Source organism: Brachyhypopomus gauderio, chromosome 9 (genome assembly GCF_052324685.1).
Source record: "Brachyhypopomus gauderio isolate BG-103 chromosome 9, BGAUD_0.2, whole genome shotgun sequence".
Lineage (NCBI taxonomy): Eukaryota > Metazoa > Chordata > Actinopteri > Gymnotiformes > Hypopomidae > Brachyhypopomus > Brachyhypopomus gauderio.
This window is the reverse complement of record NC_135219.1, coordinates 25,378,018-25,519,353: the sequence shown is the minus strand read 5'-3', so window position 1 is coordinate 25,519,353 and position 141,336 is coordinate 25,378,018. Positions and strand designations below refer to the sequence as shown.

Genomic DNA, 141,336 nt, shown 5'->3' with positions numbered 1-141,336 from the left:
TGGCTGGTACCCGTCCAACAGCGGGAAATACAGTGGTGGATAGTTAAAGTAAATACAGAAATCTGGAGCGCAGAAAAGAAAGTCGAATTTTAATGTATTTGAAAAGTGCTGGAATTTAGGCTAAAGTACTACTTCGTTTCACAACAAATGTAATTCCAGGACGAAAAATGAGAGAACGTGAAGACGTTAAGATTGGGCGTTTTGAAAATAAACAAGTGAAACTTTTTTGTCCCGGGCCCCAGCAAGACTGTCAACGGGCCTGACTAGGGGGTTGTTGTGCACACATGCCCAGAGTGGTGGGCAGCCCTAACCTGGCACCCAAGAGCACCACCAGTGACTGGAGAGATTACATTTTATAATTGGTCAGACTGTGTCAATGGAGTGTATAAACAAGCATAATTCCACAGTTTATAAACTACAAAGGGGAAACAGTAATGAACCTGCCTTGAACATAACTGGCTATGTCCTGAGAAGCTGGTGGCTCTGATGAGCTTCCACCAGGGATTCCTTAAATAGGCCAGCCACTGTTAGGCCAGCCACTGATGGTGGTGGTGGTGGTGGAGGTGGTGATGGTGGTGATAATGGTGGTGGAGGTGGTGATGGTGGTGATGATGGTGGTGGAGGTGGTGATGGTGGTGATGATGGTGGGGGTGGTGATGGTGGTGGTGATGGTGGTGGTGGTGATGGTGGTGATGATGGTGGTGGTGATGGTGGTGGTGATGGTGGTGATGGTGGTGGTGGTGATGGTGGTGGTGATGGTGGTGATGATGGTGGTGGTGGTGATGGTGGTGGTTGGGGGTGGTTGGGGTGGTGATGGTGGTGGTGATGGTTGTGGTAGTGGTGATGGTGGGGGTAGTGATGGTGGTGGTGGTGATGGTGGTGGTGGTGGTGGTGATGGTGGTGGTGTTAGTGGTGGTGGTGGTGATGGTGGTGGTGGTGATGGTGGTGATGGTGGTGGTGATGGTGGTGATGGTGGTGGTGGTAGTGGTGATGGTGGTGATGGTGGTGGTGGTAGTGGTGATGGTGGTGGTGGTGATGATGGTGGTGATGGTGGTGGTAGTGGTGATGATGGTGGTGGTAGCTTTGATGATGGTGGTGGTGGTGGTGATGGTGGTGATGGGCCTCCTCCGGTTTAATGTCAAGTCAAGTCAAGTCAAGATAACTTTATTGTCAAAAATCTATGTAACAAGGTTAACACAGAAGTTTGAAATTGCGTTTGGCCAGTTCCAATGTGCAGTTTAGCAAACATATATTGATAATCACTCACTAACTCACTTACACACACACATACACACACAAGCAGTGCAAATTAACATACTGTTACAGAATATTAACATAGTAATACACACACACACACACACACACACACACATACACACACACACACACTAATGTGCCTCAGCCGTCTTCCTATTAGCTACAGGGCCAGAATCAACTGTAAGAGATTCACAACTAGGCTACACTTAAGATCATATGAATGGACAGGAATATGAATGAGAACATCTAAGGGACAGCACAGTTTGGAAAATTGGGAGACAAAGTTAGAGAAGGCAGACGAGCAGATGAGAGGACAATGGATATGTGCAGAGGAGAGACAATGGATTTGGTAGGAGGATGTTGGAGATGGAGTTGGCAGGCAGGAGGCACAGAGGAAGGTGTGAGGTGGAAAATATTGTCTTACTGTGGTGACCCCAGTGAATGGAAAAAAAAAGAAATATTTAGAATAAGATTTTAGTTATGTACAGCCATACCACTTTGTACTATATTCTTATACTTCATTTTTATCTGATGCCATGTGCGTTTCACCCCACTCGGATTAGACCTGGAATTAGTAAGTGTTCAATTAAAAATGACTAAAAAAAGCTCAATACAGTATTATAAATGTGGAGAATATATATTATGTAATATAATTGCTTCCTTCTGCTAAATATAAAAATATTATTTTAACTCACGCATTAACTCTTGGCAATTGTTTGCTATGCTGACTGCCTTTCTCTAGCAGCCGTGGCAGTATTACATTTGCGCTTAATAATATCTAAATATTCTGCATACGCAGTCATTAATATTTCAAGCTTCAGTGGCATGAAGTATGATGATCGGCTGATTTTTGCATTTACGTTCATGCTAAATCTTATTTATTGGCATTCCATTAAGAATGCCTTTTATAGTGTGAACGCACTTGGACCAGAGACCGTATATATAAGTGGACTGGACGACACGAGTGAAAAGTGAAGCCTCCGTGTGTCAGCTGCCCTCTAGTGGCTGGCTGCAGTACAACTTTTAACCCCGCCCATTCCCATGTAAGTGAACGGGCCGGACGAGAAACTTTGAATTTTTATTACATGTAAAATACGTTTTTTGAGCAATTATATTTTGTCAATTCTATAACACCCCATTGCGTTAGTATATCTCCCAGTGTTTTTCTCTACGATAAACAGATTTTATAGAAGTTATTAAGTGTTATTTAAAGGGGTGTGGCAATAAGGTGATTGACAGTTAATAGCTGCGTTGGTTTACATCTAGTACCAGACGCTCAAACGTGATTGCGCTCAACATCAAAACTCTCGACAGCAAAACTCTCGACAGCAGTATTAAAACCTTTTACCTTTGTTTATTTTGTAAAACGTCAAAAGTGTCTATATTGGTGGGCGTATCCTAACGAATGTCGGGGCGGAGATACGGTCTCTGGCGGAGATACTGTCCTGCCTACCGGTTCTAATGCGCATGCTCTGACTCCAATTTTCATCTACTGCACAAGCGTATCCAAGATGGCAGTGTCCGTGCGGCCATCTTGGTGGCTTCAAAAGTTCACAATGGGAGTCAACGGCGACGTACCGTCCATTATATATACAGTCACTGACTTGGACGCGCTGTCAGGGTTAACCTACTCAGAGTTGATTGACCTTGTGTTATGTTCGGGCAGAGCAGGCGTGACACAACAGGATTTTAGAGTTGGAGTTTATTAAAGAGATGAGACAACAACTAAACTAAAACCAAGTAAAGGGGAACACATGCAACTAATGCCAGGTTCACACTACACGACTTTTCAGTCGTCAGGTTTTTGTGCCGTTTGCACTACATGACTGGTTGTGCTGTAATCGCGAGTCTTTCAGTTGTGGCTTTCACACTACGTGACTGATCGGCGACGTGGGCTCACGAATTACACGACTGGGGAATCGCCGACTCATCTGGCTGCCGTCCAAAAACACGAGAACACGAAAACGAAACTCACACGAGAACCAGCAACACCACGTAGAAGAAAAAAACAATGTACATGTACTCCACATTTTCGTTATTATTTTTGTTTTACTGTTTAAACACTCCATAGTCCCAAGTTGTCAGAATTATATCTCAGTCGCCGACTGGGCTAGATATTAACCATGCTAGATATTAAACATGCTAGATATTAAACATGCTAGATATCTGCCGGTCGTCTGCGATGAGTCGGCGACGGTTCGGCGAGCGTCTTTCAGCAGTTCACACTACACGACTGAGCGAGCACCGAGTGATCGCCGATTTGCCTCCGACCACAGTTTCTGTCGGCGATCTACAAAAAAAACAGTCGGCGACTGTCGGCGACTGAAAAACCAGCCTAAAATCGTGTAGTGTGAATCGGGCATAAGGGGCTCACACACAAAGACACAGTATGTCACGGTATGGCGGGCCCCCTACTGGTCGCCTCCGTCTACAGCGGCAGTTGTCTTGTTGTTGTGTTGTGTTGTGCGCACTTTTTTCATTAAACCCTCATTTTTCCCTGAGACTTGGCGTGATCGCTTCCATTTTATTTCACGCTCCCTGCCCGTCACACAGTAAATACAACAGGGAACAGAAACACTAACAAACTAACAAAGATGGCAACTACAAATATTATTAACACTAAGTGTAATGCGGGTGGGAGCGATGGAACAGAATTAATACAAGGAACACGGAAAAACCACATAACAAGAGAAACTAAAATATAGGCACAAGGAATTCAATAACATGACACTATCAGAGCAATGGGAAAACAGGGAGACCAGAAAACCAACGAATAAACTGATAGCATAGAACTAATACACGGACAACCTAAGATCTAAAATAGGGAATAAGCAGGCAGCGAACATACACATATCACAACGCAACAAGGAACAGAGAACAAACCGGGATGAGGGAAGCTAAGCCAACAGAGGGCGAGGGGAACCACAAGTGGAACATGCAGAGAATCAGAGACAAAGACCGACAAGGGAGACTAGACACGATGGAGAATAAATAACTGAAACACCAAGAACTTAACAAGACACAGGTGGGAACAATAATCAAGGAAACACGGTACAGGAGCGTGACAGACAATGAAAATGGAAACCATAGAAACAAGGCAGGACTAGGTTAGGGAAAACACTTACACACGGACCAGGATGACAGAGAGTGACAGCTGGTAGAGTAGGGCGGAGCTAGACGTAACAGAGCCTCCCCTCTAAGCTTGCCACACTGGAGCACACAAGAACCGACAAAAGGGAAGACAAGGCACTAGGACACAGTGGGGATCCAACGGGCGCAGCGAGGGGTGGAGATGGCGGACTCAAGACAGGACAGAACAGGATGCGTCAGAGACACAGGACAGTGGGTCATGGGACACTGGGGAAGACTAGAACTGACAGACACGGGAGCCGGAGCACGGGGCAAGAATGACAGGTGACCCCTATGAAGTAAGAGCACTGTCAAAAAAACGTGCACATACTCAGCAAAACACGTACGTAAATACATTTGTTGTACACAAAAATCTGTATTTATATATTCACGTACAGAATAAGCCATGCATAAAAACATGTCGTAACACTGTGTGTGTTTTGTGAGAATACAACTACAAAATCTACAACTTATGCATACGACTAGAATTTTTACGGGTACGACCTCTTAGTTATGATTACGAATCCAAAGGTGAAAAACGACTGTCAAAAATACGTCATTTGGGGCACAGCCGAAATGCATCGAGTACAAGAGCAATCGATTCGTCACAATGCGCATGCGTCCTCAGCCGCGTCCAGCTTTCAACTGTTGGCGGGTAGAAAGATGGCTGATGCAAGCAGCGGGAGCTCAAATCAGGTACAGCTTAAATTCTTTCCTCGTCTAAGCTAAATTGTTTTACAATTATTTGTTTCAAATAGTTTCAAACGCTTTTGTTAGGTCTTCGTGGTTTAATATACTATGTGTTTCTCACAATCTTTAAGGAACAATGCTGTTATATGGCGCGGGCTAACCGCAATGGTGCCCTTTGAGATTCTCCTAGATGCGATCTTTTAGTAGTAATGGGCTTCACGAATCACTTTTTACTGCTTCACTTCTTCCTTTTTGCTTTTCCCACCGCTACGACAATGTTGCTTTCTTATTCGTGTATGGCTTTAACGTTATGCTAGCTTCAAGATTATGGTTCACTCAAGCTAGGTTTAAACTTGACGCGTCGCAACGCGCGTCAAAAATGATCTAATCGAGGTGGCTCCGCACATGCTATTGGAGAAGACTTCATTCATCTGTTCTTGGTATGAAAATGTTTGTTTGTCAGGTCCCTTTAGCAGACATCATCAGCACTGCTCAAAATCTTGTTACAATACTGAACAACAGTTTAAGCTCAGCAGGAAATGTCAGGCCAGCCAGGCAGGGTAGGGCAGATCCAGGTTGTGGACAGGGAGCACAGACAGAAAAGGCCCAGTCCAGTCACCGCAGCCAGTCAGTACAACAAGAAATGGAAAGGTATGTGACAGGCAAGTAGGCTGTTTTTGTGTTACTTTACAGTTCCAGTACTCTAACCCAGTCATGTTTTTAGGTCTTTTCCTGGATTTTTCCGCAAAGAGGTCAGGGGGAAAAGACGTTTTGCACCATATACACGTCAAAAGAAAAGCTTTTTGGTCAACTTTTTCCTACTTGACAAACAGCGTGGGAAAACTCCCAAAGGAGAACTAGAATTACGACTTATGCTGGCTGGACTTGGGAAACGATCATTAACTATAGATGAAAACATCACTCATTCAGATATATGATAGTATTTGCTACTTTCCCCAGTTTGCTGTCAAAATGAAATAAATGTAATGTAAAATATAACGTGGTATATTTCATACACATTTATTAACCACATTTTTTGTTAGACTATATGCTCTGCAAGACTGCTCCAGTATTGAGCATCACATTGAACACACCACCAGTTAAGACGATCATAACACTATGCTGAGCAAACCTTTAATGAGATGCAGTCAGGCTGTTGAATTGGGAATATGTGATGTATGTAATTGATAACTGCATTGCATGTCTGTTAAACCATATGTTAATATTTGTTCAAATTTCTAAATTGTGTAAACTCTTCTGTGTCACTCAAGTTGACAGATTTGCTTGTGAAAGCATATCCAAAGCTTACAAATATCTCTGGTGGCTGGTTATTGCACAAGTCTACAGGTAAGTGGGCTCCCTATAATTAATGCCGAATTCAAATGTGGCTGTTTTGTAGATCTCATATTTTTTTATTGAATATTTATCAATAATTAAGATATTTTTTTCCATTTTAGGTGGAGGGGGACAACGCAAATTGCTTGTCTTTCCTCCTGATTCAGATGGATACAGTGGGCAACAGTTAAAAGCAATTAGTGGGAATGGCAAATGTATCATGTACATTGCTCCTTTACAAGAAGAAATTGACAGTACTGCATTGCCACCAGAAGCAAAGGAATTTGAACAAATGCCCAAAGAAGATTCAGTCTCAAATGACCTGGACATCCAGAGGGAGATGGTAAGACGTTTTGTACAAATGTCCTGATAAGTGTTTTAAAACTACAAAACTAAATTATAATATTGTTTCTTTTGTTGTTGTTTTGTTACAATTCTTTTGCCAGACTGCTGAGTGTCCGATGTGCAAAAAAGTATTTAATGTTGATGTCATTGAAGTACATGCATCTGACTGTGGATTACGGTAAAAAAATGTCACCATTACCTTGATTTCATGACTGCGGTCTATATATGTATATGAGTTAATTTTAATTTCCTCATATCAAAAGGAGCTTGCATCATAAAATGCTACTAAACTTTATAAATATATTTTGTTAACACTCTTATTCATTAAGGGGAGTTGTATTTTTGTCTGTAGAACTGCAGAACATGGGGTTAGCATGTCTGATCACCCTATAGATTGCTTCCAGAGGTAAAACCACAAGTATCTTTTCAGAAGTATGTTGTCCATTATTCATTTAGTTACCTCTCTGCTGTCAGTATAACTTTCTTCCATTTTTTTCCAGTTCTGACGACATACTTAATTGGATTAGTGGCCAGGTGGAGGAAACCAACACATTTTCCATCTGTGTATCTTGAACTGACCTCTTCTTCACAGAAGAAAACATCTCCTAAATGTAGACTAAGGGTTACCTTCTTTGGGGAAGCAGGCATTGACACTGGTGCCTTAAGCAAAGAGTTCCTAACAGGTTTAGTAGGTGTTAAAGGTACACATTTTAAAGTAGACAATTTGTGAAATCACAGTTTTATAATTTTTAATTTAGCTGTTTTCTAGAAATGCTTGCAGAGATTGAGAGAAAGCTCTTTGTCTGTAGTGCAGACAAAAAAGGAAAAAATCCTCTTTACTGTCTGAACAGTTTGGATCAAAACTACTTCAGGTGAGTCTAATCAGTAGTTCTGGTTATTTTATATGTATTGAGGAAATAACCTAAAATATATTTAAATACATTATACTATTTGATTTTATCTTATTAGGAGTGCTGGAGAAATCATGGCAGCTAGCTTGGTGCAAGGGGGACCTCCACCAGCCTTTATGCGTGAATGGTGCTTCAGATATCTCTGTTCTGGTGATTCTGACAGCATTCAGGTGTCAGCTACTGATGTCACTGATCGGGAACTGTCGCTTCTTATTGAGACGGTAAAAAAATTATGAAATCAGGCGGGTACTGAAAAGTAACTATGATTATGCACTTATTAGTCTACAAGTAAAGGTGTCTTCAGTTTCATTTGAAGTATTTTTTGTTTTGTTATTAGTTATATTGGGTTAATGTCTGTTTGGGTAATTTCTGCTCTTGTACTGTGATCCGTGACCGTGCACAATAATTTCTCAAATGTAACATTGAAACACTAGTACACTATTCTGATATTGTGGATGTTACCGTCGTCTAATCCAGTGTACTCATTTCTCTAACAAATGTTTTCCTCATAATATTGTAATAATGTCTTTCCACTGTATATATTGACATTGCTGATTTAGGGGACCAGATCCACATTTTTGGACAACCTTATTTTGGACAGTCTTCTTAAGAAGTGGAAATTTAAATAATTCAATTCAATATTGTGTTTTCAGATTAGCAGTGCAACTGATGATGAGCTCGGTGAACATACTGATGAAATTCTAAACTGTGGATACACTGGAAGGGTGTCTGTAGAAAAGAAAGATCACATAATCAGGTATTTATTAGGTGTTTCTTTGTTGACTGCTGAAATGGTTACTACTTTTAACACAAAACACATGGACTACTTATGTGCATGTCAGGCCCGTGATACCGACCTGTCCGGTTATATCTGTGCCTGCCACACCGGACGAACGGAACTCCGGTACCCAGAATACCGCGGGGGCTCATGTGACCCCCAGCGTTCAGACCAACAATTGCACTGATGGGAAGCACCTGTCCCCCTCCCTATAAATAGTGGGAACAAGTAGGAACTCATTGCTCCGTATTTGTTTTCATGCATGCGTCGCTGTATTCCGGGTGCTTATCGCTGTGGTTTTTTGGATCCGTAATTGTCAGTCCTCAGTTTGGTGATCGGTTCTTTTCCAGGATTTATTCTTCGTTATGTACGGTTTCTCGACCCTGTCGTGGGTAAGCTTCTGTTAAAATAAATCCTGTTATCATTCTGCAAGTGTCTGCTCATCTGTCTGGTCGTGACAGAAATACGGAGCCTTTCACTATGCAGACAGCAGAGTCAGAGCCTGTAACTACTGCCCTGGCTAGCCAGGGACAGTTGCTGGGCCACCATCAACAACTTATACAAGAAGTGTCACAGTCCGTTTCCGAACTTATACATCAACAAAGCACCCAGCAGGAACAACTGGCTCAACTAAGTGAAAATCTTGCCCACCTGTCTGTTCGCGGTCTGGTACCGCCTGCGGAGATGGGCATGGACTATTACCCAGTGAGTAAGCCCGAGATATTTGAGGGAGATCCAGATAAATGTAAGGGTTTTTTGCTCCAGTGCTCCGTTTATTTCGAGAGCACTCAACCTAGTTCAGATCGGTCTAAGATCGCCTTCGTGGTGTCCCGCTTGTCCGGCAAGGCGTTGGATTGGGCTACAGCGGTTTGGGAGGATTTGCATACAAAGTCATACGCTGAATTCTTGTCAACCTTTCGCCGGGTTTTTGAGTTTACTAACAGTGGAATGTCGGAGGGTGAGCTGTTACTAAGGCTCAAGCAAGGTTCCCGTACCGCAGCTGCCTACGCTCTCGAATTTCGTACCATCGCAGCTGGGAGCGGATGGAATGAGCCGGCCCTTAAAAACGTCTACCGTAATGGTCTGAATCCTGAGATTCTTACTGAACTTGCTTGTCGAGATGATGAATCCACCTTAGATCAACTTATTGCTATGACAATCCGCTTAGACCAGCTGCTCTGCCGGCGGTCAAGGGTGACTCGCCGAACTCTAACCCATGAGCGCCGTGGGTCTGTACCACTGTCCTCAGCTCATCCGGAATATGCTGCCACTCCTCCTCCCCGAGTCAGCCCATCAGTTGAACCTATGCAGTGCGATTCCGGCCGCTTGCCGCCTGAAGAACGTCTGCGTCGTCTACACGAGGGGCTATGCTTATACTGTGGAGGAGCGGGTCATGTTAGGCGTGACTGTGGAAGGCGTCCCATGCGTAATCCAGCACCTACCTCTGGACAGCGCGTGGAGCCCGCTCCACGCGCTAGTGTGGTGAGTATTCACACAAATGGATTGGTTTCCAAGTCGTTCTGTATTCCTGTGGTGGTTTACGGCCATTCTGCCTCGCTTGTTGTTTCAGCCCTGATTGATTCTGGGTCTGAGGGGAACTTCATCAGCCAACGGATCACGGACCACCTTGGCATTGAAGTGGAGTCCCTGCCCAAATCGTTTCAAGTCCGCGCATTGGATGGGTTGCCGGTTGGAAATGAACCCATATCTTACGTTACCGTACCAGTTGGACTGCAGACAAGTTTTCTGCATTTTGAGCACCTACCCATGTTGGTGCTCCCTGCTTCGGATTTTTCTATTATTTTGGGCTTGCCGTGGCTAGAGAAACATAACCCAGTTATTTCTTGGACTGAGCGTGACATTTTGTCTTGGTCTCCCTTTTGTCGGTCACAATGTTTAAAGAACGCATCGGTAAGTGTTCACGCTACGTCAGTTGAAAGTCCTCAATCCCCTGAACATACCGTTATTCCAGCAGAATACGCGGATCTCGGTGAAGTATTCAGTAAGATCCACGCCACTAAGTTGCCTCCACACCGACCTTATGATTGCGCGATCGAGCTTATAGATGGCGTTCCGCTACCCAAATCCCGTGTTTATCCTCTGACGCAGGAGGAGGAGAAGGCTATGGGGAATTACATTGAGGAGGCCCTTGCGCAGGGCTTTATTCGCCCGTCCCAATCCCCGGTCGCTTCCGGATTTTTTTTTATAAAGAAAAAGGACGGTGGGTTGCGACCATGTATCGATTATCGGGTACTAAATAATGCCACCAAGAAGTTCGCGTATCCGCTACCGCTCATTCCCGTAGCATTAGAGCAACTTAGGGGAGCACGGTATTTTACCAAACTCGACCTCAGGAGTGCATATAATTTGATACGTATCAGACCAGGGGACGAGTGGAAAACTGCTTTTATTACCACAAGAGGACACTATGAATACCGAGTGATGAGTTATGGTTTGTCGAACGCACCGTCTGTTTTCCAGTCTTTTGTTAACGACGTATTTCGTGATATGCTCGGGAAGTTTGTGATCGTCTTTATAGATGACATTTTGATTTATTCTCCAGATTTGCCAACGCACATTTCCCAAGTACGGCAGGTGCTCCGTAGACTTCTTGACAACGATCTGTACGTCAAAGCTGAAAAATGTGAATTTCATTTAAGCACAGTATCTTTTCTGGGGTACATTATCAGTTCGTCTGGGGTGGTTATGAACGATCACAAGGTTCAAGCAGTTGCAGATTGGCCTGCTCCTAAGTCTGTGAAGGATCTGCAACGATTTCTTGGTTTTGCAAATTTTTACAGACGGTTTATTAGAAACTATAGTGCCATAGCCTCTCCGCTCACCGCCCTATTACGAGGGGGTCCGAGAAGGCTTAGTTGGTCTGGGCATGCGCAGTCAGCTTTTGACGCTTTAACCTTATACTGCAGATTCGCACGCCCGGTGGCCATTTTTAACATTTTTGACATAGTTCACATTAAAACTAGATATCTCAAGTTGTACATATAGGAAAATTATCATTCATGGCTCAAACTGAAGTAGGCAGTTGGGGGAACATATTAATACACTTCAGTATCATATTCACATAATTTGGTTTATTTTAGAGCCTCTATTGCAGATGCTAATATGCCAGGAATGTCACAAATGCTGACTTGAACTTGAACATGACTGGAATGTATATTCACATAGTTATTCAAATGTGGTATCAGAAATTACAATAAATTTCGCTAGGGTCTTTTCTAACAACACAGAAAAAATGGAGCAAATCCATGCAAGCATTGAAAAGTTATTCAGCTTTATCCAAGGTATGTCAAGTGCACCACACCCATGTCTAAATATGCCACACCCGACACACACCATTAGCCAACTAAGCTAACATGCCAACAAATTCCTTACACGAAACCGAGGAGCTACGACAAACAACAATGCTGCACATATTACAGCAAGACCAGAAAATTCCAATGACTAAATTTCATGTCCAAATATGAACGTTATGATATCATATTTATGTCCAATATAGTCCGACAGCATAAGCTAGGTTACCGTAGCCAATTCCGGTAGCATCCGACACGATACAGAGTGCTGCAGCACTCAAACGCTCTAAAACTGTTTATAATCTAACGCTTAGTTAATGTTTAGTATTAGAATATATATTTTGTACAATATCGCTTATGAAAAATTATCCATTGTTACTCACAGTACGTAGAATCGCGTCGTAGCCGGTGTACCGTCTCACTTCCGGGTTGGCGAAAATTCCGAAAATTGCTCATATATTCCACACAAAGTAATCCGTTTATGTTCAAAAGTATCCACAATTCGCATAAAAACGAACAAAATAATCCATGGCTGCTTCAGTTTCGCCGAACAGTGTGTTCTGGGGAGCTTAGCTTAGGTTAGCAAAGGGTTAGCTTATGTTGCTATGCTAGCGGCCGAAATTGGAAATGAAGCGCCAGTTTCCGAGGGCTCAATTTAAAAATATACTTGACCAATCATGTCATATGAGGGCTGGTTAGCTTCGGAAGGATGTACACTATTGGTTAGAACAGCTTTCAATCACTTCTGAGGCTCCAGCTTGTCTCTGTGGGCTTATTGGTTCACCCTCCCCCCCTCCCCTTCGCACCTCGCCGTGGGAGAGGTTGTAAAACCTGTCATTCAAAGTCACTACCCCACTTTAGACCAATAAAAACCACTCAAATCAAAGCAGAACCGCTGCAGCTTTGTAATGAGGGGTCAAATCAGCGTTAAGAATGCTTCTGTGACGCTTAGGGGGCAGATTTGTCGGAGTGTCTCATTCAGGAAGCGGATTTTGGAAAATTTTGCAGTGAGGTGAGCAAGCTTTTTAAGGTACTTAACCACAACGGATCTACGCTGTTAAGGTCTTAAATTAAAGCCTTATTAGTAAACGATTTTTAGGTGACAAAACATTAAGACATTTCACAACATAAATATGTTTTGTAAACGGATATGTCGGGAGACCCCCTCGCGGGGTGCACTTTTGTGGTCAACTTCAAAGCCGGATATCTCGCGATCGGCTGCACGTAGACGGCTGAAACTCGGTAGGCATGTAGATGGGATAGGAAATTTTGATTTAAGCGCTTTTGTTCGGAGATTCATTAATGTTTAATATGTTTTATATCGCCGTAAAGGAGCTGGGCCCGCCGGCGGGCCCACTAGGGGGCGCTTCTGCATAGGAGGCCTTTACTACTGCCCCGATATTGAAGCACCCTGACCCGGCCTCTCCGTTTGTGGTGGAGGTGGATGCCTCAGAGTCTGGGGTCGGAGCAGTCCTTTCCCAGCGAAGTGGGAACCCTCCTAAATTACACCCTGTAGCTTTCTATTCGCATAAGCTGTCGCCTGCTGAGCGCAATTATGGTATCGGGGATAGGGAACTTCTGGCAGTTAAGCTGGCGCTGGAAGAGTGGAGGCATTGGCTCGAGGGAGCTCTCCACCCTTTTACTGTACTTACAGATCACCGGAACCTAGAATATCTCCGTACGGCCAAGCGCCTGAATGCCCGGCAGGCGAGGTGGTCTTTGTTTTTTTCCAGATTCCAGTTTACTATGACTTTTCGTCCGGGAAGCCGTAACATCAAAGCTGATGCTTTGTCGCGCATGTATCAGGGAGAGGTGTATGAAGGTCAGGAGCAAGAACCCAAGACTATTCTACCGTCGTCTGTATTTGTATCTGCCATTCATTGGGAATTGGATGAACAGCTTGCAGAGGCTAATAGAGGCCGAATTAGGCCTGCAGGTTGTCCGGAAGGGAGGACTTACGTACCAGCTGAATTCAGAGATAGATTAATTACTTGGGCTCACTCTTCGCTTTCTGCAGGGCATCCAGGTGAGACACGTACAGCGCAGCTTATTACAGCTCGGTATTGGTGGGAGACTGTAAGGAGGGATGTACATAGGTTCGTGGCTTCGTGCTCGGTGTGTGCCCAATGTAAAACCCCGAAGACATTACCAGCAGGGAAACTTATGCCCCTGCCCATACCAGAGCGTCCATGGTCACATATAGCTATTGATTTTGTTACAGACTTGCCGACCTCGGAGGGCAACACCACTATCCTCACTATCATTGACAGGTTTTCACGAGGTGTTAAATATATTCCTTTCCCGTCTCTTCCCTCAGCCTTCGACACAGCCAAGGCGTTATATAGTCACATATTCCGTCATTTTGGCATTCCGGAGGATGTCCTTTCTGATAGGGGTCCCCAGTTCACTTCTCATGTCTGGAAAGCGTTCTGTGAACATATCGGCATGAATATTAGTCTTACGTCTGGGTATCATCCCCAAAGCAATGGCCAGTGTGAGCGAGCCAATCAGGAATTGGGCAAATTCCTTCGTTTGTTTTGTCATAACAACCCTCATGACTGGTCTCAGTTTCTCATTTGGGCAGAAATAGCACAAAATTCACTGATTAATTCCACCTCAAAGATCAGTCCCTTTCAGTGTATGCTCGGTTACCAACCGCCCTTGGCTCCCTGGACAGCCGTGACGTCCAGGGTCCCTGTGGTGGAAGATTGGATGACGCGTAGTAGAGCGGTTTGGGAGGAGACGCATCGTCATATCTCGGAAGCCTTGTCTCGTTATAAGGAACAGGCGGACAGGCATAGGGCCGATGCACCCTCATTTCGTCCAGGAGATCGGGTTTGGCTCTCTACTAGGGACCTCAGGTTTGAGGAGGGTTGCAGGAAGCTCCAACCCAAATTTATCGGTCCGTTTCCCATAACCGACAAAATTAATGAGGTTACATTTCGTTTAGCGCTGCCCGTGAATTTTCACATTTCTAATTCTTTCCATGCGTCTCTCCTTAAGCCTGTGATTCCTGGCCCATTGGATGAGGGGCTGCCCAGTGACGTTCCGCCCACTGCCGTGGAGATGGAGGGGTCTCCCGTATACGCTGTGCGGGAGGTGTTGGACTCACGGAGACGGGGGGGAATCCTCCAGTATCTCATTGACTGGGAAGGCTATGGTCCTGAGGAGCGGAGTTGGGTTCCCGCTAAAGATGTCCTGGACCCCGGTATGATTGCAGATTTTCATGGTCGTCACCCTTCTAAGCCTGCTCCGAGGCCCAGGGGGCGTCCGAGGCAGTTCCTGTCTGGCTCCGGTCCTGACAGACGAGCATCTCCATCTCCCAGTCCATGTGGTTCCCGGTCCTCCACTGGTAGGGCGGGCCCCAGTTCCAGTGCGGTGGGTGGCCGTCGCCGTGGTCGTCCTCGCTCTGGTCCTCCCCCGGTTCTTTTGGAGGGGGATACTGTCAGGCCCGTGATACTGACCTGTCCGGTTATATCTGTGCCTGCCACACCGGACGAACGGAACTCCGGTACCCAGAATACCGCAGGGGCTCATGTGACCCCCAGCGTTCAGACCAACAATTGCACTGATGGGAAGCACCTGTCCCCCTCCCTATAAATAGTGGGAACAAGTAGGAACTCATTGCTCCGTATTTGTTTTCATGCATGCGTCGCTGTATTCCGGGTGCTTATCGCTGTGGTTTTTTGTATCCGTAATTGTCAGTCCTCAGTTTGGTGATCGGTTCTTTTCCAGGATTTATTCTTCGTTATGTACGGTTTCTCGACCCTGTCGTGGGTAAGCTTCTGTTAAAATAAATCCTGTTATCATTCTGCAAGTGTCTGCTCATCTGTCTGGTCGTGACAGTGCAGTTAGTTTCAAAACCACTATATTTACACTATATTTTCCCTGCTCCAACACTCACTCACTCAGTTAATTCAGGGATGTCAGGTTTTATAAATGTTTTTGCTGTTTTAATGAGAGTCGTTCCGGTGCTTGATCAGCTTAGGAAAAGACTGCTGCTTTATGATCTTCTTAAGATAATGAACTTGTACCCAGAACTTTGTCTACCACTGTTTGTACCAGGAGATGATGACAAGGTAACTAATCCTTTACTATGGCATTTCTATTTAATTAGCATTAAAGGAATGGTTTCCAGCTCTAGACATTGCTGATATCCAGGTTAGAACTAAAGCTGCAGCACTATACTAACAGACACTAAAAGCCTAGTCACCTAAATCAAGACCAGGCTTCTTTGTGAATTTCATCCACTATTCATGCAGTTTGAGAGGTGGGTTTTTATTATTTGCATTTGCATGTTTTTACAGGAACATTGTGGTCAGTTTTAGTGACTTCTAGTGTTTTGTTACCTCTAGTTCAAAACTAAGGGGACATCAAAATAATTGATTTTAGGTAGATGCAGCTTTTATTCTGGAGAAGTGCCACCCTGACTTCAGCGAGAAGGGATCCCTGAAATACAGCAAGGAAATTAACATTATGAACTTGTTCCAGGATTTCTTACAAGAAATTGGGGATCAAGGTATGTTTTAGCTTTTGTTAAAAAAAACAAAAACAAATCTCTATTCACCCTAACATGTTTTCAATCCTTTATGTAAGAACAAGGTGAACATGGAGAAATGTCCGTTGGCAAAATCATGCAGTGGATGACGGGCCAGGGACACAAACCTCTTTTGCCAAGTGAAAAGCAGGACTTCAGCATAACTGTAAAGTTCTATCATGACTGTGACGGCAGTCATACTGTTTGTTTTCCAACAGTAAGCGCATGCAGTCGCACAATCACTTTTCCCTCTGCTCACTTGAAAACATCTGATGACTTCAAAAACATTATGTACTTGGCCATATCTTGTGGGGAGTCTTTTGATAGGATGTAAGGAAGCAAGAAATGAAATTCAACACTTCCTTCCTTGTTCTTTTTATTCACATAGGATATATTACATCAATATTAACATTTATGTATTTATATAATGTTTCACTGCCAGTTTTTTTACAACATGTAGTATGTCATGACAGCTGTCAGCCAAGGTAATGTACAAGTCTGCAGTTCATTTTAAATAAATGTTTACAAAACAGCTGTTATTGGCCTGTTAGGTCTCAGTTATTGCTTTCTGTTCTCCAAAGGTGTTCAGCATATTGAACCATTGATATGTAAATGTCTCTACCATAGGATTCTGATGTTGCAAGTGGATTGATGATAGATTTAATTGTTTCCATCACAGCTAGAGGCAGTGGGCTCTCAATTCGTGGCACCTGAACGCCAAAAGGTTCTTCATTTGCAGAATCGAAGGACTCCCAGTCTGTTCCAAACAGCTCCAGATTCTGAAACTAAATAAAAAGAAAATGCTACCTTGCATAAAATTGTTAATTAAAATATACAGCATAAGAGGCAGAGTTACGTCATAACTACCCTAGGGTAAGTGATTTAATACAAACTTGCAAATTCTCTTCAGAGTCACCAGAAGAATTCTGCATGTGTCCCAGAACCCACAGCTGGTTTGGGCTAAGTCCACCTTCAGATTGTAAGGGATGATTATCCCAGCCTTCAGTAAAAATGTGGAGATCATGTTCTAGGCGTGCAAGAAACACATAATGCACACAGAACATATGGAGAGAATCTGACAAGTCCAGCAAGCCATCTTCTTCAAGCCCTTGAAGAACTTCGTAGTACAGCTGAGTTACACTGAGCCAAACATCTCGCCAAAGGCGCTCGATTCTAAACAGAGAAGGGAAAGAGGAACAGCTGTGTTAGCCAAGTAACTGATAGCTTGCTCTTGAATATGCTTTTGAAATGGTTTTATAATAATCTTATTATTACAATACTTTGCATAGTTAATTGGTAACCTTTGATTATGCACACTCTTCCCTGCAATGAAGCTTCCTCTTCCTGTGCCTTTTACAGTGAACATGGTTTCTGCAATTCCAACATTTTCCACACCTTCATCACCCCTCACTCTAGAAAATGTAGGAAAAAAGCATAAAGTAGCAGTTCAGCGTTTAAATACTGAGCAAGTTTGCTTAAGCAGGAAATCAAGAATCTTCTACCACGATTACACACCTTGATGGCCAGCCATAGTTTTGAACTGCTTTTAGAAAAAAAGAAAGCGCAGTGCTTAGGCAGTTATTATCTGCTGGTTCCAGGTACATGATCTATATGTAAAGTACACAAAATGTCTCACTAAGCAATCATTTACTTTTCACGTAGCATGAAAATCGAACTAATCAAACTGAGTCTGACTCAGTTTAATTCGACACACCTTTCTAGAGTATCCATCGATCCCTCCAAATATGACAATGTTGTACCTTGAAAGCAAAAAGCACATCATAGCTTGTCCTTTTAAGGAGAAGTAACATTTTGATAGTATTATAAACTAATGATTACTGTATAAGTTTATGGTTTGTGTCCACGTGGACTAAGGATAGCGGATGCTGTACAAAATACGTTCTCCTGACAATGCACCCTAGCTTTGTCATCCTCTCCAAAACTCCAGCAGCATCTACTCTGTGCATGGACTCCTTGATGCGATCCCACTGAACTCTGTGCCCTTCTGCTTGCAAGGAACCCTTTACCATCCTGTATCCTGCAGTTGGTAATTGTCTCTTGATAGACATCACAGCATTATCCAAGTCATGGTCAGAGAGACTGCTATACGTGGACTTTGTAGACAGTCCATGTTCACGCATTTGACGAAAGATGGTTGACTGACTAACTCAAGTTCAAGTTCAAGTTACTTTATTAGTACCCGTGGGTAAACTGGTTTTGCAGTTCATGAGAAAGGTATAGATGTCCATACATATAGACTACAAACACATAACACATATACATAAAAAAAGAAAAAAACAGAAAAACAGATAAATAAAAATAAAATAAATAAAAAGGTACAAACTGTACTGACATAACTGGTATGTGGAGGAAGGGGGATTACCTCTTGTTTAACAGTGTAATCGCAGCTGGAACAAAACTGTTTTTGAACCTATTTGTTCTGCAGCCTGGTACCATCAGTCTCCGCCCAGAGGGAAGGTACTGGAACTCACTGTACAAGGGATGTCTACTATCAGCTAGGATAGCCATCGCTATCCGCTGTAGCTGTCTTGCATACAGTGAAGAGGGGTGTAGATGTGACTCGCCAGTCAGTTTACTTGACCATTTCACTATTTGATTTAGGTTGTTCTTGTATATCAGAGGAACGTGGCCGAACCATGAGGCCAGAGAAAAGGACACAATTGATTCAATGAAAGTGCGGTAGAATAAAATCATCATGGTCTTATCAACATTAAAATGAAACAACTTCCTCAAGCAGTGTAACCGCTGTTGTCCTTTCTTACATACAACTTCAGAATTCTCCTGGAAGTTTAATTTAGAGTCAATTATTGTCCCTAAATATTTATAAGATTTAACTTGTTCCACTGTTTCGCCCTTCATAATGGTGGTCTCATATCTTAGGTGTTTCCCAAAGTCAATGTGCATGTCTTTTGTTTTTGATATGTTTAACTGAAGGTGTGAATCCTCACACCATTGGACAAAGTCATCTATTATTGGTCCATGGCCTCTTTCGTCCTTCTGTAAAAGGCTTACGATGACAGAGTCATCAGCATATTTCATAATGGTCCTATTAGCATATTTGCTCTGACACATGTTTGTGTACAGAATAAACAAGAGGGGTGAAAGAGCACACCCTTGTGGTGAGCCTGTGGAGGAGCAGAGCTGATCAGACATAACTCCGTTTACCCTAACCTTTTGTGTCCTGTCTGTTAAAAAGTCCAATATCCATCCAACAAGGTTAAAGCTAATATCAAATTGTTCTAAAAGACGATTAACTAGAATATGTGGCTGAATTGTATTAAAAGCAGATGAAAAATCAATAAACAAAATTTGAGCATGGGACCCACTTCCTTCAAGATGTTTGAGAAGAACATGGAGTAGTGTAAGGGTGGCATCTTCTACTCCTCTATTTGGCCTATAGGCAAACTGCATGGGGTCCAATGCATGTTCAGTATATCTTAAAATTTGTAGCCTTATCAGCTTTTCAAAATTCTTCATTAAGATTGAAGTTAAAGCAATTGGTCTAAAATCATTCAGATTATTTGGCCTACAGCATTTGGGGACGGGAACCACAACAGCATGTTTCCAAATCTTGGGTACATGTTGTGTCTGCAGAGATTTATTAAAAATAAAATGGAATATTGGGCTCAATTCTTTTGTACATGACTTAATTACCCGTCCACAGATGTTATCTGGTCCCTGACTTTTATTCTTTTTTGTCGTAGAAAAGACATTTTCAACATCTCTGCATGTGATGCTGATGTATTTATTATCTTTAAGTTTATCTTTCAGTTCTACAACTTCCTGACTAAAGTCAAACTTGTCAAAACGGTTATAAAAACAGTTCAATGCATTGGCCAGTTCATTATCAGATTTAAACCCCTCAAGACAGACATGGCTGCTGTTACTCTGGTTCTGGACACCTGCTATAATTTTCATACTGGACCAGGCAGAGCCAAGATTGTTCTCAGCCATCCTTTTTTCGAGTTAGACTTATATCGTTGTTTTGCTTTGGATATCTCAGTTTTTAGCTCTTTTGTGGCTACATGCAGGTCAGTGGCTCATCTTGTGAGCTTGCCTTTTTTTCAGTAAACAATTTTTAATAGACCCATTCACCCATGGCTTGTTATTAGGGTAAATCTTAATTTGTTTACAGGGGATAATCATATCCCTACAGAAAGCTACATATGAACATACAACATCAGTAATCACATCCAGATCATTACATGATTCCTTAAAAACGTCCCAGTCTGTACACTCATAGCACTCCTGAAGACACATAACTGATTCATCAGTCCATTCCTTTACTTCTTTAATTTGTATTTGCTCTCTTCTCAAAACAGACTTGTACTTAGGGATTAATTGAATACAGTTGTGGTCCGCTGAGCCCAACGGGGGCAGTGCAATCGATTTGTAAGCGTCCTTCACCGAGCCATAACAGAGATCCAGTGTCTTTCCCCGTCTGGTTGGACAGGTGACATACTGATAAAAATCTCTCATTGTCTTTTTAAGGGTGACATGATTAAAATCACCTAAAATAAAATTCGGAGCGTCGGGTGAGAGTGATTGAAGTTTTTGGGTGACATCCAAAATGACATTACAGGCTGTGGCAGCATTTGCCTTAGGATGGATGTACACCACTGTCAGAAAGATTTGACGGAACTCTCGTGGCAGATAGAATGGGCGGATTGACACGGACAGGAGCTCAATATCAGGTAAACAGATGTTTTCTCTAACAGTCACAGAGGTACAGTAACGTTTGTTTAGGTATACACATACCCCACCGCCGTGTGTCTTCCCCTAACTCCTAGCAGGTTTGCAATACAAGACACGGGTAAAGGCATGTCAATGAGTCTGGTTAACAGTTCTTCAGAAAAGATCAGTTTTGGTCTGCCTCGTCCATTACTTGCATCCTTAATGAAAAGTTGGGGTGCTTCTTGTGAAAGAGCTCCGTTTATCTTCCTTTGAAGAGATAGAAGATTCTCCTCAATTTCACTTGGCACATTAAAGACAGTAGCAGCTGATGTCAAAATGAATACTTCTTGATTAACAACGTACAGGAAATAGTCCAAATCCAAATTTGGTCGATCCAGGATCCCACTTATTCTAGATTGAAGACGTTCCAGTAAGTGTGTAACCATAGACTCCTATGAAAGTGAAACAATATATTTTATGAATGTAATGTTAATATTTCACAGCAGTTAGGCAGCCAAGTGTATTCCAATACTGGTCCTGGAGTAACCCTGCCCTACACGTTTTAACTTTTGTCTTTAACATACATTATAGCTTAGCTAATTAACACACCCTTATTGAGTTGGATGTTCGCAGAGTAAAAAAAAAGTGTGCAGAACAAGTGGTAGTCTAAAACTTATGTTTTGAAAGTAAAAAGTGATAAAACGCCGATTGCATAATTTTTGACGCGCGGACCCTCGGGCCAGTTGCGACGCGTCAAGTATAAACCTAGCTTGAGTGAACCATAATCTTGAAGCTAGCATAACGTTAAAGCCATAGAATAAGAAAGCAACATTGTCGTAGCGGTGGGAAAAGCAAAAAGGAAGAAGTGAAGCAGTAAAAAGTGATTAGTGAAGCCCATTACTACTAAAAGATCGCATCTAGGAGAATCTCAAAGGGCACCATTGCGGTTAGCCCGCGCCATATAACAGCATTGTTCCTTAAAGATTGTGAGAAACACATAGTATATTAAACCACGAAGACCTAACAAAAGCGTTTGAAACTATTTGAAACAAATAATTGTAAAACAATTTAGCTTAGACGAGGAAAGAATTTAAGCTGTACCTGATTTGAGCTCCCGCTGCTTGCATCAGCCATCTTTCTACCCGCCAACAGTTGAAAGCTGGACGCGGCTGAGGACGCATGCGCATTGTGACGAATCGATTGCTCTTGTACTCGATGCATTTCGGCTGTGCCCCAAATGACGTATTTTTGACAGTCGTTTTTCACCTTTGGATTCGTAATCATAACTAAGAGGTCGTACCTGTAAAAATTCTAGTCGTATGCATAAGTTGTAGATTTTGTAGTTGTATTCTCACAAAACACACACAGTGTTACGACATGTTTTTATGCATGGCTTATTCTGTACGTGAATATATAAATACAGATTTTTGTGTACAACAAATGTATTTACGTACGTGTTTTGCTGAGAATGCGCACGTTTTTTTTGACAGTGCTCTTACTCCATAGACCCCTTCCGGGTCGCGGGAGCAAGAATGACAGGATACCTCTTCCGGGTCGCGTGGATAGGAACAACAGGTAACCCCTTCCAGGTCACGGGGGCAGGAACGGCAGCCTTTGTTGCTGTCTCTCTTTTCCAAATGGCTGTCTTCCTAACCAGGATGAAGGATCAACTCTTCTTGATCTTTATACATTTTAATGTAAACTATGAGCTTGAGGTGTGGCATATTGTGAATATAAAGGGGTATGGGTATTCATTTTCTGTTGGGTGTCTGAGCTAACTCCAGAGTTACAAGTTGTTTCTTTTGGACATTCCACCCACATTCATTGTAATTACAATCAAAATTGTTTTTAAGCATTAAAACGAAAATAATTAAAATCATTAATCTTTGCATTACACTTTAATGAATGGTGTGTGGGGGCAATTTCTGAATGGATGATTTGCAGAAGGTTTGTTTGAAAATGCAGTTTCCTGTAATCTCTTTCACTACTCAAAATGGGAGAGTACATGAGTGTGGGTGAGTTTCCCATAACTTTTCACTGGCAGAACTAGATGACTAACATATACACATAAACACACAGGCTCAGTCATGCTGGGAAACATTCTTTTGTGTTGGCTCCTTCCATTCCAACTCACTCTGCTCTACCAGGAGTCTGAGGAGTCTGTGTCTCTGGTTCAGTGATGGATTCCACATGGCTCACTCAGATATGCAGGGCAAGGCCAAGCTACACTTCACGCCTGCAGCTTACAGTTATTATTAGTGATCCCAGCGCTGTAGCTCAGGATCAACTGCAGCATAGACTGCGCTGCCTCTGCATGTTTTAAATTGTCTGCACTGTGTAATTGTAATTACTGGAAAAAAGCAAATCATTACTGGTATACCATCCAATAATCACAGTTTTAGAATATAGGCATCAGGACTTAATAATTAATGATGTGCGTGATCATCGAGTATATGATTAATCTGAAAATACACTGGTTCACACAGAGTTCACACAACCATTCTGTTTTTGTTAACCAATCGAGGTTTGACTTCAAACCACAGTCCTCATTACTGTATCAATTGTTTTGCAGATGTTTTCTTCTGGATTGTCTTGTATTATCATCCAAACATACAGTAGGTTATTGTGGTTAGTTAGTGTAGGCTCTCAAAGTCTAAAATGGGATTTGTATTGGTAGTATACTCAACACTATTTGCCAAAATTTTGGGATATTTGGCTTTTGGGTGAAATTTATGAAAAACGTTAAATGTTCACACTACAGTGATATTATATCATGAAAGTAAGGCATTTATGTAGAAGCATTTTCCATTTTTTCCATTTACATAATATCGCCAAGCTGAGACACTTACTTTCATTAGCTGATGCAGAGAAGCTAGTCCATGCTTTTGTCTCGTCGAGATTGGACTACTGTAATAGTCTTCTAATTGGATGCTCTAAACAGTCCATAAAGAAGCTACAACTTGTACAAAATGCTGCAGCTAGAGTCCTAACCAAGGCTAGGAAATTCGATCATATTAATCCCACTCTCGCCGCACTACAATGGCTGCCGATTAAATATCGCATTGAATTTAAAGTTCTCCTGTTAACCTATAAGGCGTTAAATGGTCTTGCCCCACAATATCTGAGTGAACTCATTGATTACTACAACCCATCTCGCCCTTTGCGCTCCCAAAATGCTGGATTTCTCCTAGTTCCAAAAATTAGTAAAACTACAGCCGGAGGCAGAGCTTTCTCTTTTAAAGCCCCTCAATTATGGAATAGCCTTCCAGCTCCAATCCGAGATTCTGACACAGTTCCAATCTTTAAATCTAGACTTAAGACTCACCTGTTTAATCAAGCCTTCAGCTAAAATTCCCCTTGTAAGGTGTAGGGGCTCGGGGGCCCCCAGACGTTGAGATTTCTGGTGATCTGAGATGTTGATGCTGTCATCCAGCTGTGTCTTGGCATCACTCTATTTGTGACTATGACTTGACTGGAAAGCAATGTCTCAGTGAGCCCTCATGCCTGTGGTCACCTCTGAACCCCTCCCTTTAGTTATGCTGCTATAGATTAGCCTGCCGGAGCCACATGCTCATCACTGGCACGTGAGCTATGTACATTTAAATCAATGGCGGTTTAAATTCATGTCCACTCAGTCTGTATTGACTATCTTCTTGCATAGCTCTACCCAAGACGATTGGATACAGGCACCTGCAGGCACCTGGGGGATGGTCTGGCTGCTGGTGGATGTGCTGATGCTGGGGTTCACCTGGGGAGTAACACTGCAGTCGGAGCCTACAATACCAGCATCACTGCTCCGACACGGAATGAAAGCCTGGCGTTCATCAACAGACATTTACAGTGACAATATCAAAACCCAGAACTTTCAATTCTACCTTTTACCTAGTCTGATTGTGTGAATTGTGTGTGACTTGTGTATTTGTGTGTTAACGGGCCGCCCAATGGAGGATGGGTTCCCTTTTGAGTCTTGGTTCTCCCGAGGTTTCTTCCTATTCCCCACCATCTAGGGAGTTTTTCCTCGCCACTTTTTCCTCGCCTTTGGCTTGCTCATTAGGGTTCTGGACCCATAGTATTGTTAACCTTGTAAATCCTGTAAAGCTGATTTGCGACAACTTGAGTTGTTAAAAGCGCTATACAAATAAACTAAAAAAAAACAAAGCATGCAATGGCAATTTCCTCATCTCAAACAATTTACTGAAGCAAAAGCCAACAATGTCTCTCAATGTCTCTCTCGCCAAATGTCAGTGTCTCAGTAACTTGACATGTGCCCTTGAGAATCAGCTTAACAATGACATCTCATACTGTTCACAATTTAACTTATTGTCTTCTGAGGCATGTTATGCCTCTGTTCTATTCACTGAGGTTCTGGGGTATGGAGTACGAGCCTCTACATGACGACTCTGACGATACCATAGGTTTTATGTTGGATTCAGGTCTGAAGAAAGTTCAAGACACTTCATTTGAGGTAACCCAGTATCCAGCAGCCATTCCCTAATGAAGCAACCTAAATGAGTTGGAGCATTGTCATCCATGAAGATGAAAATAGACCTGTGTTGTTCATGCAGGGGCACAATTACTAGATTAAAGATGTTATTCAAGTAGAATGGCAGTTCTGTATTGACTAGCCATCATCTTTGTTCAACGTGAATAGACTTATAGCAGTGAACAGCATCGAGGGCCACTGACCCATCATCCAGTGTAAATGCTTCCTGTCCATTGCAAGACAATGAAGCCTGTACCTGGTGGTGTGGTCAAGTGCCATTGCAGGTCATCTAACACGCTGACCACTCTGATCTAAACAAATTGTGAACTGTTTGATTGATCACGTGAACAGCATGATGAAGATGACTGTTTAAATTCCAATTCTAAATGAGCCAGGAAATGTATTGGTTAATACATGGTCTCCTTGTTGCAGATCCCAGCAAGGATCATTCACTTCACCTCTCCATAATCCCCTTCCTCCTGCTGTGACAACAGCTTCAACTTGCTGAAGAAACCTGAAACTTTTTACATAGACTTAATGCCAATGTCTGTGTGATGTAGAGCTCCAATTAATTAGCTCATCAGTATATGTCTGTGTTGAGAGGGTTAGGTTCTGTAAAGGGCTCATTGAGCTCTCTTCATGTGATGTGAGGGTGTAGCAGTGCTTTCTTTTACTGGTGCTTTACGTTGACAAACTACATTACTAAGACTCACCACCATGGGTATACTTTGAGTTACAGATTAAAACAACCATATTATTGCTCAAATTGCTGTTGAATAAATAAAGCATAGACAAAATCCCTCTACACAGAGCTCATGTGCAACAGGCATTGGGCACATGAGCTAAACAAATACACTTCTCCATGACCCTAGTCCCATTATCACTGATTGTTGGTCAGGTTCTTTTAGGTTTGGAATAGAATATAATAGAATAGAAACTGGTTCCTGACCTGGTTGCCATGAGACTAGAGCCTATTTGACATCATTTCTGTGTGGTCATTTGAGGTAGCAGTTGAAATTAGTTTGAGAGAGAATGCATTGAGGTAGATTTAGGACAGTAGGTGGGATTCAGATGAGAATTAATATTGATTACTAGGCGATACATTCAGTTCTGAACTGCTACATAAAGATCTCGAAAACTCGAGAGTCACATTTTATCTAAGCAGCTCAGCTTGACATTGTTATATCAATGATGCATTGTAATTTAATATTCATATTACGTTTTTTTCTTTGTGATATCAGATCTGTGTATTTTAGACCAGCTACCACTATGTAATGGTCTTTGTCAATACATAACTTACAAATGAAAATATTGTGGTCCATAAGACTTCTTGTTTTACTCTTTATATTTCCAATTAAAACAGAATTAAACTTTAGTGCACATGTCGCAAGTACTATGCTATGAAATGTAGTTTGCATCCAAGTGCTAGCAAAAATGTAAATATGCATATTACAAATGCACAGTATGCTGTGACTACTCAAGTCACATAAATGTGAAGTATAAGTATGTACAGGTTGTGCATGTACAGGTGTGCTATGGACAGGTTATAAATATTAAGAGTATAAACAGTATAATAAATAACACAATATATAATATAAGTATGTACTTATGAACATATTGGATATTTACACAGTATATACAATAGCAGGCAGTATATACAACAGATGAAAGAGTCTGCGAGTTGTGTTTAAGTCCGTGTGTTATGGGTGTGTATTAGGACCAGAGTTGTATAGTAACGAAGTAGAACTACTTCGCTACTGTACTTAAGTACTAAAATGCTGTATCTGTACTTTACTGGAGTATTATTTTTTTCTCCTACTTCCACTTTTACTTCACAACATATTTTCCATCAGTTTAATACTTTTACTCCGATATATTTTTTACTCCGTTAACCACGCGCGCAGTCGCGTCGCGAGGTCGTGCACCTCTCGATTTTTGTGTGTGAAGTTACAAGGTGGAATTCATGCACTTGTACGGCACTTTGAAGGTCCATTTTCAGTATTTTCCAGCACCTTCAGCTTCATTTACATATTTATACAAATACACATATATTCGAAATTATTCCAAATAATTCGCTTTTTATCTCATTAAAAGAGATGGTACCGTGTTTGGTAACAGCAGAAGAGTGCAGTAAGCACTAGTTAGGTTAGATATCTTAGCTAACTAACCTAATTATGTTCATGGCGTGCTGCAGAATTCACTTAACATTAGCTGGCAATAAAGGCGACGTGCTGACTAATCATGTGCCCATTTTATAGTGTAGTGTTTTTATAGGGTAAGGGCATTTATTGGGGGTAAACGCAGGGCAGTAAGCTCACCCTTAGAATCCGACGGACGGATTTTACGTCCAAAATACACCTCGTTTTCTCAGCTAAATTATGGCGAATTTGTACTTTTGTGATCTTTGACATCTTTGATTTGTAAGTGATATATAAAAACAATTGATAATCAAACTTTGATGGCTTTCTTTAATTAATTCAAAACACAATACTTGTACTTTTTACTTTCAGTACTTGAGTAATAAATTTTAGACTAAACTACTTGCAATACTCAAGTACAAAAAATGCTGAATACTTCTGTACTTCTACTTAAGTAAAGTTTTTAAAGAACACTTCAACTTCTACTCAAGTAAATGTTTTGATAGAGTACTTGTACTTTTACTCAAGTATGGGTCTCAAATACTTTATACAACACTGATTAGGACACAGTCCATGGTTATTGTTCTGATATCAGGAGGCAGAGTTCAGGAGTCTGACAGCTGTGGGAATTAAGCTACTCCGGTTCCTGGTGCTCTTAGTCTGGAGGCTCTTTAGCGCCTCCCAGAGGGCAGGAGAGTGAAGAGTCTGTATGCTGGGTGACTACAATGTTTTGGCAATAGGGATAGTAAAACTAAATAAACAATAATAAAATAATAAAACTGTTCCAGAGTTGCATGATCATAAAGCTTTAAATAGCATCTTAGAAACACTACAGCAGATTTATGTTTTCAGTTCTGGCACAATTTTATTTTCAAATGTTGTTATACATGGCCTGTACTGAAGTGCACTTGTATTGTCTCCTCTACCCATTTAATCAATTATGCTTGTTCTCTTTGCAGATGCCAGGCCAAGTAATCTGTTGGCAATTGTTGCTGCGTAGAATTCTATGTCACAGTTTTTGCCCAAATGTAATTTATCCCTAGGTTAATAGCACCACTTACTGGAGATAAGAGTGCATTGCTACTCAGAGACTTTAAAATAAATACATTGTTTTCTTAACCGGAGTGTCTATTTGCACCCGGGTACAAGTAGCATTTGCCACACAGCGAGGCTATTTTCACCCCTATTTTTTTCTTTTAAAAAAAGAAAGCGAACCCATCTGCGCATGTCTACTAATGAATGCGCGGGAGCGAAAAGGCGCAAATTCAAAGGAACCGATGGGAAACGGAGACAGTAGGAAATGGTAAGCAGAATTTGGTTAATAGTTATGTATAAAGGTCCATCACTCAATTTAACTCTACATTTTAAGATATATATTTAAGAAATAGTGTGAGAATTATTATCCAACCAACACTGTTGACTGAACGCTGATATATTTTTGAGCTAATAGGAGCATTATAGCTAACCTGCAAACGTCATCTTTTATGTTCACAGACAATGAAGAAATCACTTCTAAAACGAAGTTCAGAGGTAAAGTTAATTCCAGTTTGTGATAAATGTAGCTATATTTTATTTTATATTCTGTTTATTGATGTAAATGTTTGTTTGCTGCTCAAATAACAGCGGTCTTTGCACATATATATTGTGTATATATGTGTGCTGGGGGGTGTTCCAAGAAGCGGGTTAAGCGAGAAAACCCGGGTAAGTTAACTCAGAGTTCACGGAAACTCGAGGTTTTCCGTTCCAGAAACCGAGCTTAGAGAGAACCGGAGTCAGTTACTATAGCAACTTATGCTCTGTGGATATTGAAACTCAGTTTATTCGCTGAGTTCTTCGTCGGGAACGCCTTATAAAACCCCGAATAGACATAGGCCTACTATCATTTTCGGATTGTTTTTTTAATGAACGTTATCGTTTTCAGCACAATCCATTACTTACATCAATAACTTTATTATTATAATAACATTTCAAATATTACACATCGCGGATCAGCCCTAAATTCTCTTCCAGATTGTTATATATCGGTCTTCGTTTTTTGCTAGTGGAAGTTTTCTTTATAGTGTAGGAGATGCGGAATCTGTCAGCAAAGCTACTGTATGTCGGCATTAAAATGACTAGTGCCCGGTTTTGTGGTGTTTCCTGGGCTTAAGCCAGTTATGGACATCAAAGAGGAATTCCACAGCATCACTGGTTTGTCTTTAATTCACACGGACAATAAAGAAATTAAGCAAAGGAGAGGCAATATATAACGAACTTCATTCCATTTAACATTTTAAGGATTTCCTAGAGTGATTGGCTGTATTGATAGAACCTACATATGCTACCTATTCCAGCACCATTAGAACATGAAAATTCATCCATAGCATTAATGTACAGGTACTAACCTTTATAATCCTTAATGAATACTTATCTTTAATGGTAACAAAAATAACGTAGCTATTGTTAACTGACCGTTCTTCCCATCAAGATCATATGTGATGCTTCCCACCTCGTCACAAATGTTGAAGCCAGATGGCCAGGATCCGTGTATGATTCCACACTGTACAACAAATCTGAACAGAGTAGGCCTGCGGTAGTTTTGCTAGTTGTTCACATGCAGTGTAATAGTTAAATCATTGCAAACCCTAGTGTGATTATAGGACATGACGGCCTCCTTCATGGAGACAGAGGGTATCCCTGCCTGTCCTATAGGCCTACCTTATGACTCCCTATTCAGATCCTGCACCTGGACCACAGTCCCGCTACAATCAGGCCCACAGCAAAACCAGGGCAAGAATTTAAATGACCCTAGGAATCCTCGAGGCCAGGTTCCAGTGCCTGAAGGGGCTCAGAGTAACCCCTGATAGGGCGTGCCACATAATAATGGCATATGTGGTATTACACAACATTGCAACCATCCAGGAAGAGCGACAGCCTACCATCTCTGACATGCCCACAGACGAGGAACCTTACATGCATGTGGGTGACAACAGAGATGGTGGAGTTGTCAGAGACTCCATCTGCAATCCCTGCTTTCTACATTAAATCATGCAACACCACCCACCCCACCATCCACCCTGTAACCTTTTAATATACATTACAGTCAAATTCATGTTTCATTATTTCATTTTTCCTGTAAATAAATATATTTTATAATATATTTTAAGAATAAGATATAGTTATGTACAGCCATACCACTTTGTACAATATTCTTATACTTCATTTTTATCTGATGCCATGTGTGTTTCACACCACTCAGATTAGACCTGGAATAAGTAAGTGTTTGATATTCTTGCGATGCTGCGATTTCTGATCGAGAGTTGGTCGTGAGGTGTGAATCGCTCCTCGTTTACCTGTGTAAACTATACGATGCACGACACGCGATTGAGCCGAAACTCGGCCCGATTGCAAAAAATAGTCGCACGATTGAAAAATCGGCTGAAAATGGGCCAAAAGTCGCACACTGCGGTAAAGTTGGTTTCACGTTCGCATATTCGGAATTCTTTCTTCAATAATTTTAGGACAGTATCAGCAAAAGTGCCAAAATGTGCAAATTCTTATTTCTGGCAAACAAAACAAATACCTACAACTTTGTTTATGCCAGGAATATACATATTTTAAGTTGTAGACAACATTTTATTTAAAATGTAATATTGTGACTGCTACAACGTCTAAGGCACCGTCTACAAATTACATTAACACGGTTAACACGGATGCAAGTGTAGGTATTAAAGGCCCCAGAGCACTGCGCACAGTTTTTTCAATAATTTCAATAGCTTTTCAATGGACCATCATAAGAGCACCAAAGAAGTTGTATTAGACAAAGTGCATCCTAAATAACAATCTATACATCAGAGATGGGTATTCAGCTCTGGATAAGAGCGTCTGCTAAATGCCGTAAATGTAAATGTATTCATAGCTGTTATCTATTTGTTGTAGTCCATTGTTGTCTTATGGCCCATTTCCACTAGGGCCTGCTTGGCGCGGTACGGTTCGGTTCGAAACGGAGTGTGTCCATTAGTACCAGGTCCCAGTTTGCCGGTACTTTCGGGTACTTTTTTCGTACCTACTCGCTCGAGGTTCTAACCGTTCCGAAGTGGTACAGTTCTGTGATGTGGAGGAACAGCATGACACTGATTGGCCAGGGAGTGTCGTCACAGGTTGCGTCACAGGAGAGCAACTCCTCCGCTATGCTATGGACTCCTCAGCCATTTTTAAAACCCAAGGAGCAAAGTCTGTTCCCTGGTCAAACGCCGAGGTACAACCCTTTCTGTTAATAATCAGCGATCAAAAAATCCAGGGCGAACTGGACGGGGCCACTAGAAATGTAAAGGTTTTTAGCGAGGTTCCCGCGCTAATGGCCACTCATGTCTACCAGCGGTCCGTTCAGCAGTGCCGGTCGGTCCAAGCTAAAAAAGCTTAAAAGCGATTACCGGGCGGTGAAGGACCATAACAGACGCAGCGGAGCAAACCGCAAAGACTGGAAATGGTTCCAGCAAATGGATGCCATATACGGTCACCGGCCAGCCAACGGAAGAGAAAACGTGCTGGACACGACAATGTCGGTGCTGGAGGCCACGGAGAATGGTGAGTGTATTGTGATTTCACAGTTTTACTACTAGGCTCGTAAAAATTTTTTTTTAATTTTTTTTTTTTTTATTTAACCCTTGTTTAACCAGGAAAAAAAAATCCCATTGAGCCACAATGGCTCTTCTTCCAGGGAGTCCTGGCCAAGAGTGGCAGGCAGCAAGTTAAACATTTAAAATAAAATACAAAGACACAGGACAGAACTGCAAGAGGACTGAAGACAAAAATCAAACTACAAAATCAAATAAAGAAATAAAATATGAACGAAACTAAAACATGCAACATACACTAAGGAAAAAGAAAACTAAAACAAGACAATTCTCATAAACACAACTGACAATACATTTAGAGAAATAGACTCATGAACATCATATTTAAAAGCAATGGCAATGCTCTGTAAGAGTAGATTTTAAGAGGTTTTTAAAAATATTGACAGGAGGAAGTGTCTCTAAATGCAATGTGTTCTGGAGTTCATTCCAGGCATATGCCGCATAGTATGAGAAGGATGTCTTGCCCAAATCAGTCCTTATTGAGGGTACAATTAATAATAACTTATTTGTTGACCGTAAACTGTATGTACTAGTGTGTAAAGAAAGCAATGTTGAGATATATTGTGGCAAGTTACCCAATAATGCTTTCAAAGTAAAAGTCAGAAAGTGAAACTTTCTTCTAAAAGAGAGAGAGGACCATTGCACCATATCATATAGCAAGCAGTGATGAGTCCTATTTGCTGTTCCTGTAATAAAACGCAGAGCAGAGTGATATAAAACATCCAGCTTTTTCAATAGCAATTGTGAAGAATGCATATAAATTATATCACCATAGTCTAAAACTGATAAGAATGTGCTTTCTACTAACCTTTTTCTTGCTTTGTATGGGAAGCACTTTCTTTGTCTAAAATAAAATCCTAGTTTAGGTCTAAGTTTTTTTAAGAGGCATTCAATATGTGTATTAAAAGAAAATTTTCCATCAAGCCATACTCCTAGATATTTATAAGAGGAAACCCTTTCTAACTGTGTTCCATTAGTGGTAAAAATAGACCCATTACATTGTTTGTGTGAACGTGTAAAGACCATGAATTTAGTCTTTTTTGTATTTAGAACCAGCTTAAGCCCTACAAGGGAATTTTGTACCAGATTAAAAGCAGACTGTAAGCAAATCACAGCCTCTTCTACTGATGATGCAATGGTGTATAAAATTGTGTCATCAGCATAAAGATGTACTTTTGTGGGACTTAAACCTACACCTAAGTTATTTATATAAATAGAAAACAGAATAGGGCCTAGAATTGATCCTTGGGGCACACCCATTTTAACTTCTAAAGAGGATGAGGTGCAGTTATCAATGGTTACACATTGAGATCTACCACTCAAATAATTAGAAAACCAGTTAACGACAGGGGGGCTAAAACCTACACTTTTCAATCTTTGCAATAAAAGATCGTGACAGACTGTATCGAATGCTTTAGACAAATCAATAAAAAGAGCAGCACATGAGTTTTTGTTGTCTAAAGCAGAAATAATATCATTCGTCACTGATGTTATCGCAGTAATCGTACTGTGTCCTTGCCTAAAACCAGACTGCATAGGACTTAAAATGCTATGGCTAGCCAAGAAATGTTTTATTTGTTCATTAATAAGTGATTCAAATAATTTAGCCATAACCGATAGTCTGGAGATAGGACGATAATTGTCCAAATTAGTAGGGTCACCACCCTTTAACAGTGGGAGGACAAGGGCAGATTTCCAGGAATTTGGAATAGAGCCGCTGATCAAACTAAGATTTAAAATAGCAGAAATGGGGTCAGCTATCAATCTTGCAGCTAGTTTAAGAAAATATGGCTCAATATGATCTGACCCAGCAGACTTTTTACAGTTTAAGTTTAAAAGCGCCTTTTGTACCTCATAAGCAGATATGTATGAAAAATTAAAAGCATCCAAAAGGTTAGTAGAGACAGTTGAGGATTCACTGCCCACATTAGAGGTTGAGAGGGTCGCCTGTGTCACCATTCCTGCCATAATAAAATGCCTATTAAAAACCTCTACTAAATTTTGTTTACCCCTCACTTCTCCTTGTTCTGTTTTAACAGCTTCAGGTATGGTGGTGGGTGGCATATCCCCGGAGGTAGATTTAACTAATTTCCAAAATGTTTTAGGGTCATTTAGATTTTCTTGTATTAGGTTTAAATAATGCTCACTTTTTGTATTTTTTATTAATCTTGTACATTTATTTCTTAAAGCCCTGTAGATTAACCAGTGTTTATCATCATTAAACCGTTTAGCTTTAACCCAAGCCTCATTTCTTTCTCTAATGGCTCCTGCAAGTGTTTCGTTAAACCATGGGTTATCCCTACCCTTCACCCTATATCTTCGTAGAGGTGCATGCTTGTCAATTATAGATAGAAATGTGTTTCTGAAATAATCCCATGCCAGATCTACATCATCCATATAACACACTCTATTTAAATCAGATATAAAGATATAATATGAACTTAATATGAACGCATCTATTGTAAACGCAGGAATTTAGAGCTGTGTTTGTAGTTAATGTTACCACCACAATCACTACTGTACAATAGCTAGCTCTTAGCCTTGCTAGTTGCTAGTTAGCTGTAGCCATAAACAAAGCATGAGCAGCGATGACGTGCTACACATTTTGTGCAGTTACGCTATATTGTTGTTGCTTTCACGGGAATTATTATCAATAATTAGAGCAACCACATACAATAATGAAGATAAAGATAAATAAGATACAATAATGGTATGTATTAAGGGGCATCCACCGGTGTTGTGGTCGCATACAAATGATGTCACGACACTACAACCCGCGCGCCAACAGCGACTCCACCCACATTGTGGTGGTCCACCATTGTAATGGAAACACAACGCGACCATACCATTCCGTTGCGAATCCATCCGTATCGAACCGTACCGCGCCAAGCAGGCCCTAGTGGAAATGCGCCATTATTATTTCAATAGCTTTTAAACGGTGCATCATAAGAGCACCAAACAAGTTGTATTACATAAAGTACATCCTATACAACAACCTACATCCCAGATATGGATATTTCTATCTCTTACGTATTTGTGGTGGTGAGTTTTTATCTTATAACTTCAATAGCTTTTAAACGGTGCATCATATGACCATAAAACAAGTTCTTGTATATTAAGGGCATCTTAAACAACAACCTACAATGCTTATATGTGTGTTTCTACCTCTTGTCTATTTGTGGTGGTGAGGTTTTTATCTTATAAATTCAATAACTTTTAAACGGTCCATCATATGACCATAAAACAAGTTGTTTGATATTAAGGGCATCTTATACAACAACCTACAACTTAAATATGGTAATTTCTACCTCTTGTCTATTTGTGGTTGTGAGTTTTTATCTTATAATTTCAATAGCTTTTAAGTAGTCCATCAAAAGAGCACCAAACAAGTTGTATTACACAAAGGGCATCCTAAACAACAACAACTTACAACTCTTACATAGGTATTTGTACCTTGCACCAATTTGTGGTACTCAGTTGTTGTCTTATTATTTCAATAGCTTTTAAACGGTCCATCATAAGACCATAAAACAAGATGTATTACATAAAGGGTATCCTAATCAACAACCTACAACTCTTACATGGGTATTTGTAGCTTGCACCAATTTGTGGTACTCAGTTGTTGTCTTATTATCTCAATAGCTTTTATATGGTCCATCATAAGAGCACTAAACAAGTTCTATTACATTAAGTGCATCCTAAACTACAACCTACGTATTTACAGGTGCTGTTCATAAAATCAGAATATTATGAAAAGCTATTGAAATAATTAGATAAAAACTCACCACCACTATTAGGTAAGAGGTAGAAATACTTCTAGTCATGGCCTGGCGGTTAGGGAACTGGTCTTGTGACCGGAGGGTCGTGGGTTCGATTCCCAGACAGGCCATGGCTGAGGTGCCCTTGAGCAAGGCACCTAACCCCAACTGCTCCCCGGGTGCCGGGCTAGGGCTGCCCACCGCTCTGGGTACGTTTGATCCACAGCCCCCTAGTAATCACTGGTGTGTGTGTGTGTGTTCTGACTGCACAGATGGGTTAAAAGCGGAGGACAAATTTCGATTGGGGTGTAAAAATCACAATTGACAAAAATATGGCACATTTCAGGCACATTTTAAATACCCATATCTGAGTTGTAGGTTGCTGCTTAGGATGCCCTTAATATATAAGAACTTGTTTTATGGTCTTATGATGCACTGTTTAAAAGCTATTGAAATTCTTATATTAAAACTCACCCACACAAATAGTTAAAAGGTAGAAATACCCATGTTAGAGTTGTAGGTTGTTGCTTAGGATGCCCTTAATATATAAAAACTTGTTTTAAGGTCTTATGATGCACCGTGTAAAAGCTATTGAAATTATAAGATTAAAACTCACCACCACTGTGACGGGCAGGGGTGTAGGTGCTGGCCAAATTTATTTAGTAATCAGTCTCATAAAATTACCTATGAAATGGTGGGAGTTCAGACCGTGTTAAATTTACCCAAATTTTATATAAACTCATTTAACTAAGGTCGCCACTAATTGTGGTCAACTCCCGTAGCCCAAATTGTTTGATTAACAAACTATAAATCTGAAGGTTACAGTTCAAATAATAGTTCTGGCTTCAGGTTGTAACAGAGAAGCAACGACTCAAACGACAGTATTTAAACATAAAAACATTTATTGATCACAAAGCATAGTAATAAAAGCATAGCAAACAAAGGGGACAGGAGGGTAGGCTAGTGTGTGTGTGTGTGTGTGTGTGTGTGTGTGTGTAGGTATGCGGGTGTGTGTGTGTGTGGATGTGTATTCGAGTGCGCGCGGATGCGCGTGCGTGTCTTCGAGTGCGCGCGGATGCGCGTGCGTGTCTTCGAGTGCGCGCGGATGCGCGTGCGTGTCTTCGAGTGCGCGCGGATGCGCGTGTGTGTGTACGTGCGTATGGGGGAGGAGATCTTTGAGACAAAGGGAAACTCGATGGCGCGAAACTTAAACCGAGTTCTCACTACAGCCACAAACACAACGCAAATTTCCTCCAACTAAGACACGGTATCGTCGGTCACTATACAGCCCCAACAAGCGTATAGTGGGACACACGTTTAACAGTTATACGAAATAAAAGAATCAGTGTGAATAATCGAACAAGTTTAAACAGAATACCTATTTAAGCTTTGAACAGAATATCTCTTTAAGCCTTAAACAGAGTACGGTTTAACATGAACGTGATTATAAACACCACTGCACACAAGCGTTCACAAAGCATCGATCTAAGCCACAGAAAACAGTAAAACAAGATATTGTTCCAAGTCTGCCCAGATGCACAGTCTTACTTTGAGTTGTTCAGTCCGCGGCCCGCGCAGTAGGCCAGGTAGCCTCTTGAGGAGGACTCCTTCGTGCGCTTTCGTGAAGAAGGTTCCGCTGGATCGCGTTGCTCCGTCCAGGGGAAGCCGTGGTGGCCGTTCAATCGGCGGTCCCTCGATGGTCCGTTGCGTGGTGTCCCGGGGAAGTGGTCGCTGTCGACGTTAAGATGAACTCGCGGAGGTCCGGCCGTTGCGCGAATGTTCAAACAGTTCTTAATCGTCGGCTAGCTGAAGCGATTGGTTTTAGCGAACTCCGCAAAAGAAATAAAAGTAGCGAACTAGTTACTTCTTGCGTCGCGTGCTGCACAGGGTTCGAGTGCAGAACCAATACCGCTTTGTTCCCGAAGGTGTGCGCGCTCTTCGTCTCTAGGTAGCTACTTTGATGCAGCCAGGTAGAGAGAACGAACAAAGGGGGATCCCCCCTTTTAAAGGGGATTCGTCTGATGACGTAGTTCCACATCCGTCCTGACGTGGGCCATGCACCTAGGGGGAGCACCCCCCTTCCTTTGTCTGTGGAGGCATGGTACCTACATTCCCCCCTTGGTCTGATGGTGAAGTTGTAGAGCCCTCAGAGCACGCTGTTCACCTGTCATCCACAGCAGGCGCCGATTAGTGCGCGTCCACCTTGGTCCCCAGCGCCTTGTCAATGTCCATGCAGTGTCCTTTTCACTCCTGGGTCGACTGACCTAAACATTCAAGACTGACAGCATCTGGACAGATCATGAAACATGACACTGGGCAGGAAGTGATGACTGACATCTGGGCAGAACATTTAGACTGTATCATCTGGGCAGAGTATCTACTCTGACATCTGTGCAGATCACATGCAATATTGGGGAAAAACACATAAAGAGGGAAAAAGAAAGTAAAAGGCAATCAAAATCTACAACAAACTATAAGCAACTAACTACACCTGCACTAGGTAGTGTCGGTGTGGCATCTTTCTACATGGAAATGAAGGTATGGGTGGTATGGGTTTTATGTTTATACAAATGTGGAGAGGAACGGTCAGGGTCTACTGCCTTGTCAAGGTAGTTACCCTTAGAGGGGAAGGAAGAGGTGCCTCGAGGGGTTGAAGGCGAAGGTGTTGAGGGATGTTTGTGAGTGAGTCAATTCGAGTGTGTAGAGCTCGGGTGTACCTCAGGAGCATCAGACAGACACCTGCAGTTATGACCCAACCGGTGAAGACAAGGCCAAGGACAGCTGTGTTAACCAGGTTCCACTGACCCACAGGCCTCCTTGCTATGGGGCTCAGCCAGGTTGTCTGGATCCCTGATTCGTCCAGGCTGACCTGCACTGTTTTAGTCCCTTCCAGCAGGAGTTGCTGTTGAAGGGCATCTCCTAGATGCAAACTATGGCCTCTAAAGACATCAACCAACTCAATTTCTGTTTCGTATCTTTTAGAACTGAGGTGGTACAGGACAGCGTCATCTAAGTGTATAGTGGCCCCTGGTGGGACCCTAATGAGTACAGTCTGGTTTGGGAGCCTCATCCTCACAGCCGTGTCATGGCGTTCATATGTCATTACAACCTCATGCTGGGGTGTGTTGACAAGCCACCTGTCGCCTGCCCTTTCTACTCTAGTTTCGGCAACCTCATCTTTACTTGACATACGCACTTTGCACTTTTCATCTGTGGCTCCAGTACGCAAGCCGCACAGACGATCTGCAGTTTCCCTGATGAAGGGTTTGCTTGGGCAAACCCAGTGGATGTCTTTGGTGGCGGTACACATGGCCAAATTAGGGATAAGGTACAAGGTCGGGTTGTCTTCATGATAAGCCAGCATGGGGGGGGGGGGGGGTCCACATGAACGTGTATATCACCCTGCCAGAATCCTACATTAAGTACTGACTTGAGTCTATAGATGTTGTTGGTCTCAATGATGGGAAGGTTAAGAATAAATCCTACTTCCATCCCTTGTGGGTTAACTGAAATGGGGACGGCGCTACCCAGGCTATAGGCTAAATGCACTTGCAAGGTTTGAACTGTGGCGGAGGTTGCTGATTTTATGACGTCACCAACCATCTCGATGGGGACCAAGTAAGGAGGTATCCTACCCTCGCTCAAGCTAGTTATTGAGGAGCTAACCTCATTCAATAAATCTTGTAGGAACTGTTTTACCATATTGAGCTCTACCAGTTCTGACTCGACTACATGGGATAACTGATTAAGGGTTTGGACCGTAGTGTTGAGGATGGCTGAGTGGGTGTTGAGTAAGACAATCGTGCCCTGCAGTGTTTTTCCCAGTCCTCGGAGCTGTTGTTGCTGGAGCCCGAGTTCCCTTCGGATCTCAGGCATTTCGTCATCCAAGTCCTGAACCTGCTGCCTAAGGGTGCCCAAACTTATGGAGTTTGCAGCAGAAAGGCCAAGTGAGAAAAGGGAGCCAATGGCAGATGCTGCAGTCAGCAGTCCACCCAAGAACCGCTTTTGCCTCTTGGTTCCACCGAGTTCTTCCCTGGTGACCAAGAATTTCTTTAGCTGGTCAAGAGCGTGTGCGGTGACCCGCTGGGCATGTTCGACCGCTTCTGCAATGCGTGGTTGGGTGAACTGGTCACCCCTACTATTAGGTGTGGGGTTAAGGCGATGTTTCTGGAAGGCAATCCAGGGGTCTAGGCGGACATAAATCCTTTGTGTATGAATGTGACAGTTGGTCAGAAGTAACCCTGGGTGGTCTTGGAGAACAATCCCTGTAGGTGGTCCTGGCTCTAGTACCTCTTCCATTTGAATAGCTTGAAGAGTGGCGGCAACTAGGATCCAGTTGAAGATCATCCTGCAAAGGAGTGCGACATGTTATGGGAGTTTCCTGTGATGCTATTCTCTGGCATGCAGAAGGCAGGGAGGAATGGAGACATGCGGATTAGTGCATAAGTTTTGCGGTGCATGCATCCCTAGTTGGGGGTGTGTGGCTAGACTAGTCTGTGCTCCCCCCTTTCCCTTGTGGGCGGCGTGTACCCCCTTATTTGGTTGGAGTGGACCCACTTGTAGGCCGGACTTTGGTTGGGCCTTGATACCCTAATGCGGTATGCAACAGGTGAGAGCTTGCCTACGATTTCATGAGGGCCAGACCAGTTTGGCAGAAACTTCTTCGGTGTGTTGGTAGGTTTTGAAAAGTTGAAGTACAGGACTTTGTCCCCAATTTGATATTGACGATCAGTGGCCTTTTTGTCATGGTAGGCCTTCTGGCCTTTGGCGCTGGCTTCCAAGTTCTCCTGTGCCCATGAGAAGGTGTCCTGGAGGTGGGTGCGTAGGTCTGCCACATACTGGTGGGCAGTGTACGCCCCTACAATGTTCAGGTCTTCTGGCCGGTAGAGCAGATGTAAAGGAAGGGTCATCTCCCTTCCGGTCATCATCTCAAAGGGTGAGACACCTGTGGACCGATGTGGGGTTGACCGGATGGCCATGAGCACCAGGGGGAGTTTGATGTCCCAGTCCCTGCCATTAGCCTTGACATACTTGCGCAACATGCCTACAATGGTGCGGTTGGCACGTTCCACTTGTCCCGACGACTGGGGGTGATAAGCAATATGAAACTTTGCTTCCACACCCAGCATCTGCCACAAGGACGTCATTACACTGGCAGTGAAGTGGGTGCCCCGATCAGAGTCGATGGTCAAGGGCAAGCCCCAACGGCTAAACACATGGTTTATCAGGAGGACGGCTGTGGTTTCTGCTGTGTCATTTGGTGCCGGAAGGCACTCCACCCATTTGGTGAATGCACATGTTACAGTGAGGAGGTACTTGTTACCTCTGGAGGACTTTGGGACTGGGCCAACCCAGTCCACTTGAAGGTTGGACCAAGGGAAAGTGATCCCTCTTTTTTGCAATGGAGCCCTATGTAAGGGGCGAGTAGGCTGGAATTGGCAGCAGATCAGGCAGCTCTTAACGTACTCATCGACATCCCTGGCCATGAAGGGCCAGTAGACTACTTCGCGGAGGGTTCTACACGTGGCTTTGGCGCTCCGGTGGCCTCCGCATGGGGCGTCATGGGCATGCTGTATCATAACCCCCCTATGGTCGGTTAAAACGACCCAACGGGGAGGTTCCTGGTCATTTGGGGCATACACCAGCAGGCCCTTGATGATCTTTAGGTGGCTTCTCGCGGCCTGCAGGTCGCTGAGGTCACTTGGCGGTTGTAGCAACTCAGGAGAGATGGGGCTGTCGTCGGGCTTGGACATTAGCTGGAAGATGGCTCTGATGGCGGGGTCTTGCTGTTGCATAGTCACCAGGTCCTCGTCACCTGGCTTCCTACCCAGGTGAACAACCACGTCTTTGCTGGCAGACCGCTCAGTCTCCTCCCGGGCTTGGCGCCGAGTGACTACGTTTACAGCGCCGGCCTCTACCTGTGGGAGCCATTCTTCTGAGAACTGCCAGGGGTTACCGCTCATTGCTCCAGTCTTGGCCAGTCGATCAGCTTCGTCGTTCCCATCTTTGTCTGGCCCTGGGACCTGGGAGTGTCCCTTCACTTTCTTCCAGTAGATCCTCATTCCATGGTCACTCACAAGTTTGTCACAGGCCAGGAACAGTTCGGCATGCTTGACATCCTTCCCTCTGGCAGTCTTCATTCCGTTTTGTTTCCACACGGGGAAATGGGAAATAAAGCTGAGTCGGGCGTAGTTAGAGTCCGAGCAGATCACAAATTCAGTAAGGGCGGCTAGGTTGGCTTGTTGCAACGCAATAAGCACAGCAGCAATCTCTGCAAACTGGCTCGTCTGGGACCCTAGCATATAGTGTTGAGGTTTGAGGATGGGGTGGTTTTGCCAGACCACTCCCACACCCGCCTGCATCTCACCGTCCTGCCTAAAGGAACACCCATCTATGAAGGCCCTGGGGAGGTCTTGACAGACATTTTCATCATAGAAGTGATGGTTTGAAGGCAGCAAGGGGGTTGTGACAGCCTTGGGGTCCCCTGGTTCATGTTCACACTCGCAGTGTTCACAACCTGCCAATCCTTGGCTTATGGCCATCTTCTGGTTTTGTGCATACTTCACCTCTACCTCATAGCCTTGCAAGGCCATCATCCAGGTCGCGATGCGGCTGTTTGAAACTCTTCCCTCCCGAAGTCGTTGGCTGTTCAGGAATGTGACAGGCTGGTGAGAGGTTTCAATTATGACCTTTTGTCCCCCGATGTAGCTGCGGAAGTGCTCCACTGCCCATACTGTTGCTAGCAAGGCCTTTTCACATCAGAGAATTTCAGCTCGACACCACTAAGAGCTTTACTGGCATATGCGACCACACGTCGGTCTTGGTCATGCTTCTGGGAGAGGGCAGCACTGAGACTGTGTTGGGAGAAGCTTGCCTCCAGGTAGAACTCTTTGTCCGAGTCAGGATAAGCAAGGCAGGGAGCAGTACAGAGGCATTGCTTCAGTCCGATGAAGGCGGCTTCTTGGGCTGTTCCCCACTCGAAGGTCTTGTCTTTGCGGAGCAACTCTGTCAGGGGTCTAGAGATCTCTGCATAATCTTCAATGAACTGCCGTGAGTAGTTGCAAATGCCCAGGAAGCTGCGTAATTCTGAAATGTTTCTCGGGGCAGTAATGTCCTTGATCGCTTGGATCCGACTAGACTGAGGCTGGATGCCACCAGTTCCAATCAGGAGTCCGACATATTCCACCTTTTTGCGGCACCATTGTCCTTTAGTGAGGGAGAGTTTCGCACCAGCTCTCGAAAGTTGGGTGAGCACGTAGCGAATTTCTGTAATGTGGCTTTCAAATGTCTGGCTCCGCATAAGGACATCGTCCACATAGATTAGGTTTCCCCGAGTGGCTGCATCACTCATTGCCTTGTGGAGGAAAATGTTAAACTCTGCTGGGGAGTTGGAGTACCCAAAGGGGCACCGGTTCCATGTAAACTGCCGATTACCGAATGAGAAAGCCAGCTTGTACTGGTCAGACGGATCCACCTTCATAGTCCAGAACCCATTTGACACATCCACCGTGGAAAAGAAGTGAGCATTTCTGACCTTGGCAAGTTCCTGATCCAAATGGATCATAGGCCAACGGGAAAGGGGGACTTGCTTATTCAGCTGCCGGTAATCAATGGTCAGGCGCCATTTTCCTGACGGCTTTAGTACTGGCCACAACGGAGAGTTGTAGGTTGAGTTACACTCACGAATGATCCCTTTTTCCAGCAGAGAGTTTAGGATTTCTTGAATGGACTCGTACGCGGAGAGTGGAATTCTGTATTGTCGGATGAATGTTGGGGGTGCTGTCGGGTCGGTGGGTATGCGCACAGTGTGGAGGTCGGTAACTCCACAGTCATAGGCATCTCTGGAAAAGATTTGTTCGAAGTCGTGGAACAAGTCTCGGAGCTGTTCTCGCTGGGAGCCTGTCGTCAGGGCGTCTGCTTTAGAGAGTTGTTGCTGGATTTCCTCTTCAAACCCTGGGTAGGGTTCCTTGGGAAGGTCAGTGGTCAGCTCATTCACAGAAGGTTGGGTCTGACTACTATGCATGACTGCATACACAAGCATCTCGTTCCTCTTACTGAGATCAACTCGACAAATCGAGCCTGGCATCCTGTCTGGAACGATGGCTATCATTCTCGAAGGCAGGGTAAAGAACACGTCGTCGTGAATCTGGGGACCTTCAAGTAGGCTTGGCAACTCGCCAATCACGGGGATGGACAGCTCAAAGTCATGGAATGTGCTGTCGATCAAATAGCCCAACGTTGTACGAGCAGGCACCTGGATAGTACAGTTAGTGGGATTCTGTACCAGAAGGTAAGCTGAACGACTGGTCAATTCAAGGAGAGGAGTACCACATGTGGTGAGGTTCAGCTCAAGGAAACATGGTGCAGGCTGGAAGAAAGCCTGTGGGCAGTTGAACTTCTGCCCTCTCAGAACCATGAGTCGAATCGGGGTGCCGGCCGACCTGGCAGGGACAATCAAGTCAAACTCGTTCGCCACCTGACATGCTTGGGGAATTGTTTGCCCTGACCGCATTTGTTCCAGTTCAGGGCTCACCAACTGGTTTCCAATGTGTGCTTGGGACCAGAGTATGTTGTTAATAGTGTCTATTTGCGCTCCGAGGCGAACCAAAGCATCTGCCCCCACCAGGACAGGAGGGGTCAGGTTAGGAACTACACTCATGTAATGCACGAATTGTTTCTTCCCAATGGTGAGAGAGAGAGCACAGATTCCTATAGCCTTGACATGGTGTTTTGGCAACTGGAGAGTTGGGAACTTGTGGCTGTTAGCCACAAACGCAGGAGGAGTGTTACAGCTGCTCAGAGTTTCAAATAGGTCTTGGCTGACAGCAGATTTCTCTGACCACCATGCTAACAGCACGTCTGGGATGGCTGTGCCGTTTACCACGATGCCCCCTGTGATCTGGGGGTGAGCAATGCTCTCTTCAAATGTGCAGAGGAAGGTTTCGTGGTGGTGAGAGAGTCCGGTTGGCCAGGTCCGACACTGGGGCGACGTTGGGCGTGCGCTTGCTGAGTGTGTGCGGTTCCCCTCATTAGAAGCGTCATCCCCTGGATCTCTTGAGCCTTGGCTGGGTGTAGTCTGTGGGTTCCTTTGTGCTTGGAGAGTGGTTATCATGTCACAGTTGTATCCTTTAGCTCGGTCACCGACAGGCTTGGGGACTGTGACTTGGGCCCATAACTGCCCACGGCGGCAGTCAATCAGAGGAGCCAGTCTATCCAGCAGGTCTTGACCGATGAGTAGCTGTTCTGTGTCGAATTTAGAGATGTATACCGGGTGCACGAGTTTCATCTCTTGGAGTGTGAACTCCAACCAAGCTCTCTGGTTGATTGGGGCGTGGTCCTGCGTATAGCTGGTGATGCTAAGCTGACAGGACTCAATGTTGAGGCATCTCCCCATGGCGAGTGAGGCCTGTCTCACAGTGGCGAATGTGTCTGTGCATATGAGGCTGATTTCTGACCCGGTATCCAACAGCGCATTGACACTTAGGTGATCTTCTATGAGGACCTTGGTGTAGATGCGTTGGGCGCTGCCTTTCCGGACCAGGTCTCCAAGGAACTGCAGGAGTGGGGAGGAGGAGACAGAAAGGACGGAGGGAGTTTGTTCCGCAGCCGGTGGCAGGGTGTTCTTGCTTGACGGTTCCTTTCGCCAGCCAACGAGATAGACTCGGGATGGTGGTGGGGAGGGTTCTTGACCTAGTCACGCGACTGAGGGGCCTCCACCGTCCTCACGAGGGCGTTTCTCGCTGTCCTTGGAGGACTGGTTGGTGCTCAAATCCTTCTCCTGGGACATCTTTGCGATTGTGTCCTTGAGAAGCTGAAGCTCTGTCCTTAATTCGGCGGTGGCTTGTGACTCATGCTCTAGACCTCTGACTCGGTCTCTGTGTTCTTGGGGTCGAGAGGTCCGATTCCGGCTGTCCCATCTGTTCTCTCGGGGTGATCGCTTAGGCTCACGGGAGGAGTACTGGTTGTCACGGCCCTTCTGGTGAGCCCTTGATTGGTGTCGGTCACCCACCTTTGACTGTTGGTGTCCATCTTTCCAATCCCTTGGCTTTCTCTCGAAGTGGGAGCTGTGAGACATGGTAGCCCCATGGGGGACCCGGCTGCTATTCGGTACCTCTGATCCTTCTAATCCTAGGGATTCGCCAGCGGAGTCCTGCGTGGCAAGTACTCGGGGATTCTCTTCTCTCTTATCCCCAGGTCGGACGATTGTCTCCCAGGCCATCTGTGCCATCTTCCGAATGTCACGCATGGATGGGTCACCTTGCCGGGTGAGGAGAGTCACGTGGGTGCGCACGCATGGATGCAGGTTGTGCAGGAAGAGTGACTTGAAGGCTCTGTCTTCTTCCAGTCCTGGGCCATTTCTTCCTTGGAAGTAGGCGTGTCTCAGGCGAGTGTAGAAGTCGCGGGGATGTTCGTGGCGGCCATGCTTAATTTGGATGGCTGAAATGGTCGCAGAGGTTTCATCTGCAAAAGGGGAGTATTCCTCTGCTAGTGCTTCACAGAGCAGGTCAAAGTCATCACGGGTGTCCGCTGGCTGGGCCTCTATGAATGCGTGGACTGATCTGGAAGTCGTCTTCCAGATTAACTTGACTCTCTCTCTGTGGGTGGAGTGAGGTAGGTCGAGAAGACAGTGCCTTATCTCTCTGAGGTAGTCTTCAATGTTGTGGTCACGCTTCTCTGGATCAAAGCGCTCAATGTCTTTGGCGAGGGCGTCCAGCTGCTTCAGGCGTGGGGCATCACTAGGTCTTGGTTCTCGGGCGAAGCTATAGTGATGTGGCTCGTACCTGCCACGCTGAGGAGACTGGAGGATGCGTCCGTCATATCTGCCGTGGTGCAGGGGCTCTTCTCTTTCCGGGGAGTAGTCATCAGGGCCGTAGTCTCTGAAGTCCTGGTAGGGAGGTCTGGAGTGTGCAGCTCTCCGCGCATCTAGGAGGCCCTTCCGCTGTGGTCAGCAAAGCGAACTTGTTCCTGGTGCTGAGCGTCAGAGCGGTAGGAGCAGCGAGTTGACTCTCGTCGTGGGGGTGAGAAGAAAAAGGGGGACATGGAGGAGGAGTAGTGCTGATGCGTAGTTCGGGGTCTCTCAGGCGCGTGGCGGGACATGAGAACCCTGGAGGGGGTTCGGGGAGCCCGTATTGGGCGGAGCTCTTCAGGGTGTTCCTCCTCTGAGTCATAACCTGAAGTGTGGTGGCGTGGAGCAGTCCTTGATACTGCTGGCCGTGGCGGACTGAGGCGTAGGCTGGGTTGTCTGGTACCTCGTGAGTCCCAGCGAGACGGTATTGGCTCCAGGGGAGGCACGACATGGCCATCTCTGGGGTTCTGTGAGCGAAGGGACATCCTGCTGACTGCCTCCACTATGGACCTCACTTCCAGGTCGCTCTCACCTCCCGAGCCGGCATCCTCCTGCCTCTGTCGCGCACTGGTCAGGTCATCCACCTCCTCCTGCAGGGCATCTAGCTCCATCCTGGTTTTCTTGTGGAAGAGCAGGAATATTCGACCAATGGCCTCCTGAATGTTGACCTCAGAAGCTTGCTGGATAAAAGCCACCATTTCACCTATCTTCCTCTCACAGTCCTCCCTGGAATATTGCTAGATGCTGTTCTCCTCTTCATCAGGCATGAGTTGGCTGATCAGGTTGGGAAGGGAGATGTGAGGGGGTTGCTGGGGTTGCTCCCCAGAGTTGCGTCGGGATGCTGATGCTGTGCTCATTCTCAGGCCTATGACTAGGGCTCAGTTCTCCTAGGGGCAAGCAGGCTATGCACTGTACTCAATGTGTATAGGACCAGCACTAAGCCTTGACTAGGTCAAACGACAACAAGCATGTACTCAAAGGGAATCTGAAGCTAGCAGCAAACCTTGAATCTATCAGATGGGGACCAGCAATGTACTCAAACGGTGTAGGACGTTAGCACCAAGCCTTGAATGTCTCAAATAGAAACCACAAGCAGTGTATTAAAAGGGAATATGAAGCTAGCACCAAGCCTTGACTATATCAAATAGGGCAACAAGCGAGGAGCAGCAACTTCTGCAAACCCAATGTACTGGAGCGGCTAAGGGATCTATTCTAGTTGCGGCAAGAGTGGACTACAGTTAGCACACGCGCTAGCTACCTCCAGTGATGTGTACCAGCATTAAATTCTATTCAACAGGAGCAAGCAACCGAACTTTCAGTTAGGTGAAAAGGCTACTCTGAATTCAATCAACATCAGTATATCAAAACATCAATGCTTATCAATATAACTTAGTTAATTCATTACCAGTCAATGGTTACTGAATAACAACACCCCAGATGTGATCAACAAAAGTCCTAATTAATAAGATTCGACAGTAAAAAGTGGTTGCTCATTAATTAGCACTGATCAAATTAAAGAAGTATGGTTAGTTGTTATTCTTAGGGAAAATGTGATGTATTTATGTGTTGAAATTACATCTAGTGTTATCCGGTATGGATGAGTGTATATGAAACAAAACCTTTGTTTTTAGATTTTGGCGCCACCTAGTGGCAGGATGGGTGTATATACCTTTAACTATGCGGTTGTTACTGCGCAGTCGTTGTCGCAGTTACAACTGAAGCCAAGCAACTATGCCTCACACGGGGCACCAATTATGTAGGTGCTGGCCAAATTTATTTAGTAATCAGTCTCATAAAATTACCTACGAAATGGTGGGAGTTCAGACCGTGTTAAATTTACCCAAATTTTATATAAACTCATTTAACTAAGGTCCCCACTAATTGTGGTCAACTCCCGTAGCCCAAATTGTTTGATTAACAAACTATAAATCTGAAGGTTACAGTTCAAATAATAGTTCTGGCTTCAGGTTGAAACACAGAGAAGCAACGACTCAAACAACAGTATTTAAACATAAAAACATTTATTGATCACAAAGCATAGTAATAAAAGCATAGCAAACAAAGGGGACAGGAGGGTAGGCTAGTGTGTGTGTGTGTGTATGTATGCGGGTGTGTGTGTGTGTGGATGTGTATTCGAGTGCGCGCGGATGCGCGTGCGTGTCTTCGAGTGCGCGCGGATGCGCCTGCGTGTCTTCGAGTGCGCGCGGATGCGCCTGCGTGTCTTCGAGTGCGCGCGGATGCGCGTGCGCGTGTACGTGCGTATGGGGGAGGAGATCTTTGAGACAAAGGGAAACTCGATGGCGCGAAACTTAAACCGAGTTCTCACTACAGCCACAAACACAACGCAAATTTCCTCCAACTAAGACACGGTATCGTCGGTCACTATACAGCCCCAACGAGCGTATAGTGGGACACACGTTTAACACTGGGAAGGCCAACGCTACGAAAAAAGTCGCAAGGAAAATCAGCCGCCGAGTAGCCCACTTCCCCGCTGTGAAGAGATTAGTGCCCTTTGTCTTGCTAAAGATATGTGCGTGTTTGAAGCGCCGACCCCCGCTCTCCTTTGCAAGGAAATTCAGCCCGGCCAGTGCATCTGTATATCACAGCTCCAAGAAGCAATTCAAAAGTTACAATCTATCTTTCTTTATAGCGCGAAGATAATTATTCATATGCTGAATAGGAATGAATCCTTTGGTTTGAATCGCGCTAAACATTCTAAGTGAAATAAATCCTCGCGTTGTTTTTGTATTAGGCGTACGTGCTGTGCAATTTTCTCAAGGCAAACCAGACACAGACTAGCCAGTTTTATATGTTTCATTCGCATTTTATGCTTACTTCATCGCACTAAAGAATAAACTACAATAATGTGCTCGTTGTAGGCATACGTGTTGTGCGATTTTCACAAGGCAAACCAGACAATGACTAGTCCATTTTATGAGTGTCAAGCGCCGACCACCGCTCTCCTTTCCAAGGAAATTCAGCCTGGGCAGTTCATCTGTATATCACAGCTTCAAGAAGCAATTCAAACGTTACAATCTATATTTCTTTATAGCGCGAAGATAATTATTCATATGCTGAATAGGAATGAATCCTTTGGTTTGAATCGCGCTAAACATTCTAAGTGAAATAAATCCTCGCGTTGTTTTTGTATTAGGCATACGTGCTGTGCAATTTTCTCAAAGCACACCAGACACAGACTAGCCAGTTTTATATGTTTCATTCGCATTTTATGCTTACTTCATCGCACTAAAGAATAAACTACAATAATGTGCATGTAGTAGGCATACGTGTTGTGCGATTTTCACAAGGCAAAAGCGCCGACCACCGCTCCATTTCCAAGGAAATTCAGCCTGGCCAGTTCATCTGTATATCACAGCTTCAAGAAGAATAAACAATCCATTTGTAGTAAGCATACGTGTTATGTGATTTTGTATGTGTTTCATATGTTTTTTATGCTTACACTAAAGAATAAACAATGCGTTGGCGGTACGTGTAGTGCGATGGCAAATTCACAGAATCGTGCTGCAGAGTAAACATATATACATTTTGAATCCACTACAAACTTGTAAGATACCAGTCAATCTGTGTACCTATATTTTTGTAATGTAACATACTTGCACATTGTGTTAGAGTTTGAGTATATACGCGATTTACAGAAATAATGCCGGTAATAGAACCGTTGTAAAAGTTTTATACACACACACACACACACACCCCACCCAGTAATAACAACAATAAAGATATTCTTGCCTTAGCAATGACAGGGTAAAACAAATGTGTGATGCAGAACAACAATATTTTTATTAGAAAAATAGAAATCTCATTTGAAATACAGCCAAGTGCGCTTTGAGCATCCCGCAAGCTAACAGTTGCTACATATCCATGGCCCATCCTTTCTACATTTTCGACAGGTGTACTTGGCGCACACAGCACACCGCTCCGAGCTGTGATTCCTGTTGCAGTGTATCTGCACCTGGCACTGCGTCGTCTTTCCAGGAGCAGGTGGAGGTCGTTGCTTTTTCGCCATTGTCTTTTCCTGTAAGAATCGACGCCGAAGTTCCTCAGCAAGAGCATGTAAAAAGTCTCTTCTGCTCTCCGTGGACCTCGTGCATGTCGTATACAAAACATGTGCATTCATCGCTGCCAAGTCCAGCATGTTATAGAACACTGCAACAGGCCACCTGCGTGTTCCTGCGCGGACCGTATACCCACGCACCTTCTGGTCCATGATATCCACACCGCACTGCAAAGAAGAAACATAAAAAGGTTATGTTACATTATAAACATTATAATCATTTTGTCTGACATATATGACATAAAAATTCAATAATGTGACATTATTTATCATCATATACGCGACGACTGGGGTCCTTTCCCAAATATGGAAGAGCATTGCACATATACTTGGTCTTCAAATCAGCAGCAATCCAAAACTTTATGCCAAACTTGTCAGGTTTTGTAGCGATGTATTGCAGGAAAGGACAGCGGACCTTGGTTGGAAAGAGCTGCTCATCAACGGTGATGTGTTGTCCTGGCGTGTAACACAGAGTGCAGTTACGTACAAAACATTGCCAGATGTCCGAGATTGCAGCAAATCTGTCGCTCTTTACACGTTCCGCACGGGTGTCCTTGTCATCGAAGCGCAAGTACCGCATGATTTCTTTGTAGCGGTCACGCGACATCGTGTCCTTGATTGCAGGCACAGCGTATTTCTTAGACCAACAATCGGCCACCGCTCCAACCGGGCAGAGTATTGCCCGCAGAAAAAGCACTGCGATGAAAGCCATCAACTCGCTGACAGACAGGTTCCAGCTCTGATCCGCTCTGTGGGCTTCATGGACCGTGCAGTGTGTGATTGTCCTCAGCATCTCTATGTCGATCAAACACAGAAAGCTCTGCAACCTGCTTGTGATTCTGCGCTGTAGAAGTAAAATAAAAATCATATCACTTGTATGTAAAAAAATAGGAAATATAAAATAATTTTTTTTTTTCATCTTTACATCTACAAAAGAGGAAATATAGTTGGCCATCCGTGATAACATTACTTATATGTAAAAAAAGAAGAGGAAATATAATATAAATATATTTATAAAATATAACAAAGAGGAAATATAGCTGGCCAAATTCAGTTCAATGCTTTTTCCTATGTACATCCGTGATAACATTACTTATATGTAAAAAAAAGAGGAAATATAATATAAATATATTTATAAAATATAACAAAGAGGAAATATAGCTGGCCAAATTCAGTTCAATGCTTTTTCCTATGTACATCCGTGATAACATTACTTATATGTAAAAAAAGAGGAAATATAATATAAATATATTTATAAAATATAACAAAGAGGAAATATAGCTGGCCAAATTCAATTCAATGTTTTTTCCTATGCACTACACTACAACATGCACTACAGTTTCATCTATACAAAAGAGGAAATATAGCTGGCAAAATTCACCTCTGTACTTTTCTTGTATACATCTACGAAAAGAGTTTTTTACATTACCTTGGCATGCTCTGTAGGTCCTGCGGTCTCACTGAACGTAAAAGTGGTGCTGCCGTGTCCAAGACTTCTTACAACATCAGTCTTTTCCCAAGCGGTTCCATCTTTTGCGTTTATGTTCGTTGCAGGCTTACTGACATCCTTAGCAACAGAACGCTTCTTTCGTGGAGGGCTACGGTTTTCTTCATCCGATTGTCCACTCGTATCTGCGCCAGTTGAAAGTGCCAGATCGGAGTCTTCAGCACTAAAACAAAGTTCCTCTCCTCCGTCGGAATCATAGTCATCCATTGCGTTCAGAAGAGCCAAAGCTTGCAAAGGAATGTAAATCCTCTTGTGTGCCATCGTAGTGTCCGTGTCTTCCTCGCAGAACAAGAAAAATATATGAAATGACTCACCTGTGTTTGTGTGTCCGTTTTTATCCCAGCTTGGAGAAGACCACACCCCACCCATCTTCAACAAGTGTAAATTGTGAACCTTCACGGCGGCTGATGCAAAGGCGCTAATGACATGCGTATCGATACCCGCTAATCACTAACCGATACTTGCGCATTTCCATTTCTTTATATCTGATGGATGAATAGATGTATAGATGAATGGATAATCAGTCAGTCTCTGAGTTAAAATTTAATTTAATTGTTCTGTAATTATCTGGAATTAGGTGGAAAAACAAAATTGATATGGCTAGAATTTTTATATAAGTAGTGCTGTTTCATAAAAGCAGAACAACATAAATAACATGTAGGCTACAATGCCTATATTTGACTTTCTCTAAATATCTATATACAGATAGAATATATATAATTTTTATGATATTTCAGAGATTATTTTGTGGCATTTCCTGTCTATGTAGCAGTGCAAATTATATATATTCTCTACCTGTAAATTAGTGCTGTTTCGTAACGGACGAATTGCAGAAATAACATGCATACAATGTTTGATTCTGTCTAAATATATAGATACGGATAGAATATATATAATTTGTACTGATTGATTTCGATTTTTACTTAATTTTAGATAATACTTGGATAGTATAAAACAAATAACTTCTAGCACATACGCCTACTACAAGTACAACGTTTATTCTTTAGCGCGAAGATTTATTTCAGTTAGAATGTTCAGCGCGGGGTCGGCGCTTCAAAGGAAGCGTAAAATACGTATGAAACACATATAAAATGGGCTAGTCATTGTCTGGTTTGCCTTGTGAAAATCACACAACACGTATGCCTACTACAAATACAACGTTTATTCTTTAGTGCGAAGAAGTAAGCATGAAATGTTTTTGAAACACATAAAATGGGCTAGTCAGTGTCTGGTTTGCCTTGTGAAAATCGCACAACACGTATGCCTACAACGAGCACATTATTGTAGTTTATTCTTTAGTGCGATGAAGTAAGCATACAATGCGTATGAAACACATAAAATTGGCTAGTCAGTGTCTGGTTTGCCTTGTGAAAATCGCACAGCACGTACGCCTACTACAAATACGTTTATTCTTTATCGCGAAGATTTATTTCAGTTAGAATGTTTAGCGAGATTCAAACCAAAAGATTAATTCCTATTCATCATAGGAATAATTACCTTCGCGCTATAAAAAAAAGATAGTTTCACGGGTTGTAACTTTCGAATTGCTTCTTGAAGCTGTGATATACAGATGAGCTGGTTTTCTGTGGAAAGGAGAGCGGGGGTCTGCGTGGTTTGCCTGCGAAACTCCTCGTACTTTTAGCCATATTAGTGTTTGACCTGCTGCCTCAGTGCTCCGCATTTGCATAATAAAAGGATGGCTAATTGCTAGCAAGAAGGAGGGGTGATGTCCTGGAGATCCTGAAATTTCAGTCTTGCTAGTGTTAACAGTTATATGAAATAAAAGAATCAGTGTGAATAATCGAACAAGTTTAAACAGAATACCTATTTAAGCTTTGAACAGAATATCTCTTTAAGCCTTAAACAGAGTACGGTTTAACATGAACGTGATTATAAACACCACTGCACACAAGCGTTCACAAAGCATCGATCTAAGCCACAGAAAACAGTAAAACAAGATATTGTTCTAAGTCTGCCCAGATGCACAGTCTTACTTTGAGTTGTTCAGTCCGCGGCCCGCGCAGTAGGCCAGGTAGCCTCTTGAGGAGGACTCCTTCGTGCGCTTTCGTGAAGAAGGTTCCGCTGGATCGCGTTGCTCCGTCCAGGGGAAGCCGTGGTGGCCGTTCAATCGGCGGTCCCTCGATGGTCCGTTGCGTGGTGTCCCGGGGAAGTGGTCGCTGTCGACGTTAAGATGAACTCGCGGAGGTCCGGCCGTCGCGCGAATGTTCAAACAGTTCTTAATCGTCGGCTAGCTGAAGCGATTGGTTTTAGCGAACTCCGCAAAAGAAATAAAAGTAGCGAACTAGTTACTTCTTGCGTCGCGTGCTGCACAGGGTTCGAGTGCAGAACCAATACCGCTTTGTTCCCGAAGGTGTGCGCGCTCTTCGTCTCTAGGTAGCTACTTTGATGCAGCCAGGTAGAGAGAACGAACAAAGGGGGATCCCCCCTTTTAAAGGGGATTCGTCTGATGACGTAGTTCCACATCCTTCCTGACGTGGGCCATGCACCTAGGGGGAGCACCCCCCTTCCTTTGTCTGTGGAGGCATGGTACCTACAGGGGTGAGCAACGAAAAGGAAGCGATCACGCCAAGTCTCAGGGAAAAAAGTGTGCAAACCTAAAACCCGTGCACTATCTCCAAATTAAGGATATAATGACCAGCGGTCAACTGGTACAAAGACAAGACATATATAGGCAAACAAACGACCCTCAGGTGAGACGGATCACGGGCTCCGCCCACCTGAGGGACGCACATGACGTCACCAAACAACAACAACAACAACAGCCGCTGTGGACAGAGGCGGCCGGTAGGGGGCCGCCTCACAGTGACAACCACAAATAGGTTATATATAGAAATGAGTTGTAGGTTTTGGCTGAGGATGCCCTTAATATATAAGAATTTGTTTTATGCTCTTATATAATACAAATTGATTGGTGCTCTTATGATGGACCTTTTAAAAGCTATTGAAATTATAAGATAAAAACTCACCACCACAAATAAGTAAGAGATAGAAATACCCATATTTGAGTTGTAGGTTGTTGTTTTAGATGCCCTTAATATATAAAAACTTATTTTATGCTCTTATGATGGACCGTTTAAAAGCATTAAAACTCACCACCACAAATAGGTAAGAGGTAGAAATACCCATATCTGAGTTGTAGGTTGTTGATTAGGATGCCCTTTATGTAATACACCTTGTTTGGTGCTCTTATGATGGACCACTTAAAAGCTATTGACATTTCCAGACAAACACTGACCACCACAAATAGGTAAGAGGTAGAAATACCCATATAAAAGTTGTAGGTTGTTTAGGATGCACTTTATGTAATACAATGTGTTAGGTGGTCTTCTGATGGACCATTTAAAAGCTATTGAAAATTGTAGACAACAACTGACTACCACAAGTTGGTGCAAGGTTGAAATTCCCAAGTTAGAGTTGTAGGTTGTTCTTTAGAATGCACTTTGTGTAAACAACTTGTTTGGTGGTCTTATGGTGGACCTTTGAAAAGCTATTGAAATTATAGAAAAAAAAGTGCGCAGTGCTCTGGAACCTTTAAGACCGCCACGTGCATCCGTGTTAACCGTGTTAAGGTAATATGTAGATGGTGCCTTAGACGTTGCAGAGGTGACAGCAGTACATTTAAAATAACATGTTATCTACAATTAAAATACGCCTATTCCTGACGTAAACAGAGTTGTAGGTGGTTGTTTATGTTGCCAGAAATTAGAATTTTCATATTTTGGCACATTTGCTATAACTGTCTTAAAGCTATTGAAGAACGAATTCGGAATATGCGAACTTTACCGCAGTAAATCGCACAATGTACGCCCAGCTTTAGACACTGAACGAACACTTTAAACCAAACACGGGGTAAACGCATACAAACTAGAAAATCAGGCTACGGAAAACACAGACGACTGAGCAACAAAACGAGTAGAACTCAGAGACCAGGAAGCGTAGAACACTGACCAAAGAGCATGAATAACAAGAGCACAAACTAACGAATTGGAACAAAACAACCGATAACCGATATGTGAAACACTGGGACTATAAATACACGGAACTAAACTAGACACACAGGTGAAGACACTGATGACATGGGCGTGTCAGACGAGGGGAAACCATGGAGACAGACATGCAGGGAACAACACAAACACGAGGAGCAGGAACCCTGATCGGTTTTTACGTTCTTCCCTTTACACGCTACTCACTCACATTAGATCTCCCCTGACTCAAACTGCACAACCCGGTGATTGATTGGAAGACGGGACGTTTACTAAAATGGGTCGTGCCCCTCAGAGGCACTCGGTCATGTCCCTGTGTGTTTGCGCAGTCTACCAGCATAGAGAGCCCTAACATCAGCGCCTCCTTGGATATTCCCGCTCCATATCGCAACCTTGCTGAGGTCTTTAGCTCCACCGAGGCCACTCAGCTACCACCTCATCGCCATTGGGACTGTCACATCACACTCAAAGCTGGCACTACTCATCCACGCGTCTATCCGCTGTCACAGGAGGAGGACAGAGTAAAGGGTCAGTACATAAAGGAGGCTCTCGCGCAGGGCTATATTACTCCCTCCACCTCACCTGCCTCAGCCAGCGTCTTCTTCGTCAAGAAGAAGAATGGGGGTTTGAGGCCATGCGTGGATTATTGAGGGCTCAATTCCCTCTTGGTAAACTTTACCTACCCGCTGCCTTTGGTGCCTTCGGCACTAGAGCAGTTTAAAGTCGCCAAGGATTTTTACTAAATTAGATCTATGCAGCGCCTACAACCTCATCCGCATTCGTGAGGGGGATGAATGGAAGACGCCATTTAGTACCACTACCAGCTCCTGCGCAATAGCCTATATTGCAAGCTGGAGAAGTGCGAATTCCACCTCAGTGAGGTGAATTTCCTGGGTTACACCATCAGGCCAGGCTCCGTTCACATGCAGCCAGGGAAGGTGGAGGCGGTCGTGAAATGGAGTCAACCTCACACGGCGCGAGCTGCAGAGATTTCTGGGCTTCGCGAAATTTTATAGGCGTTTCATTCGCGCTTATAGCCAAATCGCGGAGCCTCTTATTGATCTGTTGCGCGAGGGAAAGAACAAGTTACACTGGAATGCCAAGGCAACAAAGGCGTTTGCAAGGCTAAAGAGAGCATTTGAGGAGGCGCCCATGCTAGACCAACCCGATCCCAACCGGCCCTTTATAGTGGAGGTAGACGCATCAAAAGTTGGTGTAGGCGCCATATTATCACAATGGCCCAAGAAGAACAGTTCCCTCAGACCTTTTATTTGAAGAAGCTAACCATAGCAGAACGAAATTACGGAGTGGGGTACCATGAGCTGCTGGCTATATGTAATAATAATAATAATAATAATAATAATAACTAATAATAAACTTTAATTGTATAGCACCTTTACAGTCATTAAAGTGTTTTCTGTCACCACTATTGCGCTCGTCGTGCCTCCTCCTTCGTGCGTAACACAGACCAATAGATGAGTGCAGACAGAGCCGGCCCTGACCAATGTGGTGCCCTAGGCGAGATTTTGGTTGGTGCCCCCTGCATCATCAATCATTGTGTTGATTGTGTCACTATTAAAGAAATAATAGTGAAAATAAGCTGTCTTGCATGTAGTCATGATGTGTGATTTGAAGCTGAGCTCATTATTAAAGGTGACGCCCAGGTTCTTAACACATTATCTGAAATTCAGATTAATTTGATTTAAATAAGTCTAGACATCATTCCTTTGTGAATCACTACAAAGAACAAGAATATCTGTGTTCTCTTTATTTAATTGCAGAAAACTGTCAGACCTATGTCCAGAGCCGGCCCTGACCAATGTGGTGCCCTAGGCGAGATTTTGGTTGGTGCCCCCTGTATCATCAATCATTGTGTTGATTGTGTCACTATTAAAGAAACAAATAAAAAGCAAATGACTTAAATATTACCATATAACAAGCAATAAATATAAAGGTGTTGCACAAAAAATATTTTAAAACTATTTTACATAACGTAGTGCAGAGAACAACTTTTAAATATTAATAATAAATAAAAAATAAAAATAAAAAAACAACTACCACCAGTGCAAATCAGGGCAATTTGCCTACTGCAACATTATTATTTCAAAAGTGCATTCGCAATGAACAGAGGAGCATATGTGTGTTTAGTATATATTTATTTTAAGCTAAGCTAATCATAGCACCTACTAGGATTGGGCAGTATGATGACAGTGGCAGTTTTCACTAAGATCATACAGAGGGGAAAAAGCCACAATGACGATTGAGTGTTAGTTGTGAGTCAAGCGAGCTGGTTTCAAAGAAAAACACAACAGCTACAGATTGGCAACATTTTGGATTTGTTTCAAATAAAAAGGAGACCATTGGAGCACGCCCCCACGATTTTAATTCGATAATATGATTGGTTGATAAAACTGCCAATCTATAATAAAAGCTCTCAATGTAAAAGGGCCTTTCTCTCTTTTACCTAGAAACAACGGTGTGAAATATTCTGATTGGTTGATTTTTTATTTCACCGCTGAGGTTTTTTTCCAGCACAAGTACGAAAAGTGGATTTGAAAGCCAATTTATAGGAAAAATACAAATTATTGGTGAAGCGTTATTAACATATATTACATATAATAGATAAAGCATCCTTTTTAAGATCAATTAACCTTCAGAGAAGGCGTTGAAGTCCCTGACGATTCGCCAATGGTATAGTGTTAATTCACCACATATTACCATTATATTACCTGTTTTTCTGCCTTTTTGAGGTCTTTACAGGGAGATGTCACTCACTCTGCGGTGTACAGAGAAACAGTAACGAGGTGCGCAGAGCGCGCGGGGGAGGGCGGGTTGGCGCGCGGGTGATAGGTGTCATGTGTTGTTATTATAAGAATTATTAATTTGACTAATATTATTAAACAATGAAATTATGATTATGTGGACTTTGCTTGTTTTGACATTTATTAATTGTTCATTTGTTTAAAAAAAAAAAAAAAACAAAACCGCATGCACGCGAGCGCCGCCCTGCACCGCCGGCGCCCCTAGCATTTGCCTATGTCGCCTAATGGAAGGGCCGGCCCTGAGTGCAGAAAACAGTTCAGAACACTGGAAATTCTGACCAAAAATGTTGTTTAATTTAGGAGTTTTGCTCAGGATATTGGAAGAATTGAAGTAAATCAGATGTTTTTAATACCATTTTAGATGGTATATGTTTCTTTAATTTCCCAGGCCTCTGCCACAGGCATCTCCATAGTGCCTAGAAGTGGTCTCCTGCATGCTCAAAGCAAATGATTTTTTTTTTTTGTGATTGTTGCGGGCTAAAATGTTTGATGTTGCAGGTGTTTTTAAAAAAAAATTGCGATGAAAGTTGCGTTGTGTTTTTGCTTTTTTGTGAGTACATTGCAATAGGGAGTAAATGTTGTATGGTTTCCTCTATTTAGTAGTCCATTTTAATTATCTATTTACCTATTTATTCAGGGTTGCCAACTTTTCAAGATCGCTTGGAGTGAGATTTGAACCTGGAGGGGGTGGCGAACATTAATTGTTGACGGGGGGGGGGGGGGGGGGGGGGGGGGGGGTTGGCGAACGTAAGTTGTTACCGGGCGGCCTGTAAAATGGACACAAATTAAGTATTATATCGAGATCGATCGCCAGTGGTTGGCGCCAGAGCGAACTAGTAACTCATAGATATGGATCAGAGATAAATAAACTTTATCTCTGACTTTAAACTTTATCTCAGTTTAAAGTTTAAACTTATAAACTATCTCAGACCCTCGCCGATTGCGTACGCTGCAGTGACTTTGCGGGCTACCGTTGCATTGTGGGGAATGTAGTGTTTGTGCGTGCAAAACACCATCGGGCGGCTGTGGCCTGTGGGCCGGTTCTAATAGTAATTAAATATCATCCAGGGAGCCATCGATAATCAATTTTGTATGCCCCGCCCCTTGAAACACGGGTCTTGGGACAGAGAATGCACAATTATCCTTCTCACTTTCTTGAAATGATCCCTCGAAGTGCAACAGTTCGGTGGCAGAAATGGACTTTCCGTCTCTTAAAAGACTATGAAAAATCACTTGGAGTGGATGGGCTGGTGCTCGAAATGTTAAACTTGTTGGAAATACATGTATGAGCCCATCGTTGTGAAACAATAAAACACTGAAAACAAAAAAAAAAACAGTTTATCCCCGCTTTCATGTAGTGTACCGGGATACTGCTTTTCCCGATCTTTTTGCCGTTATTTTCGTTGCTCATGCTGCTTTCAGTCTGCTCCTCTTGAACGTATATACGGAAGTAAGGCGGGAGTTTGTCGACGTCACATCAAGACGACATCAGCGATTGGTCAAATTTGCGGGAAAGTTGTGGTGATTGGCTGAAGTTGCAACACCGCCCTGAATTCGCGGGGTTTTCTTGAAGTTGTGTTGAAGTTGCAAATCGCAACATCGCGACTTTCTGGAGGGTCTGATCTATAGATTCATCATCTATAATATGAACTGTCACACCAAGATAATTCTTGTTGCTAACAGAGGTCCAGTGATCCCCAGTCAGAGCCACATTTGTGGCGCTCTTCACAATAACCTGTTTTACTTCCCTTTCCTCATCATACAGCTGCTGGATTTTCTTCGACATTGTCTTTCTGGACGGTAGTTCGTAACTTGCATCAGTTGACGCAATGTGCAGCGCTTATTGTAAGCCTTTATCTTCGACCACAGAGAGCGAACAACACTGTAAATAATGTGACGCGTCACATATAAACGCGTGCGGATTCGCGCGCTACAGCCACTCGAGAAAGTTTAATCCAGTCTTAATGGTCCAATGAAGGTAATTTAAAAACCAGGACATTTCCTCACCTTAAAAAAAAACCCAGGACGCCCTGGACAGGATGTGAAATACGGACATGTCCCAGGAAATACGGACGTTTGGTCACCCTATTGTACTAGGAATACATTTACCAGCTAAGTTATCATTACTGATCTGTGCGTTAGCCCCAACATGTTTTTTAGTGTTATGTCGAATAATATGAGGCTCTAGCTTATATTAGGGCATGTTTATATTTGACTACGGTGTCTTTCCATGCGATTCTAAACACTTCTAGTGAGGTGGATATCCATTTGCGCTCCACTGTTCAAGCTGCCTGTTTTAGAAGACGAGTGTGGTCGTCATACCATGGTGCAAGCTTTTTCTCCCTAATTAATTTTGTTTTAACTGGAGCTACACTGTCTAAGGTATTGCTGAGTGTGGAATAAAACTGTTGTGTTGCCTGTTCCAATTCATTGGGCTGCAGTGGCATAGTGTTCGGTAGCTCTGGCAGTATGTTTATAAATGTTGCTGCGGTGTCGGATGTGATGGTGCGTGTGGTTTTTATATGGCGCATCTGATGTACATCGTATAAAGCTATTTCATATATCAGTAGGGAATGATCTGAAATGGCGTCATTTTGGGAGATGATTGCCAAATGTTCTATGTTTAACCCGTAAGTAAGTATTAGGTCTAAGGTGTGTTTACAGCGGTGAGTAGGCCCTGTCACATTTTGGACTATACCTACTGAGTCTAGGATGGAATCGAACACAGTTTTCAGTAGGTCTGATTCATTTTCATAATGAATGTTGAAATCACCCACAATTACAAATCTTTCAATGGTTAAGACTAATTCTGAAAGAAACTCAGCAAATTCCTGAAGAAATTCTGAGTAAGGACCCAGCTGCCGATAGATGGTCACTAATTTAAGCTTTTATTGCCTATGAGATTATTGCTTATTTCACCTGTCAGAACCTCGAATGAGTTAATAGAGGTGCCTGGTTTTACACTAAGACCTATATCTGTGTCATATATTGTGGCTACTCTACCTCCACGCCCTGTGATACGGGGCTGATGTACATAACTGTATCCAGAACAGCGTTGCAATAATCTAGCCTTGATGTGATAAATGCATGGACAAGTTTTTCACTATCAGCAGGAGAGAGCATATCTGGGACCTTAGCGATGTTTCGGAGGTGAAAATAAGCTGTCTTGCATGTAGTCATGATGTGTGATTTGAAGCTGAGCTCATTATTAAAGGTGACGCCCAGGTTCTTAACACATTATCTGAAATTCAGATTAATTTGATTTAAATAAGTCTAGACATCATTCCTTTGTGAATCACTACAAAGAACAAGAATATCTGTGTTCTCTTTATTTAATTGCAGAAAACTGTCAGACCTATGTCCAGAGCCGGCCCTGACCAATGTGGTGCCCTAGGCGAGATTTTGGTTGGTGCCCCCTGTATCATCAATCATTGTGTTGATTGTGTCACTATTAAAGAAACAAATAAAAAGCAAATGACTTAAATATTACCATATAACAAGCAATAAATATAAAGGTGTTGCACAAAAAATATTTTAAAACTATTTTACATAATGTAGTGCAGAGAACAACTTTTAAATATTAATAATAAATAAAAAAAATAAAAAACAACAACTACCACCTGTGACGCCGGAGGCATCGTGACAGAGGCAGCCGGAGACGCAGGTGGAATGAACGGGGGTTTATTCTCCATAATAGAAAGCAAGACAAACGCAAAGACTCTGAACGAGTAAACAGGTAGGAAGACTCTCAGCACTTAACGGTCCAGTAAGGCTCGTAGCGTGAATGTGCAGCACTGGACCGGACGACCTGCGGGCTTAAAAAGAGCAACGTAACCACAAACAGGTACATCAATATTCTGGTGATTGTGATGGTGGGAGTGGTTGCGTGCTCGGGGGTGTGTGCTGGGATCGGCTGCTAACCGGGATGTGCGCCCTCTGGTGGCGACCCGGCCCCCTCACCATGACAGAGCCCTCACCCAAGGACCCCTCCCGTCGACTCCCACGCGGTCTTCCGCGGAGCTGGCCGGTCTGGATGTTCCCTGTGGAAGTCGACGATAAGGGAGGGGCCTACCACTTGAGAGGCCGGTATCCAGGAGCGCTCCTCCGGTCCGTATCCGACCCAGTACACCAGGTACTGTAAGCCACCTTTTCTGCGCCTCGAGTCCAGTAACCTCTCCACGAGGTACGCGGGTCCGTCCGACAACTGCAGCGGCGAGGGCGGCCGTGACGTCGAGGCCTCCTCCAATGCACCTGCTCTGTATGGCTTGAGAGCGGACACATGAAACGCACGTGACACACGTCTGTCTTCGGGCAGACTGATGCGGTAAGTAACTGGGTTAAGCAGCCTCAAGATGACATACGGGCTGGCATATCTCTCCCCCAGTTTACCTCTCCTGCCCAGGCGTCTATCTTCGGTGGAGACCCACACCTTATCCCCTGCCTGATAAGATGGGGCCTCTCCCCTCCGACGGTCGGCTTTCTTCTTGAAACGCCGGATCGCCTCCTTCAGCCGCTGATGGGTGTCCTCCCACACCCGCTCGCTCCTCTTACACCACTCCTCGACGATGGGCTGGTCTGAGGACACGGCATTCCAAGGATAGAGTGGCGGCTGGCGACCGAGCACGCACTCGAACGGCGTCATCCCCGTGCTGGAATGTGTGAGGGAGTTCTGTGCGTACTCGGCCCAGGGCAGAAGGGCACACCATGTGTCCGCATGCTCGCTGCAGTAAGCGCGCAGGAACTTTCCCACCTCCTGGTTCGCGCATTCCACCTGTCCGTTAGCCTGCGGATGGTAACCAGAGGTTAGGCTCACCGTGATGTTCAGCTTGGACAGGAATTCCCGCCACACACGCGAGGTGAACTGCGGTCTCCTGTCCGAAACGATATCCTCAGGCAGACCAAACTGCCGGAATACGTGTCGAAACACAAGATCTGCAGTCTCCCACACGGTGGGCAGGCCCCGCAAGGGGAGGAAACGGACCATCTTCGAGAACCGGTCTATCACCACCATGATGACCGTGTTCTCTTCGGACGGGGGGAGGTCTGTGACGAAGTCCAAAGCGATGTGCGTCCATGGCTGCTTGGGTGCAGGAAGAGGGAGGAGCTTACCCACAGGAGGAGTGTGTGGCACCTTGCACCGCGCACACACCGCGCAGGACGCCACCTGCTGCAGTACGCCACCTGCTGCAGTACGTCCCGGTGCAGCCCCGGCCATCAGTAGCGAGCCCCCAACAACTGAGCCGTTTTAGACACCCCTGGGTGCCCCGTCCCCACTGACGTATGAGCCCAGCTGATGAGGGCACTACGGTGCGCGGGGGGAACGTACTTACGGTGCGGCGGGCAACCTGGATGCGGGTTCGCTGCCTCGATCTCCCAATCGATCTTCCACTCCAAAGCTCCCACGACGCACTCAGGTGTAAGCACCGGCTCCTCGCTCGTAGACTTCGTACTGCCAGGAAAGGACTTAGACAGTGCATCCGCACGCTGGTTCCTCTCTCCTGGCCGGTATGTCACCTGGAACTTGAAACGAGAGAAATACAGAGATCACCTGGCTTGACGGGCGTTCATCCGTTTCGTGGTCCTCGGCGGATGCGCGGCGCCCAGGACTGGAGGGACTCCGCCGCCTGTTCCGCCTGCTTCGCCCACTCTGCTTGCATTCCCAGGAGGGGTGGCGCCACCATTAGCGCTCTGGCAGGCAGCCCAACCGTTGTCATGGCTGCCTGTTCCTGTCTATGTGTCAGCCCCAGTGTTTCTCCCGAACCCCCTGTTCCCTCTTGTGCCCTTTATGTTTAACATCCCTGTGTGTGTGTTTGTGCTTGTGCCCGTGTTTAATGTATTTTCCCCTGTCTTCCCAGGGAGGGTGTACTAGGGCTGTTCGCGGTGGTTCCCACCATCGGGGGAGACGGCTCTCGGAGGCTCGTGATCCCAGCGGCTCCGGATCTGCCCGTCGGTGTTGGTTCGGGGCTTTCCAGCTGCGAGTAGCGAGCCCCTGGCGGGGGGTTCTGTTACGGTGACAGCTCTGGACCCTTCCCTGTGGGCGTGCCGTTACGTTGTCTGCGTGTCGTTATGTCCATGTTTGTACTTCCCTGGGTGTGGGTTGTCTGTGAGCGTGTTTGTTAGTCTCACCTGTGCCTTGTCTCGAGATCACGCGGGTATGTGTTGATCACCTATTTAATGTGCGTTCGCGCAGTGTCTTGTGCTCGTCTTTGTCTAAAGCTTCGTGTCTGCGTGAGTGTCAGATATTTGTGCTCATCCTTCGCACGGAGTTTACGTCTTTGTGTATTAAACGTTTCATGTTCACCGTACGACACTCGTCGTGTCTCCTCCTTCGAGCGCGTTACAAGCATATACCAACCTTGGGAACAGAACACGGCTGCCTCCCATGTAGAAGATAGAGAACATAGAATTCCATTGGTGGCCACCTGAGGAATGGATGATATGATTAAACATTCACTAAAATAAGCATAAAACGTCACATTCTTTTAGTTTCTTCAAACTCATCTCTAATGTTATATTTTCTTTGATTTGTGATGTTCTCATGACACATAATGTGCACCTGTGAGTAAAGGTTCAGTCTGCAGTCCAAAATCTAAATAGACCAGTGTCCATTACACTGGTGTGGCTAATGATCAGTTAACCCTTGTGAAAAAGTCGTATATTTAAATATAATAATAGTATACTTGAACTATATGCGGAATAATTAAAGTATACTTTTTCTTCTTATACTTACAATTTTACCTACTTAATTAGTCTTTCAGTATACTTTGAAAAAGTATACTTTATTTGGCTGTGCTACTTTTGTACTGGCTATGTACTTAATAAAAATATACTTAGTATTAAACTGTGCTTTTTTATGATAAACTTATCATTTTACTAAATGTGTCCTATGAGCCTATATTTTTGCAATAGAACTTATTGTACTGTACTTCAGTGAAAGTATCTATAAGTATTTACAATTTCAAATGAATATTCCATGACAAACATTGTGATAATAGAATTTAACATCTTTAACAAAATGCAATTTATAACAAATGATTTGGAAATGTGAAAGCATATGTGTGAACTCATTTTTAATACAACACATATTTCATACATAAATACATATACATTAATATAAAAATAAAATTGAAAACTCAAAAGTACACTATAAGGTCAAAAGTATTATGACAAATATTCCTATTCTAATGGAAGTATATTACTTGGTCAGTTTTTCTTTTCTTAAGTTGCTTTCTTGAAGTCGGACAGTCTTCTTCTAGGTCTTATATTGACCTCTATTTTTAGCCATCCTGAAATGAAAAAAACAAAACAAAAAAAAAAACAAAACATGTAATTTTACAATTAATTTCTTGTTTGTAATTCTTTCTTTTCCTATTTGAGATTTGTAACAACACAAACTATATACTTCAGAAAGATATACCAATAGGGATCATGACTGAGATATATTCATTATTGTTCTCTCTGCTTCTGTGTCTGTGTCTCTAACACATACACTCACATGACCCCCCCAACACACACAAACAAACAAACAAACACACACAAACACACACACATGAAGGGATCTACATATTATTGGTCTTTGTATAACTGTATCAGAAAAATAGGCTATGACCTTTAAATTATTGTAGGAGTACATTAATTATACCACAGTTAGTGTATTAGAAGTATATTACTTATCCCACCTAAAGTGTACTAGAATTACATAAATCACACTAAAGTAAGTGTATTAGAAGTACCTGACTTATCCTACAGAAAGTATACTAGGAGTAAATTACTTGTACTAATAATAGTGTAATGACATCCTACAGAATGTGTACGTCAATTATACTGCATTATAATCCCAATTATATTAGGATTACATTACCTATACTAAAGTAAGTATATCACAAGATTAATTTAATCACACTTAATGTTTTAGTTTTCTGTTGGACAGCTCACACAAATATACTTAAATTATATTAAATAGTGGCGAAAATAACATATGACTAGTATATTTAGTATACACTTAGTGCAGATTTATATCACTTTAATTACAAATAAGTGTCACGCTACGGTCCCCGAACCCTTCCTTTGGGGCGTGTGTTAACGTTGTCTGCGTCTGTTCGTCTGCGTCAGTGTCTCTCTGTGGGTGCGGGTGCGTCTTGTCATTATCCGTCTCACCTGTGGCTCGTCTCGTCATCACGTGGGGTTGATGTGGTCTGTCTATTTAATGTGCGTTCGCGCAGTGTCTTGTGCTCGTCGTTGTCTTTATCTACACGTTTCAGTGTGAGTGTTCCATGTTTTACGTGCGCTGTCTTGCGCAATAGTTGTAGTGAATAAACGTGACGTCTGCTAAAGCAAGGATCTGTGTCTCGTCCTTCGCCTCGCACCCATCGTCACAATAAGTAGTAATTAAGTACAAATTAGTAGTTCCAAAATAGCACAACTTAAGTACATATATATTTCAGCATAATTTTAGTATACTTTTTTTCACAAGGGAAGGATACTGCATAAAGTAGCCTATTATTTATTTCTTTATCTACATAAGAGCGCATGTGTGGGCCCACTGATAGTAGAGCCAACCGAGTTCCATAGTTTATTTTTATAAATATGGTTTTACAGTGACATTTTAAAACTTTTCATATCTTACAGAAAATGGGTCATGAAAGCCATTGTTACTTACATAAATATAAATAATGCTGAACTGTGTGTTGTAGAACTGCAAAGGCTGTTCAAGAGCGTTGGACACCATCATAATGGTCCAGCTTCGAGTTTTCGCTTTCAACATAACAGACAGTATATTCTAGAACTGTTTACATGTGTATCGATGTATATGTATGTAAAGTTAATTAAATTCCCATAAGAAAACAGCGACTGCTGTCGCCATACCAGAAAAAAACATCCTATACAACGGTAATTTCTGTAAAGTAAAGAAACTGCAGTAAAAAAATTATATTTGGCAGCGTTTTGGAAAATAAGGGATATTACATTTGCAGAGAAGATTATTTGATTTTCCCCCGGCACTTTAACGTAGCGACAGCTTAAAACATACTACAAGTGAACAAATTGTAATTGCCAAGGATGAGTGTTCGTGTGTTGAAACTCCACCTCTTCAGTGTATAGTCTGCTTTCAGCGCAACTTGGCTATTATTGGGTTGTGCGTAAAGTTTACCGTCTGTGAGTATGAATCCTAAACAACGTAATTAATTATATAGCCTATGTCGATCGTTTGGGTAAACTAACACAAAAACAGAACGTTTATGAAAGATGGAACATCCTCACTTTGGGCAAAATATATCAAATCTTTCAATGGAAAAATGCCGTAATGTCAGTACAGTTCTGAGCGGAACACCTACAACTTCTGCAATCATGTTCTCTGCTGGCGTCCTCGGGAACGTAGTCGCGCTTATTCTCTTGAAAATCAGACGTAAAAATCAAAGCGCTTCACTTTTTCAGGTACTGGTGACTGCTTTGGTCATTACGGATCTTCTCGGTACTTTTTCCGTCAGTCCCCTTGTGATTACTGCCTACTCACGGAATCAGTCAATGATCGGATTGAGCGGGAATGATAGTATTTGCTCACATTTTGGCTTCGCCATGACATTTTTTAGCCTTGTAACTTTGGCAATACTGTTATCCATGGCTTTGGAGCGTTGGCTTTCTATTGGACTTCCTTACTTTTATGAGAGACACATAAACACGCGCGGCGGATACATAACAATCACACTAATTTATCTGGTCTGTACTTTATTCTGTCTCACACCTTTCTTCGGATTTGGGAGGTATGTCCAATATTGCCCAGGAACATGGTGCTTTATCGACCTGAACTCAGATGAATTCGAACATAAAGTGTACAAAAACATATACGCTTCTTGTATGCTTGCGATGATAATATGTACGGTGTTTTGCAACGCATCGGTCATCTACCATCTTCTGCTAATGTACCGGAGACGTAAAGCAAATAGAAGCTCTCTCAGACGTACAAAGGGGTCAAAGCGCTCGCTGTCCCTCACAAAAGAAGTAGAACATTTGGTGCTGCTTGGGTTTATGACGATTGCGTTTCTCATTTGTTCTCTTCCGCTTGTGGTAAGTCTTGACTTGTCTGTACTAAATTGTTCATCACTTACTGTTGTATTACTTATTTATTGTGGCGCACTAACAGAAATTCTGAGTTTTACTTAAGAGTGAATGGTTTGACTGTACTGCTTCAATCATTAGTTGGAATAAGTCCATAACTAAATATTGCATGCTGACATGCTGCTTTCTCCATAGATAAATGTTTATATCAGCTCCTCTGGAGACACAAAATATTCTGCAATGGACCTCACAGCTCTGCTGTTACTATCCGTGAACCCTATCATAGACCCCTGGGTCTTCATCATTCTGAGCCCCCCAGTGCCACGTCTTCTCTGGGAAGTAATATGCAAGCCTCCACAGCCACAGTCGAGCCATGACAAGCTAGGCACAACAAGACCCCAGCCAACCAAAATGGACCACTGCATAATTACTGAGTCATGTCAGACAAGCATACCCATAGAGTTATCTCAGGGATAGGTGGTACCTGTGGGTAGGAGTTGCTGGGCCCTCTGTAGAAGCTCTGAATCCTTGCAAAGCATGAGTTTGTGAGACCATCATCTGTCAAACACGTTTCATGGGATTGAGTCCTGACTATAGTGTCGTGAAGCATTCACTGTTTTATTGCAGATATACAGAATAACAGTATGTAGTAGCATTTTAAGTTTTTTTAATTCAAACCATATTTATTGATATTTGTCTTTATTTATTACAACCAAATTAACTGTATTATTGGTTAATTTGTAATCCAATTATGCAAGATTATGTTGAGTAGTGTTGGATTTGTTGATAAACTTGTAATGTAAAATGAGGATAAATTTAAAATAGCTCTGAACTACAGGCCACATATATTTCTAATTTCATCAGCGTTTTTGTTTGTACTGCTGAGTTTTTCCAACCTTTACAATGTAATCCAGATGAGCTTCAATCAATCAAATCTAATTTATTTATATAGTGCTTTTTACAACAGTTGTTGTCACAAAGCAGCTTTTACAAGTGTCCGAGTCCTAGCCCCCAGTGAGCAAGCCAAGGGCGACAGTGGCAAGGAAAAACTCCCTAGTTTTTTGCATGAGGAAGAAACCTTGAGAGGAACCAAGACTCAGGGGGGAACCCATCCTCCTCTGGCCGACGCCGGTCACCATGACAACGATTCAGCTTCATTACAATGCTGAACTCAATAACTTCAGAACGGTTCCCGGGCTGTAATCTCAGTGGATAAACTCTACGTGAACGGTCACCTCTACCGCGACACCAACACAACACCATGGCTGTTCTAAACAGGTGAACTGTATCAACACCGACACCAACTCCTTACTACACATTACTTTTCGCCTAGAACAATAAGACATTTTAAATAAGTTTAAATAACTAATGCCGGTCTAATTAGCACCGTACTGTATGTTTTCCGTCATTAGTCCTAGTTGTTTATACTTTTTTTGTTGTATATGCACTTTCAGTGTACGTCTCCTTTTCCCTTCCCCTCTCTTTTTCTCTTTCTACACTCACCCAGCGATTAGTTCACCCACTTTCAAGACTGCAATGTATTGTATGCACACACACACGCACATGCAGGCAGGTAGGCAAAACAGACACACACGTAGACATATAGCACAATCTCACACTAACACACAGGAGATACACACACATGACCGATTCATGCAGGCACAGACACACAGGCATATAGCGCAGACACATACACGAAACATCCAACACAGGCATACTACACAGAAGTGCAGCACACACACCTTTAGCAACCATCCAACACTCAAACAAGTAGTTTTAACATTAGTTCACTGAAGTTCGTCACATGGAATGTACGTGGAACTGGTTCGAGGGAAAAGAGATTGAAAATTTTTAATCGGCTAAACGACTTACAAGCAGATATTGTCTTTCTACAGGAAACACATATGTCTAAAACACCTACATACACACTGACCTCTCCTCAGTTCCCACACTTGTACTCAGCCTGTTACAACTCAAAACAAAGGGGGGTGGCCATATTAATTAACAAAAGGATAAGCTTTTCCATTAGCAACAACATAACAGATACATAATACTCAACCTATCCATTCTAAATATGCGTTTATGTTTTGCTAACATATATGGGCCGAATGTTGACGACCCCTCCTTTTTCCACAATATTTTCACTGCACTCTCTGATCACTCTGACACCAAACTAATAATAGGAGGAGACTTCAACTTGGTACTTGATCCAGATATCGACAGGCTCAGTACAGCAGTGAGTCAAAGGAACTGGCAGTCTATAGACACCCTAAAACAATATATGAACGATTTTGGGCTCTCTGATGCGTGGCATTCACACCACCCCACTCTCCGGGACTACTCTTTCTTTTCGGCAGTACACCACTCACATTCTCGTTTAGACAACTTCTTAGTTAGCAATTCCATTATGACAGATGTCACAGACACTTGTATTCACCCTATCACTATCAGTGACCATGCACTGGTCTCTCTCTCTTTGACACAGAAAAGAACCACACCAGCAACGAGGAACTGGAGATTAAATACATCATTACTTAAGGAACAAGATTTCATTAATTATTTCAAAAAAGAATGGGCAACATATTTAGAATATAACGATCTACCAGGTACCTCTCCGTGTGTTCTTTGGGAAGCAGGGAAGGCAGTAATGCGGGGGAAAATAATATCCCACTGCACACATAAGAAAAAGACAGAAAAAACACAGGTATTAGAATTGGAAGAAAAAATAAAATCTTTAGAAGCTGCCCATGCTGCTTCACCACAAGAATACACACTGAACAAGCTGAGGAAACTCAAACTGGAATTAAATGAAATAATAGATAAAAAGACACAATTTTTACTGCAAAGACTGCGTTGGCAGAATTTTGAACATGGCAATAAATCTGGAAAATTCCTTGCTAATCAGTTAAAGCTTAATAAGGAAAAAACAACTATCTCCTCTATTAAGAACTCAACAGGTAGCATTATTCACGACCCACAACAAATAAATAAAGCTTTAAAAGAGTTTTATAAAGCTTTATACGCATCACAGATTAATCCATCTGATTCAGCTATTGAAAAATTTATTAATAATATAAATCTCCCAAAGCTAGAAAACGAACAAATTGTTGCACTGGATTCACCACTTTCTCTGCCCGAATTACATGAAGCCCTACAGCAGCTACCAAATAACAAAGCTCCAGGACCAGATGGATTTCCTGTAGAATTTTACAAAGAATTATGGTCGGTGCTAGAACCAACCTTTCTTAGAATGGTAAATCAAATTCAAAAAGATCATGTCCTGTCTCCAGACATGAATTCTGCTAACATCAGTGTACTTCTAAAGCCAGGCAAAGACCCTACACTTCCTTCCAGCTATCGCCCCATTTCACTCATAAACGTAGATCTTAAAATTATTTGCAAAGCACTTGCCAGAAGATTAGAGGAAATCACCCCACTTATAATACATCCAGACCAGACAGGTTTTATCAAGGGTAGACAATCTGCTAACAATACACGCAGACTAATAAACATAATAGATTACTGCACAATTAACAAATTAGAGACTACCATTGTATCTTTAGATGCAGAAAAAGCATTTGACCGGGTAAACTGGAAATATTTATTAGCAGTTCTACACAAATTTGGATTTGGCCCATCCTTCATAAACTGGATCAAAGCCTTACATAGTTCTCCTAATGCACGGGTTAGGACAAACGACATCACCTCACAAAGCTTCACTCTGCAAAGGGGCACCAGGCAGGGCTGTCCACTATCACCCTCACTTTTCGTTCTCTTCATTGAGCCATTAACAGCAGCAATTCGACAAAATGCAAATATTACAGGAATTAACACAGGAACCACAAACCATAGGATAAGTCTCTACGCAGATGATGTATTACTTTTCCTACAGAACACACAAGCTTCCCTTCCGAATACAATCAAACTTATAGACAGCTTCTCTTCTATAACAGAATATTCCATCAACTGGGGCAAATCAACAGTTTTGCCTATAAACTGTAGTTTCCAGAACACGATCACCACTCCACTACAATCAGGTAATATTAGATATTTAGGCATACATGTCTCTGCTAAACTGTTAGATTTGGTGCAGTTAAATCATATCCCTCTATTAAAAACAATAGAAGATGATCTCACACGTTGAAACGCTTTACCTATATCACTCATGGGGAGAGTGGCTACCATTAAAATGATGGTTCTACCCAAAGTTAACTATTTATTCTCACTAATCCCAAATAAACCCTCTGCTGCTTGGTTTAAATCCTTAGATTCAAACATCTCAAAATTTCTATGGAAAAACAAGCCATCAAGAATAAATATGAAAACCTTGCAAAAGCCAAAACGCAATGGTGGCTTAGAATTACCAAATTTTTATCAATATTTCTTAGCCAATAGATTACAGTACATTTTAAAATGGGTCAAATACGACTTAATAGACAGGCCATGGTTGGACCTAGAACAAGCATTTTGCGGGAAAATAAAACTCTCAGACCTACCTTACATTAGCTCTAATATTAAGCGTCAGGACTGTTTTAAAAGCCTTAGTATAAATACTTCACTGACAGCCTGGTGGGAATTCCTTAAATTAACTCGGTCCCCACTCATCCCATGCAAACTAACACCCATTTGGAACAATCCAGACATCTGTCAGAACAAGAAAGTACTACATTTTTCATCATGGCATGACAGGGGAATAAAAAATTTAGAACATGTTATTAAAGATGGAAACTTTGTCACATTCCATGAACTTGTATCAGAATATGGAATAAACAACAGTAGATTTCTGGAATATCAACAATTAAAATCCATCATTCAACAGAGATTCAACCGCAATCAACTGAATTTAGAAATATCAGCATGGATAACTGAATTTTTAAATCTATATACTCCTAAATTATTATCAAAACTGTATAAATTATTGTTAAAATTTGATGACTCAATCTCCCTTCCGATAGCCAAATGGGAACGAGATCTATTTATTAATCCAGATCAACATTTCTGGACCGACATATGTACAAATATCTTCAAAATAAGTAAAAGCCCCAACTTACAACTTATACAATACAAAGTCCTTCATAGAACACACTATACAGGACAAAGGATGTTCCAAATGGGCCTAGCACAATCAAACATATGCACCCACTGTACAGGCAATATAATTGATCACTATATGCATGCTATATGGGATTGTAGGCCTGTTAAGGAATTCTGGCAGAAGGTATGTGTAGAATTGTCCACGGGGCTTAAAAGCTGCATCCCAACTTCCCCCAGACTGTGCATCTTAGGAGACGTCAGTGAATTAGATACAGAGGCAAACATATCACACATAGTTCTCACTGCCCTATGCATCGCCAAGAAAACCATTCTTATCAATTGGAAAACGAAAAAGGACCTGCATATTACTCATTACAAAAATTTATTACTCGATCACATCTGTCTGGAGAGAATGTCTGCTTCCTCTAAAGACCAGTTGGAGGAATTTAATTCTCTTTGGTTCCCACTGATCAGTTCCATTAGCTAGTCGGGGTGGTTGGCGGGGACTTCAGCTCCCGGAGGGCCGGTTGGTGGCTGGGGGTCGACCCCGGGGAGGCTGCTCGTGCCGGCCACTTTCTGGGCGGGGGGGCCGGGGCTGCCGACCTGGGATGACGTGCTTGCCCTGGCGGGCGGTGGTGGGGGGGGCTTGGGTGGCGCTCCCTCTGGGCTCTGGGGTGTGGGGGGAGCAGATGCTGGCCCTCGGCGGGGTGGCTGGCCTCCCCTGTGGGGCCAGGTGGCGGGACCCGGTGCCTGGGGCCCCCCGACCCCGAGCTGGGGCCCTGCCCGTGCGGGGGGACCTGTGCCGCTGCGGTTGCGCCGCTGGGGGGGTGGGTCGGTCGGCCTGGGTCGGGGCGTTGGGTCTGGGCCTTGGGGCTCCGAGGTGCCTGGGTGGTGGGAGTGGGGTGGTGGATGATGGGGATGTCTGGGGTGGGCCGGGAGGTAGGGTTCCGGACTCCGACCAGCATGTCCTCAATACTGTTGATGTCTGTCATCGTTTGTTCACTGTGCGATTGGTATGGTTGTGGGTGCATACACAGGGGTGTGGTGTATAAGGGACAAGCGTGTGTGGCGTTGACTGGTGTATATGTATGTGTAGATATATATGTATGTATGTAAGTATGTGTATGTATGTGTATGTATATATTTATATATATGGATGTATGTATGTATGTATATGTGTATATATGTATATATTTATGGGTTAAATGTGTGTGAGTGCATATGTGTATGAAGGAAATGTGTGTCTAGGTGTATGTGGATGTCCGGACCGGCTGCTCTCTGTGGTGGGGGTGGTGTGGATCCGGGCTTGGATGTGGTGGTGGGGAGGGTTGCCACCCTGGTCTCCCCGGGTCGACCGCTCCCTGCCTTGAGCTGGGGGGGCAGTGAGGTTCGGTGCTCAATGAGCCAGCTAGCAAGCTGGCTCTCCTCTTCCAGAGGACCCTTTGCTCTGGACCTAAGCGGGACTGGGCTGGTGGCTTCCTAGGACCACTACTGGTCCTTGCTGGTCCAGCCATTTGCCCCCGCCGCAGGGGGTGTGCTAGTCAGGATAAGTGTGTGTCTTTGTCCTTGTTTTCTTCTTGTTTCTGAATAGGTGGATGAATGAGTACGTGTTGGAGGGAGGGGATATATGGTCAGGTGTGGGTAAATTTGGAGGTGTGAGGGTGAATTTGAGTGTATGTATATGTGTATGGGGGTGGGTGTGTGCATGGTAGGGGTGTATAGGGGCGAATGTAATCTGAATTTATTTGAGTGTATGGGTGAGGACAGCTGGTTCTGGGTCGGGGCTGGTCGTGCCCGGTTCTCTCCCGGATCCTCCCCTGAGATTACTGCACCACTCCAGAGGGGGGGCGCCTTGGGGCTCCGGGGTCTGGCTTGGCCCCCCGGCGTGGGGGCGGTTGGCCCGCTCCCCTGGGCGGTGGTGGTTTGGGGCGGCCGGGTGCTCCTCGGCGAGAGGTGGGCCCTGCCGGGTGGTGGGTGACTTTCCGGGCGCGTGGCGCCGTGGCTTTGCTGCTGGCCCGCGGGGGGGGGCATCCTGGGGGGGTGGGTTGCACATAAACACACACTCACACACACCCATACATCGCACTCATTTGTACTATATGTATTTGGTTTACTTTCTGTTCTTCTTTGCAGTGGTGATTTGAGCTGGTTGCGTGTTTTATTTTATTATTATTATTATTATTATTTTATTTTTATTTTTTTCTTCTTTTTTTTTCTTCTTCTTTCTTTTCCTGCCTCTTTGTCTTTTCCCTTTTTATTATTTCTCTCCCCCTCTTTTCTTGGTCCACCTAACCCCAATAATTATCACTTTGCATATTGTTATCACTATATATTGTTATCACTATACTATATATTATACAGAATTGTTATAATTGCCATTTAAATCTGTACATAAAAACAAAGTTGTCCTCCAAAGATGGGGGGGTGGAGGTGGGCCAAAAAAAAAAAAAACTTCAGAACGACTGAACTTGGTTCATGCAAACATTTACAGGAAGAACCAACCATGCCATGTCTTAATGGTTACATCCACACTCACCGGCCACTGTATTAGGTACACTTTGCTAGTACTGGGTTGGACCCCCTTTTGCCTTCAGAACTGCTTTAATCCTTCGTGGCAGATTCAACAATGTACTGGAAACATTCCTCAGAGAGTCTGGTCCATATTGACATGATAGCATCACACAGTTGCTGCAGATTTGTCGGCTGCACATCCATGAGGTGAATCTCCTGTTCCACCACATCCCAAAGGTGCTCTATTGGACTGAGATCTGGTGACTGTGGAGGCCATTCGAGTACAGTGAACTCATTGTCGTGTTAAATTAACCAGCCTGAGATGATTTGTGCTTTATTACATGGTGTGTTATCCTATTGGAAGTAGCCATCAGAAGATGGGTACACTGTGGTCATAAAGGGATGGACATGGTCAGCAACAATACTCATGCTGAATTGGTACTAATGGGCCCAAAGTGTGCCAGGAAAATATCCCCCCACACCATTGCACCACCACCACCAGCCTGAACCGTTGATACAAGGCAGGATGGATCCATGATTTCATGTTGTTGATGCCAAATTCTGACCCTACCATCTGAAGGTTGCAGCAGAAATGGAGACTCATCAGACCAGGCAACATTTTTCCAATCTTCTATTGTCCAGTTTTGATGAGCCTGTGTGAATTGTAGCCTCAGTTTCCTGTTCTTAGCTGACAGGAGTGGCACCCAGTGTGGTCTTCTGCTGCTGTAGCCCATCCACCCAGCCCACAGAACTGCTGCTCACTGGATATTTTCTCTTCTTTGAACCATTCTCTGTAAACCCTAGAGATGGTTGTGCATGAAAATCCCAGCACCAACATCCATGCTATGTTCAAAGTCACTTAAATCACATTTATTCCCCATTCTGATGCTCGGTTTGAACTGCAACAGATCATCTTGGCCATGTCTACATGCCTAAATGCATTGAATTGCTGCCATGTCATTGGCTGATTCAACATTTACGTTAATGAGCAGTTGGACAGGTTTACCTAATAAAAGTGGCCGGTAAGCGTATAATCACTATAAAATAATATGTAAAAGCACTATTCCAACTCTTCCATGTTTACCAATCCTTTACTACATCAATTATATATTTTTGTTTAAAATATTGAGCAGAGTCACTCATACACTGACTTTACTCATACACTGCTAAAACAAGGCAGTTCAACAAAATTATTGATGGCTTGTTAATGTTAACCTTTCTATGAATTCTTAAAAAATTCTGCCCAACTTTGAGATTGTTCATTTCATTATACTTTATACTTGTGAATATGTATAATGAAAATGAATTAACAGTTTATTTCACATTTATGTACACTACTCCTTTTAAAACTAGAAGACTGATCAGTCTAGATGCAAAATGGAAAAGATGGAAAATGCTTGCAGTAGTACTATCAGCTATTTTTTATCGTCATGATGATCTTAGCATTTTCTTTATCAATAGTGAAATGAGAATTCAGTGTTCAAGTATCATTTTTTCTCTGTGCCTGGTGTGAAGTGTTGCCCTGTTAACATCAACCTCTTCTGTCCAGAAAACCCTTTCCTCCTATTTCCTACATCCCTTTAAAGCTGTGAGTTGTCTTCTGGTTTTAATCTGGGGTGATAAAATGCACTGGAGAAATATGACTCCATTATTTTTGTATATTCAGACTAACACAAGAGGAGAACAACAGAAATTAAACTGCTTTTGATCATTATAACACTCTTTATTAAGTATTAAGTATGCATGTATCTTTCACTGCAATCAATACGTGATTTGATAATACAGATGATGCTGTGTTTTCATATTAATGATAAATGACTCCCTTAACAGTTTGCAGTTTTAATTCATCAGTGTTACGGAACAGCTCCGGACCCTTCCTTGTGGGCGTGCCGCTACGTTGTCTGCGTGTCGTTTTGTCCATGTTTGTACTTCCGTGGGGGTGGGTCGTTTGTGAACGTGTTCGTTAGTTTCACCTGTGCCTTGTCTCGAGGTCACGTGGGTCTGTGTAATTCACCCATTTAATGTGCGTTCGCGCAGTGTCGTGTGCTCGTCTTTGTCTAAAGTTCCGTGTCAGCGTGAGAGGTGTTTATGTGATGCTCGCGCCCCGCTCGGAGCTTACACGTCTGAGTCTGCAATAAATGTTAACTGTTCACCTACAACGTCGTGGTGCCTGCCTCCTACACCTGCCGTTACAATCAGGTTCATAACATCTGGCTTGAATTAGATTCCACTTCACTAATTTACCTTGAAGCTTAGAAAAAACAAAACAACTTACTAGAACCACTGATCTTGCAAAATGGTCTATCAGTCTTCTTCTACCCTTAAAAGGGACTCAATGTTTGTTTGAATACATTTCATCATTGTACCACATGCAGCATTACAAACTATAAACTGTTTTTACTGGTTACTTTGGAAAAATGTTCTCTTATCACATTTTTCATAAGAAAATGGCATACATCCCATAACCAAGAAACATAAACTGCTGACTCTTAAAAGTTATTTAACTTTTGAATTAATTTAAATTAAAAGTATTTAACATTAGTTATTTGTTTTGTATCATATCCATTTGTTTGAACTGTTGTCATGTCTTTTTTCTTTTTTTGTGCAGTCCTATTTGTGGTTGACAGACACTAATGGTGGAATAGTGCCATGCTGATGTAGCCTGTGGCAGGATGGCCCCATTCTTTCTGTTTATTTAATTTTCATTGCTTTAATTGGGCATTTAGGGGAAGACAAAAGCTCCCTATAAGGGATCAGGGGAGCCTATCTTTAATCTAAGAAGCAGCTGTACCCTCTCAGGTTGTCTGCTCACTTGTAGCCATAGAAATGCTGTCAGACTGGAATCAGAAAGCATAGAACAGTCTGAACAGTATCATGACCCTAAAAACTCATTATGAGGCCCAGTGCATTTAGTTGAGGGGACCTCTCACTTCAACATAGCAACACAGGACCAAGGTTGCAGCAATGTCTTGGAACACAAAGTAGTGGCAGTGTGTAATTTTACCTGCATCAGTGTAAAATATATACAGTATGCAGATGTAAATTCTTTTAAGTCTGAATACATGCTGTGACACTCACACGATGCCATGGTTATGAGTTATATGTGAGGTATAATTTTGTGATAGTTACTATAAACATTCCCAAAACGTACATGAACGTTAATATGACACCACCCTAAACAGTGGCCTCACAGTGTGTTCCTCTCAGTGTTCTACATTTGTTTGTTACTATAAAAAGTAATATGAATGCACAAACATGTTATTTGTTAAAGTCATTAACTGGTTTTATAATAACAATTACAACAAAAAACAAAGACAGTAAACAGTTTTAAGTGGATGTATAAAAGACTTGTGTGCCTCTACCAACAACTGCATGGGAACATTGGAATAATTAATTGCATTCTAAAGTCAGTGATTTGGATGGATTCCCAAAATGTTTTTGTTTATGGACTTTTGACTTCCCTGGCTTCTTCAAATCCTGCCATCATCTCCCTAAAGACCCTTAATATTAGTTTCCTAAAGGGACTGATTTGTTTCAAGGCTATGCTATTTTCATACAAATCTGAATCAAATCAGTTTCACATTTACATATAAAAGTACCTTTTAAATCTCAGGCAAAGGTATTTTAACTGCATTTATGATGAAAAACCAAAAATATTAGACATAGAAAACTGATGTTTTTACTTCATTTCAGTACACTATCTGATATCTTTTAAAAATCGTATGTTTATTTTTTATTGCGAGATGTCTCTACGAATCACAACTCATCATTTGAATCACTTCTTTGCCTAAACTTTACTTAATAACTTAAATAATATAAACCAGACACCACATATTACTTTTTTTTGTTATATTTAGTTTTCTTTTTTTTTATTTTATATTTTTAGGAAAATTATATTATACTTAAAAAGAACAAGAACTTCTTAATTATCTCCTCAGGATTACTTGTGACATATGTGAAATTATAGACAAGCCAAATCACAGTGATAACCAATGGTGGAAATAGGAATCCATGCTCATTCTAACTTCCTGTTGTCCTTAGGTGCCCGGCATCATAGTATGACTTGTTCCGCCATGTGCCTGTGGATCTCTAAAACTTCTATAAGGAACTTCTCTGTTGCTTCTGGAATGTTCTGTCTGCTCCTGAGTTCCCACAGAAATGAAGTGCCTGTGCTCCTAAAAAGGACCAGCTGTGTTTATTCATGAGGCTATTAAACTATCTATCTTCCACTAACCTCCCCTGTCCAGTCTTATATTTATTATAAGATAAATACATGTTGCATTATGTTTAAAAAAAACCTATTTGACTTAAACAGGAAAATTATAATTTTAGTTGGGTTAGAGTAGCTGCAGATTTTTGTGGGATCTCAGTATCAACAAGTTTTAGGTTTAATAACAAGTTATACATGTATTAGCAGAGTGTACAGACACAATAAATGAGAGCAATTTGAGAGAACATAATGAGATTGAGGTGAATTTCAATGTGGGATCTATTTTTAGGACAGCCATAAAACCATACAGAAGGTGTTTTTTGCCCATAATCTTTTGTCAAGAGGTATTTAATACAAAAAATAGAATCTTACAGGTATGCTGATATAGTAAATATTTTTTATTAGATAGTGACATTTCAGGCATGGCAAATATTGCATTACCTAGTATTCTTGTTCTTTAATTCATTGATTATCAAAACATTCATCAAATCTATCGATTGTATGACAGTCTGTACCATGTGATTAATGTTTTCATTATTTCAGTATGTCATTAACCTCCAAATGTCTCATTTGGATGTCAGCGTGCCTCGGAGCCTCAGTCATGGAGTGTGAGTGTGGATAGTAAAAGCACACTGGAACTGTGCCATGAGTGCGCTCCCACAACACTGTCCAACCCACTTCCCACTGAGCAACTGCACCTCTCAGCTAATGTGTCATGGCCTTGAATTTTTAAACAGCTCTGCAAGTCATAAGAGGCAAGTGCTTAATTGGCAGCAGCATCCAGACGCAATAACAGCATATTTACATTCATCCTGCATACACCTGGTTGGCTCTGCTAATTGTCATGCCTGGCTCCGCCTCCCATCTGTCTGTCTTGTTTTCACATTTCTAGTCCTGCCTCTGTTCCGGTTTTCCTTGTTTTCCTTTTTGATCTGTCTTTCTGCCTTGGTTATTGTGATGCGAGTCAAATCAAGTGCAATTTATTTATATAGCGCTTTTCATAACACACATTGTCACAAAGCAGCTTTACAATCGTATGGGTCCAGATCCCTAATGAGCAAGCCAAAGGCGACAGTGGCGAGGAAAAACTCCCTAGATGGTGGGGATTAGGAAGAAACCTCGGGAGGACCAAGACTCAAAAGGGAACCCATCCTCCATTGGGCGGCCCGTTAGCACAAGTCCGTGGTCGCAGAGCGGTTCCAAATAAATTTGACTTTGACTTTGACTATTGAAAGCCAAAGGCTCCAGATAGAAAAAGAGCATCTGCATTTATTTATATGTGTAGGCTCTAAATAGTATGTTGTATTTCGTGAAAATAATTTCAACTTAGTATGTATATTTATGTGCAGTTTTAAACTAAGGATTTTGGATCTAATTTATGTGATGCAATTACGCTTTCAAAAGTATATATAACTGTGGATTCGTGTTTGTACACACAAGCATGCGTAGTTCAGAGCATTTTTAAAGGGAGAACTTCAGGTTAAGAAAAACTTAGTGAGTTACGACATGGTCAGCCCACTCGTAAATTTACGAACGAGTTTAAGTATGACGTGGGTTATGAAGGCTTTTGGGAAACCGGGTTAGGGTTAGGTAAACGTAAATTTAAGAACGTTCATAAGTACAATGTTACAAAGTACTTAGCATTAAGAACTTTTTGGGAAACTCACACCTGTCAGGTAGGACTTGAACCAGGAGAGTGCTTGACCTCTTATGCCAATGAGTGTCTCCAGCCTATTAAGTAGAATGTTGTGATCAATGGTGTCAAAAGCAGCACTAAGGTCTAACAGTATAAGAAAAACGTGTCCTTTATGAGAGGATATTAAGAGAAAATGTTCTTTAGTCAGTGCAGTTTCAGTGCTGTGGTGGGGTCTAAAGTTGGAAATAACTAACTAACTCTGTTCAGTCTGTAAGTAAGAACACTGAAAAAAAAGTGTTGGATTTATATAAGTGAAATATGTACATCGGTTGCACACAATTATATTATGATTTCATTTTATAACTTTATTATATAATCGCAGCATAATATATACATGTTAAATGACTAAATAAACTTCTAATCATTTCATGTTGAAATATGCTAATCCAAGTGTGTTTATATCATGCATTTCTGTCACATTTTGTATTATGTAGTTTTTTATCTAGACATTACAATTAATTTAAATGTTTCACTTACAAGGTAGTTATGTGGTAACAACCTAAAATGTATCACAATATAGATTTGGTGTTAATCTTTCAAATCCATCTTACATAGCCTAAACCTTTTGAAAGTAGTACACTGCAGCAAGAATAAAACAAATACAGCTGATAACATTTTCCAATAAGCCAAACATTTAAAATACGAAATAGTCAACATTCAGAGGAGTCTACATCCTAGCAGTTTAGAGCAGGGTTTTCAGACAAACCAAGGATCACTGACAAAGTAGAAAAACAAAGTGCATGCCACATAACTTTTCTGTTCAGATACCGATACAAAAGTCTGACGAAAATAAATAAATAAAAATTTCAAATGGACTTCCACAAATGATTGACCCGCAAATCAAAGTTATGTCTATCTTTTATAAAGGGCCAACTTTCTGGGGTGTTATATGGAACACCAAACCCCTTACTGCACTATTTCTTACCAACGTTTTCAGTTGGTAAAATGTGAAAGTTAAAAGTAACTAAACATATTTAAAAGTTTGTTTACAACAACATTAGAACAATGAAAAGCACCTTAAAAGTCCTCAAATAAGCTGGTCACGCTCACTGGCCAGCATTACTCATTGAGTCTATTCTTCAGGACCTGGACTTTCTTTGATAGTGTGTCACCATCTAGCTCCATGATCAGTGTCTGGATCACTTCAAAGGTATACCTGAGTTGATGAGGATAATCCAGATTCAGAGCATACAGGAGGCCAAACAGTAGTGCAACAGTCAGAGGAACATTGTCTAAATCCTGGATAACAGTTTGGTCTTCCAGGAGAATTCCTACATGGTCTGGAGTAGGCTGCACTTTTTTCTGAAGGGCACTTTTTAGCGCACGTGGAACACTTAATTATAAAAAAAATTACAAGCACATGTTGAATGAAATTTGACATTTTATTTGTAACATTCTCTAAACGTAAGTTTTCAATGGAGAAAAGTCACACAGCCAACTGATAAAATTCATATCCAATATTAACTATAGCTATAGCTACAGTCATGTCCTTCAGTTAACTTCTGTTTACCCTCCACTGTCTGCAGGCCTTGTTGCATATATTTTGCAATTAGTAAATCAATATAGGCCTACAATTAAGACAGTAAAAAGACCAAAAAGTAGGAGAAGGAGTTATAGGCTACTGAGTGTTGTCATTACATGAATGCAGATGGGCATTTTTCACAGGTAATGGGGAACTTCCCGTTTCTTCTTTCACAAATGAATGTGTTAATTTATGTTGCCTAGCAAACAGAAGAAGCAGAAGACGTTCAGCTTAATACATAGATTTGCAAACTCTACCTTAATTATCTGGAGGTCGTCCTCACGTTATCTATCATTGATTTGGGCGACTAGTTTATCAGGTGATCAGTCGGCTAAAAATGCTGAGTAGTTTGGTGCTGTATGAGACATTTTACTGCACAACGAAATGATTTCACGTTGGGCTTAGAGGGCAAACGGTACGATTTGACTTGATGTGTATGTGACCTGGCTGGTGGGGACGGGAGAAGAAGTCTATCTGTGACCGTGTGTGCTGTGCTGAAGACGCTTCCTTCCACTCGCTGAACTGAACTGCTGCTGCAGCGCATCTGGTGTTAAAGGAAGAGAGAGGTCGGGTGTGTGCGAGGTGGTGGCGCATTTCAGGGCATTGTTTTTAATCGCTCAGATTTTCAAAAGATCATTTAAAACTGACATCAGTGAAATGAAAAACGAAGTTTCAAAAGGGCACTTTCGTTGATAAAGGGCAGAGTTGGTGGTGCTTTAGCGCCACCTGATGTCTATGTGTGCACGCCTTTAAGACTAGCTGTTTAGGAATACCACAAGCAAATATGTTTGAGTTTTTGCTAATCAGTTTTGTAGTAAAACTCTAAATATATATTGATTTTTAAATCAATAAAATAAAATTTCCAATTTTACACTGGCTCCTCTGAAAACAGGCAGGTGCCGTTGTTATTTTAGAGGGGTTCGGGTAGGGGGCAGCATCACGACATGAGCGCAGTAAAAACCTCCAGAAGAAGAAGGAGGAGGAACGCGGAGAACATGGCTGACAACAGGGAGAAGGGACTACAAGATTATAGAAAGAAATTGCTTGAGCACAAAGAGATTGATGGGCGTTTGAAGGAATGTAAGTGACAAACTCACGCTTACTTTATTGATCAGACGATAAAATACTTACATTAAATATATCAACTACCATTCATTTAGATCACCGGCCAAACTGCAAGTCGCTTTGTCATGTAGCCAGCTAGCTAGCCCGGGCTCCGTGGTAGATGTTGTGGGTGTGGGTCTTAATCCTCTGATCTACACCTGGACGGTGAAGTAACCCGCCATGATTACATCGCTTCTGTTTGGCGACACCACGTACCTAGCTAGCGAGTCGTACGTGGATTCATTGATTCGTGTATCGTTGACTGCGTGACAAGGCAGGAGCTTGTTGTGAACCCCCCTCACCCTAGTTCACTAAACCCCTGTAGGTGGCTGATCTAACTCATGTGTGCTGCTGTTTTTCGTGTAGTGAGAGAACAGCTGAAGGAGCTCACCAAACAGTATGAGAAATCTGAGAATGATCTGAAGGCTTTGCAGAGTGTTGGCCAGGTGAGTAGCGACTATCTATTTTACTTTCATTATTAATGCTTTTTCCAATTAGAAATGGTTTACATTTGATCTTTAAAGTATTTGAGTCATTTCGACATTCAGATTGATGGTTTTGAAAAGTGTATGTTGAAATTACTTGTAATGCAAAAACTTTACCTAAAATGCAGTAAGAAGATTGCCCCCCCTTTTCCCCCTTTTTGGTAGATTGTTGGTGAAGTGTTAAAACAACTGACAGAGGAAAAGTGTAAGTACTTTTAGATCTCATATATTTCTATATGTTGTCTTTTTAAAAGGTTTAACACCAGTTTTATTCTTGCAGTTATTGTCAAAGCTACCAATGGCCCTCGCTATGTCGTTGGTTGTCGTAGACAGGTAAGGCCTCTCTCCGCTGTCCTTCAATGAATATGTGGCTGCCTGCTGCTCTCACACAGCTTTCCTCCTATATTTGTCACAGCTGGACAAAACCAAGCTAAAGCCAGGAACCAGAGTGGCACTGGATATGACTACCCTCACAATCATGAGGTGAGCAGATAACATTCTTAAATAGCAACATTTACTTCTTTGATTGGGTCAGTTTTTTTTTGTCGTCTTCTACATATTGCCATATTTGGCTCCATTTAAGTCTTACAGGGTCTTGTAGGATTCAATTGTGAATGTGTTCGATGCATTTACAGGTATCTGCCACGCGAAGTTGACCCACTGGTGTACAACATGTCTCATGAAGACCCTGGTAGTGTCTCTTATTCAGAAATTGGTGGGTTGTCTGAGCAGATCCGTGAACTTAGGGAGGTGAGTTTACTTTTAATACTCTCTCAATGCAAGTTTGAGCTAGTTCCTTCAAGAAAGTGAGGGTAGGTGGGGTGTGCACTGCAGTTTTAGGGTAAAAAGTGAGGTACATTGCTCTGTGCTTTTTCTTAAGCTGAATGTATAGTTACGAAGCAGCAGTGGTAATAATGGTCAGTGGGCTGTGTTTTTACCTAGCTAATGTTACTTGGTTACAAATTTTAATCTATAGAATAATACCATTGGTCCTGATCTCGTACGACACCAAACTTGACTTTTTTAGGTTAAAGATAATGTGCTATTTCTGCATGTTTACAGGTGTTAAAGAAGTTCTTTCTTTCTTTTAATTTAATTGGTTTCAATAAAATTGAAATTGTTTCCACAAAAACACTTGGATCACCTGGATTACAGAAAAAGCAACAGTGATTTCGCTCTTCTCCCTCAGGTTATAGAGCTACCGTTGACCAACCCAGAACTTTTCCAACGTGTGGGCATCATTCCCCCCAAGGGCTGCCTGCTCTATGGACCTCCAGGTATCATCCTCCGTATTAACATGAGCATTTCTCTATTCTTTTAAAGCAGAACAGTGAAGTGTTTTAACTTGTCCCTGTAATCATTCAGGCACTGGTAAAACCCTTCTGGCCAGAGCTGTGGCCAGTCAACTTGACTGCAATTTCCTAAAGGTAATGGGAAGTGTGAAAAGTGTGTTTTCTTTATGTATGTAAAGACTGTATTCTTTATGTATGTAAATGTCTGAGCAAGACTGTATTGTTTAGTAGAAGAATAAGTACTTTGTGCTATTTCTTCAGGTTGTGTCCAGCTCCATTGTGGATAAGTACATCGGTGAGAGTGCCAGACTGATAAGAGAGATGTTTAACTATGCTCGAGATCACCAACCATGCATCATCTTCATGGATGAGATTGATGCTATTGGTAATAATGCTTTATATCCATGAATTTCCAAACAATGTCTATTTAGGATCAACTATGTTTTGCCTGTTAAGTGTGTATGATGCTACTTATTCTTGTAGTTGGTGTAGGGAAAATCGAAATTGTCAGTAGTGATGACACAATTAGTGGGTTCGAATAAGATTCAAGTTTTGTGTTGTTAATGCGCTTTAAAGGTGGCCGCCGTTTTTCTGAGGGAACATCTGCCGACAGAGAGATCCAGAGGACACTTATGGAGGTATGTACTGGTCATAGTTTATTACTTTACTGAGACACTTATGGAGGTATGTACTGGTCATAGTTTATTACTTTACTGACACACTTCTGGAGGTATGAGCACTGGTCAAATAGTTTTAGTTCACTGAGAATGTACTTTCTGTTAAATTGAAAATGGTGTATTGTTATATTTCGTTAACATAGGACTAGAATTATTATTGGTCAGCTAATATGGACAGGTCATTACTTACCATGACCCTAAAATTTGAAAATGCTATAGATAAATTAACTATAACTGACCAAACACTACTAAGGGGGGCAGTCATGGTCTGGTGGTAGGGAACTGGTCATGTGACCGGAGGGTTGTGGGTTTGATTCCCAGGACTGAGGTGCCCTTGAGCAAGGCCTAACCCCAACTGCTCCCCAGGTGCTGGGCTAGCCCAGTGCTCTGGGCACGTGTGATCCACAGCCCCCTAGTAATCACTAGTGTGTGTGTTCTAACTGCACAGATGGGTAAATGCGGAGGACAAATTTCGATTGGGGTAAAAATCACAATTGATAAATATGGCACATTTACATTTAAGATGCAATAGTTTTTAAATCGTCACGTAAGAAATAACCAAAAATGCACTTAATTTTTGTAAATATGATGACACGAATGTTAGAATTTAGCCTAAGTTTTAGAATAAACTCTCACCTAAACAAGAGCAGCTTGTTTTTCAATTCAAAATATGCTTTCCTGCAGTACATGCACGAACCCCTAGCTGGTGCAAAGAGCAAAGACATGTACAAAACAGGAACATTTTCTTTCAGAATTCTGAATATTTTGGTAGCAAAAATACTCGATACATATGTACATGCGTAGTTTGCACATTTTAATTTACGTGATGTTAGTAACATATCCACTGCAAAAGCAAAGTGAGTCAACTTCCAATGGCCATATTAACAGTGCTGAATACAGTGATGTATTCCATATTAACAGTGCTGAATACAGTGATGTATTTGCTCGTCTTCACTGATCAATGTTATTTGCAAATATCAACTTATAATTTTTTTTCATGAAAGTTTGGATATTACAATGGGATGAGGGCATGGTATGTTGATGGTTCTTAAAAGCCAAATCCATATTAACTGAAAGATGGGAATGTCTGAGCTTGGTATGTGGATGATTACCCGTTGGTTTTTGTCTTGGTAGTTGCTGAACCAGATGGATGGATTTGACACTCTACATAGAGTGAAAATGATCATGGCTACAAACCGCCCTGATACGTTGGACCCAGCCCTGCTGCGGCCTGGAAGACTGGACAGGAAAATCCGTAAGTTCTGCACTGAGGCAGTGACTTGGGTGTTGGTGACCCCAGATGTGTTGAGCTATGACTGAACAGCATGTGTACGAACCAAAGGAGCTGCTGCTATCAAATGACCTGCGTGTCAGTGCTACGTCCCTAAATGATGTTTGCTTTATAGATATTGAACTGCCCAATGAACAGGCTCGACTGGACATCCTGAAGATCCACTCAGGACCCATCACCAAGCATGGAGACATAGGTATGTATCAGTTTTCAGAGCACATTCTTTTATCTCGGTTTTCTCATAATAGTGTCTCTTCTTTTCTTAGATTATGAAGCGATTGTCAAACTCTCGGATGGTTTCAATGGTGCAGATCTACGAAATGTCTGCACTGAGGCTGGTATGGAACTATCCAGTAACGACAAGCACTTATGTACATGAAGATCTGATGGTTTTGGTGTTTGATGTTTTGAGCTGTTTCCTCTGTTTAATCTCTCAGGTATGTTTGCCATTCGTGCAGACCGTGATTATGTTACTCAGGAGGATTTCATGAAGGCAGTACGCAAAGTGGCGGATTCAAAGAAGCTGGAATCCAAGCTGGACTATAAACCTGTATAAAAACTATTAATGTCACCACCAGCTCCCACATGTGCATGTTTTGCCCTTGGGGCTAATATAATATTTGCCATTTTGGGTTTGTTTTTTAAATTGCAAAAACCTTTTTGTTGTTGTTGAATTGTTGACACTTGACAGGTCTCTATTATCGCCAGAATGGCATCGTCCAGCCTGCTCAGCTCTGGAGAAATGCAAATTGTGTAGTCTTAATGCATTAACTATTGGCTGAGTATGTACAAAATTCGCATACAATTATTTAGAACCATTTGTACCATTATAAATAAACATGGTTTCTGCCTTGTTCATCAAATCATTAAAGTTTGATACAGCAGAGGATGTTTTGTTTACTCAATTAAATATTGAGTAATATTGAGCACATAAGTGATTCTAATCCAGGACATTTAGATGATATAGTAAATGTCAAAACACAATACAGGTAGAACTTCATAGCAGAGCAATCAAAGATTAAAAATAAACATTTTGTACCAGATTTACCCACTGTTTCTATTCTTCCATTTTTGCTGTTAGAATGTTCATCACAAACACTGGATAGCAAAAAAATTCTCAAGATAAAACTGATACACCTGAGATCATGTTGGTAAGATCTAAAGCAGTGGTTTCTAAGGTTTAGTGATTTGTCTTGGATGATCTTACAATTGTCACATCAGTGCAGTTCATAAGCTGGTAATTTATGTAACATTCTACATGTAGCATTACTCATACACACCTGTGTTTTCATCATTCACATCTCATCTAGGTTACTGTCATTCTTTTTTTGGTGCTGCTAAAGTGCTCAATAATCCAGAAATACATCATGAATTCAGCAGCTTGGCTAATCATATAAAAAGATAATATAAAATGTGTCCACATTTATTACATACAGTGCACTGAATGCTCCTACTCCTCGTCTCTGAACTTCATCTCTACACAACATCCTCACTTAGATCCTCTGACCCTGTGTTAATTTCCATTCCACACCAACACTGTCCATCATGGGAGCATGTAGTGCTCCTGATCCTACACTTCAGAAGACTTCCACGTTTTTAAACACTATATTTGAGACACCTATCCACTCAGCACTACCATGTCTATATTAATGACTGAAATCAAAATGATCTTGTGTCTTTTTCATGCTCTTTACATGGTCTGTTTACTCTTCCATTATGTGCTCAGAAGGTGCTTGACTAGATAAAGTGAAAGACTCCACAACAAAAGCCCTGCACATTGGACAGTGTTGAAAGTGAGTTATACAGCCATTACACACACAAGTATGTCGGCATGGCAACAGTACTCTGTTTACTGGAGCATTTTGGCACACAACACAGTCCTTGCCTGGAGCTCCTGGCCATCCTTCTTCCTCTTCTGACTCCTCCCCTTCTTTATCTGGTGGTTTAGTGTGTGACTCCACCCCCTCCATGGTGGGAGTGGAATCTCTATGTTCAGGTGGCCTATTATCGTCTGTGGACATGAAGAGAGGCTGTGGAGAAGAAGGATACTAACTTCAGTCATATTTTAATGCTCACTGAATTATGGCACATCAGTAATTACAGATAATAATTCAAGACAGCTGATGCTGTACGTTGACTGCAGAGCTTCTGAAGATTACAGTAGTGGTGCTCTACCTTCAAGTCATACATGTTCCCATGAACTGTGAGTAGGTACTGAAATAAGATCCTCGCAGACAGACTGTATTTTTCATCAGGAACGTGGACCACTGTGACACTGGCAACCTTGGGAATCAGGGAATAAAGTGTGTCTTGGTTTGCTGTGTCCTATTAATTATCCATAATATTATTCTGAATGTGTTACAATACATAAACTCTTTTTCTCACTATATTGTAAATATCTCTGTCATCAGAATTAGCCAAAGTAAGAACAGCAACTAAAGGATAGTGTTCCCGGGGTAGCAGCCCAAAATGTGTGAGCCCAAGAGCTGCTGGCATATGGGTCCGGTATTCCTCCTTCTCGTCTTTCTGTATGCTGCGATGATGGTGAAGGTGACATTGTATAATTGTGACTTTAATCACAATTTTAAGTAAGATTACAATACTTTTACATCAATAGTGTGGAAGAGCACTGCACTGTAAAGCAAAAAGAAATATCCCAACAGGCAAAACAGACCTCACACATGAGCAAACAGACAGCATGACAGCTGTTACAAATTATTATTGTTCTTTGCTATGTTTATAAACTATCAGCTTAATGCTATGAAAAGTTCAACAGAATAGTCATTAAATGGTTAATTGTTCAGGTATTACACAACTGGGACGCATCTTGCCAAAAATGCAAGCAGTAGAGTCTAAAACCAAGACCTTTCTGAAGACCTTGGTTAATTGGATTGTATATGGATTGTCTGGTACCACTACTGCATGGAATTAAGATTTTAAGGATACTTGAATGTCTGGCAGTGGAGGTACTGAAACTGCAGGGCCTCCTGAAATAAGTGTGGTGTGGTGAGTCTAGGCCCAAGATAGTGCCTCTGGAGAGCAGCCTGAAGGGTCTGGACACCACATCCCCAGAAACAGCTCAATACACTGTTCTCCAAGCAACGTGGCCGCAAGGTCACACCCTCTAAAAGAATACAAGGAGCATGTAAATTCATACAACTCTGGTACTACACGTTTCATTTTAAGCTACTTTGGGTTGCATTATTTCTTTTATTTGAATTATATCAATCAATAAATTAGTTGTATCAAATAAATACGATTATTTACGGTATATTCACCCGCTGTGACTTACGGGTTACTGAGCAAGGCGTTACCCCCAACTCCAGGGCGAAGGGATTGGTCACCTGGACCATCTTCTTCTCTGGGACAGGTAAGAAAGACTCGGCTTCATCCGAGCTGCGCAGGATGACTGGTACATCAAACCCAGACCTAGGGGAGCAGCACGACCAGAGTTAACGGAGGCGCTGCCCAACACAACAAGGAAGCGCCAACCTCCAGCCATAAAGACAGTACATTAACGCCACCAATATTTCCAAATGAACAACGTGCTTGCATTATCAATGTAGCTAACACACCTTGACATAATCAATAATATGGACGTTAAAACACGCACAGGTCTCATTAATCATCTCATCATCATCTCACATCATCTCATCATCTCACATCATCTCACTCCTGGACTCACCAGCCCAGAACCACCACCACAGTAATGATGAAACACACCGAGATTACACTGATGTAAAACAGAGGCGAGTACTCATATAACTTCACTAACAGTTCAGCAGCCATAACGCAATTTACTGTGTGTGAGAAGAGACAGATTTAAAACATAATAAAACGTTTAAGAATAAAACGTAATGGGAGCAACAGTACGTAATTTAGTATCGAGTAAAACGAGCATCGCTTTGTCAACACTGGAAGCGCCAACATAAACTTCCGCGTTTACATCAGCTACGGTGGCTCGGTTGTTCAAATGGCGTTCACTAATACTCCGAGCGCAAGGGAGGAGCGCAGTGCTGCTGAGGAAGACTGCCGCTTCAATCCATGCGACAGAAAAGGACACATAAGACGCAAACGGCAAATCATGAGTAGGTTACAAATAATTTGCGTAATGCGACTAAAACAGTTATTTAGCTAATCTACTATATCATTATAGCGCTGTTATTTAAATGCGATTTGTACAGATGGTGGTGATTACAGTTGACTCAGTGGAGTGTGTTTTTGAAGCCATTTGTCTCGTTATCACAGACAGCTGACAGGCGTTAAATAATTTTATTTGCTACGCATCTAGTGATGAGCAGTTTTAAAGATGATCCACCTCTGAACTGTCCACCACAGATTAAAGAGAGTAATGTCAAAAGCGGCGATTGGAGTATAAGAAATGAAGCATTTGCGTCCTGTTACAATGAGCCTAGGGGCGAGGACATACAGGGGGGGATGGACTCGGTGCAGTCAGGCTTGGATAGACATCTGCCACTGCTCCATGACCGAACAGGACTATCCCAGGACAGCATGCTGATAGGCCTTGTGGAAGATGCTTATTCAGACTACCATGGGCACCTCAGATCTGACCCAGGATCAGACTATCTTGAAATCACAAGCGAGCCAGACTTCAGTGAAAGTGATGGTAACGCCACCACAACGAAGCGGAACCGCTCCACCAGCTCTAGGCACCGTGGTGAAGTTGTCACCGAACTTGGACCAGAGGAGGCGCGATGGTTTTATAAAGAGGACAAAAGAACCTGGAAGCCGTTTGTTGGACATGATTCTCTGAACATTGAGCTGTCTTACCGAAAATTTTGTAAGCTTAATCCAAACATGGTCAACTGCCAGGATTCCAGCAAGTCAGAGGAGGTATGTGATTTGGCATCAGAGTGTAAGGCAACAGGACAGAGAGAATCAGAGGGGCTAAGCACTCAGAAGGTGCCAGCAGTTATAGCAAGTGATGAAGCAGCATGTCGAGCATGTGAGAGGGACCTGGATTCTGTGAGCATCAATGTGGAGCCAGTGTGCGTTCGAGGTGGACTGTACGAGGTGGATGTCAAAGAAAAAGAGTGTTATCCAGTGTACTGGAACCGTGAGTTCATTTGCTTTTATTACTTTTTATATAGGGAGAGGGTTGAAGAGTGGTGTACTATACAGACACCCAAATATGCGTACAATGTTTTACTTGGGTTTTGCATCTCACAGAGCAGGATGGGATCCCAGTGATGCGAGGGCAGTGGTTTACTGATGGCACATGGCTACCTCTGGAAGAGGAGGACAGTGACCTTATTGAACTAGAGCACTTAGCCTGTTTTCGGGGTCATCAAATTGAAGATTCTTTTGAAACTGAAGTGGCAAACCCAGCAATAGACAGTAAAGATGGTAAGAACAGAGTTGGAATGAACTGTGACAGTAACTAGGGGTGTTGTGGGGACACTGGGGATGAGGGACAGTTTGAGCTTATTTCAGCTGAACCATACAAGGCACAGTGCTTACTACTGAATAAATGTGCTATGCTACATGTCATCCTCCCTCCCACTTTCTCTCTCTCTTTCTCTCTCTCTCTCTCTCTCTCTCTCATTCTCTCACAAATGTGCATATATTATGCACAATTTGTTCTGTTTCACACTCAAAATATATTTTCTGAGATAAGAAACAGTTCTGCGACCCAGACTGAGTCTTGCTGTCCACTTTGCCTCTCAGTCATTCACAGCCTGAAACTGAGTCGCAGTCATGTTGACTGGCACAGCGTAGATGAGGTGTACCTGTACAGTGATGCCACCACCTCCAAGATTGCCCGCACTGTCACTCAGAAACTGGGATTTTCCAAAGGTTAGCCATAAGTATGAGGCTCTTATGTCCTTTTTCTTACAACATTATACACATCCACGGGTACAATGTTCTTGAGCCATTTTCATATAATTTATAATGGATTATAATGCTGATGTTACCGCTTACATTTTATGGTGAAAGTGTTTAAGATTACTTTTAAACTTCATCAAAATCACATAAGGCATTGAATACTGGATCTAAAGGTTAAAATCTAACCGACAGAACCTGTCCTATATTAAGTTCTTGTAATGAGTGTTTGTGTGTGTGTGTGTGTGTGTGTAACTAGCGTCCAGCAGTGGGACCCGACTCCATCGGGGTTATGTAGAGGAGGCGGCTCCAGAAGACACGCCCCCAGCAGCTACCCACATTGTATTTGTGGTGCACGGGATTGGACAGAAGATGGACCAGGGACGTATTATCCGAAATACAAGCATGTAAGTGGCTCTCTGCCAAGGTGCTTCAGTACAGTAAACATAACATAATGTGCATATAAATCTGCATGTTTTTGAGCTACTGTGATTCTGTGTTTTCACAGGATGCGTGATGCTGCTAGGAAGATGGAGGAAAAACATTTTGGCGATAGAACTATGGAGCACGTGGAGTTTCTTCCAGTAGAGTGGAGATCTAAACTCTCTCTGGATGGAGGTAGAAACACTCAGCATGGTCAAAAAAGAGTACCTAAACATATGACATTTAAGTTTTATTACAGGGCTGGGTTGGATGAATTGTGGTATTGCCATATTAGTATGTTGAGTAGTGTGACTGCTGTTCCAGACACTGTAGACTCTATTACACCGGATAAGGTGCGGGGCCTGAGAGACATGCTGAACAGCAGTGCCATGGACATCATGTACTACACCAGCCCACTGTACCGTGATGAGGTGAGACATGGAAGCATCTCCCACAGCTTCTTTGTATTTTCCAATGTTGGAACAAACAAAACATTAAATCATTACAAAAAAAAATAGCAGATAAGCAGACAGCAGATGTTAATTTGCAACTAATCCTAATTTTTTAATAGCTTTCATGCAGCTACTAACTTATTAACTATAGACAGATGATTGGTTACATTATCTGATTTTGTTACAGTCACCATACTGTTACAGTAACAGTTAAGTAAGAGCACCATTAAGAACATTAAGGTGATGTAAGGCATACAATTCAATACACACTGATAAATTCACAAAAGGTAAATTTAAAAATAGTAATGGTTTATAATGGCTAAAGAAAAATTGTTCAGTTTTTCTTTACGTTGTATTGTTGTTATTGTATATTGTACACTATATTGTATAAAAGTAAGCACCTAGGCATGCAGACTGTTTTTACAAACATTTGTGAAAGAATGGGTCATTCTTAGGAGCTCAGTGAATTCCAGTGTGGAACTGTGATAGGATGCCACCTGTGCAACAAATCCAGTTGTGAAATGTCCTCGCTCCTAAACGTTCCACAGTCAACTATCAGCTGTATTATAAAAAAATGGAAGTGTTTTGAAAGACAGGAACTCAGCCATGAAGTGGTAGGACACGTAAACTGATGGAGCGGGTCAGCAGATGCTGAAGCACATGATGCAAAGAGGTCGCCAACTCTCTGCACAGTCAATCACTACAGACATCCAAACTTCATGTGGCTTTCAGATTAACTCAAGAACAGTGCACAGAGAGCTTCATGGAATGGGTTTCCATGCTCAAGTAGTGTCAAAGCCATACATCACCAAGTGCAATGCAAAGCGTATATAATGATGCAAAGAGGTCGCCAACTCTCTGCACAGTCAATCACTACAGACATCCAAACTTCATGTGGCCTTCAGATTAACTCAAGAACAGTGCACAGAGAGCTTCATGGAATGGGTTTCCATGCTCAAGTAGTGTCAAAGCCATACATCACCAAGTGCAATGCAAAGCGTCAGATGCAGTATTGTAAGGCACACCACCACTGGACTCTAGAGCAGGGGTGGGCAAACTTTTTGACTTGCCGGCCACAATGGGTTCTAAATTTGACAGAGGGGCATTTGGACATGCAATTTAATTTATTATTTTTATACATTTCAATTGAATGTACAAAGTTAATCAAAATGTACTGGAAAAAGATCAATGGAACACTTTCAACATTCAATAATTTATAATTGTTTTAAACAACACAAAATCATGGACGGATTGTCCTGAGAGATAGACTGCATTAAATATCCTGCCTGCAGCAGAAACTAGAAAGGGCTCTTTAAATTGAGAGTGATGTGCGGTGTGTTAATTTAGCTACTGAACCCCTGCTGTGAGTAAATGCGCAAATTGCGCTTAATTAAAAGAAGCTCCTCCAAACTTTCCATATGCATTTTTTTCATAACACAGTAGAGAAACTGCCAACCTCTGAGCAGTAGCCACTCATCCTTCTGTTGACTGCTTGCTAGCGTAGTTTGCATACTTTGTAGCAAAGTGACGGCTGATATTGTACTCTTTGAAAACTGCAACCGTTTCTTGGCATATCAGACATTGATTGGACCTCAGTGAAAATTTATTTTGTTGTCCACTCCTCTTTAAACACTGCACTGTGTCCAGTTTTCTTTGGTCTGCTCATTTTTACCAAAGGGTGAGAACGGCAGCGTAAAAGTTACACTCCAACAGAGGTCAATGGGTCTGGACTCTATTGGAGAAACAAGGGTATTGCAGGGAAAAGGGTGAAAAGGGAAAATAATGGGAATAAGGTTTTTACTATAATTTGGACAAGTTCAGCAGGCCGGATTAAAAAGCCTAACGGGCCGTAAATGGCCTGCGGGCCGTAGTTTGCCCATGTCAGCTCTAGAGCAGTGGATACGCGATCTCTGGAGTGACAAATCGCACTTCTCATTTTGGCAATCTGATGGACAAGTCTGACTGCATTGTGACAAGTGTAAAGTTTGGTGGAGGGGGATTATGGTGTGGGGTTGTTTTTCAGGAGCTGGGCTTGGTCCCTTTCTTCTAGTGAAACGAACTCTGAATGTTTCAGCATACCAAGACATTTTGGACAATTCCATGCTCTCAACTTTGGGGCAACAGGTTGGAGCTGGCCCCTTCCTCTTCCAACATGTCTGAGCACCAGTGCACAAAGCAAGGTCCATGAAGACATGGATGGCAGAGTCTGGTGTGGATGAACTTGACTGGTATGCACAGAGTCCTGACCTCAACCCAGTAGAACACCTTTGGGATGAATTAGAGCTGAGACTGAGAGCCAGGCCTTCTCATCCAACATCAGTATGTGACCTCACAAATGCGCTTCTGGAAGAATGGTCAAAAATCCCCATAAACACACTCCTAAACCTTGTGGACAGCCTTCCCAGAAGAGTTGAAGCTGTTCTAGCTGCAAAGGGTGGACCAACGTCATATTGAACCCTATGGATTAGGAATGGGATGTCACTTAAGCTCATATGTGTGAATACCTTTGGCAATATAGTGTATATTGTTATTGTATATTATGTACAGGGGTTGGACAATGAAACACCTGGTTTTAGACCGCGGGTTTTAGACCACAATAATTTATTAGTATGGTGTAGGGCCTCCTTTTGCGGCCAATACAGCCTCAATTCTTCTTAGGAATGAGATATACAAGTCCTGCTCAGTGGTCAGAGGGATTTTAAGCCATTCTTCTTGCAGGATAATGACCAGGTCACTACATGATGCTGGTGGAGGAAAACGTTTCTGACTCGCTCCTCCAAAACACCCCAAAGTGGCTCAATAATATTTAGATCTGGTGACTGTGCAGACCAGATGTTCAACTTCACTTTCATATTCATTAAACCAATCTTTCACCAGTCTTGCTGTGTGTGTTGGTGCATTGTCATCCTGATACACGGCACCGCCTTCAGGATACAATGTTTGAACCACTGGATGCACATGGTCCTCCAGAATGGTTCGGTAGCCCTTGGCAGTGACGCACCCATCTAGCACAAGTATTGGGTCAAGGGAATGCCATGATATGCCATCCATTGGCAGGATTGACCAAAAGTTTGGCTATAGCAGCCCAGCCGTGTATATTGACCCTGTGGATGGACAGTTTTGGTGGAAACAGTAGATTTGAGGGTGCACATTTAATTCTGCCAGGATTTGGGCAGCCATGGTTTTATGTTTTTTTGGATACAATCTGGGTTAGCACTGGAATATCCCTTTCAGACAGCTTCCTCTTGTGTCCACAGTTAATCCTGTTGGATGTGGTTCGTTCTTCTTGGTGGTATGCTGACATTACCCTGGATACCGTGGCTCTTGATACATCACAAAGACTTGCTATCTTGGTCACAGATGCACCAGCAAGACGTGCACCAACAATTTGTCCTCTTTTGAACTCTGGTATGTCACCCATTTTGTTGTGTGCATTGAAATATTTTGAGCAAAACCCAGCTAATTGAACCTTCACACTTTGCTCTTACTGGTGCAATGTGCAATTAACGAAGATTGGCCACCAAGCTGGTCCAATTTAGCCATGAAACCTCCCACACTAAAATGATCGAAGTTTCTGTTTCATTGTCCAACCCCTGTGTATATATAACATATATAACTTATGTATTTCTGCTAATGCTACTTATTATGGTACAGGCTACACAACTTGAAGCAAATGTGACAAAAGTGAAGCATGAATTACACTACATAAATAATATTATTTTCCTTATGATGGACAGAAAATGTGCCATACTGAAAAGCACAACCTTCATTACATTTCACATCCTAAATTAATATAATCCGCCTTAATAAGCAACTGTGCTGCTACTTACCATTTCAGTGCATGGTTCTTGGTTCTTTCAAGGTGTCAAAACTTGTGATGTGCTAGGCCAGGGGTGTCAAACTCATTTTCACCGCGGGCCACATGAGCATAATCGTTACCCACGGAGGGCCATATGTAACTTATAAATGTACCTACTCCTTAATGTTAAATACCTCTGAATTTATTACCTATTCAAGTTACAAATATTACAGATATATAAAAAAAATGTAAAAAAATTGTTTGCTTGTTGCTCTGTTATTATAACATACATCCTTTAAATTTATGAAACCCACATTACACCATCAATCAACGATCAATCTATCCAAGTGAATAAAGAAAAAATGATCAAATATATCACATTTACTTTGTTCAAAACTTGAAATATCAAATAACGTTCCTTCTAAAAAAGACTGAAGTGTGGCGATTTCTTCAGCCAAAACTAAGCTACCATTTACTGCCGCTTCGTTTGTGGTTGTGAACACATTCTGTTGTGATCACACTTTACTTTTTAATTCTTTGACAATTCGTCGTTTTTCTCGATGGCTAATTTGGGCATACTTAGCTCCATGTTTGGTCGCAAAATGCCGACATATATTGTACTCTTTGACATCCGCCACCGCTTCATACCCGTTTTTCTCCTTGAAGCGCAAACATCGCTTTCCCATCTTTCTTAAAACACCCTTCTATCTGCATCGATGGTTGTCTTCCTGGACATTTGGATCATTATTTGTATTTCTCAACTACACTTATTGGGAAAATCGCATTGATATGAAACACTGCAGTGTCGAGATGCCATCACTTCGCGGGTAACATAATTGTGGGAAATGTAGTTTTTGCTCACTTTTACTTATTTTTTGACAATTTGGCTTTTTAAGGGCCTTGAGTTTGACACCTGTGTGCTAGGCACATCATTCCTTTTTATGGAGCTTTTTCAGTGTCACCAGGACCTGAACCTGAAACCATTATTTCTTGAAAAAAAAAGCCTGTGAAATTCAGTCAGGTATCCAAAAATTCAAGTTAAAATTCTGGGTCAAAAAGTCAAGTAGCACTAGCCACACTAAATACCACGATTATGTGGCAGCTGCCACAAGGTGCCATTTCTGGGTGGCACAAAGGCTACTTCATGCTGCTTACATACCAAACGGACCACAGCCTTATAGGAAACCTGGCAGAAATACACGATTCCCAATGACCTCTGAGATTTTTTTGTGATTGGCCAGATGCAGTTCGATTAGTTCTAAGTTTGTTTGCTCTTCCTAAGTACCCCGGATGCTTTCAAATCTGAATTTCAACCTGAACCTGAATTTCGACCTGAACATGAATTTCGGTGGCATCTGCTGTCCAGGCATCTAAAGACTCTTTTGGGTGCGTATCGGCAACTCACTTAAATTATCCAGACGAGCGCTGAATTGCCATTTGTTGAAATGAAGATAGCTCATAACTTTTGTTTGTAAATTGCTGGGTGAAAGATACTAGCCAACAGCCAGCTAGCCAGCTCTAAATTACTAGTTCAGAATACTGTTTGGCGATGTTGACATGTTGGGTGATTATCTATATTATCTACTGTATTTCTCTGGAAAGCTTTAAATACCAACTTTATGGATGTCATCCCTCAAGACAACGTGATTTGGCAGGTGTCATTTAAAAGTGTGATAAATGAAAGGCACGTGGCACAAAGCCAATGACTTCCAATGGCTTGTAGTCACTCACAGTGACTGGAGCTGCTCAGTAGTTGATGGCTGATGCTGCGGCTTTTAATTTAATGTTGTTCGTCACCAGATCTTTCTCCATGTTCTTGTTTATTTTCCTCACTACTGTTTACAGGCTAAGCAAGATAGCTAGGCCAATAATCGAAAACCAATACAAAGCTACTTTTATTGTGTCCAAGCTCATAGTTTATGTCTAACTAGCATAACAAACAATTAACAAACTAAAGTTATAAACTTCATTTGCACAAATCCTACAAATGCGATGCCACTTGCTCGTAATGGTTTAAATTACGCTGATGACGTAGATGAGCGTTCATTGATAATCTATAATAAATCCTTTACATTTACAGTGCTGTCATTAACTGTCTACCACTGTAGATTTATGTAACCTATAATCTAAATTTGATGTTATTGCCAAACAGTATTCTAAACTAGTAATTTAGAGCTGGCTAGCTGGCTAACTGGCTGTCTGCTGGTATCTTTACCACAACATAATTTACAAAGATTATGAGCAGCAGTTATGGACAGCAGATGCCATAGTCAAGTAACACTGGCCAGTGGCCACACTATGTGCCACAATTATGTGGCAGCTGCCACAAAGTGCCATTTCTGGGTGGCACAGAGGCCACTTTCATGCTGCTTACACGCCAAACAGGGACCGCAACCATTACAGAAAGACACACTTCCCAATGACCTCCTAGATGTTTTGTGATTGGCCAGATGCAGTTCATTCAAATCAAATCAAATTTTATTTATATAGTGCTTTTTACAACAGTTGTTGTCACAAAGCAGCTTTACAAGTGTCCGAGTCCAAGAACCCAGTGAGCAAGCCAAGGGCGACAGTGGCAAGGAAAAACTCCCTAAGAGCATGAGGAAGAAACCTTGAGAGGAACCAAGACTCAGAGGGGGAACCCATCCTCCTCTGGCCAATTAGCTCCAAGTTTGTTTGCTCTTTCAAAGTACATGGGATTCCCAACCCGAATTTCAACATGAACCTGAATATTGACCCGAACCTGAACTTGAATTCTTGGATACCTGACTGAATTTCACAGGCTTTTTTTTTTTTTTCTCAAGAAATAAGGCTCAGGTTCTGGTGACACTGAAACAGCTCCATACCTTTTCATCATATGAGCTCATGGTTTTTAAAAACAGGTATGCAGGAATGAATTGTGCCACGATGAAATGCAGTTACTGCCCAACTACAGCCCTCTACTAAATTTTGGGTCATGTATGTATTCCATCAAGAAGGGTCGTGGGAGAAGTTACCCATACTATCCAGGATTAGTTTAATCAGCATGTTCAGTGCACACTGACTGGCAAAGGAGCAAATGGAAGCTATTAATGACTAGTACTATAATTGTTGTAGAATGTAGCAGATTAGAATGTATAATTATATTTGATTTACAAATTTGCTTATGAACACATAAGCAAATTTGTAAATCAAATATAATTACACATTCTAATCTCTTGTTGGAGAAAGCCTGGGTTCCAAGATCATCCCATCTTGCGCAGGTATGATAACTTGCACATGGAGAGGGCTAGTTGAAACATAGACTATATGTGAATGGATGGTACAGTTGTGATCAAATTTATTCAACCCCCAATGCTGCGAAGGGTTTTATGGAATTCAGTGCACATTTGTAATTGTGTTCATAATGAAATCTTACAAGGACTTGTTAAAGAACTAAATGCAACTAAGATAGCATCAATTTTTTTTGTCATAAAGTATTAAATGGCCTTTTTGTGATTTCTTCATTGACACAATTATTCAACCCCTTTACGACTACCACTCCTAAGAACAGAGGTTCATTCCAGTGTTTTCCATCAGGTATTGAAAACATCTGTGGATGTCAACGAGCAGCAATCAAGCATGATAAGCACCAATTAGGCAGATTTAAAAGGACTGTGATACTCAGCTCCTTCTAGACATCTACTGGTGTGTTTCCAAGCATGGTGAAGGCAAGAGAATGGTCCCAGAAGACAAGAGAAGAGGTTATTGCTCTTCACAAGAATGGCAATGGATATAAAAAGATTGCGAAGTTGTTAAATATTCCAAGAGACACTATCGGAAGTATCATTCGCAAGTTCAAGTTAAAGGGCACAGTGGAAACGTTACCTGGTCGTGGCAGAAAGAAGATCCTGACCGCGACTGCTGTGCGCTACCTGAAGCGTAATGTGGAGAAAAATCCCCGCGTGACTGCTAAGGAACTGAAAAAAGACCTGTCAGATGTGGGCACTGAAGTTTCAGCTCAGACAATAAGGCGCGCACTGCATAACGAAGACCTCCATGCCAGAACGCCCAGACGCACCCCCTTGCTGACTCCAAAGAACAAGAAAAGTCGACTGCAGTATGCCAAAAGTCATGTGGACAAGCCACAAAGGTTTTGGAACAGTGTACTGTGGTCAGATGAAACTAAATTAGAACTGTTTGGGACAATGGACCAGCGCTATGTTTGGAGAAGGAAGAACCAGGCTTATGAACAAAAGAACACCTTGCCTACTGTGAAGCATGGCGGGGGGTCAATTATGCTTTGGGGCTGTTTTGCTTCTAATGGTACAGGAAAGCTTCAACGTGTGCAGGGTACCATGAATTCCCTTCAGTACCAGGAGATCTTGGAGGAAAATGTGATGGAGTCAGTCACAAACCTGCGGCTTGGGAGACGTTGGACCTTCCAACAGGACAATGATCCGAAGCACACATCCAAGTCCACTAGAGCATGGTTGAACATGAAAGGCTGGAACATTCTAGAGTGGCCATCGCAATCACCAGACTTAAATCCAATTGAGAACCTCTGGTGGGACCTAAAGAAGGCAGTTGCAGTGCGCAAGCCTAAGAATGTGACTGAACTGGAGGCTTTTGCCCATGAAGAATGGGCTAAGATACCCATAGGTCGCTGCAAGACACTTGTGTCAAGCTATGCTTCACGCTTGAAAGCTGTCATAACTGGAAAAGGATGTTGTACTAAGTACTAAAAAATAATGTCACTAGGGGGTTGAATAAAACTGATAATGATGTGAGCACAGTAAAGACATTTGTGGTTATTCCATCATAAATATTATGTTATGTTTGTCTAATTTATAAGTGCCTCTTTGATATAATTGTAAATAAGATGACTGAAATGATCAAAATCAATGTCAAACTGGCCAAAACACTTTATTTCAGTGGGGGTTGAATAAATTTGATCACAACTGTACATGTCCATTGACTTTTAATGAATTTTAAGGCCACCAAGAAAACCAAAAATGGAAGGTACAATCTTCTGTCTACTCATGGAGTTGTGCATCGCCACATCTGTCTTTTACATCATAACTATAGAATACGTTCTATTATACAATTCTGATCGATGATCATCCATAATCAGTACATATGCATTAATTTTATTCGTTCTGGAATTAAGCTTGTTTATTCATCACAAACATTTCTTAGTAATTATTAGCAAAATATGCAAAACATCTTTCATTAACCTTTAATGTTTAGTCCTTCAATATGATGAGGTAATTTAGCTAAAAGAAAAATAATTATAGGATAGCATGTATATTATTTAATTGACATGACATGCAAAATTTTATTCCCAAACTGAATTAAAATATGATGTGAAGCGTTTCAGTGCCAGTGGTTACTATGGAGTTGGAGGTGGTTGCTAGGGTGTTACCAAGACCTTGCTATGGCATGTGAAGTGGTTGCTATGATTTTTCAGATGGAAGTAGCTATGTGGTTGCTATGATCTTTGATGTGGTTGCTATGTTGTTGATAAGTGGTTAAGTAGTTGCCATGGAGTGGTTGTCATGTGCACGTGTGTGCATACAGGAACAAAAACGAGTTGTTATGCATAAATGAATCAAAAAAAGCTCAATACTTCTTTCATCTTTCCCATTCAGATTGAACATGTCAGCACTGGTCCTGTTTCAATACCGAACGAGTTAGCAAAATAATCATTAAAAGAACAATCTACTGTCAGATGACTGGGTCAGTGATGAATAAGGGTTGGTCCAAATTACAAATATGCTTTAAACATATTAAAACAACATGCTAGATGTTTGTTTAGATGTATAGTTTGCATTTCTGTTGGTTCCATAGCATTTTATGACATTTCTACCATTTTAACCAATTAAAGAATCACAGTCAAATTAAATTGTCAAATGGTGTAACCACAAAAGCATGAAAAAATTCTTTAAAATATTTTATTCCTAAACTAAGATAATATGGGTTTTTGGTGTACTGAGCAAGTAAATATGCCATAGACATTAATGTTTTCTCTCTAATCTTGGGTTAGTTGGTTTAAAATAATTTTAGATTTCATTTTTACAGTTAGATTTTTATGAGAAACATTAGTTACGCCAAATGACATTTATCGGTTACACCAATTAACAAAAAGCAAACGACAAGCAATTGACAATTAAATTTGAATAAAGTCATGGAGTTAAGTAATTTAGGTGTTTTAATAAATGTGATTACAATCTAATAGTTTTATTATTACCATATAAAACAATCCTTTTAACAATGAAGAAACTCTTCATGATTGATCTCTGATTTCAATACAGTAAGAACAATTCATCATATTACATTTAAAACAATCAACAATCAAATGTAAGACAATATCTAGCAGACAGAAGAAAAACTCAATTCAAATTGTATATGCACTGTGTATATCCATAGCTAAAGTACAGAAAATGACAAACTGTTAGTCTAATATCCAAGGTCTTAATTTGTCTTCGATTTTGACTTCTAACCTCTCAATAAAACTTCCCTTTAGGAGACCTACTAGTGATGGGAATTTCGGCTCTTTTTAGGGAGCCGGTTCTTTTGGCTCAGCTCCTCATAAAGAGTGGGCTCCTTCGGCTCCCAAATGGCTCCTTATTAGGGGGGGTGGCGAACGTACTTTGTTGACGGGGGGGTTGGGCTACTATTTCCAGTGCAGTAATCAGATTAAAGTTACTTATCCAAGTAACTGTGCGTTACTATTTTTATTTTCCCTAGTAAATATATATATTTTGCTTTCATCTCAATTCTACTTTTGCGTCTGACCGTAGCGCTCGACTCCGCACGCTGCGCGCGACCCTGTGAGAGCGCGAGCACGTTTTACAAGACATTCTTTGCAGTGTCCTCCCGTAATGTGGTAGTATAAAGAAACACCCCTCAAAACAGGGGAAAGAACATTTACCTGACAAACTTTAATGTTGCTTTGTGTTGCAAGTGCTGGAATTTTGACTAACGTAGCCTACTTTAAAATGCTTGAAATTGTAATGGTATTTAGTTTCACAACAAATAGCTGTCTGACTGAACAGTTCGCTTGTATTATGTTAACAAATAAATTTACAAATAATACCACGCAGCTACAAAAACGTAATGTCAGGAGATACTGTAGCGACTACTACTCCTCACAGTGAATTCACTAACGGACACTTGGCCACTCAAGGAGTCTGGCCCTTTAAGTGACACTGGGGGGGCGGGGCCTGCGCGCGCCCGGGTTGCGTTATCAATAAAGTTTTCCTCCTCGGGATTTTTGGACTAAGCAGTTTCTGCCTCGGTTACCGAACCTGCTTCAATACATTGTTACTGTTAAAAATGCACTTCCAATAAAGTGAGTATTGGAAAAATTTATTTTGCTGCTGAATGTAGAGGGGAACCAGCTCTCGTCGTTCACTTAAAAGAGCCGGCTCTTTTGTAGGGGTTTCACCTACTAATCCTTTAAAGTAGATATAATTTGTTTTACCTTAATTATTAATCAGTCTCATTAATTTAGAATCAGTCTCATATTCTAATTATACCAGAACCACAAGTTTAGTTATCAACTAAAGGTAATTAATGGTTTGGTATCTGAAGGATTTAACTATGAATTCTTTGGAGGTTTTGGCATCAACCACTTTTGAATGACATCAACACAGACAATGTGGTGAAAATAAATGATACATTTATTTAAAACCAACTATTCTAAAACAAACAGCATCAACAAGAATCAGTACATTTACCGTGAAGACTGGGTATCTAGTGTGTGTGTGTGTGTGTGTGTGTAAGAAGGGGAAGAGAGTAATGTGTGCACGCGCTTGTGCGCGTGTGAGGAGGCGGGAGTTGTAGTTTCAGTTCTCCTATAGAGAACAAAGCAACTAAAATGGCGCCGACTTTAAACAGTAGAGCCGCGCGACTGTGTTAATGAGCTCAGCTGGTTTATTCCAACGTGGTCAGAACAAAGAGTAATGGAGCTGGCTAAATAACTAAGAATTAATGTGGTGTGTCTGAGAATGGGGAAGACTACAAGTTGTCAATTAATCAGATAAATAAAAGATGGTGGCATGCACAGCAAAGAGAACTTTGTATATACAAATCTTGATGAATATTAAGAAAATAAAGTTAAACACAAACATTCAGAATGTATTAACAGAAAACTTAGTTAACTCTGTAGTTCAAGTAGCTATGCCCTTCTATAAACTATGCCCAGTGGTAAGAGTCTCGCGTGTTGAGGGTCTTGGGTGGTTTCCTCGTCCTCCTGGAATTAGGAGGCAATTTCCACCGCAGGCTCCTCGTTGATTAAAAGCGACGTCGTCCAGGTGTGCTGGGGAATCGTCCAGGAATGCGAGTCTCGTTCACGGTTTAACAACAGGGAATTGATCGCCTTTGTTTCAGTCCGTGTGGCCGCGTTAGCAAGCTTGATTGAAGTAGTTAGGTGAATCTGTTTCCGCGGTACCGAAACAGGGTATTTAAACACCTGAACTGTAGACACACCCTTACTTCCGTCAAAGCAAGCTTGTTCAATGTGTTGCCAGTTTTACTGCCACCTGCTGGTTTAGCATGGTACCTACACTTTGAACCGGTTCGTTCGCGACCGACACATCACTAAGACCTACATCACTAATACTTTCTCATGAAACACTAGCATGTGTATGTGAGGGTGTATGTAGTCCTCGCTAAAAACTTTTACATTTCTAGTGGCCTCGTCCAGTTCGCCCTGGATTTTTTGATCACTGATTATTAGCAGAAAGGTTTGTACCTCGGCGTTTGACCTGGGAACATTCTTATGGTCCTCCATTCTTCTCTCCTCGGGTTTTAAAAATGGCTGAGGAGTCGATAGCGGATAGCGGAGGAGTCGTTCTCCTGTGACGCAACCTGTGACGACACTCCCTGGCCAATCAGTGTCATGCTGTTCCTCCACGTCACAGAACTGTACCGCTTTGGAACGGTTAGAACCTCGAGCGAGTAGGTACGAAAAAGTACCTGAAGGTACCGGCAAACTGGGACCTGGTACTAATGGAAACACTAACAAACCGTCGCGAATCGAACCGTACCGCGCCAAGCAGGCCCTAGTGGAAATGCGCCATATATTTGCCTTATTTTAACAAGGTAATTTGCCCTTGCAGCAGGATCCACATTAACACGCGTTCTGTGGCGAGACACTTTTTCTTTACTTGTAAGAGGAATCTATTAGAAGAGGAGAGAGTTGTTTGCATACACAGATTTCCACCTACATACTTATTTTATGTACACAATCCTATAGAAATGTGAAATTAAAAACAGATTTCATTTAGAGATTTTATCATTCTTTTTAGACTACATTTCAAGCTGCATATAATGGTATATTATTTTAATAATAACAATTTAAATATTATTATTATTATTATTATTATTATTATTATTATTATTAATAATAATAATAATAATAATAATAATAATAATAATAATAATGATAAACTAAAAAAGTAGAAATATTGTGCATAAATTGCTAAACATTTGTCTCATAAAGGAAATGGTGTAACCTGGTTATTATTATGAAATACAGGACATTTCAGATTGAAACCAAATTTTGCATGAATTTTTGTGGACGACTATGTAAACACTTGACCTTGGTTTGAATATTTTCAAACTATTTTTCATATTAACTTGAATATTTTATAATGTATTAACATTTTACTGAGGTCATACCATTCTAATCATACCTGACCATGACCTAGACGTTTTGACTTGGCAGACATAATTCCCCATGTTAATGGAAATATTCAGAACTGCCATGTTTCTCTATTATTTGATATTTAAAAAAAACTTGTTTAAGATTATGCCAGTGTATTTCAGAGGCTGCTTAGAATGTCATTACATTATGTCATTATTTTTTCAACAACTTGTATTCTTGGTGCTGCATTTTTATGGTTACACAATTTATACAATTTTTATAATATCTCAGAACGTAATAAAATCAGGCATGTCAAGATGGGGGCCCAAAGATATTTCAAAGTAAATCATAGCTTTATTTTGGAATTATCACATTTAAAAGGTTATTCAAACTTCAGAGACAGAAAAAAATTAGCGGCACGTCTTTCACCCAACACCAGTGTTGTGCATTATGTAATCACCAAGAAAATGAAGAAGCCAACTTTGCGAAGCCAACTTGATCAGCTGTTGACACACATACGTCTGCTTCCGAAATGGCATACATGCAGGATACACTAAATTTGATTCAGTACACACTGCTCAACTAGTAAAACAGTAGGCTCTTTCAGTATATGAATGTACAGTATGCACACATCGGATACCATACGTCCACCATCTTACCAGCTTCATGTGACTTTTACTGTTACAGCCGAACAAAACATTTGATGCGCTGAGACAAATTAAAACACAAAGGAGTTCACATAGCATAATGGACTTTAATAAATACAATGCTTAAAATTAACATGACAAAACACAGAAACTGGCTGTGTCGGCACATTTTGATACCAACAGCAAAGAGTGGGAATAAAATTGTTTATTTATTCTACTGTTAAATTGTTGCAAAACAACTCGAACTCATGTACATGGAGTTGTACATAATAGCAGACAGAGCATAATTATAATGTTTCATTTTTATGTATCTTACTTACACTTGTAAACGACCAAGTCCCTGCTTTCTGACATGGGATAGGACCGTGTGCTGCAGTGGCATACACCTGACATTGTCTGGGGACTTTTCATGTACTGCTTAATGAATACTATGTACTTGGACACACTTTTTGTACTACTTTTGCATGCAGCACCAAAAATAGACCAACCCAAACTTTTGATAAATCCTTTATTACTTAACTAATCTGTCAAATAATCAGGATCACCACTGTGGATCAATGGCACAGTACCAAGGTACATGCACAACTTTCTGGTGATATTGCTCCTGAAACTATTTATAATGTTTAACATGTTTTATCACTGTCATGATTGTTTTCAGATGTGGAATGGAATTGCCTCCATACCGAATATTGTTGCATAGTGCAAAAATCTCTTAGTCAGGCATTACCTAATGATTATGGTGCCCACAAAAGGATATAATGCATAGTTTATTATAACAGATAAAAATACAACAAAGTATCAATAATGTACTGCAAGCTACAACTAAAAATATTAACATCATAAGTGAAATAATTCTGATGCTTGGAAGAAAGTGCATTTAAAGTTTGATATCAACTACGCTGACGACCTTTTAAGTACTTTGTATGTGTGCAGACGTCTTTCCATTACTCCTTTAATTCAAACTCATCCTCAATAAGTAAAGAGATTTTATTATTTATTTAAACATTTAATTTTTTTTCTTTCATAGACCAAAAATGCTCCCACAGCTTCAAACTTTCTATGTTTCCCATAATCTTATGGACATGCCTTTTCACATGCTGTGTTTCTGCAGATTACCAAAGGTCTGACCAAAGAGCTTAATCGGCTCTATACACTATTCTGTTCAAGAAATCCCGAATTTGAAGAGAATGGCAAAGTGTCCATTGTCGCCCACTCACTGGGCTGTGTCATCACCTTTGACATCATGACTGGCTGGGACCCTGTGCGCTTTCATTATCATGAAGTGCCTGATACCATGGACATGGACTTGCGCCGGTGGGGATCTGAAGAAGTGCGTCTGCTGGAGGAACTCCAAATTACCCGCAGGAGGTACCCCTTACAGCCTGATAATATTTTAAATTCCTCCACCTAACTGCATTGTGTACACAACACCATCATCTCCACTTCATCCACTTGAGTGCCTGCCACCACAGCCTCCATACCACATGGAGGCATCATTCTTAATAACTGCTCTGGGGTGGGGGGCTAGCATGATTGGAAAAGGTGCATGACAGTATGTCATGATGCCTTGATTTTAATGTGACGCATGCAGTGGAGTTTCAGTGAGAAAATTTACTATATTCATCTAATCTGTATTTCAATCACAGGTTGAACAATTTGGAGGATCAGCTTCAAGGACTGAAGATGTCATCCTCAAGTTCATTTCCAGCCTTGAAATTCAAGGTAAAATGTCAAGTAATGCAAATTCTATAAATGAAGCAGGAGACTTTTGTACAAGGAGGCAGCTGTTCCTGGCTGTCCGTTTAAAAAGGTCTGCATGCATCATGTAGAAGGGTCCACATTTGGAGGGAGGGCCTTCAGAGAAACGTTTGGATGGAAGACGTGATTGAATGGAGGGGCTGTACTACCCCATTGGAATTTAACTCAACCCTGAATTTAAATCTCTTCATTGTTTTGGTGTGTGCCTGTTTTTCTGTGCCGTTATGTGAATTATGGTTCAAGGTGGAGAACTTCTTCTGTATGGGATCTCCTTTGGCTGTCTTCCTGGCTCTGCGTGGTGTTCGGCCTGGAACCATGGGCACCCAAGACCACATCCTTCCCCGGTCCATCTGCCAGCGACTTTTCAATCTCTTCCACCCTACAGATCCAGTGGTCAGTTAAATTACAATCTTACAATGGAAAGATATGATAAGGCTAATGTTTCGGGCTTAGGGAGCACTTATCTTGGATCATAAGGAGTTTTCTAGGAAAACTCATCAAAGCACATTTTCATCTTGTACTGGAATTTAAATTGAATGTGATCCTATAGTATGCACTAAAATATCTCTTCTTGCAGGCCTACAGGCTTGAACCTCTTATCCTAAAGCATTATAATAACATTTCGCCTGTTCAGATACACTGGTAAGATAAATGGCATAAACTCTAGCATGTCCTTACTACTGGTGATGCTCAAATATTATGTCATATGAAGCTAAACATGAGCTGCATATTTTTATGTTTAAGTGGGTGTTAATATGTATGTGTATGTGGTGGGGTGGACTCAAGGTACAACACCAGCAATCCCACTCCATATGATCAAATTCCACCCACATTGCTGAATCCGCTAAAGGAAAGTACATCAGTGTCAGACAGTGAAAGCCCCCCGAGTCCCTGCACCTCACCACCTCAGCCCCGCCGGCACTATGGCGAGTCCATCACCAGCCTGGGAAAGGCCAGCATCATGGGTGAGCACAACCTCAAAACACTCCTGGTGGACCTGATCCCAAACACATACAAACCACCCAGCCCTTCTGTAGACAGGGGAGCAAGCCCCTCCAAGTGAACTCCATGTAAACAGATGTCTCTTCCCATTTATTTACTGTTATCCACTGGCCTTCACCAAGAGAATATAGAATGTGGTTGACTCAATCTAATTGACCTGTGTAATATAGTGACTTATGTAAGCTACACTTGTTATCTCTAGTTTGAAGTCTCTTTTCAGAGGTTAAATTGTGTTTTCCAGAATGATCCATAAAGGGAACAATTCCTGAGCAAATTTGTTTTTAACTTTTCTATTACACTGGAAAAAACATTCTGAAAATTCTCATTTGGAAATAGGTGAGACAGAGTATGATCGTTTATCTGTTGGGTTATTATGATAATTTTTGTAATCCTAAATTTTCTGTTTCCTGTGAGGAGGAAGAGCCAAACCAAATGGTTCTGGAGGAGATGAGGATGGGAAGACGCTTGCACTGCTAGCTCACTTGCAAAATGACACCATTTAAGAATGGTGGTTTATAATTAATTTTCCTTTTTTTTGTATGTTATGTTTCTTCCCTGTTTTTTTTTTCTCCTTTATTTAGTCATATCCAATTCCCACCCATCAGGTAAATCTTCATGTCACATGACAGATGCAGTCATGGCCTGGCGGTAGGGAACTGGTCTTGTGACCGGAGGGTCGTGGGTTCGATTCCCAGGCCTGAGGCCATGACTGAGGTGCCCTTGAGCAAGGCACCTAACCCCAACTGCTCCCCGGGTGCCTGGCTAGGGCTGCCCACCGCTCTGTGCATGTGTGATCCACAGCCCCCTAGTAATCACTAGTGTGTGTGTGTGTGTGTGTTCTGACTGCACAGATGGGTTAAAAGCGGAGGACAAATTTCGATTGGGGTGTAAAAATCACAATTGACAAAATATGGCACATTTCATTTTATTTCATGCTAACCAGGGATGGCAAGGGCTGTCACATGCTTTCTCCAAGGAACATGCAGCCAATTGCCACAACTTTTCGAGCTGCAGATCATGTGATGTCAGAAAACAGAGTAATCTGTTCAAAGGAGAGCACTCTCCACCCTTTTCTGATGCATGAGAAAGTGTCAGCGTAATAGACATGGCAGCACTATGCCACTCCTTCCCTGAGCATGGCCCGTCTGCTCTCTTGGGCTCCCAGCCACACATGGATTGAACTCACAATGATTGGGTGAACACTTCTCTGTGGCACCGATTAAGAGCTCTAATTAGTTACGTTCAGGACTACAAACAGTTTTTGCTCTTGGGCTTAACTGTAGCTCTCTAGACTAGGGACTAAAGAGGGAAGTAAATCTGCATGCGTCTGCGTTCGTGTGTTTCTTCCTCAGGAGCGGCCAGCATTGGTAAAGGCATTGGTGGAATACTCTTCTCCCGCTTCACTCGTTCAAGTGGGCAGATTGGTGGATTAGAGGAGGAACCATCAGACTTAGAGGGTGGAGCATGTGAAACAGAAGGTGGGGCAATGGGCGAAGATGGGGGAGCTGCTGAAACAGAGGAAAAGATGGAGGAGAAACAAGAGGAAAGCACAGAGGGAGAGACCAACATGTCCCAGTCAACCTCTGCCATTATGGACAACTCCACCTGTGAGTTACATTTTCTTTATGAATAGGTCTTTCAAATATCTTTCATTTTTTTTCTGCATAACAGATGAATATTAAAATGACTTTTCATTCATTTTATTTCTAAACTAACAAGTCCCTCCTTTTTCAGTAGGGCTGGATCAGCGGATTGACTTTGAGCTGAGGGAGGGGCTTGTAGAGAGCCGTTATTGGTCAGCGGTGACATCACACACTGCCTACTGGTGCTCCCACGATGTGGCTCTCTTCCTGCTGACATTTATGTATGGGCCTAAAAACACAAAAGAGAGCACAGAGGACAACCCAGAGACATAACATCACACACACACACACACACACACACACATACCACACAGACACACACACACTCACACCACACTCACACACACACACACACACACACACACACACACACACACACACACATACCACACACTCACACACACACAGACACACTCACACACACACACACACATACCACACACTCACACACCACACACTCACACACACACACACACACACACACACACACCACACACTCACACACACACAGACACACACACACACACACAGACACACTCACACACACACACACACTCACACACACACAGACACACACACACTCACACACACAGACACACTCACACTCACACACACACACACACACAAAAGTGGGTTCTGTACATGTATACATACACACACATGCATATACACACATACTCAACATACACGTGCAGTGGCTGTAGAATTGTCTTGCTTAATAGACCCAAGTCACTGTGCCACAGAGAGACCTTTTCTTTGCCTTGTTGTTTGCCAAACACTTTGAACAATCTTTGTTTTGGCTACTGAAGTTCAGTATATGGCCAGTAATTCTAATTCTGATTGTTGTTCAAAAAGCAATGGGCAAATTACAATGAAGAACACACTTTCCTACCTGCTGTTTCCTACCATTTCTCTTCATTTTTGCATCTGCGTAGCAACATTCGCAACCTGCCAAAACTGGATACAAGACTTTGACTCTTAGAGTAATAGCTGTCCCCAACCAATATCTCTATATTTTTTGCCATATTTACATAAAATCTTAGTTTTTCATATATCATTCCATGTTTACATGCCAGCAAAACAAACAAAAATGGCTAAATCTTACCCACAGTCATTGTTTACTAATTGGAACGCAAGAGTCCAAAATTGCTAAATGAGCGTTGAGTTTCAGTATCTCTAGTAATAAAGCATACTTGCAGTTGAGTGATATACAGTATAAGCTATTAGGAGAATGAAGGGTGATGTGTGTGTATGTGCCTGTGTGTGATATTTCTCACTCTTAAGTTTGAGGTTTCACTTTTTAATGGTTTACAGGAGAATAAAGGCAGCCACAAAAATCTACCCTGTCTCTCCTCAGCTGTCATGCCTGTGTAAGACAGACAGGACAGTAAGACAGACAGGACAGTAAGACAGTTCACATTACAAGCAACATTGTCCAGTTTCAGTTCTTTTCTCAGATCAGATTTATCTAGCATCAGTTTGTCAACTATATTTGATCATGTCAAGAAAGTGGGAACAAGCCAGATGGGAAGATGCTGTTATCACATCTACAGTTGTCGATGCTGTAGCTCTTCTTTGATGAAGATGAAGAAGTTTGATCAGACCATTATCAAGATGATGTCAAATCTTATCAAGGACATATAAATATGAATGTGACTCAGATCTGATTTTAAAAGATTTGTGCCCTGAAAAAATGTGATTTATGTCACATTAAGGCTAAATAAATATGTATATAAATAAAAATTGGATGATTGGATTTCAGGCAGTGCAAACTGGTAGTAGTAGTAATAATAATAATAATAATAATAATAATGTGAATGTAAGTGTTTGAGTGTATAATCACAGAGACAGAGTGAACAATTGGAAGTGGTGCCAAATAATATAGCAATTCACTATAAATTATTTTAGAATTCTATGTTGAATTGTGTAATCACTTTTCATTTGGTACTAATATGATAAATATAGAATTTTGAAAAATAAATAAATGATTTTACTGCTACTGTAATTTGCACACATGCCATAGTGTTGTCAATTTGTTGCATGAAAGATACGTTTGGATCTCCAGACCATTTACCTAATTATGTGCTTAATTAAGTCGTTATAAATGGATTTCCCTCAATCACGGAAACTTGATTATAAATGTTAAATACTGACGGATACCCTCACGGAAATGACATCATCTGAAAATATGAATTGTAAAAGGAACCTGACCATTTGTGTTTGTGTTGTCATACATGGACTGTAGTACTGTGATCACCTTCTATATCCAGTGTTCTCTATGAGTTAACCTATTTTAATTCCATATTCCAATTTATGAACCCTGCATTACATTAAAATTGGTTCGACATCTAACCGTCTGCGGGTTACAAATATCTGTCAAGTGATTTAGCCAGTGTAAGTTGTCCATAATGACAATAAACTAGTGCACAAGCATACAAAAAGGTTGGATTTTTTGCGTGATCATAATGCTATTATGGCTAATAAATATATAACAGCGGATGCCGCGTACATTTTTCTTCACGTGATCTACGACCCGCAGTGGCGTCCACGATGCATGTGACTTGGCGGAATATAACTTCAGAATCAGCTCTGTACAGTAGACGTTTTCACGGGGAAAATGCCTTTCTTTCTTTTAAACAAAAGAACTTTGTATCAAACAGTTTGAAGACAAGAACAACGAACGGGTAACGTGTCTTTTGCCGTATAAATGGGAAAATTCGAACGATTTTGATATGAAACAAATGTTCTGCAAACATTTTGTATCAGTTCTTGTTGGATAGTGCAGGCAGGTTAATAATCCATTTTAAATTACGAGTCTGAATCATGAGTCTGAAATAACAAAAATGGATGCAATTGTTGAATACATTTATTTAAATTGTTTTGGTATACTTTTAAATCATTAGATGACGGTTTCTTACCATATACTGGAATAAAATATGCCTCTTTCTGCTATGTATTGATCTGCTGTGTATTGTATTGGTCTTGATACCGACTTAAACATGCTATCAGTCCAATCTTCGTGTTGTCTTCACCTGGCTCTGATGTTTTATACTATACTATGTATTTTATATTTGTTTGTCAGGTTTCTTATTTTTTCTTATATAGCGTTCGTACTTTACCAGTTTTTGTCTTGTGATATAGTAACCTCGTTTATTACCTGATGCTTACAAGCTCCAGCATTTGTTCCAGATTAATTGTTCCTGAGGCAACAATCTGAGCTCATTTTGCAGTCCAGAGACCGTTTTTCATCAGAACACAAATCTTTTTTAGTTTAGTATTATAACTTTTGTTTTGGGTTAGTTTGGGTGGTCTGTAGGAGATCATGTCCTTAGAACCTGGCAAAAACTGCTGAACCATGTAGTTGCAGAGACCCTCTGCGCTCAGATGATGAATATCCAGTCAGCCATCAGTAGAGAGATCTTTTCCCCACAAGATGAGAAATTAATGTTGGCGATCGAGGTGAGGAAAAGGAAAAGGAGACTCCCTTTCCTCACAGCTGGCCGCAGGCGTGATTACGTGACCTTCCTCTGTTTATCAGGTAAGCTGCTGCTTGTTTATTTGCAAAACTAGTTGCTTTTAATTATATATATTAATTATATATATTTTTAATTATATATATATTGCTTTCCAGTCATGTATCGATTTTATCTGAATTAATAGCCATGTTTTGTCTAGTAAAATACACTGAAGATCATCCTTTCAAATTTCTCAGTTACAAATAAGAGGCCCAGTCAGGTGTTCATCACAAAGGTGAAGCAGTATAAAGCGTCCCCTCGCTTTGCCAGGCGGTCCCAGTGGTCAATAGAGAAGCTTCGTCAGGTTGATGGCATCAACCCCAACAAGGTTTCCTCATTTCACAGTTATGCTATTCACATTAGTTTTCCATGCCAGCCTTTGATTTGACCTCCTTTACCAGTTTCCATTGACCAATTAGCTCTAACCAGTTGGCTCTGACCACTTACTTTCAGGACAGTCCAGAGTTTAACCTGGTATTTGATCACAACTCTGACCAGTGGGTGGCAAGCTCTGTGGCAGAGAAGTGCATGTTTGTGCAGATCCTGTACCATGCCTGTCATAACTACTGGGATGGCAAGCTGGGCCAGAGCAATGTGACTGCTGGGGATCAGAAGACCTCTAGGACCTCTGGAGATCAACATATTACTGTAGCAACAGAGAGTAAGAAGAGTTCTGCTGCTTCACGCCCAACTGAGTTCATCAACTGTCAGTCCAAACTGATGGGAGGTGAGAGTTGGTGAAAAGCTCCTTTCCTAAAGAGATAATTCATGACAAAATTCTGACATGATTAAGAGCAAATGAACATTATGGGGTACCAGTTATTCTAAGGTTACTGGTTATTGATGCAGTTGGTCCTTCATTGATTATTAATAATATGCTGTGCTTATTTATTTGTTTGTTTACTGTTATAGATGCCTGCTCTTTTAATATGGTCATCTACCGCTGTAAGATCTTCCTGAATAAAATTAAAAAAACAATGATTTTGACCCCTGGCCAGCCCCAGAACAGCAGCCAAAAAGGTAGACAAGAGAGCTCTCTAAACTTTGAAGCTTTGTGTGCATCCCCTTGGAATATTAAAAGTCTGTCACTATTTTAACATTAGGTGCACTGTCCTAAATAGGGCAGGGTGGTCTGTTTGAAGGCAAGGCAGTAGGTTGGAATTAAGCGTGAAGTGTGTGTGTGTGTGTGTGTGTGTGTGTGTGTGTGTGTGTGTGTGTGTGTGTGTGTGTGTGTGTGTGTGTGTGTGTGTGTGCGTGTGTGTGTGTTTGTGTGAGAGTCATTGTCAGCTGAGATGGAGGGTGGCTCCATTGCCATGCATGGTTATGTGGGAACTCTCTGACAGCTGTCGGATCTCCTAGTAGGGCTGGAGAATGGTTCCATTACGGGGTTTCAGAAGCCACTTTGTTTTGCAGGGCAAGTGGGGACACAAAGGCTGACATGTGAGGCAGGGGTTGGAGTGGTGAACTGGCACCAAGTTTCACGAGAGATTGCTGGGCCGTGTAGTGTAATGAATGGGAGAAGTTCCAGGGTATACATGGACAAGCCTTATTTCAGACTGTTATGTTTGAAGTTACACTTTATATTAACCCCGTATATGTGCACTGTCTAAAAAAAAAAAAGTCAACAACTGACTTTAACATTTATGAGATAGTTGAGTATCCCTTTCAAAAACCATGGCTGTTTCTTTAGAGTTGCCTCTCAACCACCTATAACACTGCAGATATAATAACATCCACTCTGCTAGTAAGGCTTTTCCCAAGAGTGTTGGAGTATCTGTGTGAATGAGTGATAAGTTATGTGCTCCAGTGCTCATACACTCTATGGGTTTGCCAATATACACTACTATTTGGCAATATTAGCACTGACATTCAAACCACTTTCAGTTGGGGATTTGGCCTGACAAAGTCTTCTACCTGTGTGAGAGTAGTTATGGACTAAGGAGTGAACAAAAATGACTAGAACAAAATGTCAGTGCACAGCACCCATATAGTTCTGCCTCTGTAGTCAAATTTATATTGTAATATTTAGCTCTGCACATGTCTAGTATTAACAATAATAACAGCCATTGTTGTTTCTTGTTGTTCTGGTTATTGCAGCTTCAACTGTGAAAGTGAAGCCTAGCCCCCCCCCTCCAGTACCAAGGCGTATGGGTCATGTTGTTCGGAGGGCGAGCCAAGTCCTGAGTGAACGTGGGGACAGGCTGGGGCGTGCCACATAGTGCCCAGAACCAAACAGCTAAGTGGCTCTGTTCAAAAAGTAAGGAAGTATCATTCCTCATCCATGTGCTTGTCAGTGTATGTATGTGTAAATCATAAATTAGCCTTTATTGTATTTTTTTCTCTTGAGCTGGAAGTGCAATTCCAAATTTAACTTTCAACAGTTGTTTAAAAGTGCTTGAAACACCTTTTATATTTGTATGTATTGTTATGCAACTAGAGTTAGTATTCTGTGTTCAAGAACTCTTGAGAATCTTGAGAATTCTTTTGTGTCTTTCTGTTCTCAGTTTGCCCTGAAGCAGCTGAATTAGAAGCAGGGTTGCAACTACATACTTTCTGAGGTGTATGCAAACATACTATCGGTGCCCCCCGCACTCCACCCCCACCCCCACCAACTCGGCAAATAATTTTCCAGCATCGATTTGGCGCCCCCTCTAGTGCAGCGCCCCTATGCGTCGCATACGCTGCATACCCCCTTTTTGCGCCACTGATTAGAAGACCACATGTTTTGCCCATTGTCCAGCTGTCTTATAGGATAGTGACTGCTTTGCAAACTTCACTTTTAATCTCTTTCCCTCAGAGACAGCAGCATTGCCTTTGAGACTCCAATGTCTCCACTGTAAGTGGGGTTAAGGGAGTTCCTGGGCTTTTGCTGTTTTAGTGAGAGGATGGGGTCTAACAGAGTATTCCCTCATGCTCTTAGAGTGCTACTGACTCTGAATGCTAATTGGAGCTTGTACTGTTAACAATGTATATCTGCCTTTCTGCTAAAGGGCTGCCTTGCCTTGAAAAAGGTGGTTTGCCAAGAAGGGCTAATTTGCTGGTTTGAAGCTCCTGAAAGCTTTTTGTGTATATTAATATTTAGTGTTTTGCTTCAAATAATACCAAAAAGAATTACTTGATGTCATTACAGCACGCTTACATTGTCAGATTGGACATGCATCTCATATGTGTAGTATATTGTTTAATATGATATTTGCACACATTAAACGACTTGCCACTTGTTGGCACGCTTGTTTAATGTAACTTGTTTAATGGCATTTGCATTTATGGAGTATTGTTCAAGACATTTGTTTTAATGTTGAAACTTTTATGACTTAATACAGTATATTTATTACATTTGTTTTAATGGTCTGATGGTCATCGTGATGAGTAAATAGGTAGAATAGAATTTGTGAAAATATAGTAGGGATCATGTTAGCACATGTAACTACAAAAAAAAACAAGTATGTAGATTTCAAGTATGGACTGAGTTATTGAATTGAATATTGTCAACTGTATGCTATTTTGTGTGCCTTAAATATTAATGTTGGAATTATGCTCTAAAACTTGTCCAGGGTCACTATTAACTATATACAAGAATAAAATTTAAATGTAAACCACAGAAAGCACCCATTTATACAAGGCCAAAGAGCCAGAAAATGTCTTATGAGATGGACATGATGATATATGTACTGTGTGCTTGTGGGTTGGTGTTCTTGTGAAAGTCTAATAACCTGTCTGTAGTTGTAATTGTCATTGTCTTTGTCAGTGCCTTTGTTAGATCAGTTCCAATAAACCTGGGTGAATGTTAACGCTGTTCTTTTGAAACAGTAAAAGAACATCTGGTTACATCTGGTGTGAAGGAGCCTTTTTTTTTAGCAGGATCTGATATGTGCTGCTCAAATGAATTATATCAATAAGCTCCAAAGTGTTTTACGCTCTTGCACCATTAGAGGGCATTCACATATAAACCAACCAGTGACTTTTCCAATATCATCTATAATCATCTATCATTTATCATCTCTTGAGAAGTGAAAACTACATTTTACTGCAATTACTTTGAGAAACGTAAAAAAACAAAGCATGATTTATAGTAGCTCTTGGTGCTCTGGCTGATGCTCGATATGGGCATTATGGACTTGTGTTTGTTGCCCGGAGCAAAAGAGGGTGGTGCTGTTGTTGAGCACGTGACCCCAACTTGAAAATGAATCTTTACTGCAGTGACGTGAAGGGATTAATCCATCTTAATTTAATAATCTGATATTTCAATTATTATGTGCAATTATATTATTATTATATTGCAATTATTTAGTACAAACAAGTCCCAGGCATTAAATGCCTTCAAAGTGTGATATTGGCAGTAGAGATGAATGTGTGCTGCCCTGTGCTCTGAAAAATTAGATAGTGACACATCTTTTAGAAAACCTCAATCACAACAATCCTGAATCAGTTCGTCTTTGAGGTTTAATATTAGTTTCTATTAGATCCTATATTTTGAAGTTTCTAGTGTTCCTGCATCCCCTCTGAGAGGGGTCATTACGCTATATTCAATTATTTTTGCTCAGTGGATGAGATCCTCAATGTATAAAGATTCATGGGGTTCTCAAATTCCTTTTAATGTGGTTAGGTCCATTGAGTTTCAACTTGTGACTATTAAAATCCGTGGTTCCAGCTCTTTTTGAGATATGACAATAACACACAGCCAAGTATTCCAAAATATTAGTAAACATTTTTTGGAGCTAGCATCAGCACATCCTCTTGTGGCAATGGCACATCAGCACATCCACCGGCAAGCCAGACCATCTCCCAGGTGCTTGTAGGTGCTTGCATGCAATCTTAGATAGAAGCATGCAAAAAAGATAGACAATACAATAAAAGGCTTGGTTACAACATTTCACATTTTTGTGCCATACTTTAAACCCTCTTTCAGTCATTGTGCAGGTTATGATTGACACTGTGAATGTACTGTATGGTTGTGTACCCATAGTGAATGTGGTCTCATGATTTGTGTACATATTTGAATAACTACATAGATGTATATTTTCAGTAATATCATACCTGAACTGTCATCCCTGTCACATTCTCCTGACACAATCCATTAAAAAAAACAAAAAAAATGCTTCTAAATGAAAACTATTAAAACTAGTTTAAAAAGTAATTTCCTTACATTATAACAGTGCTACCTCAATACACCAAACTCAAAAAGCATCATCCACCCACCCCATCCCTTGCACTATAACATACATTTTTACATTCAAAAGCAGATCCATTTTATTCAAGACATGAAAACATTTTTTAAAATTGCTCTTCTTTAGAGTTAGAAGCTTAAAAACAATTTAGCATGTGTAACTGTTCCCCAAACCAGGACAGAGTATATGAAAAAGCACCTTTATCTCATTAATTAAACTTCAGATTACAAAGGAATTTGGAAAATGCTGACAGAACTCATTCTTTCTTACATCTTTGACTAGTTTGTTTTTTATTTACTAAGAAACTCATCCCAGATCACACTGGCTCCCACACGTTCCTACAGCACGTAATCCAGACAACCAGGTTAAGGTTAGGAGAAACATCAGGTGGCCAAGCTCCTCATTCCTCTCACTCAGCACTCCTCGTTTCCTGAGTTCTCCATTAGGACGCTGGCACACAAGAGCCCAGGCAGTGTTCACACAAGAGCCCAGGCAGTGTTCTAAAATGGGATGTATAGGATTCTAATTGTTACTTGTTAGATTAGCATTTATGAATAAAACCAACAGTAATATCCGCCTGTGCTAATTATCTATGCAGTGCAAGTATGACAGAAAGTAATTTTTACTTAGTTCCTCTAACCATATCAATATTAAGAAATTTTTGTCTCCATGATTTAATTTCACTGTCTTAATTTCACTGTAGTTTTTGGCACTGTCTGAATTGCTGACAGAGGATGAGCTTGCAGGCATCTAGTAAGTTAGGTTGACATAGCAGTTTTTATGTTCTCCAATGATCATCATCATCATCATCATCATCATCATCATAAGTAAGCTGGTTCTGACTAAGCGCTCAAAATAGTGATAGATTGGCCATATTGCCTAGATGACCTCCAGGGTTGGTAAGAGCTGAAAGTAGGGTGACCATATTTTTGTTTGGGAAAAAAACCAGGACACTGTGTGTAAGTTGTCGAGTGGGGGGGGGGGGGGGGGCGAACGTAAGTTGTTGGTTCTCCGCCAGTTGAGTATGATGAGGCTCAACTGATGAGGCTCAGGGATTCCGTGTCATACAGCGCCGTGCTCAGGGTCCTAGTGCCTGTATAATTAATGGCCCGATTAACGTAATTTAAAAACCAGGACATTTCCACAGTTTTAAAAAATATCCCGGGACGCCCGGGACAGGACGTGAAATATGGACATGTCCCGGGAAATACGGACGTTTGGTCACCCTAACGTATATAACTCTAACCCCAATTCTCAAAGACAATTTGATAGTAGATACATATTGCTAGTTTGGAAAGTCATGCTTATAGCCCAGTCATTATAATGGGAAATCTGCTGGGAATAAAGTGGCCGTATTTTGAACTCTGACAAATTCAAAATCTTTGCATTGACTTATTTGGTACCTGTAACACAACATGCATGTACTGAGCAAGGGAGAGGAAGCCAAGACAATGACAAAGATCAACAACATAGCCCAAACCTGAAGGGTTAAATTAGGGTGACCATATTTTTTGTTGGGAAAACCAGGACACTGTGTGTAAGTTGTCGAGCGGGGGGGGGGGGGTGGCGAACGTAAGTTGTTGGTTCTCCAGGCTCAGGGATTCCGTGTCATACAGCGCCGTGCTCAGGGTCCTAGTGTCTGTAGAATTAATGGCCCGATTAACGTAATTAAAAAACCAGGACATTTCCACAGTTTTAAAAATATGAAATACGTGAAATACGGACATGTCCCGGGAAATACAGACGTTTGGTCACCCTAGTTAAATACATTCATGTTATCGAGGGGTAAGCAAGGGACAGGTGAAAACAGGCTAACAGAGGGTAGGCTAACAAGGGGACACAACATAAATGACAGCAGACACACAAACAGCAGACCATACACATGGGGGAGAGCCTATACAACATTAAGAAATGCTGAGATATTTTGATTGAGGCTGTGTTGTTACATTAAAAAAAATTCAACTGAACATTTTAGGATATTGTGCAGTATATAAAGTAGGGATGTGGACACATGTCTGCGATTCGACTGCACCGGTAGATTCAACGTGCATCGGGTTTATTTTGCGGGCGAATTCACGATGCATCGACTCTAGCCTTTTTGCATCTGCAAATACCATGATTAAATCGGGTGTTTTGTTTTCCAGTATCTATTCCTTATTCTAACATTTTCAGAGGCAACATATTTTTTTTTTATTGATTTCTTTTTTTTTTTTCGAGGCAACATAAATGCACCATCGTGTCCTCAGGTACTGACGCAAACACGCAGACGTACACAACAAAGATGGAGGGAAACGAGAGCATTAGCAACGACACAGATATTTAAGGCACCAAAAAAGACACACAAATCAAACGTGTGGCAATATTTCGGGTTTTTTTAGTGAGGTGGTCAACTTGACAAGACGCACACAATCTGCAAACAATGCCGTGGGGCTATCAAATACGTTAGTAGCACAACGAACGTAAGTTGTTGAGCGGGGGTGGTGGGGGGGCGAACGTAACACTCGTTACGGAGTGTTTTTTCAATAGCCCTGAAATAAATGCTACGCTTTTGTTTTGGTCCGTATCCAGTTAATCAGAAATGAGATTGGGTCCGGACAGGACTGCGTTTGGGTCCGGATCCGGACCGCGGTCCGCCAGTTGAGTACCCCTGTTATATACTATATGACCTAACTCAAGGATTGTCTGCTACAGAGAAAATTCAAGTGACGTAAGCGGGGGGGGCACATGAAACTTTCTTGTCTCGGGCCCCAGCAAGACTGTCAACGAGCCTGCTGGCGACACACATGAAAAGACGGCACGGTGTGGACATCTCTGCAGCCGCTATCCCCTCGTAAGTCTAGCAGACAGTAGTGTTGCAGATCATAATATTCACTATGTTAATAGAGAGTAAAGTAGAATTGTGCTATTGAGTTAAGAAAACTGATGGGTTAGGCCTAGTGTTGTCAAAAAAATCGATATATCGATACGTATCGATACTGAACATTCTGAAACGGTACAATACTCGTTTCCCTTAAGTATCGATTCTTTTTACATAAAATGCGCTTTCGTTTGACCCACCCAGTCAAGTTTGTAATGCTAATATGGCAGCTAAAGCAAACGCAGTGCTGTTGGATTCGAAGCAGATACAGATGGAAAACCGAAGGACATGAACAAGCCCGCAAGCGGTGCTTTTGGAACATTTCAACGAAGGGCGCTAAAGCCTGGTTGAGTGACCATAGCGCTCGACTCCGCGCGCACCTCGCGCGAACCTCCGCGAGCGGTGGAGGCTTTATACTTTCCGCTTTGCAGTGTTGTCCGAAACTATATGTAGTAGTATAAAAGAAACACCCCTCAAAACAGGGGAATGAACACTTACCTGACGAATTTTAATGCTGCTTTGTGTTTCAGTGTGTTTCAGGTTTGAAAAGTGCTGCAATTTAGGCTAAAGTACTTGAAAATGTTTAAATTGTAACTACTTCGTTTCACAACAAATATCTGTCTGACTCGTATTTGTTAATGTAATACAAGAAAACTTTGTATTACATTAACAAATACGAGCCTCTTGTAATTCCAGGATGAAACATGAGAGAACATGAAGACGTTAAGATTGGGCGTTTTGAAAATAAACAACCATTAAATAATGTGATTAAAAGCGCAATATTTCGAATCATTTAGAGTATATGTATAAATATTTAACTTAATTAAGTTTAACGAGCTGGGAAATATTGGTACAAGCGCTTGAATTGAACCCTGCAAACATGACTTTGTTCATTGCGCTGAGGCGCGGCGCGCGATGAACAAAGTCATGTTTGCAGGGTTCATACACCTTGTGGAATTCAAACACTTGTATGTCACTTTCAAGGTCCATTTCAATATTTCCCAGCACGAGCAAAGACACTTTGTCAGACGTTCAAAAGACGTCCACTGAAAAGCCAGAATGAAAGTTTTAGCGACGTCTTTTTTAAACGTCTATTACTGCAGTTCAGTTGCAGTTTTTGCACGTCCTGACATCCAATAAAGGTCTTAGTCAGACGTTCAGATAGAAAACTCGTCATAGACGTTCATGTTAAGTTAAAAGGTTAAGATCATAGTCACACTGTCAGATTTTGAACCAGTTTTGAACGTCCACCAGACATGCAAAAATGGGTCTGGACTGACCGACGTGATACAGACTTGACTTTAACGTCTTTCTGACGTCGCATGTTTGTTGGGATAAGTTAAATATTTATACATATACTCGAAATTATTCGCTTTTTTATCACATTATTTAATGGTTAAGTTTATTTTCAAAATGCCCAATCGTAATGTCTTCACGTTCTCTCCCTGGAATTACAAGGAATTCATTGTTGTGAAATGAAGTTACAATTTCAAGCATTTTCAAACACAAAGCAACATTCATTTGTTTGTTTATAAAAAAATAATAAAATGGCTTTAAAATGGAAATTAGCACCGTATCTGACTTTGGTATCGAAAATGGTATCGAATTTCAATATTTTTTTAAGTATTGTATCGAAGTTGTAATTCTTAGTATCGTAACAAGCCTAGTTAGGCCAATACATCCTCAAACCTCAACTAACTGTATCGAATGATCACTTATCAAACCGAATCTTCATATAATAAGTCATATCGTTACCAATCATTTTTAAATCGCAACATATCGTGAACAGGAGTGATTTGTATCGCATCGTATCGACAAGGGGTTTCAGAGTATCGCAGTTATATCGCATCAGTGGCAGTGTATCGAGATGTGTATCGAATCTAGCTTAGTGGTGATGATATACATCCCTAATATAAAGTCATGGCCAAATGTTTTGAGAATGGCACAAATTGTTTTTCACCAAGTGAGAGTTTGCTGCCTGTTTTATGGTGGCAATTTGTATTAAATCTAGATTGTGAAGAGTGACTAGATTAATTGCAATTAATTGCAGTCATTCCCTTTCATGAAAACTACCTTATCAAAATAATGACTGCATTCCAGCTATGGCATTTCAGCACAAAGTGGCCTGCTAACATAATTTCAGCGATGATCTCATTAGTTTTGGAGAAATGTTTAATGAGGACAAGACAGTTGATATCACTCTTTCATGCTGATTACAAGAGCAGACTGGTTGCCTAGGGTATTGGTGCTTTTAAGTTTTCTTCTGTTAACCATGGTTACCTCCAAGGAAACACGTGCAGTCATCATTGCATTGCATCAAAAAGGTTTCACAGGCAAGGACATTTCTGATTCTAAGATAGCAACCCAATCCTCCATTTATCCAATCAGTAAGAGGCACAAGTCACCAATAGTGCAAAACTTGTTCAGTAATGGCAGAGGGCAGGTGTGAGTGCATCTGAATGCACAGTGAGACTAAGGCTTTTTGAGGATGGCTTGGTGTCAAGAAGGGCAGCATAGAAGCCACATCTTTCCAGCTGTCAATCATTTTTGTTTTGTTTATGTAGCCATGTGGTTCTGTCATTTGTATTCCCTCCTTATGTTTTGTAATCCCAGTCCCAGTATTTAAAGCCTGTATTTGGTCTATTGTATGGCTGGTCATTGTTTTCTGTACAGCCTATTGTGTTAATGTATTTTTGGAAATTATTACGGTTTATGCTTGTTTGTCTAAGGATGTCTCTATGTATCTCTCATGTTCAGTGTTGCGAATAACGCCGTTAAAAATAACGGCGTTAGGTAACGGCGTCATTTTGTCAGTAACGGGATAATATAATTAGTTACTTTTCCTGTCGTTACAACGCCGTTTACGTTACTGGTCATTAAAAGCTGTGCGTTACTATATATTGATATACTAATGCGAGCGGACCGCTGCCCAGGCTAGTGAGGAGTAACAGATCCCAATAGGTCACAGTTCTCGGTGTAACACCTGTTTAACTTAACAAGTCAGTAAGCGATTGGCTAAGGCAGTGTTATGGTAGCCAATAATAGCCAGTGTTTTTACACGCGCGCTGAAGCACGCGAGTGACACGACACAAACGGAGAAGAGGCCGAAATGGCGTCAGGTGCAAGCCGAAGAAAATTTAGCATTTTCAAGGCGATATAAACATTATTTAAGAAAATACTTGAAGTTCCTGAATGTCAACCAGACTGGGTATTTGATTTATTTAATTAAGAATAGAGGATTTATTGTTAAGTTTACTTCTGTTGTGAACAAACCAGTTGTCTCAGGTTGAGATAATTTAATTTAATAGATGTAAATGCACTTTATATAGTGTAACTGTTTACTTTTGTTTTTTTGTTTTTTTTTTTTTTACAAAGATTTGGGATTTTAAAGGATTTTATCCTGCACTGATCTGCAATAAATATCAAGTTAAACAACTTTCTGATTGTGACGTTCGGCGAGGGACGAAGGACGAGACAGGAATCCTCCTCTTTTACGTCACTTTTTATTTAAACAAAATTGCGCAATAGCGCACGAGCAACAAATACTTCACACGTAACGTGTAGACATTAGACAACGACGAGCACAGGACACTGCGCGAGCGCACATTAAATAGACAGACCACATTAGCCCCATGTGATTACGAGACGATTCACAGGTGAGACACATTATTCACACAACATAGCCTTCACCACAGAGTTCCGCAGACGCAGACAAAGCACGTGGACAACGTTTACACACGCCCAAAGGGGAGGGGCCGGGGTCCTCAACGTGACACTGATCTACTCATTTCAACTGACTGTGAAAACTGCTTAAAAAAAAAACTTAATTAATTGGCATATAACCTTTTTTAAACTGTAACGCAAATAATTACTTTCCCTGGTAACGAGTTATTTTTATTATAGAGTAATTCAGTTACTAACTCAGTTACTTTTTTGAAGAAGTAGTGAGTAACTATAACTAATTACTTTTTTAAAGTAACGTTCCCAACACTGCTCATGTTTCATTTACAGACTCCCTTTCGTATTTGACCACTGCCTGCCTCTGCGACCCTGAATATGGAAATGCCTTTTACTAAATCTCGCTCCTCTCATTTGTGTCTGCTTGATGCTGCAGGGGTTACAGAATGACCAGCCTAGCAAGGACACCACAAGAGAGCGAGACTCTGGTGAGTTTAATTACTGGAATGAGACTCTGGTGAGTTCAATTACTGGGATGAGACTCTGGTGAGTTCAATTACTGGAATGAGATTCTGGTGAGTTCAGTTACTGGAATGAGACTCTGGTGAGTTCAATTACTGGGATGAGACTCTGGTGAGTTCAATTACTGGGATGAGACTCGAGCTGCTCCCGTGCAGTTAAGGACACAGCAAGAGAGCGAGACTCTGGTGAGTTCAATTACTGGGATGAGACTCTAGCTGCTCCTGTGCAGTTAAGGTCTCTGGTGTCTCAGTGAGAATGAGCCAGAGAGGAATTCCCCTGGCGCTGTGGGAACAAGGAGTCTTGTCGCTCAGAGAATAAAACACGGTTAAGAAGGTAAGTGCTGTGTCTACCTATCTTGGCCAACACTACAGGGAGGAGCTACCTCCTAACGACGAGGTTAGATGTAATGAATGTACAGTTAATCCTCGGATAGGATCTCGGTGTGCTCTCAAAGTCAATTGTGGGCTCCTGGTGCCTTGAGTAATGCGGAGTAAGCATGATGAGAGCCACCTAGAGGCTGTGTGTGTATGAGCTTCCCGCTTGCCCAGGCTCCTGTGAGAGAGGACACAAATATCCCTCTACTCACCATGGATACGGGTGAGGACCACGCCCTCCCTTCTGGCTCTTCCAGGGGTTCTACTGGACGCCCCTAAGGTGGGCAAAACGCCTTGATATTTTTTGGGAGGGGGTGCTTGGTATCTTCTGCAAGTCACGCCACAGGATGCAATCCCCACAGCGACAGTGCCAATAGAGGTTGTCCCCGGGAACTGCAGCAACACCTCTGGTAGCCAGCACAGATGACCATCCCTACACCCCAGAAAAGGTTATTTCCTCCGGCCCCTGCGACCCGAAAGGGGTCAACCTGGCTCCTTTGAGTATTCATTCATATTTGAGTACTCATGTAATGTACCCTCATTCCTAGAATTACACAGTGTAAAGACTAGTGCAGGGGTGGCCAACCCGCGGCTCGCGAGCCGCATGCGGCTCTTTGCCTGGTTTCATGCGGCTCTTTGCCTGGTTTCATGCGGCTCCCCAGCCGGTCCGCGGGCTCAGTACTTCCAGCTGAGTATTGCCAACGTGCCTCCAGTGGATCCAGACCCGCCTACATGTCTTGCTGCTCCCTGTTTCCTGCCCGTCCTGCCTTGTCCTGTGCCTCCTGTAACTGCAGAGTTCCTGCCCATCCTGCCTCACCTTGTTTCCCTCCCTTCCCGCCCTCTTCTGTGTGTTCTGGTTTAGTTTTTTCTTGTTCTGTGTCCTGATTAATTGTTTTGCCCTCCTGGTGTTGTATTTGTGCTTGTGTTGTGGTTTCTGTCTCTGTTCTGGGGGGTATTCCAAGAAGCGGGTTAAGCGAGAAAACCGGGTAAGTTAACTCAGAACTCACGGAAACTCGAGGTTTTCCGTTCCAGAAACCAAGCTTAAAGAGAACCTGAATCAGTTACTATAGCAACTTATGCTCTGTAGCTAACCTGCTCGCTGGCAGGTTAACTTGGACTTGACCCAGAGTTACAAACACGTCATCATGACGTGTCCTTTCCTCGAGGATCATGTGGAGATTGAAGCTCAGTTTATTCGCCGAGCTCTTCGTCGGGAACGCCTTATAAAACCCCGAATAGACATAGGCCTATCATTTTTGGATTACTTTTTAATGAACGTTATCGTTTTACAGCACAATCCATTACTTACATCAATAAAATTATTAAGCGTCACATTTCAAATATTACACATCGCGGATCAGCCCTAAATTCTCTCCAGATTGTTATACATCGCTCTTCGTTTTTTGCTAGTGGAAGCTTTTTTATATAGTGTAGGAGATGCAGGATCTGTCAGCAAAGCTACTGTATGTCGGTCTGTCCGAAAACTATGTCTGGCATTAAAATGACTAGTGCCCAGTTTTGTGGTGTTTCCTGGGCATAAGCCAGTTATGGACATCAAAGAGGAATTCCACAGCATCATTGGTTTGTCTTTAATTCACACGGACAATAAATCAATTAAGCAAAGGAGAAGCAATATATAACGAACTTCATTCCATTTACATTTTAAGGATTTCCTAGAGTGATTGGCTGCATTGATGGAACCTACATATGCTACCTATTCCAGCACCATTAGAACATGAAGGCGATTACATAAACAGAAAATCCATCCATAGCATTAATGTACAGGTACTAACCTTTATAATACTTAATGAATAATGTACTTATCTTTAATGGTAACAAAAATAACGTAGCTATTGTCACCAGTCACTTTCCCTCAAACTGGACATATATAGACTTACTTCCCCCTGACTATATCTCAGATTTGCCACCAGTCCAGAGACCAGTCCACCAGCCCTTTGGCACCATATACCTGTCCCATTTACCTACCTCACACCCACTCACACACACTGTACATACTGTACTTATATAAAACAGCTCTCCGGTTGAGTGAACGCTGGCGCGACTCGCTGCCGCTGCTCGCCGCTTTTATTCGTTTATCTGATTGTTTTACTACCTTATGAGCTGATGCATCAATATCTCTTCATTAATCATGTGGATCAGTAACTCCATTGTGAGAATTGCCATTTTTGGGCTGTTTTATCCATTTTATTTCAGCCTTCAGCTACCCTACAGTATTCATCTGCTGAACTTCTCAAGTTGCGGTTTTACCTGCCGTATGTACCGCTGGTACTCAAACTTCATCCAGACATTGCCCGGCCTTTTCAGCGCAGATACATCCATCGTGGATCCCGACGGAACTTTTCCATCAACGACTCGTCGGCTATAAACTCCATCTGGTCTAAAACTCGACGCCCTCGGAGGCACTCAGGCAGGAAAGTTGATCATGCTGCCTTAGCCAGGATAGCTATGTCAGCTAACTGCTCTCCATCGTCCGATCGCTGTACAGTCAATGTCGGTCTTCTTAACGCCCGGTCTCTCACGGGGAAAAGCCTCCTTCTTCGTGATATCCTCATCGATCGTAAGTTCGACTTTCTTTGTCTTACCGAAACATGGCAACAACCTGGTGACTTTTCCCAGCTAAACGAGCTAACGCCGGCTGGGTTTGTTTACATCTGTAAATCCCGTGTTAGCGGTCGAGGAGGAGGCCTCGCGATACTCCATCGTGATTACCTGAAAACCTCCACTTTCGCCTTAAATCCTTACCGGATTACCAAACATTTGAAGCAGTAGCTATTCAGCTCAATGGTCCTAAACCCACTGTTATAGCTACCATTTACCGCCCACCCAAGCTCAATAAGGATTTTATAAATGACTTTTCAGCCTGCCTCACACTTCTGTGTGCTCATTTCCCGAACATTATTCTGCTTGGTGATTTTAATATACATATGGACGATGTCAGCTCTCTCAGTACTAAGGATTTTATCTCTTGTTTGGACAGCTTTGGTCTACAGCAATATGTTGACTTTCCAACTCATTCTAAAGGACACACCTTAGATCTGATCTGCTGCACTGGTGTAACTCCTCATAACTGCTCTGCTACTGACTCTTTTCTCTCTGATCATCTGTTAATTTCTTTTACCATTGATATAAATCTTTCTAAAAGCAGGCCGATACGGGATATTACATACCGCAATATAAGAAAAATTAATTTAAATTCAATTTCTTCAGGTATTGATAGCATTCATAGTCCGGGTCCATCTGCCACTACTGATGATCTGGTTAACCACTATAACTCAGAACTTCATTCTCTACTGGACTCACATGCTCCATTAAAAACCCGGACTGTTTCTTTTATTAACTCAGCTCCATGGTTTACCTCCCAGCTGCGTCAGCTCAAAACAGCTGGACGCAGGTTGGAGCGACTCCATCGGAAAACAGGTCTGACAATTCATAAGGACCTATATTTTAACCACCTGCTTCTCTATAAAAACAGTCTTCAAACAGCTAAGTCCAAATACTACTCCCAATTAATCAGCACTTCTGATGGTAATACTAGGGCTTTATTTTCCCTTGTTAACTCCACTCTCCAACCACCGGACTCTTTACCTACACATTTTTATTCTGTTGATCACTGTAATTTATTAATGTCATTTTTTAATACAAAAATCAATCAAATACACCTTCAGTTGCAGGCTGTGACTTCCTACACCTTCCCTGCCCTGGTTTCAGTTCCTCCAATTCCTCCATTTACACATTTTCAGCTTCCTACTATTTCTGATATTACCAAGCTTATTCATAAATCAAAACTATCCACTTCTCAGCTAGATCCATTCCCAACACCCCTGGTTAAAACATGTTTACCCTCCATTGTGCCTCTTATAACGAATATTATTCATTCTTCTCTCACCTCTGGGTGTGTTCCTTCGTCTTTAAAAACTGCTGCAGTCACCCCTATTTTAAAAAGACCCGGTTTAGATCCAAACAACCTAAATAACCTTCGTCCTATCTCCAACCTACCATTTCTTTCCAAAATCCTGGAGAAGACAGTAGCGGCACAAGTTAATTCTCACCTTTCCGACAATCACCTCTATGAACAGTTTCAATCTGGTTTCCGTCCCTATCATAGCACTGAAACAGCTTTAGTTAAAATAACAAATGATCTACTGACTGCAGCAGATTCAGGTTTACTGTCCATACTCATTCTTCTTGATCTGACTGCTGCATTCGACACCATCTCCCATCCTATCCTCCTCCAGAGATTGTCTGATATTGGTTTTTGCAATAAACCCCTGGACTGGTTCACCTCTTACCTCTCTGACCGCACTCAGTTCATTCAGTTAAAAACTTTTGCATCCCAGCCATCCCCCCTCACTTCTGGTGTCCCACAGGGGTCGGTTCTTGGTCCTATTCTTTTTATTATTTATCTTCTTCCCCTAGGTCACATTTTTCGTAAGTACAACATCCATTTTCATTGCTATGCAGACGACACCCAGCTCTACCTCTCTAGCAAACCTAATTCCATCCTTCCACCTTTATCCCTATGTGATTGCCTCCAGGAAGTTAAGTTATGGTTCTCCTCAAATTTTCTCAAACTCAACAGTGATAAAACAGAGGTTCTCCTCATTGGTTCCAAATCTGTCCTCTCCAAAGCTAACAGTTTATCCATTTCTATTGATAACACCTTGGTCTCCTCTTCTCAGCAGGTTAAGAGTTTGGGTGTTGTCCTCGATAGCACTCTGTCTTTTCAATCCCACATAAATACCATCACTCGTTCTGCTTATTTCTATCTTCGTCACATAAATCGTCTTCGTTCTTCCCTCACCTCTGCCGATACTGCCATCCTGGTTCACTCCCTGGTCACATCTCGTCTTGACTACTGTAATTCTCTTTTGTTTGGTCTTCCCCTCAAGTACCTCCAGAAGTTACAACTGGTTCAGAATGCTGCAGCTCGCATAATCACTAAAACTCCATCCACTCACCACATCACCCCTGTTCTTCAACACCTCCACTGGCTCCCTGTTAAATTCCGCATCAACTACAAACTTCTACTGCTCACCTTTAAAGCTATACATCAACTTGCCCCTTCGTATCTCACCGAGCTCCTCCACATACATAGATCTAGCCGGACACTTAGATCCTCCTTATCCATATCACTTACAGTTCCCTCAGCCCGCTTAATCACCATGGGTGCTAGAGCTTTCAGTTGCTCTGCTCCTCGTCTCTGGAACTCTCTCCCACCTGATATCCGCAATATTACTTCACTGGACACTTTTAAATCACAACTAAAAACTCATCTGTTTAGGTCTGCTTACAGCTCCTAGTTTGTGTTTTATCTTGTATTTTTTGTTTTATATCACTGAATGTTTTATGTTTTAATTGCTGCTATATGTACGGTGTCCTTGAGAGCCCTGAAAGGCGCCTATAAATAAAATGCATTATTATTATTATTATTATTATATTTTTATATTTCAGAACTTATACTGTTATCTATTTTACATTTTTTTTACCTTGCTTATTTAATGTCCATTGCCTGGCTTGCACCATGATCGTCTTGCACTATGTTGTCCTGCACTATGTTTTATGTAATTGCTGCTGTGATATTTTATAATATGTAATTGCACTGAGGCCTAGCCTAAAAGTGTTTTTGTTGTGCTGTACAACCCTGTTTCAGCATACTGACAATAAAGTTGAATTGAATTGAACTGACGTTCTCCCCATCAAGATCATATGTGATGCTTCCCACCTCATCACAAATGTTGAAGCCAGATGGCCAGGATCCGTGTATGATTCCACACTGTACAACAAATCTGAATAGAGTAGGCCTGAGGTAGTTATGCTAGTTATTCACATGCAGTGTAATAGTTAAATCATTGCAAACCCTAGTGTGATTATAGGACACTATGACGGACTCCTTCATGGAGACAGAGGGTATCCCTGCCTGTCCTATAGGCCTACCTTATGACTCCCTATTCAGATCCTGCACCTGGACCACAGTCCCGCTACAATCAGGCCCACAGCAAAACCAGTTCAAGAATTTAAATGACCCTAGGAATCCTCAAGGCCAGGTTCCAGTGCCTGAAGGGGCTCAGAGTAACCCCTGATAGGGCGTGCCACATAATAATGGCATATGTGGTATTACACAACATTGCAACCATCCAGGAAGAGCGACAGCCTACCATCTCTGACATGCCCACAGACGAGGAACCTTACATGCATGTGGGTGACAACAGAGATGGTGGAATTGTCAGAGACTCCATCTGCAATCACTACTTTCACATTAAATCATGCACACCACCCACCCCACCATCCACCCTGTAACCTTTTAATTAATATACATTACAGTCAAATTCACTGTTATGTTTCATTATTTCATTTTTCCTGTAAATAAATATATTTTATAATATATTTTAAGAATAAGATATAGTTATGTACAGCCATACCACTTTGTACTATATTCTTATACTTCATTTTTATCTGATGCCATGTGTGTTTCACACCACTCAGATTAGACCTGGAATTAGTAAGTGTTCAATAAAAAAATATTTAAAAACTCAATACAGTATTATAAAGGTGGAGAAAATAATAATATAATCGCACCCTTCTGCTAAATATAAAAATATCATTTTCACTCACGCATTAACTCTGTCGGCAATTTTTTGACATGCTGACTGCCTTTCTCTAGCAGCTACCGCAGTATTACATTTACGTTTAATAATATCTAAATATTCTGCAAACGAAAAGCGAAAGTGTTCATTGTATGCGATGTCAAAAGTGGGTTCTGGCATGTTAAATTAGATGAAGAGTCAAGCTTCCTCACTACATTTGCTACGCCATTTGGACGTTATCGATGGTTAAGGCTTCCCATGGGTGTCAGCCCAGCACCAGAGGACTTTCAGCATAAGCTCACACAGGCGCTGGAAGATCTGCCAGGTCTGTACATCACTGCAGATGATGTGCTGATCACAGGACAAGGTGAGACCCAAAACAGGGCTCAGACAGATCACGATGAAAAGTTGTTTCTGAATAGATGCAGACAAAGGAACATCAAACTGAATTCAGACAAACTCCAGCTGAGACAAAAAGAGGCTACATACATACACTGAAAAAAATAAAGCATTGGCTCAATGTAATAAAATTGAATTAATCAATCACACAAATTTTTTTTCATTGAGTCAATCCAAAAAACTTAATTCATTTAGTCATGATATAAGTTTTTTTGATTGAGTCAATGAAAAAAAATTTGTGTGATTGATTAATTCAATTTTATTACATTGAGCCAAAGCTTTATTTTTTTCAGTGTATACGTCTCTTGACAGCTGATGGTCTAAAGATAGATCCAGAAAAGGTGCATATTATTGTACAAATGCCCAAACCAACAAATGTGAAAGCAGTTCAGAGGCTGTTGGGAATGGTGAATTACCTGGCCAAAATTTGTCCACATCTGTCGGACCACTGTCAGCCACTCAGGCAGTTAACACACAAAGAATGTGAGTGGAAATGGACAGACCAGCATGACCAGGCATTTCTCAATCTGAAACAGACCATTACGAATACGCCAGTGCTCAAGTACTACAGTCCAGAAGAAGAACTCACTGTGCAGTGTGATGCTTCGGAAACAGATTTGGGTGCAGCACTGGTTCAAGGGGGCAAACCCACAGCATTTGTAAGCAGAGCCCTCACCCAGACAGAAAAGGGCTATGCCCAAATGGAGAGAGAATTCTTAGCAATGATCTTCAGTTTGGAGAAATTCCATCACTACACCTATGGACACAGAGTAACTGTACAGAGTGACCACAAACCTTTAGAAAACATAGTGAGGAAACCACTAATGAGTGCACCCAAAACACTGCAAAGAATGATGATGCGTATTCAGAAGTACGATGTTAAAGTTGTGTACCTACCAGCGAAAGACATGGTGTTAGCAGACACCTTGAGCCCAGCCTATCTTTCTGAGTGCTCGCCCTATGGCTCAGTTGAAACCGAAATAGAGACTGTTAATATGATACAGTATGTGCCAATCTCAGCAGACAGTCTCAGTTCAATACGGTCTGCAACAACAGAGGATTCAACACTGCAGACTCTCATCGAAACCATGCAACAGATGGGCAAATGACAAGACACAGGCACAGAATGAAATCAGGCCATACTTTTCATTCCAGGATGAACTGAGCCATCAAGATGGAATAGTGTTTCGGGGTGAACGTGTAGTCATACCAAATGCGAGGGGAGACACCATGCATCGCCTGCATTCCTCCCATCTTGGGGTGGAAGGATGCATAAGGAGAGCCAGAGAGTGCGTATACTGCGCATACTTTGTGCGTATAACGGTTCAAAGTTTTAAAGAAAATTTTTATGTGAGCAAAAGTCACTCGTATGCATACTAGGAAACTTCAGTCAAGTTGGTTTCATGTTCGCATAGTCAGAATTCTTTCTTAAATAACTTTAAGACAGTATTAGAAAAAGTGCCAAAATATGAAAATCCTTATTTCTGGCAACCAAGACAAACATCTACAACTTTGTTTACATCAGGAATAGACGTATTTTAAATAGCAGACAACGTTATTTTAAATGTACTACTTTCACCGCTGCAACGTCTAAGGCACCGTCTACAAATTACATTACCACAGAAAGGCCCCAGGGCACTGCACACTTTTTTGCAATAATTTCAATAGCTTTTAAACGGTCCTCATAAGACCACCAAAGAAGTTGTATTACATAAAATGCATGATGTACAACAACCTACAATGTTTTTAAAAAATGAGTCACGACTTAATGATAATGAAAAAATGTGGGTCCTGGGCTGAGATCAGTTGAGAACCCCTGATCTAGAATGTTGAACCTGTGCCACTGTGATAATCTTACATTTTCCTCAGCATGACTGAACAAACCTGTCACCATTCTAATTTACTGTCAGCTCCTGCAGGGGTTAAATAAATGTAAAGACCATCTGTTCTAAAGTTAGAATATTAGAATGACTGAATAATATGTGCAAAGTGGTGTATTGTGTACTGGATGTCCCAATCACATATTTTAGTCACATACTAATGAATAAAATGTTATCACTGTATGTGGTATGGTAAGTGTGAGGGGCTTCTAATAACTACTGAAGGGCTTCTAATAACACGAGTGTGTCTGTACGTAGGAGAAGGGGGTTTTGGGGACACTTGTGGAACAGCTGTTGGAGTGTTTGTGGTGTGAGAGAGGCAATGCAAACAAACATAGTTATAGGCAAGGCCGGCGTGGGATACTTTTTCAGCCCAGTCTGGTTTGGGGTGGTATCTCATTGAGTGAGTTATCCAAAGTTCATTCAGTAAAAGTGAATACACTCACATTTCCTCAGTGAAGGTCAGGCACAGCACAAGACTTAGTAAGTCTGTCAATCTTTTGACAACCTTTAATTTTTTAACATAAAAAAATAATAATATGAATGAGATGAATACTAATGAAATTAAATATTATTTTTTAATTCCCAGTCATCTAAAACTACCAATCTCTTCAATGGTGAAAGAGTATATCGATCCATATAATTTCAGACCCATTGTGGTATTTAGTATAGTATATATGTCACAGCGTTTGTGGTGTAGATTATCTTTGATTTGCTTTGAGGCAGCTGCTGGTAGGGGAGAGTGGGTGGCCTTGAAACCAGAGCACCTCCTCAAACAGGCTCCAATGTGAGCACAGCCCAGTCAAAATAACCCCGTTCCTTTAACCTCTGGAGATGCCTTTCATTCTAACCTCTACTCTACTTGTCACCACACAGGTAAACTCCTATTAATAATGGCTAGACAGAAGTGGGGACCCCAGAGGCAGCAGTCTGGACTCATCATGCTGCTACAGACTCTGAAATGGTTGCTGTTGTAACTCCATCCTGAACAGAGCCTTGGACAGAGCACAAGGTCACGCAAAGTGCAGCACGTAGGCCTGTCCCCAAAATGCGTAATGTGTCACACACATATGAAGGAATGCAGAGAAATCGAGAATATCACAATTTTTTCACCCAGAGGTCAATGTGCAATGTTAGTTCAGAGGTATCACAGGTTCTGGACCACCGCACCTTCCTCCTATATCCTCATCCTCACCATGCCCATAGTCTTTGTTTGCACCTGAGTAACAGCATTTGCTCAAATAATTATAAGCTTTGCGTTACTTGTAGCATTTTTGTTTAGTTTTTAGTTTTAACAATAAATTCAGTACTCAACCATGTTCCACACATTAGCCCTGAAGCATCCTCAAAAAACTGTGAGGCTTTTCTTGATTTCTTTCTGGCCAAGGTTGATAATATTAGAGCTAATATATCAACGTCGGTGTTCAGTCCTGCTGTTTATAAGCTGGGTATTCCAACATTTGAGAAATTTGACCCAATCTCCTTGTCTCAGTTAGCTGACATTGTTTCTCAAATGAAGTGTTCTAACTCTGCTGATGATGTTCTTCCATCTTGGTTTTTTAAGGAAATCTTTGACACAATTGGCCCTGATGTTTTGTTAATTATAAATGCAAGTTTAGCCTCTGGCACAATTCCCGAGTGTTTTAAACATGCAGTTGTACAGCCTCTCTTAAAGAAGCATAATCTGGATATAGGGGATCTGAGTAACTACCGGCCTATATCAAAGCTATCTTTTCTGTCTAAGATCTTAGAAAGAGCTGTTTTAACTCAACTAACCTGTTTCATTGACAGCAACAAAATTTATGAGACTTTTCAATCAGGTTTTAGGGCATTTCACAGCACAGAGTCTGCTCTTTTAAAAGTTACCAACGACCTCTTATATAATGCTGATTCTGGAGGTTCTTCAGTCTTGGTACTGCTGGACTTGAGCGCTGCATTTGATACTGTCAACCATGATTTACTCATTGAACGCCTGGAATACTGTGTTGGAATCAAGAGTGTGGCACTTAGTTGGTTTACCTCCTATATTAAAAACAGGACCTTTTCAG

General features: G+C 41.8%; 6 protein-coding genes and 2 long non-coding RNA genes across 14 annotated transcripts; 6 read left to right on the top strand and 2 right to left on the bottom strand.

The window, feature by feature from the left end:
• The first annotated feature begins 6,711 nt into the window (after positions 1-6,711).
• On the top strand, positions 6,712-7,341 carry LOC143523576 (uncharacterized). The gene is made up of 4 exons (XR_013133406.1): positions 6,712-6,754; positions 6,858-6,934; positions 7,109-7,162; positions 7,257-7,341. It is a non-coding gene; the product is annotated as an uncharacterized LOC143523576 (long non-coding RNA).
• Positions 7,342-7,351: 10 nt separating this feature from the next.
• On the top strand, positions 7,352-8,457 carry LOC143523575 (uncharacterized). Its single transcript, XR_013133405.1, has 4 exons — positions 7,352-7,439; positions 7,526-7,628; positions 7,726-7,888; positions 8,321-8,457. It is a non-coding gene; the product is annotated as an uncharacterized LOC143523575 (long non-coding RNA).
• An 8,390-nt stretch (positions 8,458-16,847) lies between these two features.
• On the bottom strand, positions 16,848-18,448 carry LOC143522398 (uncharacterized). The gene is made up of 6 exons (XM_077016132.1): positions 18,133-18,448; positions 18,008-18,053; positions 17,809-17,900; positions 17,595-17,705; positions 17,187-17,466; positions 16,848-17,078 (listed from the first exon to the last, which is right to left on the bottom strand). The coding sequence occupies exons 1-6, from the start codon at positions 18,432-18,434 to the stop codon at positions 16,848-16,850; spliced, it is 1,062 nt and encodes a 353-aa protein (XP_076872247.1). The 5' UTR covers positions 18,435-18,448.
• Positions 18,449-68,480: 50,032 nt separating this feature from the next.
• On the top strand, positions 68,481-69,952 carry ptger2b (prostaglandin E receptor 2b (subtype EP2)). The gene is made up of 2 exons (XM_077016131.1): positions 68,481-69,299; positions 69,486-69,952. The coding sequence occupies exons 1-2, from the start codon at positions 68,481-68,483 to the stop codon at positions 69,765-69,767; spliced, it is 1,101 nt and encodes a 366-aa protein (XP_076872246.1). The 3' UTR covers positions 69,768-69,952.
• A 15,232-nt stretch (positions 69,953-85,184) lies between these two features.
• On the top strand, positions 85,185-89,968 carry psmc6 (proteasome 26S subunit, ATPase 6). The gene is made up of 14 exons (XM_077018110.1): positions 85,185-85,343; positions 85,734-85,813; positions 86,018-86,057; positions 86,133-86,185; positions 86,268-86,335; positions 86,488-86,602; positions 87,042-87,129; positions 87,218-87,279; positions 87,406-87,529; positions 87,721-87,782; positions 88,956-89,076; positions 89,228-89,308; positions 89,379-89,450; positions 89,550-89,968. Exons 1-14 carry the CDS (start codon positions 85,208-85,210, stop codon positions 89,666-89,668), a joined length of 1,221 nt encoding a protein of 406 aa, XP_076874225.1. The 5' UTR covers positions 85,185-85,207; the 3' UTR covers positions 89,669-89,968.
• cgrrf1 (cell growth regulator with ring finger domain 1) lies at positions 88,615-93,070 on the bottom strand. 2 transcript variants are annotated; one of them, XM_077018111.1, is made up of 6 exons: positions 92,798-93,070; positions 92,405-92,541; positions 92,059-92,236; positions 91,498-91,645; positions 91,288-91,395; positions 88,615-91,142 (listed from the first exon to the last, which is right to left on the bottom strand). In XM_077018111.1, exons 1-6 carry the CDS (start codon positions 92,899-92,901, stop codon positions 90,816-90,818), a joined length of 1,002 nt encoding a protein of 333 aa, XP_076874226.1. In that variant the 5' UTR covers positions 92,902-93,070; the 3' UTR covers positions 88,615-90,815. The 2 variants fall into 2 exon arrangements, with proteins under 2 accessions (XP_076874226.1, XP_076874227.1); XM_077018112.1 differs by having other exon boundaries at positions 92,688-92,823.
• Positions 93,071-93,114: 44 nt separating this feature from the next.
• ddhd1b (DDHD domain containing 1b) lies at positions 93,115-116,642 on the top strand. Of its 5 annotated transcripts, XR_013133404.1 has the most exons (14): positions 93,115-94,189; positions 94,303-94,479; positions 94,801-94,929; positions 95,216-95,363; positions 95,465-95,574; positions 95,704-95,810; positions 110,999-111,255; positions 111,534-111,609; positions 111,889-112,038; positions 112,223-112,287; positions 112,432-112,610; positions 114,000-114,254; positions 114,382-114,644; positions 114,675-116,642. XR_013133404.1 is itself a non-coding variant. In XM_077018107.1 (13 exons), exons 1-13 carry the CDS (start codon positions 93,406-93,408, stop codon positions 114,561-114,563), a joined length of 2,616 nt encoding a protein of 871 aa, XP_076874222.1. In that variant the 5' UTR covers positions 93,115-93,405; the 3' UTR covers positions 114,564-116,642. The 5 variants fall into 5 exon arrangements, 4 of the variants coding, with proteins under 4 accessions (XP_076874222.1, XP_076874221.1, XP_076874224.1 ...); XM_077018107.1 differs by having other exon boundaries at positions 114,385-116,642; XM_077018106.1 differs by having other exon boundaries at positions 114,382-116,642.
• Positions 116,643-116,814: 172 nt separating this feature from the next.
• stxbp6l (syntaxin binding protein 6 (amisyn), like) lies at positions 116,815-121,633 on the top strand. Of its 2 annotated transcripts, XM_077018113.1 has the most exons (7): positions 116,815-116,974; positions 117,652-117,828; positions 118,003-118,133; positions 118,259-118,532; positions 118,718-118,825; positions 119,903-120,062; positions 120,310-121,633. In XM_077018113.1, the coding sequence occupies exons 2-6, from the start codon at positions 117,675-117,677 to the stop codon at positions 120,022-120,024; spliced, it is 789 nt and encodes a 262-aa protein (XP_076874228.1). In that variant the 5' UTR covers positions 116,815-116,974; positions 117,652-117,674; the 3' UTR covers positions 120,025-120,062; positions 120,310-121,633. The 2 variants fall into 2 exon arrangements, with proteins under 2 accessions (XP_076874228.1, XP_076874229.1); XM_077018114.1 differs by lacking the exon at positions 118,718-118,825.
• The last annotated feature ends 19,703 nt before the right edge of the window (positions 121,634-141,336 follow it).

What these genes read in the sequence shown, in the direction of transcription:
- LOC143522398 (XM_077016132.1), bottom strand. Translation starts at nt 18,434, where the DNA reads ATGCGTGAACATGGACTGTCTACAAAGTCCACGTATAGCAGTCTCTCT. An exon ending in AACTATGGCTGGCCATCAAG is followed by an intron (nt 17,706 to 17,808) that starts GTGTGTAATCGT and finishes TACATTTTCTAG; the next exon opens with AGTGAGGGGTGATGAAGGTG. An exon ending in AAGAGTGTGCATAATCAAAG is followed by an intron (nt 17,467 to 17,594) that starts GTTACCAATTAA and finishes TTCTCTGTTTAG; the next exon opens with AATCGAGCGCCTTTGGCGAG.
- ptger2b (XM_077016131.1), top strand. Translation starts at nt 68,481, where the DNA reads ATGGAACATCCTCACTTTGGGCAAAATATATCAAATCTTTCAATGGAA. An exon ending in TTTGTTCTCTTCCGCTTGTG is followed by an intron (nt 69,300 to 69,485) that starts GTAAGTCTTGAC and finishes CTTTCTCCATAG; the next exon opens with ATAAATGTTTATATCAGCTC.
- psmc6 (XM_077018110.1), top strand. Translation starts at nt 85,208, where the DNA reads ATGAGCGCAGTAAAAACCTCCAGAAGAAGAAGGAGGAGGAACGCGGAG. An exon ending in ACTACCCTCACAATCATGAG is followed by an intron (nt 86,336 to 86,487) that starts GTGAGCAGATAA and finishes ATGCATTTACAG; the next exon opens with GTATCTGCCACGCGAAGTTG. An exon ending in CACCAAGCATGGAGACATAG is followed by an intron (nt 89,309 to 89,378) that starts GTATGTATCAGT and finishes TTCTTTTCTTAG; the next exon opens with ATTATGAAGCGATTGTCAAA.
- cgrrf1 (XM_077018111.1), bottom strand. Translation starts at nt 92,901, where the DNA reads ATGGCTGCTGAACTGTTAGTGAAGTTATATGAGTACTCGCCTCTGTTT. An exon ending in GTGGTGGTGGTTCTGGGCTG is followed by an intron (nt 92,542 to 92,797) that starts GTGAGTCCAGGA and finishes CTGCTCCCCTAG; the next exon opens with GTCTGGGTTTGATGTACCAG. An exon ending in CTCCACTGCCAGACATTCAA is followed by an intron (nt 91,646 to 92,058) that starts GTATCCTTAAAA and finishes CCATCATCGCAG; the next exon opens with CATACAGAAAGACGAGAAGG.
- ddhd1b (XM_077018106.1), top strand. Translation starts at nt 93,406, where the DNA reads ATGAGCAGTTTTAAAGATGATCCACCTCTGAACTGTCCACCACAGATT. An exon ending in TTATCCAGTGTACTGGAACC is followed by an intron (nt 94,190 to 94,302) that starts GTGAGTTCATTT and finishes TGCATCTCACAG; the next exon opens with AGCAGGATGGGATCCCAGTG. An exon ending in CATTATGGACAACTCCACCT is followed by an intron (nt 114,255 to 114,381) that starts GTGAGTTACATT and finishes CTCCTTTTTCAG; the next exon opens with TAGGGCTGGATCAGCGGATT.
- stxbp6l (XM_077018113.1), top strand. Translation starts at nt 117,675, where the DNA reads ATGATGAATATCCAGTCAGCCATCAGTAGAGAGATCTTTTCCCCACAA. An exon ending in ATGGCATCAACCCCAACAAG is followed by an intron (nt 118,134 to 118,258) that starts GTTTCCTCATTT and finishes ACTTACTTTCAG; the next exon opens with GACAGTCCAGAGTTTAACCT. An exon ending in TCAGTCCAAACTGATGGGAG is followed by an intron (nt 118,533 to 118,717) that starts GTGAGAGTTGGT and finishes TTACTGTTATAG; the next exon opens with ATGCCTGCTCTTTTAATATG.